At 37.3% G+C, this 144,179-nt stretch overlaps 2 protein-coding genes across 2 annotated transcripts; one reads left to right on the forward strand and one right to left on the reverse strand.

Moving 5' to 3' along the window:
• Nucleotides 1–591: 591 nt before the first annotated feature.
• LOC140226548 (actin-like protein 6B) lies at nucleotides 592–15,356 on the forward strand. Its single transcript, XM_072306999.1, has 13 exons — nucleotides 592–722; nucleotides 3,429–3,505; nucleotides 4,711–4,894; nucleotides 5,501–5,601; nucleotides 7,841–7,938; nucleotides 8,842–8,936; nucleotides 9,357–9,463; nucleotides 10,389–10,537; nucleotides 11,009–11,123; nucleotides 12,112–12,192; nucleotides 12,956–13,051; nucleotides 13,731–13,841; nucleotides 14,772–15,356. The coding sequence occupies exons 1-13, from the start codon at nucleotides 698–700 to the stop codon at nucleotides 14,850–14,852; spliced, it is 1,320 nt and encodes a 439-aa protein (XP_072163100.1). The 5' UTR covers nucleotides 592–697; the 3' UTR covers nucleotides 14,853–15,356.
• Nucleotides 15,357–25,116: 9,760 nt separating this feature from the next.
• Nucleotides 25,117–92,463, reverse strand: LOC140226549 (dihydropyrimidinase-like). The gene is made up of 16 exons (XM_072307000.1): nucleotides 91,798–92,463; nucleotides 46,142–46,236; nucleotides 44,069–44,253; nucleotides 42,443–42,607; nucleotides 41,730–41,791; nucleotides 39,794–39,874; nucleotides 38,599–38,667; nucleotides 37,281–37,401; nucleotides 36,652–36,808; nucleotides 35,449–35,590; nucleotides 34,891–34,974; nucleotides 33,946–34,032; nucleotides 33,127–33,219; nucleotides 31,432–31,518; nucleotides 30,297–30,474; nucleotides 25,117–25,571 (listed from the first exon to the last, which is right to left on the reverse strand). Exons 1-16 carry the CDS (start codon nucleotides 92,461–92,463, stop codon nucleotides 25,483–25,485), a joined length of 2,361 nt encoding a protein of 786 aa, XP_072163101.1. The 3' UTR covers nucleotides 25,117–25,482.
• Between the last annotated feature and the right edge of the window lie 51,716 nt (nucleotides 92,464–144,179).

The following is a 144,179-nucleotide window of genomic DNA, read 5'->3' on the forward strand; positions in this document are numbered from 1 at the left end:
ACTACCTCAACACATAAAAGGAAAATGAAGAAAAAATATGCTATTTCCCATTTTCCCTCTTTTTCAAATGAAGCGGCAATGAATAATGTACAAATTGCAAATCCACTTTGTTCCCGGCATAAATTTTGGAAATCAATATAATCAAATAAAGTACGACACCAATTATCCATAAGTTCTTGAACCAAATTCACGTAATACTAAGTATGCATTTGTAGAATGCATTATTCAAATATGCGTGTTTGTTTATAAGTCTCTTCTTCTTTATGACAAAAATATTCAACATACCATTATAAGCTCAAACTTGTGTAAATGATACTTTATGGAACCCGGCTGCATCTAAATGAAAATCCCTCGAGGTGGAACTCAAAGAACACATGTAGTAGTACTAGATACTTTATAGGTCTACTGAAGATAGATTTTAACAAAAGTCACGAAAACTACTACTGTATTCTGTGTAAACAAGTACTATTATTTTTTTTTATTCTTATTCATTTTTTTTTTTTTTTTTTTAATAGTAATCTGTCCGCAATCGATCAAAGGTAAGTGTCGATCGATCGACGATATGGTCGACTACATACACACTAGCGATTTTTCACGCGGAGTACACTTCTGGCTTGGAGAACGCGAAAAACGCCGGGTCGTCGAAGAGTTTGTGAACCAGCCTTCATCCCCCAAGAATATAATTCCCGAAATAAAAATGAGCGGAGGTGTTTATGGCGGTGGTGAGTATATATTACGTCATTTCAATAAAATGTTTCTATCTACAACTGGAAAATCTAAGTAAGCTTGCTGATTCGTGGATGGACAAAGGGGGACTTTGCTACATGACCTATGAACGATTTTACTGGCGGTATAAACGGTCACAAAAGCGGCTCCTCTTATCCAGCTAGCCAGCTCCACCAATGGCAACTACACGTACAGTACGATGCCGCTGACCGGCGCTGTGCTGCGACTCCGATACTGCACATGAGTTGACAACTGGCCTTCGACCTTCCATCCACTAACCAGTCAGTGTTATTGTCAATGATAGTTAGTGTTAGTGTTCTATTTTGATATTTTTCTTGTTCAGAGCTAAACATTTTGGCAAATTCGTCATTCCTGAACTGAAGTTTGTTAATTGTGGAGATGCGATGGAGTTAATCCTACCCGCTAACGTTAATCCAAAAATGAATCGAGATTCGTATTCAAATCAGAATTTCGAAAATGAAGTAAGATTCAGCTCAGTTAGCAACAAAATGGTGGTAGGCCTACCGTCATGACTGTTGGGCGGTAAGAATGATTTGCAATGTGCTTAATTTCATGCACACAACGGCATAGAACTCTGTTAATCAGCACGATCAGTAATCTAACCGGTTAGAGTAGATTCTAAATTAACGTTGGTCGTTAGATAAAAACCCCAATTTTCAGCCGGCCTCCAAAATCTGGACACTTGCGACCAGCCCCAACGCTACCTGCGCAGTGTAGGATTTTGGATCTGAAAAGGCGTAGTATTGTGGTTAAATTACGGGTTAACCCGTTGAGGACGAGTCCCGAGTATACTCGGGCAGGTGTCTATTCGTGTTGTAGCAAAATTAAATCGTCCTCAATGGGTTAAATTCAACCTTGTCTACTAAAAAATGTGTCAATTTGAATACTTACCGATGTATTCCAATTATTGACAAGAGGATACGCGGAACGTACAGTTTATAATGTAAAGTCCGTTATAATAGATCTATACTGAGTCTAGGTCTGGTCCATTTCTGTCTAACATTAAATCGATGACTTTAATGATTCGGTCAGCAGGGCCGATCTCCGAGATTGACAACTGCTCCAACAAAGACGGGATTTGAAACCTCTGCGCTTGCGCGAGTCGGTAGCACTGTAGCCTTTTTGACCAGGCACTCTTGCTGCGCGACATCATCTCTGATGTAGCGCCCAATCACTTGCTGTGCTGCTGGTGTGGGCGCGTTTCACTCGAACCCTTTCGCTCGCCTCTACACACTCAGCGCGCAGTGAAAGGGCCTGGTTCAAATCAAAGGCTAAAATCATCGCAACTCTCATGCATTATTCATATCGCCAATGCTTAAAGTGCCACGCAAAGGTTGCATCGAAAGCCAAAGAATGAACGAGAGTTACGTACGAGTGTATCTATATGGAGATGATCTTGTACCAGTAGAAAGACGTCTTTTCAAGAGTGGCCCTACATGGGATAAATGTTGAAATTAACAAGTGAACGTAACATATGAATAAAGAAATGTACGTACATTATATAAAAGTAAGCCTTTTGCTGGTAAATTCTGAAACTTTTAGTTGCGCGAAAATTTGTGTTGCTTTTCCAAACTTACACTTACAGAGATAGTGCTCTTTTAACTCACGGTAATCCCACAGTATAACTGTACAAGGCGCGCCCTGGGGTTAATCACAAGCCAGCAAATTCTGCTGTCTCGACACACGCACATCACATCGTTTCACATTTACTGGCACACTCGTTCACCACAGGAAAGTGCCTGAGTCACTTCCTAAAATCCATCTAAAATTCCAAATTTTGCCCTCAAAAATGCAGAATCACCGCAACTTTTCCAAAGTGCACGCAAATTTCAATTAGGTCCCGTGTAAAGAATCAGAGTCGCCGAAAAAGCGCTAAAAATAGAATTACGCCGTTCTGTTGCAAGATTTTTAGCTTATCCCTAGCTCAAATTGTGATGGTATCCTCAAAAACACAAAATCTTTGTACGTGCCGGTGCTGTGAATAAATGTACATGGGCTGAATGCAAGTGCAGAGTCGCCAAATTCGGGCATGAATGGGTGCCGCAATGTCCCCGATGCAACCTTACGCCAACAAGGTATGGCGCGCGCTCATTTTTCAGGGGTCTTGTATCTGTATTGACATTGCGCACGTTTCTATACTGTTGTAATTCACCCCTGATGCCAGTGTACTACAGTAAGTTGTAGGTGTTCTGTGATAAGGACTATTAGTCCACACAGACTGGTACGTTCACTGAGATTCTATCATGACTCTCATGATCAGTTAAAATTTTACTCATTTCTGATTTCTTGCTGGCTGTTTGTAAAGGGAACCGTGCCATGTCACTGTCAGACTTTTCAGACAATTTTCTTTTCTTCTTTATTAACAACACAAGGATTGCACTTTTTCCACCTCTATGCTCCAAAAAGTCTGAATGTCAAAATTTAGGTGTTACATTACGGTGTAAAGTTCAGAACTTTGTGTTTTGCCTTCTGAGCCATGTGATGTTTCTTATTGGGTGTAGATGTACTGTACATTGTAATTTACATGCGGTGTGCTCAGTCAAGTCTATACATGATGCTGGTACATTAAAGTGTAACATGCCTTATTCTTGGCATTGTTTAGGGTCAGGATTACACTACTGTGCTAAGTACTGTTAGTATCACGCACTTACAGTGTACCACTACTTTGTTTTCTATGGTAGATGAGGTGGGTGCCTTGGTGTATGACATCGGATCCTTCTCCGTCAGAGGAGGCTATGCAGGCGAAGACTCCCCAAAGGTAGGAAGACTGTATGATGCTCACATGGACTGTTCACACTTGCAAAATTGAATATGGCAGTGTTTGATATTTTAGCATTTGCTGCATGCAGTGTGACCTAAGAGAAAGTGATTGCTGAAAGAGAAGGTGTTTGGGAGTTGAAAAAACATATCTGTAAAAAAGCATTTAAGGGATGGTACAGTATTGGTGGAGATGGGAATTGGGCTTTTAAGTTTTTGCAAGATACCAAGAAAACACACTTACAGAGCATACCATTTTTAGAGGAATTCAAAGTTTATTTCATGAAAATTGGGTTTGAAATGACTGAAACATCCAAAAACAAAGTAAAAAAAAAACAATCATAATAAAATGTGTGTCCCACACTTTGTTTGAATCGCTCTGTTTTGAATATCTCAGCCATTTCAAAACCAGTTTTCATCAAATAAGCTTGAATTCCTCATGGAATTACATACTCTTACATATTTCATAAGAGGTTTCTCATTATCTATCCAAAAAATGTTAAAACCTGAAATTAGGTCTCAACCAAAACTATACGATCCCTTTAACTTTGGATTCACCAGGTTGATGCAAATAAATCCACTTCCCTTGCTACATGCATGAATGTAGAATCCAGTCTGAAGTGGTGATTATTCCTGTGGGAAATAGCCCTGACAGTGAATGCTCTGCAAAATATCATCCTACTTGGTTATGGTCTTAGAATCCAAGTTATTGTTTATAAATATGTTTCTGTTTTGTATTACAACCTGTGAATGGTTACAATGCACATTGTACGTGGTTGTCCATTTCAATAGACATCCTACATTTTAGGTGTACAGTAATGGGCTCAGTCATGAAGGTGGACTTTTGGTATCATTGAATCATAGGACACCAATAGCAGCTATTTTCTTGATGCATTTTTTTTTCACAGACATAATCAAGTTATGAATAGAATTTATACTAAAGATTTGTGACCCTTCACATTTGGAGCAAATTAAGAGAATCATGTGAGAAATATCAGTCACTTTACCTTCACTCAATATCGAGGATTCCCAGTAAATGCCTCTTTTGATGACCTGATATCCTACTGATAATAGCTATCTTCCTGTAATATCTCTTCAACTTAATCCTCTTCTATAATTCTCTTTAATTCACTGTGAATACCGGTACATCATTCCTAGGAGTGCAATGACCTCTCACAGATAAGTCCTTTATCTATTTCTTCCCAGGCTGAATTTCCAACCACAGTTGGCATGGTCGAGTGTAAGGATGAGGAGTCCATGGATGTAGACGGCCAGTCACAGCCAGTCATTCGAGACGGCACAGCAAAGAAGCGTTACGTAATCGACACACCCTACCTCACCTTTGTGAGGGAGGGAATGGAATTGGGTACTCCCCTCAAGGATGGCATGAGTAAGTCCTATCTCGGGGCAGCACACTGGTCCAACCTGTCTGTCGGACCAGTAGGTGCTCGTTTTTCCATTATCTTACTGCTCCATTCCTGAAAACGTTACTGGTCCGACAGTTATTTTTGCTGGTCCTGGACCGTCAGACCAGTGCTAGTGTGCAGCATTGCCTATCTACAGACAAGTGCCTCCCTCTATTGGGATCTGATGAAGTTTTTAAAGACTAGTACTCCCTGGAATAAAAGGAATTTTGGCAGGAATTCGCATACACAGAAAAAGTTAAAAACTAGTCCATGGATTACACACATTTTAAGAACATAGTTGCATGTTACACATTGCATACACCAAAACAAATCCAATGACAAGCACACAGTGACAGGCATGCATATTAATGGCACACCGTGTTTGAAGTTTGCGAGTTTGTCGATTTGATCATACATCCCTTGTAGGAACAAATGTTGCTCATGATTGGTGTGTACAAACTTTCATAAGTCACAAAATGTATGTCAATATGGTCTTCCAATATCAGTTCACTTTCAAACATGTCTCCTCTGCACCTGCTCTCAAGTATATTATCCATCCGATGAACTTTGTTTCCATATTTGTGTCACAGTTGAAGACTGGGACATGTTTCAGGGAATACTGGACCACGCCTACAAGAAATACATCAAGTCTGACTCCACCCTGCACCCTGTCCTCATGGCTGAACCCGCAGTAAGTTTACCCATTCTAAGCCAAGGACAATGCTCTAAAGTGCAAACGCTGTGGCATTTTTCAAGAATGGTCCCATGAAGGATGAAATATAGTGGGTCATAGTGAGCAGTGTAGTGGGAAGCTTAATTTTTGGAAATTATGAATGGCACCAAGATTTTGATGTGCTGATGAGAATAGCAAATGTGTTTTCATTGCAATTTGTAAAAGGCAGAAGCCATTCTGTGGATGTCTGTTTTGGAAATGAAAATTTACCTCAAGGCAAGGGCCATCAGAATTACAGTATTAGAGCTTGTTAAAGGGTGTGTACAGTTCTGGTTGAGGTGAGGATTTAGCTTTTAACGTTTTGCGAGATATTCAGAAACCATTCTATGAGATGTCAAAGAGCATGCGATTCTAAGGGGTGTCAAAAGTTTATTTGATGAAAATCGGTTTTAAAATGGTTGAGATATCCAAAAACAAGGTGAAACAGAGATCCTAATAAAAGGCGTGGCCTGTCGCCTTTTATTATTATCACTTTTTGGGATATCTCGGCCACTTGAAAACCAATTTTCATCAAATAAACATTGAATCCTTCTTTAAATTACATTCTTTTTCATATTTCATAAGAGGTTTCTCATTATCTCACTTAGGAATGTTTAAAACATTAATCCCCACCTCAGCCAGAACTACAGTCCCTTTAAGCAAAAGATCAGAATCCTAGATGGTATTTTGTAGTAGTCCCAGTCACCATTAGTACTGAAATTGGCAGCATACACTTGTAGGTGATAATTGTTTTTCATCCCACAAATCCCCAATTGATGACATGTACATAAATCCTCACAAGGTTTCCTAACTTGACATTGATGAAAGTAAGTTATTGGTATATCCTGTACTTTAACATCAGCTTGTTGCAGTTTTGTAATAACTGGGCAACAATGACTTTGTGTGAATAAAATTTATATCAATCAGAAAACTGGAAGGATGCTAGAAGAAGCTTATTGTTAGCAGCAGAATATGACATGATAGTTCAAATCCAGTTTTCTAAGATTAGAAAAAATTGTAGATTGTATCTATTCAGTACGATGAAACAGAGGCTTTAATTTTGTGATCATCAGGTGTGTCATAGTGTGTGTGGGGTGTATCATAGTGTGTGTGGAGTGTATCATAGTGTGTGTGGGGTGTATCATAGTGTGTGTGGGGTGTATCATAGTGTGTTTGGGGTGTATCATAGTGTGTGTGGGGTGTATCATAGTGTGTGTGGGGTGTATCATAGTGTGTGTGGGGTGTATCATAGTGTGTGTGGGGTGTATCATAGTGTGTTTGGGGTGTATCATAGTGTGTGTGGGGTGTATCATAGTGTGTGTGGGGTGTATCATAGTGTGTTTGGGGTGTATCATAGTGTGTTTGGGGTGTATCATAGTGTGTGTGGAGTGTATCATAGTGTGTGTGGGGTGTATCATAGTGTGTGTGGGGTGTATCATAGTGTGTGTGAGGTGTATCATAGTGTGTGTGGGGTGTATCATAGTGTGTGTGCATTATCTTGTCTCTGTTCCTGTAGGCAGTTCTTACATTTTCTCAGTTGCTTTTACTGCACAATTATACGTGTATTCATTAAAGGCATAATTTACCATTTGCAGGTGAAAGCATTAGTGCTTTAAAATAGTTCTAAAATGTGAGTTAGGGATAGAAACAACCACTGTCAAAATTTGAATCCGTATAACTGATGTGAAGTGTTGTTAAATACACAAAATGTGAACAATAGTTATAATAAAAATGTTTCCAGATTAAACCGTATACAGTTACGGTTTACTGAGAAAAACCCTGATATCTCCTTATATTTTAGGTTTTATTGCCAATATTTCATATGGTAGGATGTTTTATGATACAACAGACCTACACATATGCATCAAATGTGATATCTTGAACATTTTTGAAATCACTGCTCCCAAAGGTAAACTGGACCTTTAACAATAGAGCAAACGAGCCTATATCCATGCACTGTAAAAGTGGAAATTTTCGCGGTGTTGAAATTTTCGCGCATTTCGCGCAACCAGAAACTAGCGCGAAAATAAAAACACGCGAATATTTTTGCTTGCCATACGTTCCTGTGCGTGATGTCTTGATTCCGCGGAATTAAAAACACGCGAAAGTCTTCTGACCTGGCCTAGCGCGAAAAATTAGTCGCGCGAAAATATCCACTTTTACAGTATTACACAATGACATTGAGTTCGACTTTGCTCTCCTTTCCTTTTTGCTTCAGTGGAACACGAGACAGAAAAGGGAAAAACTGACAGAACTGATGTTTGAACATTACAGCATTCCAGCATTCTTTCTATGTAAAAGTGCTGTATTGTCTGCGTATCCTTTGCCAGACTTGGAGATTTTGTACATAATTATCATTATCATTATTATTGACATATTTTTTATCGTGGTAGTATTGTCATAATCGTCATCATCATCATCACCATCATTAGGATTATGATTGGTGTATTACAATTATTGTATGTTTGTTCTTACAACAGCAGCAAGACACCTAAAACTTTTACTGTATTCTTGGAACCACCACAAATTGAATTTCGCGAGTCAGGTGCTATTCGCGAAATTAAAGACAGGCAAAAATATTGACTCTGATCAAGCTATGAATGTAATGTGCGCTTATATATTTCTCCATTCGGTACAGGACAACACAATCGCGAATTTAACCACTCGCAAAATTGTCGGGAAGTTCCGATTCGCGAAAATTTAGACTCGCGAAATAAATGGCGTATACAGTAGTTAAATTTGACGTATAGTAAACCTAGAAAGTTTGTGTGTATATATTCTTTACATTTTGCAACTCAAACCAGAAAACCTGAAAAAAAAAGAGCATTGCTCTCAAACTTGAAAAATATTTCTCTGTAAATATGTATTCCTGAGCAAATTTATGCAGTTGAGTCTTGAGGTAGAACCCTTTAGCATTTGATTATTAAGTTTTTGTGCAACATTAGTGAACATGTGCTTCAAATCTCGTAAAAGAGTTACACACTTTTAAGCAGTTAGAATTGGGGTATTTATCTTCTTAAGAGTATTGCATACTTTGTGGTAAGTACTAACAATCATTGCACTCTCAGTATAAAGTTACTGAGTAGGATGCTACTTTTAGTCTAAATTCATGATTTTATGCTGTTAATGGCATGCAATTTTTTTCTGATCAGTTTTGTTTGTTTGTTTTTTTTTTTTTTAATTGGGCACTTAGACTCCTTGACTAGTCCTTTTATTAAGATTTGCAAATGGAAGAGCAACAGGTTTAGTTATAGACAGTGGAGCAACTCACACAACAGCAGTGCCTGTCTATGAAGGCTATGTAAACCAGTCTGGTAAGTGGTCAACTAATGTTTTTCAAAGTTATCACAGAATATGAACACCAAAGGCGCCTGTGGCCACTCCCCTCAAAGCACCCCCTCCCGCCACACCTTTTTAAGGTTAACAAGTATGGTAGAGGAAAAAAGTATTCAGTCTTGTTTTCAATTGCCTAAACGCTTTGTCAGTTTCCTGAAGAGTAGTACAATGAGTAACTGGATGAGTTAAAGATACTAGCGCTGGACATTGCTACATAGCAATGACTAGTCATTGAGGAAAGATTGATTTCTCAAAGAATGTAGCAATTCAATAAATTGATCATGCATCATAGATGAACAATATGATAATTTTTTTATGTTTCATTAATTTGCTTATTCTTTTGCTGTGTTTCTCTCTCTCTTTCTCTCCTGTGCTCTTTGATTTTGCCATCCTGACAGCTATCGTGAAGAGCCCCCTCGGTGGTGATTTCATTACAATGCAATGCAAGGAGTTCTTTGACGATGAAAAGATTGAAATCGTGCCATCCTACATGATTGCCTCAAAGGTAAGATATGCTGCCTGTGCCTTCCTTGCTTCTGCTTTCTTAGCTGACATTCCATCAGATGCTGTGTGTGCTGAAACCATACAGTAGGGCAACCTAAACTCCACTACACAGGCATGTAGATTAACCTGTTGAGGACGAGTCTTGCATATACTCGAGCACGTGTGTATGGGAAATGCGTATTGTAGCAAAATCAGCCCATCCTCAATGGGTTAAAAAGAAGGTCTGCACAAAATGAATGCCAGGATCATAACTGCTCTGCATTTTCTGATTTTAGCCCTAGATGTTTAGTCAACAGAATTTGCATAAATTGAATATTCATAAAGGCAAGTGTACAAAGAATGATATGAATATTTATAGCAAGATGTAAATGAGAACATGTGTGGCAGTGAAACATAGAAGGCTTACCAGTTTGAGCTAGATCAGGCAGGGCTAGGATTGTTCATAAATGAAGTGACCTATGACAGAAGGTACTTAAAGTAGTGTATTTTTCGGTGGACTGCAGTAATAAGAAGAAGTTATAATCCTGTTCAAAATATATCCCTACTATACAAGCCAGCCATTGTCGTGTTGCGTATAGATTGCTACAACACAGGCAATGTATTCCATGCACAGCTTTCTCATGATATTAGCTTGAATTTACAAAGGTAATACAAATTCTATTCTATGGATCATGCAAATCTTGACTGCATAATTGCAAAAGACATGTCACGTACGCAGAGATACAAACCTGGAAGGTATGCCTTTTTTTGTGTGTTTTTAGTCCGTGGACTAGATTTTAAAACATGGCTTTGATTTAAACTACCTTTGTAAGTTCAGGCCATTGACTTTGACTTTAACATACTAACATAGCATGTCATAGAAGAAAAAAAAAGGTGTAGGGCTGTGAATTATTTTTGTGTCATGTGGCATTTATGATATTCAACAGGAAACTGTGAAAGAGAATGCGCCACCCAACTTCAAGAAGAAAGAGCTGCCCAACGTGACGAGGTCGTGGCAGAACTACATGGCCAAACAGCTCATCCAAGATTTCCAGGCTGCCACTCTACAGGTGTCAGACACGCCCTACGAGGAAGAGTGAGTACTCATGGAGTCTCCATGAATTTGAACCTCAGTCAGATATTGACTCAATAACATAACACTCTGTGTGTGGAATCATCCCTTAAGTCACACTCAAGACATGAAGCTAGCCACCTAGGACATTTTACTTTATGGCCAGAATTGCTTCACAGCATCACAAATTGCACATGCAAATCAATGTATTAACAAAGACTTGTGATGTTTCTAACTGAACAGTTTTTCTTTGCAATTTGATTAAACAAAAATCTGAAATAATATGGTGAAGTTTGTAAAGCAACTGTACCTACTGCGATTTTATTTTTGTTTTTTTAAACAGATTTTATGTGTTGGATTGTCTGTAGAATGTGGTGGATGCAACTATGATTAATAGTGTCACAATAGCCTGGCTAGCTAGTTAACACATTTGCACATACCAGAGTGGAAGTCAAGTGTCTAATATTGTAACATTTTCTGTACAACCTTTCTCAGAGCTGCCGAACAAATGCCAACAGAGATCTACGAATTCCCCAACGGTTACCATAGAGAGTTTGGAGTGGAGAGGTACCGGATTCCAGAAACACTCTTCGATACATCATTGGTGAAGGTAGCGCTACACAATCATGTTCCGTTTTATTTCACATTAAACTTTGGAACACAATCCATGATGATAATAAGTGTGTAGTGACATCATTTTTAAACACTGTAGACTTTTGTCCTGTCTTCAGCAAGGCCCCTCTAGTACAGCCAAGATTGATGTATTTTTTATAGCAGTCTCATGTTGCAATCAGGCCAAAAGGCTGCCAATGATTGATCTGATGGTGGCATTTACTTGGTCATCCAGCAATGACAGATGTGAAGCAGTCATTGAATTTCTTCATTCTTTGAAAACAGACAAACCAGGAAAAATATACTACCTACAATACTTCTTGTGCCTGATGTACCTGTACAGTTGTGTTATGTATGTATTTTCTTTACAGCGGTGATGTTTTCTACACAGGTTTTCATTTGCATTCCTGAGAAGTCTGTTTGTTCACCTTTCCCCCTCCCCCACCTCCCCCCCCCCCCAAAAAAAAAAGAAGCTATATTGCACAGCTGAGAGACACTGATTGGGGGAATGGTAGTTGTATTACTGTAAAATAGGAAATTTTTGCGGTGTTGATATTTTCCCGCATTTCGCGCAACCAGAAACTACCTTGAAAATATACGCAAATATTTTTTTCGCAAATATTTTTGCTTGCCATATGTTCCAGTAGTTGATGTCTCGATTCCGCGAAACTAAAAACACACAAAATTCTTCTCACCCGGCTGAGCGCAAAAATTAGTCGTGCGAAAATGATTTTTTTTTTTTATCCACTTTTACAGTATTCTTTAGCAAGATTTTAAACAAGCAGTTTCCACTTTGAATCTATTTATGAAATCAAGTCAGACTTGTCTACAGAAGTCTCTATCATTTAGTAGTGAATTTTTCAATCCCTTGATCTAAGTGATGTAATGCAAAGGGCTTGGAGACATTCTAAATGAGATACTAAAAGCCAGTCAGTGCTGTCACATTCTTCTCATCATTGTGTCTTCTGTGTAATCTCTTGTGACAGGGAGCGGATGGGAACAGCATGTTGAGTATGAGCCATGTGGTGACCACCAGTGTGGGCCTGTGTGATGTGGACATCAGAGGGGTGAGTCTAGCTCTTTGGCAACGCTGAACACTGGCATTGGTCCAGCGGTCCCAGACCAGTAAAAATCACTGTTGGGCCAGTAACTTTTCAGGAATTGCTAAATTTACTGGTCAGACAGGACAGGTAAAATAACAAAAATAACATTGTCGGGGCCAATAGGGGGGAAAAAAAATACAGGACCAGTAGGAAAAATGGGTTAGTGTGCAGCCCTGTCATGGGTGTGCTTGTTAGTGCACAGAAGCTCTGTGACATTTTTACAAACTGTCCTACAGATATGTAGCTATGATTTGATGTATGAAAATAACCCATATGAAAATATGGACTTACAAAAAAAAAAAAAAAAAGGAAGAAGAGGAACTTATTGACTCATTTGTACAATGTCATTTGGAGTCACTTCATGTTGAAGGTATTCTCTGTGAACATGAGTTATACAGAAAAATCAGTGCAGCATTTTCATATGTGTTACATATCACATGTGTTTATCAGTTATTGTCAGATATCAAACCATTTATACAATGTTTGTCATGTACGTTACCACTGGAAGGGAGAGCTGCAGGTTCAGTAATTAATCATCTCATGCTATATTTGTGCAATAATTCTTGCTTTGTGTCAATGTTTCTCTGTAATATTTTGACAGGGAATAGAAAAGGAATTGGATTATTTAAAAAAAATATGAAAAAAATATACAGCAGACCCATGTCATCTGTTGACATACTATGTTAAGTCATCCTTCACATATCATGGTGTCTTCTATCTGTGGCAGGCGCTGTACAGCAATGTCATTGTAACCGGGGGCAACAGTCTACTCAGGGGCTTCACGGACAGGTTACACAAAGATCTGCAGGGCAAGATTCCACCGGTAAGTATATTACCAGTCTAGGAAGCAGTTCGATGACTGAAAGTAAAATTTATAAATAACATCAAAGAAACCTGCAGAGGGAATGAGTCTTGGTAAAGAGAGTCAAACCTGCTCAGGTTATAACCTGCGTATAATGATCACCTGCCAGTGGCGACCGCATAGAAATACCCCACAAAGAATGCTTGTAGTTTAATCACTTGTGAATATTAACCACCTGTGTAATTCGACCAGGGAACATATATTTGGTTTCTACTACCTGAAAACTATACACAATTATCACTCAGCAGCAGAGCAACCCAACTTTCTCTGGCCATTGTGCTAAACAAATTCTAGGAAATTCACCTTCAACAAAGCAAACCAGTGATTGTTTTCAAGGAGCAGGGCTACTAGTGTGTGCAAATGCATGTATACATGCATTGTGTGGTATCATGGTGTGCATGTAATCCTGTATTGGACAGCTAAAATATCTATCATAAGTGACAAACAAGATGAACTTGTTTACAATGGCAACCTGGCCATAGTAGCCACATTTTATGTTTCTCTTGTGCAGTTATAAACATGTAGATTCATTGTAGCTTCTCTACTTATCCTTGAACAGGTTATTATCAGTTTTTTCAGTAGTTTGATGTGTTTCAAAGCTACCTCACTTAAATTTTGTCCCTTGTCTTTGGTTTGCCAGAATATGAAGCTGAAACTGATCTACTCCAGCAGCAACTCATCAGAAAAGAGATTCAGCTCCACAGAGCGGCGGTTCAGTTCATGGATAGGTGGCTCAATACTGGCATCATTGGTGAGTGCCGGTGTAACAGCACAAGAATAAATGCATGGGACTACAAGTATTTGATTAGCATGTACTTAAACTGATGTAATTGTTTTGCTGTAACAGCGCAGGAATGAATATATGGGACAAAAGTATTTTGACACACATATTAATAAAGGTTACATAGGGTGAGGTTTACAAGACACCATAAGGAAATACTGAAAGAACTGCAATCATGCTATACCTCTTGCTGTGTTATAGTCAACACTATGCAAACCTTCAGAGATCATATAATTAATATATGTATAGAGATATAATTGGCAACCTTAGACTGGAGTCAACCTGGGGGTATTTTCTGTACTTTTCCCTGCACATTTGACTAGGGCAAAGAGTTAGCAATACATCACAATCAGTTTTGCTTCCAAATTCATCCGGTGATCTTTTACTCCATTTGTTTTATCTTAATGAATAGTGTGTAATAAAGGACTTAGGCACTTTATTTTTTTGTGCTGGTATTAAAAGTCAGTCACTTTGATGATGGTCATAAATTATTACAAAAAGATATCCTGCAAATATGTTCTTGACCACATCATGAAGCAAATGATAATGGTAGTAATAAAAAGGAAAATGGGATGGAACAAATCATCTCTGTGACTGATTTGCCTCACTTCCTTTTAGCCCTGTGTCTTAAGACCCAACAGTAAAGACTGCCTCAGCCATTTGAGGCTACTTCCTGATTTTTTGTCTTCATCATATATGAACTGATTAATATATAGATTATAATATATGAATATTGTAATCATATAATCAGTTCATTCATAAATTCATTAATGCATTTGTCAATCAGTCACCCATTCATTCATTCACTTTTAGTCACTTATCAATTTAGTCCCTTATTCATGATTTGCACTGCATCAAAAATCATGGTCAAAATGAAATATGCCTTATTTTCAAATACAGGGCACATTCCAGCAAATGTGGATATCCAAACAGGAGTATGAGGAACAAGGCAAGACAGTGGTGGACAAAAAATGTCCATGAAGGCACTTATCGCCTTTTTAAACCAGGATGGACCTATCTACAACCAACATGCATGAGATAGGAACAACGCAGTGTTGGATCCCAAACTCTCAATTTGTAATCAAGAAATTGCCTATATGCAAGACACGGAACTATCCGGGAGAAACCTGGGGCCTGTTTCATAAAACTTGTCATCAGTGACAAGTTGTCATAGATGTGACAAGCTACTGAAATCCTTGCATCTGATTGACTGAGAGCAAATTTGTCATAGAAATGTGGCAGTTGTCACTGATAACAAGTTTTATGAAATGCCCCCCTGGACAAGCACACACCTCACCACAAGGATTTGATAGCAGAGACTTCTCAGCTGCTGCCATTATGGTCTGTCACTACACAGCCAAATAAGGTTGCCAAAGATTAATGTTATGACATGAAATGAAAAGATACAATATTTTGATTTCCTGATTTGGGTGTTAGTTTGTTGTTGTTGTTGTTTTGTTTAGTGGTGTTTTTTTTTTTTTTTTGGGGGGGGGGATGTTTTAGACTCTCAAGTGTTGTATAATTTGCTGTACTTTATTTCCGAAAACTTTCCACGTCGGAGGAAAGAGAGCTGGCTTACCAGGTAATCAAAATATGGAGAGAATCTGCCTTGAAGTTTAGATGCAGTCATGTGTCCAGGAAATGAAGCATCAAATGTTCTGGATCCATTCAAAATACCATAGCAACATTCTTCATAAAGGTGTCAGGTTTCAAAACATTGGCAGATTTTGCCGACCAGGTACATTGTAGGTCTTTGAGATGCCAGATTTTTGAATGAAAGAAATATTTCTTATTTTCTAATCATCTCATATTATTTTGCTGTTTTCTTTCAATTCTTGCAAGTAATGTGATAAGTCACATGTGTGAGGCAACATACAGAGCACTCCCGTTATAACAAACAAGGTTATAACAAAAGTTCAGATACCACAAAGTAAAATTATGATCCCACAATCATCTGTATATTTCCATGCATGTTGTTTATTCAGCTATAACAAAATTTTGATGTAATTAAAGAAAACTCTTGGTCCTTCATGGGAGTAGCCTGTATTTTATGCCGTCATTTTCAGCCTGCCCAGAGTTGTAACGTCAGACTTGTGGCTGAAAAGAGGAAAGTAGCAAATTTTGAAAACATTATCCCATAATTTAACTGCAGAGAGGATGCAAATATTGCATTATCATTGCACTATCTTGTTCATGTTAGGTGTCTACTTCAGGTAAATGTAATGGCATCAGAAGTGACTTGCCATGGTCTTTGTGCAGAGGAAGTGCTTGTGTGTTAAAGGTCAGGTCCTCTCCTTAATCCTGAACTTCTGTCTGGTAGAACCAGACACTTTTCTCACTACCACTAGAGGGCGAACTATACAAAGGCATCTGTGATTTCATGGCAGTGTACATGTATATTTACATGTACACTGACATGTACACTTAGTAATAAACAGACTTTCCTCTCAAGTCACATTTTTAAAGTGCATATTTGAACTTTTGAAATTTTACGAGAGAATGCACTCCTTGATTTGGCTGCTCCTTAATCACTCGTATGCTAGCATGTTAGCATGAGGGGTCAGCCTACCGCCTTGCATCTCCCTGAGCAATCACAAAGCAGTTGTAGAGGGTGTATGAATAGTTCCCACTCTAGTACCTACTCATTATATAAGCTCTTTGAGTAGAACCTATCTCAAAGTAGTGTTGTGTTTGTAGCCAGCCACAGGGAAACCACCATAAAAGGGACCTGAAAGCTATCACAATTACTATGATCTTACCAGGTTTCTCACTATATAAGGGAATAAAAATGAAGAAATGTATGGAGTTGGGACCTACGTATAAAATTGCATTGTTAAATCTGGCCTCTTTATTATTATTATTATTATTATTATTTGAAAGAGAAAAGTACTCTCTCTTGTATGAAATTAAACCTGTAAATATGTACATATTTTCTGTAAATGTTACGCAGGACTGATATGGGGGACAGGAGACATACTGTTCAGAAAGGATCTTTGCTATTACACTCTTCGCCACATTACGTGGCATTTCCTTTTTCCTTATCGCTTTCAGGTATTCATATTTATGAATGACAATAAGCCAGTCCTATACTGTAATTCATGCGACTTCTAACATGATCTTCATGTCTAAATTGTGTCCTCTTCCAGCTCAAATTTTGTTTTCACTTTCCGTGAGTTTTGTCTTACATAGCAAAAACCATTCACTGTGAGCAAGACAGATTTAAAGGACAAGTTCACCTTCATAAACATAAGGATTAAGAAAATGCAGCAATATCAGTTGAACACATCAGTGAAAGTTTGAGGAAAATTGGACAATCGATGCAAAAGTTATGAATTTTTAAAATCTCTGTGTTTGAACCACTGGATGAGGAGACTACTACAGCTTGTGATGTCGTATGCGTACAACAGTATAAAGAAAATGTAAAGAAAATTCAACATATTTTCACTTTTTTCACATAATAAAAGAGCACTTGACTTGCCTCTTTCTAAAGGCAGGGGGAATGATATTACCCATAACATATGTCGGTAACGAGTCAAGGGAATGTGTACTTTTATCAAAAGATGAAATTTTGTAAAATTCTCTTTATATTTTCCTATATTGTTGTACGCATGTGACATCATACTCTGCAGTAGTCTTCTCATCCAGCAGTTACTGCACAAAAACTTCAAAAATTTATAACTTTTGAACGGATTGTCCAATTTCCCTCAAACTTTCAATGATGTGTTCTACTAATATTGCTACATTCTCTCAATCCTTATGTTTATGAAGGTGAACTTGTCCTTTAACTCATTATAGGAAGTAAGCCAGAGGAATATCAAGAAATATCCTCCCAGGCTTAGATCCCCATCTGCTAATAGATTTCATCGAGGTCTTCACTATTTTATGATTCATGATTAACCCGATGAGGACGGTTTGATTTTGCTACAACACGCATTTCCCATAGACACTTGCCCAAGTATACTCAAGGCTCGTCCTCAACGGGTTAATGTTCCTTCGTGATTACAGTCATCCTCTGCTGTTTCCTTTTGTATTGAAGTCCAATATTATTGTTTTGTATGGCTGTTCAAACTAGAACTGAGCCGTGAGGAATGTACATGTATAGATAAAATCGCAATCATGTTCTAAAAACAATCTGTTGATGTCAATGAGTTATTCTTTTCACCTGTTCCTTATAATTCTGTTTTGAAGAAGTTGAAAGAATAACATGGCATACACATGTTACCGGTGACCTCTGTAGTTAATACAGGTGTGAGTCGTATGGCTGCTGTGTGTAAACTCTAATAATGCAAAAATCAGTTTCTTATCACAGAGTTACACACACATACACACATTCTCAAAAGATGCTTCTACCGGGGATATGATAGTTTACTCAAGGTAACTGGGCATATTCCATTATTTGTTTCTGAAAAAAATTTCTTTTCTTTTCTTTTTTCATATGAATTGACAAGAAATTGAAAGTCTTAAAGGCATAATTACCATTTGCAGATGAAACAAAAAACCAGCTTTAATGCTTTAAAATGGTTTCTAAAATGTGAGTTAGGGATAAAAACAACCAATGTAAAAATTTGAATAAGTATGATTACTGTTAAATTGTTAGATATACAAAATGTGAACAACAGTTATATTAAAAATGTTTCAAGACTAAACTGTCTACAGTTGTCGTTTAGTGAGAAAAATTGTGATATCTCCATATAGTTTAGGCTTTATTGCAGAATTTTTACGTGGTAGGATGTTATGTGATACAACTGACCTACACTGTATGCATCAATTGTAATATCTCGAACATTTGTTAAATCACTGCTCCCAATGGTAAACAGTACCTTTAAGAAAAAAATAATAATACTTGAATTCAGTTTCATAAGTAAACTAGATATATCGCTACGGCTACTGATATGCCTCCGCCATAATGCATGGTTCTCCTAATAGGTCTATAGTACAATGTCTTGACAATGTGTGATGACAGTTTCACACAAGTGGCAAAATATTAAAATGACAGGTTTGACACAAATGTGCTGAATGTTCACTTTCCTAGAACTAGGTTCAATTGGATGAATGATTAAAATGTCAGAGTGCAGGTATTTGGGGAACTGATAATTTTTACTTGACTTTTGACCCTTTTATAAGTTTATGCATTGAGTAATTTTCAAGGTATTGAGAAAAAGCATAATTTCAGTATCAAATGGGAAAATAGCATTATCTAAACCTGGCCTTTGACCTTTGACCTCACAGTTCCAAAGAGAATCACTGTTAGGTTGAACATGCATAAATATGTAAGTTTCATGATGATACCTTGAGTTACTTTCGAGATATGGAGGAAAAAGTGCAATTTAGCACTTTCACTTGACCTTTGACCTTTTGACCTTTGATCTTTCAGCAAGAAACTTCCCCAAAAATATATATTTGGTAATACATGCCATACATCAAGTTTAAAAAAAAAAAAACAACCTTCAGGCATATTGCATTTTAAGGAAAGTACTGATATTTTGAGGAGTCGACCTTGACCTTTGACCCCCCTGACCTTTGAACCATGACCCCCAACTTCCCTAGATAATCATTGCCCATCGGTACAAGCATATATACTAAGTTCCATGAAGATACCTTGAACCATTTGCGAGATATGGAGAAAAACATGAAATTTCAAATTTTTTTTCACAAAATAACCTGTGACCTTTGACCTTTGACCCAGTGACCCTAAAATCCACACAAAGTATTATCCCCCAAGGATATACCCTCATACCAAGTTTGATGTAAAACCACCACACGGTTCTTGAGATATCGACAAAAACAAAACGGGACAGACGGACGACCCGAAAACATAATGCCTCCGGCCACTTCGTTGCGAAGGCATAAAAATCAAGCTTCATGTAGTGTGTACAGTTTATGTGCATGCGTAACATTGGAGGATACATGTAAAAATATTCAAAATGATCTGCAGGTGTATTTGAATAGTAAGAAAACTATTCACCTACATACAGGTCATACAAGTATGCAGAACAACCACATGCATCATATCCCCTCAGGGCCCCAAGAGGGCGCTTTTTCATTTGGTTCAAATACTCTGAACAAGCGGGCATATGCCTAGTGTGAAATGTATCCTCAGTTGCCTGGAATGAAACGTGGCCGGCGCCGCCTTTTTAAAAGTGTAGGGGCAGTTAAATTTCTGATGCCACCTGTGGATTTCATCAGCTAACAAGCAAAAAATTAAAAAAAAAGTAAATAAAAAGCCTTACCAATTCCCACTTCGAGATTTCATAGGTTTCATCGGCCCTGTGCAACACTACCAAATCCCTAATTGAAGCCATTTAATAGTGAGTGCACACACACACACACACACACACACACAATGCACGAGGAATGCAATTCCCATTGTGTTTAAGGTTTGGTCCAAGAGTGCCAAATGCAAGTTTGTGATAATTAGGACCTACACAGGCTTGCCGAAGATCACTATAATGATAACAATGAATCAACTAAAAAAAAAGTTGTAAGGAAAGATCTGCCAGTGCTGACGTGAGTGTCCACTGCGAATTCTTAATTGTCACGACATGAAGAAATGTTTAAACTTTAACCTTTTGTGTGCTGCAAATGTTGATTGGCACAGAATGCCTAACAGTGTTGTGCACAGTGCAAAGTCCCTTGCACAGAAAGTGTTAAAGCAACTATTTACCATTGGGAGCAGTGACGAAAAAAAAATGTTCGAATTATCACATTTGATGCATGAAGTTCAGTTGTATTACAACATTCTACCATATAAAAATTTGGCTAAATAGCCGCAAATATAAGGAGATATCACTAATTTTCTCAATAAACCATAACTGTTGACAGTTTATTCTCGAAACATTTTTAATAAAAGTGTTGTTCACGTTTTGTATATTCAACAGTACATTGTACTTAACATTGATTGCACTGATTAACATTTTTACGTTGGTTGTTTCTATCCTTGACTCATATTCTAGAAATATTTTGAAACGCTAAAGCTGCTTTTGTTTTGTTTGTTTTTTTGTTTGTTTTTGTTTTCTGTTTCATCTGCAAATGATACATGGTGGCTTTGACCTGTCTGGAAGCCTTTTTTAGAATCACAGAGACTTGGCAAACTATGTTTCCTCTTTTCACACCACTATAGTCCAACAATAACAACACACCAGACTCCTTTCCACACAGAGAATAATGCAACTGAATCACTAAACTCTACAATGAAGTGCTTTTTCCACATAAATGTCTTTTTTTAATTCCCTCAAAGAAAAAAAACAACAACAAAATAATGAAATAAAAAATCACTCCTGTTATATAACTTGAGAGGCGAACACACAGCCAGACACAAAAAAGAAAAGAGATTGCAGTTTCTTTTTACAGAATTAAAACGGAAAAGGCTAAGGGTGCACAAAGACAGCATCTAGTCATTTCAGTCCCACTCTATATATTTATATGTTATGTTAGACTTTGCTAGGCCCACATAACATTTTCATGATGTTTGGAAGTAAGATACAAGATGTACTTGCGATAGCAGCCTTTTAGGTTTTAGTTGAATAGAGACTTTTGTGCTACAGGGCAGAATTACACCATAGTTTATGCGGTTTGACTCTTAAATCTAAGTTACCGATTGTTACACTTATGTTCTTACTTTCGTAGAAGTCCAATCAGAGCAGAATATGTATGAGCAAAAGTGACAGGACTTTATCATATAGGAATTGATTCTCTTCAAAAAATTGATCCTGATGCACTGAATTCATAACACTAGAGCAACACTTGTCCATAGTTTACATTATAACTTTCACAGTCCACTACATTTAACAATTGTACGAAGTCATGTCTACAGATATTTAATAGTACATACATCATCCTCGATAACTGATTTTTACCACAACTGACTTGAAGGCAAATAATACCTTTTGGCATGTCAATTAAATGAGTATCAAAGTTTCATAATATTAAAAATCGGAGATTAAAATACTGCATGCAAATAACCCACAATACAGGAAATTGTTGTAATACATGTTTTTTGGTTGTTTTTTTTCAGTGGTAAACTTGATTACTGCATGATGTTATAACAACACACAGCCTATACTTCTACATGTAACTTCCCACGGCAAGGAGAAAAATTCATATACCCACTAAACATGGCACATTGTACTGCTCAAAAATACCACATTAAACCTTGTACAAGCCCAACAGAGATTGTCTGGGCATGAACATATGGGCGAGACTGGAGAAAGTAACGATGTAATTTAAGAATAAGTTATGCTCTACTGCTACCAAATTCTCTTCATATATTGGTACGAGATAGACAAAAAGGTACTTTGACTCCAGAGTAAATGCTTTAAATTCAATCCATTTTAGTTCAAAATAGACATGCCTCTCCTATACGCACAGGCACAGCATGTGTTCATTATGTTGGACTTCTGTTGGTGTACATGATGTGTCACACAAATTTATGCAGTTGAAATTTGCATAATCCATGGACTACCTTTAAACCCTCTCAGTTAATTTCGGCCGAAGAATCGGTACAGAGCAGACCTGGTGAGTCTGCTGTCCATTATTACAGAAAATCATGCATCTACCCCATGAGAAACATTGGCACTCTTTACAACAAAAATCTTTTGTGCTTTTTAAGAAGTTCAACGTCTCCACAGACCCCCAAAGTACAAAGGTGGGTCTGAGAGAAGCAATTACACATCTTTGGATGACATTTCAGTTGGTAGAAATACTGTGATTGGGGGACAATTTTCCCTATGAATCTTTTGGCGAAATCTTAGCACCTGCACCAAGACACTTACTCACCTTCATCTGTTACAGGTACGTTAATCCTACGAGTCATTACAATGTACATGTATTATACCAGATATAATGTACAATTGTCGGGTAGCAATGATTAATACTAGTCAACAGTTTCCAATCAATGTTTCCATGATTACAGAATGTAAAACATCAATATGTCGATAATTCTTCAAGTGATAAGCAAATATTCTAGAGTACATGATTTGAAGGGAGGAAGTTGATATATACCTACATTTACATGAATTTTGTATCTTTTTTCACCCAGATCTGAGGTAACATAATCATAACAGAATCACTAAACATGATGATATCATATTCTATGGCACAATGCACTTCAGTATTTTTCAGCCCTGCATATTTAGAGTAACCTGGTAACATACTGCTCAGGAATAAACTTGCACAGGTTAGCTAGGAACCTTCTACCAATGGGCCTTGAATACTGACTTTTCCACAGACAAGAACCACTGTTTGTTTTGTTTTGTTTTTGTTTTGTTTTGTTTTGTTCTTCATTTTTGTGTGTTCAGTTTGAATGTCAATCACATCATAAGGGCTCTACTAATCTACTTTTCAAACGTGAAAGAGGCCGAATCAATTTCATTTCGGCATTCAGCAATCACTACATAATACATTTGCACACGTTACAGGCAGTTGTAAGCTAGCTTGCTATCTACTACATACTCCAAGGAGCGTTATAGAACAACAGACACGCACGTCTGAAAGAGCATGTACACATTTTAATGATTTCAGTAACTATTTGTGACATAGTTACCCGACTTCATGATTGCCTTTATAAACCATACAGACCTGTAGCACCTCTCACAGTCATCACCTAAAAGTTTGTTTCCCTATCAAGAAAACCACTGAAAATCATCTATAAGTGCTTTCTTCAAAATCGTCATTAGCTCTTGCTACTAATAAAGTAAAGTGACTATAAAAGAGGAGGTGTCACCATTAAGTAGTAAAATGCCTTTAGAGGTTTTTGCTCACATTGCCAAAATACTAAAAATTGCATTGCGCTCGCTACAGATCTCGATTCTAACCACATAAAGCTCCACAAATACAGCAACATTTGACAATCAACACACATAGAGCTTATATCATATTGTACATTTCAATGTAAAAAAAAAAAAAAGAGAGAAAGAATTACCCTCCCAAAGTCACAGGAAATACACATGCTATGATGTGAGACAGTTTGTTTAACACACACACAAGCACAGACATCAAATATCTACATTTTATGTTTGTCTTACGAGAGTCCAAACAAAGGTCATGCACCCACAACATCAAATTCTGGTTTGGTCACCAAACTACCAAGTATGCAGTCTTCTGAAATTTCTTTTCACTCATTAATTCAAGCTCATTGAATGACAATCTCTCATAAATGCACATTTCGGTATATTCTGCGACATCAGGCAATCATGCTTCACTAAATGATCTATCTTGCTTTGCTCTCCATAAATTACATTAACCATCAGCCAAAAGTTCTCCACTTCTTCTCACACTTTAATCTAATAATCACAGCAGTGACCTTTTTTTCTTCAATATTACAAATCCATACGGAAGAGTACGTGACTATAAACAATAAGTTCAACTAAAACAATAACATCTTCACAACAAAAATATCTACAACCTGAAATTAATCATGCTATCTTGAATTTAATTGAAATAAACATCTGGAAAACAAGAAAAACACTCTTTAAATGTATATATCAGTGTCTTTTACAGGCAGTTAATTGTAATGAATCTAAATATATGAGAAGATTCACATTCGCCAAGTAAACAAACATGTATACTTTCATGGAAGTTATTGTAATTGTCTCTTACTCATCAAAGTATAAAACAGCCACACAACATTTTTGCCTAGATTAATCTTTCCTAACTGTTCTCTTTCTATCATTTTAGTTCTCACAGACATCCCCCACGTAGGTGAGTAATCTCTTTCATACCAACAATTACACAGCATCAGGGATGAATGTGCCCAAGACGGAGAACATTCTACAAACATTTCTGTGCTTTCTTTCTTCACAGCTGAACATACAAAACACTGGAATGAATATGAAAATCTGAAAGAAGAAAAAGGCTGGTTGACCTATGAGATTTCATGACCAGCACACATCTGCAGAGCATTTGTCAAAAGCTGTGCTACGGTGTAACATTCAATCTACTCTAATATGCATCCCAAATTTTCTTGCATTGTCTGCGTGTCTTTTTTTTTCAGCAGTCCTTTCCTTGTAAATACATGTTAAACATTTTTGCTAGCATATACTGTCAAAGCTCCTCTGTTTTCATTTTGTTTTAAATCGCGGTGTTTATCTTTAAAAGTTGATGACTTACAACCCTCCTCAGTTTATATAAAACACCATTGGTATGTCACTGTACAAGGCATTAAGGTGCAAATGGGGGCTCCATTTTTCATTTTTCTGGAAAAATTATGCCTCATTTTTTCACTACAACTCTACAGCTTGATCACAATGATGCTCCATTTTCAACACTCTGGCAGTATCTTCTTTCAATCTCAAAATCCATAGGGTCCATTTTTTTTTCACATCAAACTTGTTATTGGCATTTTGTGTTTTGTTTCTATTCAATTCCTCAATCTGTTAAAATGCAGAAAGACACCAAGCATACACTAGTACGATACACACAATGGGGAAATTTAGCCAATAACTTCAATAAAAAAAAAAAAGAAAAATATACTGAACATGCAGTACATCAAAAGCTATTCACAAATATCCAGTGGGTCTGGCTACATTAAAGATCTAGGCAAAGATTTGACTTTCCACTCTATATGATTTGTTCCCCCCTCTACAGCCGGTGGGGCTTACGTAGGACATAACACTTATGTGAAGGAGATACTAGACTGGCCTCCAGGGGGCGCTATGATTCTTTGCGTGTTGCGTGTTCCCACATGGTCATCATGTTGTCGTCCTGTGTGCAAAAATAAAAGATTCAAAGAAGGAAAAGAAGGTCAAAAACAATGTTTATTGTATACAATGTGGGGGGAGGGGGGCTTTTATTATAGCAGTCTGTTACAACAAGCACACTGAGATCCTTAAAGTCAGGGCCCTGCTTCATGAAGAAATTTTGAATAAAATAACAAATATGTGCTAAGTGCAGTAACCATGGCAACAACTCAACTTCTCACATCTAATTGGCTGTTGCCTGGCAGATGTCATGGTAATGGAGGAAATGGTATTGCAATTATTGAAGCTTGCTTTAATTTCAAGATTGTTAAGAGAAAGGTTCTGAAAGGCAAGGTTTCAGCGAGACATGCAGCACGGTAACAACATTTCTGGTATGGAAGATGTACAAATGTACCAAATGTTCCAATTATCAGAAGTATTACAACAACAAACTACACATTAAAAATCCAATCATCATTATACTTGATAGTTACTCGAAATAACACACTAAACTGCTTGTATTGAGTCCTCTATTACTGTTTCCAGTATTGCTTTTCAATAATTGAATACCTGGATATAAGAATGGCCAATGTTCAAATTTGGCAAAAATCTTAAGAAACCCCTTGCAAAGTACATGTACACTGTAGTGCTAATATAGATAATCATTCAAATGACTGTTTTACATTTCAATTTGTATACATAACATTCCCATAATTGAAAACTTCAAAATATTACAATGTTATATTCATTTTTTTTTTTCTCAAATTTTTCTCTCTGTCATGAACTTGGGTCCTTTTTGCATTCAGGTATTCAATTCTTCACAGCTGACTTTTACTGAGATCATCCTGAAATTAGCAAACAAGATTTTCTATGACGATGCCACATTGAAAGTACATGTACACATCTCAGTGAGAAATAACCCATCCAGTTGTTGATATAAAATTTCTGCAGTTTGGTTCTTGCGTCTTTCTGTTATTATGTTTACATTTGACTGTTAGTATCTCTTTTTTTTTCAATAGATAGAGTAGGAAATTTTATCTTACTTGAGCCCTGTGTTATTCAAACATAATTGTTGATTTCAGTTGTATAATTCTAAAATACCTCTCACTCTCTAAGTTTGCTTTTTTTCTAAATTAGTAATACATTTCAGAATGACTAAACTGCCCATTTCTCTCTCAATTAGCAAACCATGTAAATCTATTTCTGATCTTTCTTTTGGTGCAAGATGGCGATTTCTACAGCAAAATTTTGCCAAGACTTGATGGTTTAGTCTTGCATGTCTTATCACCAGCTCCCTCTATCACTGGCAATCCAAGAAATGTTTCTTCTAATTTTTCTCACGGTCATTGTCAAAACAGGTTAAAATATCTGGATATTTTATCTCTTGTTGTACAAGCTGTTTGAATGGTGAATGCAAATGAAAATACACTCAAATTTAAAAAAAAAATCAAATCAATATCTGCAAAGGGCAAAGGGATGTTTTCCGTAACAGCTCAAACACAGTCAGCCATTTTTTGGTCACATGATTGCTCTGAAAATTCTATGTGCAAACACCAAGGATTTGGCCATTTATGCTGCATAAAAAGGAATCATAAATATTCAAGAAAATCAACTTTGACACCAAAGCTTGCGCACTGCACTTCAAACATTGACAATTTGTACAGAAACTTTGAACAATGAAGAAAATAATGCTCTTGGCACCCTATAGGGGTCAAGGCATAAAAATGAAATGACAAAAAATGTGTACTCACATATCACAGCAAAAACAAATATGCAAAGTTGTAATTAATATCAAATAAAACTTTGAATACTTTAAAAACGACTCCTATCAATTGAATGAAAATCCTGCTATCAAATACATGCTCTTGAATTCCTTACCATTACTTGTTTTGTTTTGTTGTTTGTTTTTTGCTTTTTGCTTAGAAAAAAATATGAATGCAATCACCACATTTTCATACAGCTTGTCAGCTCCACCTCAAACATCTACCTTAGTATCTTTATCAACTTTCAATTATGAATCGTATCATATTATACTAGTAACAATCCAATAAAATGGAAGTGGGTTGGCATAAGGCCAGCAAATATTGACTTGAGGGTAAAGTGTAATGTAGAAGTGGGGGTCAAACTTTACATCATGTTTTCCAAGTGTTTCATGGTTATAGATATGAAAACACAACATTAATTAGACTGATAAGATTCACGCATTGACTGAAACCTTCAGAAGCAAAGAATGGTGCTCTGCAATTTTTCTATCCATCAATCGTGATATTTACAATATTGAGATATAAAACTTTCTTTCAACTTTTCAACTGAACTTTTGATGCTTTGTTATATCAACCCACACTTGCTTACAAAGGGATGATGCTTACATTTCATACTGACACTAGAGAAAATAATAAAGTGACCCTTGATTTCTTACTTCTAAAAACAAAGTAAGATATCTCATATCATCTAAAGGAAAAATTAGATAGACTTTCCAAAGAATGTAAGGGGGTAAATCTGCTACGAAATACAAGTAATTTCAACACAAAATGTTTTCTGAAAAGGTCAACCCCCTTCTGCTGCTCCCTTAAGAATTCAGAGATGGGGTCTAATCACAAGCAGACAAGACATTCCCTCATTGTTTGGATGTCTGGGTTGGTCAGGGGTACCTCGCACGGGGCCAACTCTAGGGGGCGACATTGAACAAACCAACAAGCATGCTTGCCACAGGTAGATACTAGTTCTATACTTACATACACAAACTGGGGGGCTAGCATTGAAAGCACAGCACTAAAAGCCTGGTGAGGAACCCAAAGTGTGGCAAGAAAGTTAGTGTGAAGGTGAGGAAGATTAGGGCAAAATGTGCCAAACATGCATGGAAGTCATATAAATATGAATGGATATGAATGTAAGTAAGATATCAAGAATGTTAAAAGGCCTAATACAGTAGAGACGGCTTATACCAATGATACGAATACCACAAATAAGAATCCTGATGGAAACGAGTTGTGCAGTCTAATTTTTCTTTCATGAATACCACACTGACCAACATTATGGCTGCTGTGATATGTGGCAGTAACATTGACCTTTGACCCCATGAGATGAATGAACATATGACCTATGCCAATTTCGTTAAAATGATTTCTGACAGGAAAGAACTACCATGTCTCTGATTCTGTCTAGCTGTTCTGGTGTTATTACAGTTGAAAAATTCAATATAGAATGGAACTGATAACGCATTCAAAAGTAAAATACACTGTAGGTGTATTTACAAATAGTCCAATTAGACATCAATGGATGGACCAAACACACAAAGTCAAAATATGAGAACAGTCACACATGTAAGAAAAATCCTAAGAATTATACCCTCTAGAGAAACATCAAAAACACTGAGAATATAGAGAGTTATATACCAATCTTAAGGCTTGATGCCATATGAAGATGATACTAAATTAACAAACACATGTTAATCCACATGCAAAATCACTGACACCAACAACACAAACATTGTAATGAACAAAAAATAAAAAATAAAATCAGACACTAAAGACATTCAAGAGATTAATCATGATACCAAAATTTTGGCAAGTTGGTGTTGGAAGCAAAGGACAGCTACAAAAATTACTCAGAGAGCGTACTAAACAAAAGCTCCGCAATACTCTGCAGTAGTTACAGTTTCTTGTAATTCACAAATAAAATTGCCTGAAAAGCAAAGTTATCCTTTTATTGAATAACTGAAGTAAGTTTCAAGGAGAAATAATTTCTTTCATTATGCATTATATACATAAATAAATACAAAATGTAAAATAATTGTTTTGTTGGTGCCATGTTTTCATATGTTTCTCAGATTAAGTTTGAGTGAGAAAATAATTTCATCTGTAGTCTACTACATATATTTCACACCTCTTGGTCAAAATAGTAAATTAAGTTTTATGTTTGCAACTGATTAACATTTTTATAAATTTGAATAAGGTTTTTTTTTTTGGTTATTTTTCAGATTTTTTGATGATTACAGTGGGTAGTGTGTACGTCATTCTCCAGCTGGAAAACCCAGCTGTGTCATGACAGTAAAGATACTTTTATCATTGTTTTTTCATACTCAATATCAATCACACAGAAGAATCTTGCAAAATAAATAACAAAGACAATAACACAAAAATAAATATCAACAAAAAGTATCTCAATCAGACAGAACTGCAAAGCAAACCACACGACACGTGTGTGACAAAGGGCACCCCTTAATGAATTATGCTTGCAGCCACATGACGTGTTGGCCCCTACAAAATAAATTCCATGAAGTTATTATTCTACAATGAAATGTCACTGCTGATGATGCAGTACACCCAAATACCAGATCAATCAACAGTGGAAAGATTCAATTATATTTTTTCAAACAAATCAATGCTTCTTTTTTAACATCATGGTCTGGAAATTATAATGCTCAGAGCAAGAACAAAAAAAAAGTAATGTATACATTTCCTAAACCAAAGTGATCAATATCCCATCACCGCCGAGTGCAAAGATGGCAATGTTTCTGATGTGAGTGTGATACTGTGAGATACAGCCAATAATTTGATGGCAATAGAGTGAAGATCTTGTGACTTCAGCCAAAGCCCTGTATGCCACACACGTTAGGAAGATTCTGCCAATGAACAACGTGACTCCACCAATCAACAAGATTATGCAAATTGACTTGTTGCATGCTTATGAATATTCCAGTGAGATGCAAATGAGATGGTAATGAGATGGCCGCTAAGCCCCAGCTTGCCTGATAGAGAGAAGCCAGACCGGTGAAGATCTCTCTGACCGTGTTTGTTGAACTGGCTGGGCAGGTCCTCGGAGGGCTGGGGGGCCACCTTGCGGTAGTTGTTCTGGACCGGCTGCCCGGTGGGCTTGTGAACCTCCCCCTGGTAGCCCTCACGGTCCACCCGACGGGGCGCTCTGATCTAGGGTTGGGGGAGAAAGAGATGCCTGTAATCATCAACTTTATTCTTGCATATGTGTGTGTGTGTGTGTGTGCGTGTGTGTGTGTGGTCTAGTGGTTGTGTGCCACATTGAAAAGGTTCAGGGTTCAACGCTCTGCCATAGTACTGTGTCCTTGAGCAAGACACTTCAAATACAGTACTCCTCATAACCAAAGGGCATAAATTGGTATGAAGTAAGAAGCTAAATGTTTTTTAGAGATTATAGTTTGTAAACATGTCCTGCAAAGTGGTAGCTTATCTGGAAAGTTCCACAAGGGGAGGAATACTTTTAGTAAATCAAGTGTGGTTGTAAATGGAGTACTAATAGTTTGTAAAATACTCTTAACGTCATGGCATGTTAGAAAGACACTATACAAAACATGTACTGTAAAAGTGGAAATTTTCGCGGTGCTGAAATTTTTGCCTATTTCGCGCAACCAGAAACTACATTGTATATAGCACGAAAATAAAAGCGCACAAATATTTTTGCTTGCCATATGTTCCTGTGCGTGATGTCTTGATTTTGTGGAATTAAAAACATGCGAATCTGTTCTTACCCCGCCGAGGGCCAAAAATTAGTCGCGCGAAAATATCCACTTTTACAGTATGTCCATACCATTTTAATTACTATCAAAACCGCAATTAATGACAATACCGGGTACACAAGTGCATTCATGCCATGCAGATGGTTGTTTTGAATTCCTGCTCCAAAATGAAAGCAGTTCTCAAAAACTGCTTCTCAAAATACTGTAGTACACTGCATCTACTCATTTACTAACTGTTGACATCATATTAAACTGTTGAAAACAGAGAAGTCTCGTCAGCATAGGCCGACAACATTTCCAAGAGCCACATGGTTTATAGCTAAATATGAGATCCCGTGCAAAAAGTGGGCGTGGTCACACACTTGGTGCTGATTGGTTGACTTTGACCTCTCACCTTGTCCCTTGTGGTGATCCTTGAGTAGGCCTCGGGGGCGTGGAGGGGGCGTGGAATGAATCGACCCGCTCCCTGGGTGACATGGAGCTGAGAAAGAATGAGAAATAGAGGTTCAGATCAGCACATCTCAGAATATGTTGGTAGAAATGAATAGAGCTACTGTATACGCCATATATTTCGCGAGTCTACATTATCGCGAATTGGGAATTCCCGACGATTTCGTGAGTAGTGAAATTCATGATCATAGAGTCCTGAATTCAACGGAGAGGTGTACACGCATACGTCACATTCACATCAGGATTGGAGTCAATATTTTCGTGTGTCTTTTATTTCGCAAATAGCACCTGACTCGCGAAAATAAAAACCTCACGAAATATTTGGGGTATAAAGTACTCAAACACACACATCTGGATATGCTTCAATTCAGGCATGCGTACGTGCTGATTGCATATGCCCACATCATTGCGGACGGAAGTGTAAGGTCAAGCTAAGCTCCACTCCTGGGCAACATCAGCAGTATCCCCATCAGGACAATCAATATAATAATAATAATAAATCATTTATTAAGCGCAGAAACTATGTCTATATATTCTACTGCGCTTCAAGAGCTCTTAAGTTCCTATGTTGCACAATGCTGCATGGGAAGTACAAAAGAAATAAGCCCATGCTAAAACAAAAAAGTTTTCACTTTTGATTTAAAACTATTTAAAGTCTGACATTTCCGAATGTCTAATGGTAATCTATTCCACAACCTAGGGGCTGCACAAGAAATATTACTACAATATCATCATCAACATCATTCCAATCAGTAACACTAACCTTAACACCAACAGCAACATCAACACCATCACCATCATCACCACCTGCAACATTAACACCATCAATGTCATCATCACCACCAACATTAACACCATCACCATCATCATGAACATCATCATCAACAACATTAACACCATCACCATCATCACCACCAGCATTGAGCAACATCAACATTATCACAAACAACACCATCACCATCATCATGAACATCATCACCAACAACATTAACACCATCACCATCATCATGAACATCATCACCAACAACATTAACACCATCACCATCATCATGAACATCATCATCAACAACATTAACACCATCACCACCAGCATTGAGCAACATCAACATTATCCCAAACAACACCATCATCATCACCACCAGCAACATCAACATCATCACCATTATCACATCCAGCAACATCAACACCATCACCAGCAGCAACATCAACATCATCACCATTATCACATCCAGCAACATCAACACCATCACCAGCAGCAACATCAACACCATATCGCCATCATCACCACCAGCAGCATCAACACCATCAAATGCCATTGTCACAACCAGCAACATCCACACCAACACCATCACAACCATCTGCAATGTCAACACCATTACCAGCAGTAACATTAACATCACCACAAACAAGCAACATCATGATCATCACCACCACAAGCAATATTAACATCCCAACATCATCAGTACCACATAATCTTACTCAACACAAGCTACCACCAGTACCAACATCATCACCATGATATCATCACTATCGCCACCAGCAACAATAACATCATCTTACCCAACACTAGCTACCACCAGCATCAACATCATCACCACGAAATTATCACCGTCACCATAGCAACACCACCAGTCCTCACCTCTCCATCTTCCAGGACCACTCGTCCCTGACTGATGACAGTCAGTGGCACACCGTGGCATTCCATCCCCTCAAAGATGTTGAAGTCCACAGCCTGTGCAGGGAGATCACATCACCATGGAGACCAAAGATTTCATTAAAGATAATCAACATATATGCTGCAAAATACTCAATCAAGATGCAGAATTTATTATACTAGTATTTGAATTTCATATAAATTTAAAAAAAAGTATTTAAATTTCATTTCATTGTTTTTTATTTCCTCCAATTTGTTCAACATATACAAAACAAAGTGCCAACATAAACTATGACTAATCTGATAAGTAAAATGATAAATAGATGTGGCATTATATACAGGACAATTACTTAACTTAGAAACATACATTACCTAAACTGCAAATTGAAGTAGCTTTTACTGAAGGGGTTTAGGTTTTCTTCAAGAAGCATGCTCATTAGCATTTTTAGTTGACACAAAAAGGCAATATGGTATGCAAAACATACTGCAATTACAGAATATGTTCGATAAGTGAATGTCTACCTTTTTTTTTCTTTTCTGCTACTGCAATTGAATGTACTATGTTTAGCGTTTTGTTCAACATGTAACTTTATTTGATATATCTCCGTACAATAAATTGCTTAGGAACATTCATCATAATATATATGCATTGCATTGCAGTGCATTGCATTGCAGTGTACTGTAAAGTGTTATGTCAAAGAACAATACCACAATATACTGTAAAAAAAAAAAAATGCCAGTATAGCAGCACAAGTTCCTGTGGTCATTAAGAGCAAGTTTTAGCTGTTTGTCTATCAAACTGACCTGGTGGTGAGTGTCCTTGGAGATGACCCTTGTTGCCATGGGATCCCAGATGACCAGGTCAGCATCTGACCCAACCTGGATCACTCCCTGTGTAGTAGAGCACAATCAACATAATGGTCAATGTAATAGAGTCTGCATTGTGCAATTCTGCAAAGCACTGGTCCCTCACTACTTTTCTTTGCTTACTTCTGGAAGGAAAAAAAAAATGCCAATGTCACTTTATCTCTGTGATATTGTGATAGGAGCAGTGGTGACTGTTTAAAATAGAGTGTTCTTGTATGTTGTGGCAAAGTTATGGAACAATCTCCCTGTTTGTAAGTCAAGCAGCTACAGTTAATGAGTTTATGAACAAGTTAAAGCATTGAGGACGGGTTGATATTGCTACAACATGCATTTCCCATAGACACCTTCCCGAGTATACTGGGGACGCGTTCTCAACAGGCTAAAAACTCATCTTTTGAATAATGATACTCATGTTTGAATTTTCTAATGCCCAGTTGAGTGTATTATCATAATAACTGTGCAATACCAATGTCCTTTATTATTATTATCATGATCTTTATTATTTATTATTGTGATCTTTAGACAGAAGTATAAAGACAAAAGAACATTTAAACAAAATTTGACATAATGACAATCATAATGCCATTATACTCTATAATGAAGTATGATTACCAGGATTCAGCAAAGCAATTTTTGCAAAAGTGCATTTCCACTTTGACAATTTCATTTTGATTTGAAAACATGAATGACTGAGAACATATGATGCAATTTATTTATCCGTCGTCTTTCAAAGTCGATTTTTTTCCCCCAATATTGGAAAGCATCACTTGGATGTAGTAACCATGGTAACCTAATCAGGCAGCAGGAGGCACTGACTGTCATCTTCCAGGTATCAGTACTTCATCGCTACGGAGATGCACTCCAAACGACCTCGTCTCTCACCTTCCTGGGGTACATGTTGAAGATCTTGGCAGCGTTGGTGCTTGTGACGGCAACAAAACGACACTCGTCCATCTTGCCAGTTTCCTAGTGATGTAGGGAGAGACGAAGTACGACAGACATTATGACTACCACCTCAAGAATGATGGCAAAGAAATAGCAATTTCACTTCTTGCACACGATATACAGTGTATTCGTCTTAGCAGTAGCAATACTCAATTATGTTTCAATTTTGCATGTATCAATCAATTAATGAAATTTACCGTGATCAACCGAAACAGCTGCAAAATATATGGCATATAATGCATACACCCTGTATTTCATAAGGTTTTTATTTTTGCGAATGTCGGGTGCCATTTGCGATTTCTGCAAAATGCAAAAGTCTGAAATCCAATACCAACATGAATGTGACGTGCATGCATACATTTCTATGTCCATTACTGTACTCCATGATCATAAATTCAACCACTATGTAAAATTGTTTAGGTGGTCCCAATTTGCAAGAAAATAGACTTGCTGAATATATGGTATATACAATAGATTATTCTCTATTTCACTTACCACACCCTTCTCCCAGATAACAGACATCCTGTCTTCTACTCCATTGACTCCGTTGGGGATCTTGGAGAAGTCATCCTTGCCCATCGCCTTCTGGTCAGACTTGAAGGTGCAGTTGTCCGTCCCAGTGAGCTGGAGGTCGTTGCTATGGTGACCAGAGATTGGAAAATGGTCAAATAAAACATACTTGGCTTAATCCATCACTTTTGTGATGAGGCTATTAATCTGCAAGTCAACCAATGTTTAATTTTCTCTAACTCTTTCTTTACCATGCTGTAAGCTCCTTGTCTGTCACACTATTCTGCGACCGCTAAACATGAGCATTTTTTGGAAAACATCCTGTTTTTAAAGTCCTTTATAAAAATAAAGTTGAACAGATTACTACAAGCTTTGCTGATATGTAAACTTTATAAAGAAGCTATGGCTAAGACTTGTTCATGGTACTGTGGCATATTGTAACCTATTGATCACTTTGTGTGCAGTTTTGCACTTGCACAAAATACAGGAAGCTGGTAAGCCATCAACCCAGTTTAGAAGTGCAAACATGGCACACAACAAGTTCAAGAATATATCTCTGCACTGCTCTGGTGTCAGATGATGATGTAACCCTTTTGATGTAACCCCTACAACCCTTTTTTGTTGTAAAGTAGTGAGATCAGGTATGTCTTAGAGGCCCCTTTTCATTTCTTGAAAATCCTTTGCACACTAGCTTACTTCCAACTCTAATAACTGGAAAGGATAATGCTACTGCTTTGAAAGTTGGCATCAATTATGGACAGAATCAATGTGTTGACAGAGCATGCTAAATTTCAGCTTAATCTGATAATCTCTTTATTGTTGTTGCTGTGGTGGTTTACATCCTGTTTTTTGTCTCATCCATCACAGAGCTAGCATGGTTTGGTAAAGAATAAGAACATGAATAGACCTGGTACTTCATAGCCTCTTTTCTCAATTCACACTTTTCCAGAGCGTGTGCTTTCTTTCCAATATTTAGATAGGTTAGGAGTGTCCATTTGAATTAAGTTTCATTTTAAAGTTTAGAGTCTGCTCTTTCAGAATCCGCCCTGAACTAAAAACCATGTCTGGCAACTTTTTGTTGGTTCTGTGATGCAGGGTCACATATGGAATGAAAAGGAATCATAGAGATGAAGGATGTAGTGTGGAGCATGTAGATAACTCCAAAGATGGAACAGTGTGTACACTCACTTGGCAAGCAAGTCCATCAGGTAACCAGGTGTGGTTGGGTCTGCTCTAAGGGGTGGACCCATGACATGGGCTGCGGCATGGAGCCAATCGTGGTGGTAGTAGGCCGAACCATCCGTTCCCAGACTGGCTGCGATGGGTTCACCGAACACCACCTTGCCTACATATAACATATAATCAAATACATGACTTGTGTATTAAAGTGTTCTACATGTTTACACTTGAATAAGGTAACACTTTAAACTGCAATTTCTAATATGTAATAGAGTTGGTGGCTGAGCACCGTTAATCCCACACACTAAATGTTCTGAAGGAAGACAATAAGAGTATATGCAATCCCAATCCTTACCCCTATATCACTGCTGACTGAAGCAAGGCTAAGGTCCACACAAAATTACAAATTAGGCCTACATTCCTTTTTTTTCCAAACATAAGATATGCCCATTTTGATAAGTCGCACATTAAGAAAGTGATGAATTCTCTCCTAAAACACATTAGAAAGCAAACCCTTATAGGAGCAATATCGGAGCCACAATTGCCAATTTGATAATTGACACACTGATCATTTTTGCAGCAAAACTACCCCGGTACTCAACAGGTTACAGCAATACACCCTCAAAAAAAAATCTTACCCTCCTTCCTGGCAGCGGCGATCTCGTCGGCTGCAGTTTTACTCATGACGTGTACCACATAGACCGGTGCGTTGACCTGGTTGGCAATGCAGATGGCACGGTTGACGGCCTCTCTCTCCACCTACCAACAGAGGCAGGGTATACAATGAGATTTAGTCTTCCCTACTAGCAAGGAGGCCTCCATACGAATCTCTGGAGTCATCACATAGAAATAGAAATCTCCATTCAAGTTGCGGATATTTTCAGATTATCAACTTTTTACACTTGGGCAGATGAGATGAACTCACTGACTGTCCACACACACCTTACCAGTCAATGTCATACATACACAGCCAAGTAGAAAATACAGCACCGTAATTACATGTATCTTTTTACTTTCCACAAATTTCCATGCAGATGAACTGTTCATGGTTTACCATACATGAATATATTTCATGTACCAAATTATTTTGGGTGGATTTGCTTAAGATTTGGCAAATTAAAAATGCACCACATTATACACATTAATAAACATTCTCATAGATGGTACAAATGGGCACAAGACATAGTCCGTTCACAAAGTTGCTTCTGTATACAAATGTCCTGGTACATGCTCTTTAATTAAAAAAAAAAAATGAATAAATAAATTATGACAACAATTCTTGTTAAAATATCAATATGTTGTTGCCACAGGCAACAAGGAAATGGGATTCTTGTCGTTACCATGACACTAGCCACTACAGCATGAGCTGCTATCATAGCAACTTAAAAAAAAAAAAATCTTTATGTGCCATGGTGAGAAACCCCCTGTGTGCCACATTATTCTGAGACACCCTGCTTTGAGAAAACATTCTGTTTTTCAAATCTAAATGACGAAATGTAGATTTCTCTTTAGTTAGAAATGAGTGAGCTAAGTTATACAGAAAATGCCAAGCTTTGCTTTGACGTAAATTGTTTGACAAATTTACACGACTTTTTCTTTTAAATGACCAGTAGCTACATTACTGTAAAGGCATGACTTTTGCACACAAAACAGTTACAGAAAATCGTAATTAATGCACAAATCGAGTAGGGAACACCGCTTGCTAGTCAATCACCGAATAAAATGCAAGGTGTATCATGAGAGGAATGGAATTGTGAGGAACAGAATCACGAGAAACGCTTTCATTATATTGTGGCATTTGGCGATTTATCAATCGTTTGTGTGGGTTTGTGCGTTTGAGCAGAATATGCGAAGTTGGCACGCCGTTGACTGAGTCAGGCGCGCAAACATGGCACATAAAGAGTTAATGAAATAACACTCTAGACTTGACCACGCTCTGGTGGTCATTATACTCACATCCTCAGGACGGCTCTGAACATGACCTTCTGGCCCAGTGATTCCCAAATCTAGAAGCTTCTTGGTGTTCTAAAAAGGATTAAAACAAAATCAACAAAATCACTCTGACATTACTGCTACATTGATCGTGTCAATGACATTAAAGGTGATACCCTTATTGCTATTGTATACCTATATATGGGTCACCATTATTCATTCTATCAATGCACAGAATAGCAATATACTGGTTCACATATATATGTGACATTCAAATTTCTCATTCTCTCTCTCTCTCCCCTATGTTTCCAGCTTTCTTTCTGTCTCTCCTCTGTCAATTTATCTATCTATCTATCTATCTATCTATATCTATCTTATCTATCTATTTGCCCATCTATCTGTCTATCTTTCTATCTATCTTTCTATCTATCTATCTATCTGTCTATCTATATCTATTTATATCTATCTATCTGCCCATCTATCTATCTGTCTATCTTTCTATCTATCTATCTATCTGTCTATCTACTTATTAATCTAGTCATGTATCTGTCTATTCATACATTTATTTATCTTCATATTCATTTATATATCTCTCTTTCTATATATGTTTTTCTTTTATCTATCTATATGTCTATCTATTCATCTATCAATTTCACCTGCCTGCCTATTTGTCTGTTAATTAGCTGTGCTTTGTTTGTATTATACTGTTATAGACACAAAGACATTCATATATACAGGGGTCAAGTATTATAAATTGACATGCCTGAATAAGTAAAAGTCACCTGCTACACTCTAAATTTTCATAAAGCCATAAATTCTTTCTTGTACATAGACACATACTTTCTCAGCTACATTCCTTATGTGGGTCTTTTCTCCTTTCTATTTTTTTTTTTTAGTGTTGCATTTATGTTTCATCTTTAGCTAACAATGTCAGAATCAGCCTTAGAATGACACACAGTCTAGGTTGATTCCCCAGCATACTAAAATAATCTGTCATGCCATATCATGCATTTTGCCAAAATGCCAAAAGTAACTATTTTTCCTGTATTGTTTCTTTGTTTTGGGTACTCTTCTTGCTTTCTTTGTATATGCTATTTACCAGATGTGGAAATAGAATGAAATAAAAACATGAAAGACATTCAAATTTTGAGGGGAGTCTCCTGCAGAGTGAGAATGACTTGGCTGCTCAGCATTACTTTGAACTAATCAGAGCTCTCACCTCGGCGATCATGTCACCATTCTCGGCATGCACCATGGGAAGGGCCCCCAGCTCCTTCAGGGCTGAGAAGGCGTGGAACAGCTGAAAGATAATCACAGAAAACATTCACGTTGAGACTCTTGAATGAAACGGCACCCTCTCCTAGAGAGGGGGCAATCTCAATCAAAAAACTATGTTAACTCGTAGAATTTCGTAGGAATTCACGACGATTTCGCAAGTGGTTAAATTCGCGATCATGGAGTCCTGTACTGAACGGAGATGAGTACACGCGTACGTCACATTCACATCGGGATCAGAGTGAATATTTTCGCCTGTCTTTAATTTTGCGAATAGCACCTGACTTGCAAAATTCGCGAAAATAAAACCTCGCGAAATTCGCAAAAATAAAAACCTTGCGATATATTCAGTGTATACAGTACAATGCAGGGTGCATCATTTATACAGACCTGAGCAGATAAACAGACACTATCACCACAAAGCAAGTGAAGCAACAGCACTACATTCTACAATCACATACTTGATATTGATAAAGCATGAATATCATAAACTAAATTTAACATTTCAGTGTAATTCATATGAGCATTCCCTCTATAATTTTATCAAACAGTATGAATGAATCACTTTGTATTTGTTGGGTTCCTTTTCCTTTCCTTATGCTCAACTGTATCCTCTTTCTGACTTCATTGTAAAAGTGAATCACATAAAATGCTGGGCAGACTGATGGCCTATACCAAGGGTGGGGGATATGAATTTTCACAGTGAGAGGAAAAAGCAATTCCAACAGTCAGCAAGCAGGTAGATCTTTTGGAGTGTCTAAACTTCCTCAACTGTGTGAGGAGAGAATAGGGAGGGAAAACAACTAGTAAGCTGTTCCCACATGGTGGAAAGAATTTTGAGATGAGCGATGCAGAACCATGACACCCAGCTGTTTGTCACCAGATGTTGCCCAGCTGTTTGAGATGATTACTCCAGCTCTTGTTATCTGTCATCTCATGATAACATGTGGGAGAGTCAGCTGCAAACTTTTTTTCATTCACACATGCCTTCACTGTGAAGTTAGGGATGCCCATATTCATACATCCAATTCACCTAGGTTACAATACAAAAGCCACGCAGACACTCACGTATCTCAATAGACAAGAACAATTCCTGAATCAGTGAAAATTTCATATTTTCTCATCAGGATATTGAGGAGATATTGAATTTTATATTTCCTCTTGCAGAGTCACCGCGACTTTACACCAGTAATGTGCCCAAAGAATTTCCAACCAGTGTCAAAATGCTAACCCTCCAGATCCAGGTTTATTTTGCAGACCTCCAATAAGCAGTGGATTACCACTTGCACCCTACAGGACTGACCAGAACATACCGGCATTCACACACATTCTAAATGAATGATTTATGAAAATTCATTTTTGAAATGCTATGTAAAAACTGTGCTCTGTGGAAGTAGAAACTAAATTGAATTGAACCGACCCGAACCGAACCGAACTGCTTTTGAACTGTAATGAATTCTTGTGCACAGACAAAAGTAATCATCAATTCTCACTCAATGTATTGCAACATCAAAATTGGTCCAACTTGATTTTTTCTTTGGAAACTCTAGCGATAATTTGCCCTGCATAGTGTGTGTGTGTGTGTGTGAACAGCACATGACTAAACCATTAATCTTTTTAATCCCATAATGCATCTCCCCACACTAGGTCTGCATACTCAGGTGCCAGAGGTCCTGCTCCATTGTTTAGATATGCCCAGTCTGGAGACTTAAAGTGCTTAATTTGAAGCTGAGTGATTTTCTTTATCTTTTTTTCTTTTCTTTTTTTGGCCACATGTGAATGGTAGCTAACAAAATCAATTTTATCATAGCAATGAAAAAAATTCACCAATAACTCCTGTGTGTATGATCGTGGCTACCATCAAAATTTCCCCAACTTACCTCATTATCCCTCAGCATGTAGACATCTCTGTAAGCCATGAACATCTTGAAAGAGTTCACACCTGAAAGTTTCAAAGCCACAAAATCTTTCATTAGTAAAGTTGGACTGACTGGCAGTAATCAAGCAAGAAATGGAAAATTTGACTGTGAAAATGATTCATCCCTGATGATTTCAAGAAGCTAGTCAAAGCTGCACAATACACTTTGAAGCCAACTCTTGATATGGCTAATATCAAAACAATACAAATATGCCAATTCTAATCTATTTGTTATCATAATGCACCTTTCGCTTTATCGTAAAGGCCCAAAAATAAACATTTACTGCAATACCAACATCATTTAAAATTACTTTTATCATTACGATTATATGACAATAAAAAGGAGGGCAAGAAGAAGGAGACAAAGAAGACGCAGAAGAAAAAAGAAGAAGAAGAAGAAGGACAAGAAGAAAAGAAGAAGAATTAGATGATATTCAAAACGCTCATCCATTTTTCTTCTTGGAACACTGTAGTTCCTGAACAAAATCTATTAAAAATTTTAGAATTTCATAGGGGACCAGTCAATGTATTGTCAGAGCTACTCTAGATCAGGGCAAACTGGCAGCTGGAACTGTGTAATTCTGTGATCTTTTCCCAAGCCCCAACCACGACCCCTGACCCTTGATCCCTGACCCTTAACCCCTGACCCTTAATCCCTGACCCTTAACCCCTTACCTTTATCCTTGGTGATGACCTCCAGCTCCTTCTTCACACTCTCATCCCACCAAGTAATGCCCACGTGGAGGGTGTAGTCGCAGCAGACCTTGGGGTCCGCCCAGGACCGCCACTGTTCATAGGCGTCTACTAGAGACTGACCTTTGTTGGGCAGGCAGTGGTCAACTGGAGGTCAAGTGGAAGAGAAACAGATGATATGATGTCCAGTAATGTGTGTCGCAGAGGATCTCAAGTTTTTGCCTTTTTCTTCCTTTTATGCTTCTGTGATATGATATGATGTGCTTCATTGATAAGGTCTGCATGTCTAGTAATTATTGAAAGCACCTTGAGTAAACTTCAAGGAGTTTAGAAGCACAATTTTCACCTATTTCCCAGATTCTTCACAAGACAGACCACTTCATTTGGGTGATTTCCACAGGTTCTTTCTAGTTAGAAGTAGAGTGAATGTGTACGAGTTGTGGTTCTCTTTTAGTTCCATTACTGCTTATCATGCAAGTCTGACTTTATGCTTCCAAGGCCCTGTTTTGTGAAGAGTTGAAATTGATTATAAAGTTGATTTCTACCAAAAGTCTATGGCAGCCTGTGTGTTAAGGAAATTTAAAACCGATTATATCTTTTGATAAAACAGGGCCCAGAAGTGACCCAGATGACGAACATAGAAAACTAGCCATTAGAAATCTGTGACTGCATTGCACAGTGTTGATGTTTCATTTCTGCAAATGGAATATCCAGTACAGTTGAACCTCTCGTATCCGGACAAGTCGGGACCGGGGCTCATCCGGATAAGGGATTTGGCCGGATACGGGAGACTCAATGCTTTATACATGTACATACCGTATAATAGAGCTCTATGGTACATACACATACACATGTACTGATGTAGCCCATTGTAGTACCACATGTAGTAATGTGTATACTGCGACCTTTTCATTGTTACACTCAGTAACAGACCCCAAAATAGAGGTTCATGTTTGCAAGCGGAAATCATTTTCTTTTATAAATTCTTGGGATGATTTACCTAAATAATTATTAAGGGAAATGTATCAAGTATATGTAATTCATGTGTGTTTCCTCCCGTAATTATTAAAAAAAGATAAAAAAATCACGGCGAGATTGCGTCCGGATAATAGAGAGATCCGGATAAAGGGAGGCCGGATAATACGAGGTTCAACTGTATATAAAATATAGTAAATTTTGAGGCAGCTAACAAGGCTCACAAATGCCTACACTTCAATTACATTGTTACATCATTGCATTTTTAATGTTGCACTGCACTTCTAGCCAACATCATGCCACAATGTATTGCACTCCACTTTATATTCAACTACACTGTGTCAACTTTTGACACTGTACACTGCTACACCAGCAGTCCAGCTATAATGTATTGCATTACACTATATATATATTTCAACTACACTGTGCCAAATTATGACACTGAGCACTTCTACACCAGCAGTCCAGCAGCATGTAGGGTAGTATACTCACTGATCATAGTGGTGCCACCAACAAGGGCAGCCATAATGAATTGCACTACACTATAAATATTTTCAACTACACTGTGTCAACTTTTGACACTGAACACTTCTACACCAGCAGTCCAGAAGTATATAAGGTAATTTTACTCACTGATCATAGTGGTGCCGCCAGCGAGGGCAGCCTTCGTGCCCTGATAGAAGTCGTCACAAGCCTGGGTACCCATGAACGGGAGCTGCATGTGAGTATGGGTGTCGATCCCACCGGGGATGACCAGTTTGCCCTTGGCATCGATGGTCTTGGACCCCCCAGGGATGATGAGGTCCTTCCCAACTTGTCTACAGAATGTAATAGGTCAGAGTTCAAAGTTCATACACTAAATTCTTGAAGTTGAGCAAAGTTCAGAGAGGTTCAGTGGTGGATCCCGGTGAGGGCGCACAAGGCGTCCCCCCTCCCCCTTTAATTTTTGTTTTAAAAAAATGGGGGAGGCAAGTGCACCCCCCCTTATGGAATTCCTGGATCCGCCCTTTAAGTCGTAATTCATTCATTTGCCAAAGAAAATCAGGTATTAGATCTGTATAATCTTGTAAAATCAATGGGCATATCAGGATCTAAAGTCAAAGGAATTAACTCTCCTGGTCACACAGACAACTTTACTGCATATTGGGTATGATTTGTATTGGATGAAATTGGTTTTAAGACGTTAATACCACTGGAATTCCCAAAGTCTACCAATCCTGTTCCAATGCTCTCCAAGAAGTTCAATCACAATCTTATGTAACCTGTTACCATAGAAACCTTGCGAAGTAACCATCCAGTATCAAATGTCCTTTTTTGGTGGAAAAAACATTTCAAAGAATCTTGAAGCTTTCCCACGATACATACACGTCCCATTTTATTTTCCAAAATTTCATCCCAGAAAGCATTAAAAAGGTCAAGTGGTTTACATATAGATAAGTTTTGAGAAAATGTTGGCCAGTATTTTCAGATGTAGGCAGATATGTGACCCGCTACAACAAAAGGATCCTAAAGTCGCTGACGGGTGAGCCGAGAACATCGAGTTTGAAGTCAGATCACCAAAATCAGTCAAAACGTTCGGATTTCTGTTTTTAACATAATTTTGTAGTCTAATGTATCTTCTATCATCTGCCGAAATTTCGAAGCTAAATGATCAAAGGAAAGGCCTGAAAATAGCATTTTTTCTGGGCCATGCTTGGCTCACCCGTCAGCGACTTTAGGATCCTTTTGTTGTAGCGGGTCACATATGCATTAGGCTTATTAACACAGCAGGTCAACTCAAAGCTCTACAATAACATGCTTCATAAAAACAGAAAAGCCTCTATAGTCAAACAGTCTAAGACTTTGAAAGAAATTCAATCAGGAGGTTGTTAGGATATCAAACTTTTGTAGCTTTGTTTTTTCAACAACTATGACATTTCTAATTTCTCAGGATTTTTTTTCACCTTACATTGCAGTTTTCTTGGGTTCAATGTCTTTAGTGATGGGCCACAGGATGTAAAAGTAGACTGGTGAAAAGAATTGGTTTGTTTTTGACATTCAGGAAGGGAGTTTAAAAAAAAAGTATTGGGAAAAGGGCCAAAGCTAACTTCCTCTCCCCACTGTATGTTTTATCATAGTCCCATCCAATCAGATCTGTGAATTGAAACAACATCTGGTGGGCAGGATACAAATATCACTAGAATAAAGTGAGGTCAGAACACTATCTCAAAATACTGGGTTAAAACACACTATTCACTTGAAGTACTTGCCGAAGCAAACCAATGACTCTCAAAGGACCCATTACTTGCTCATCAAAAACCAATAATTACATGACTTAATAGAGATTCTTCTTGAATTTCATACTCGCAAGATTATTGATATGTGCTTTTTATCTGCTCCATCCTTGGAAATCATTGTCTTGATTTTGTTCAATTGCATGTTCATTCATTTCACATATATTTCTAATGTTGACTTTTTACAAATGACAGGAGACCCCATAGTGCATGTGATATAGTTAGGGCCTACAGTGTAACATACAACTATGAATGATTAAATGAATGACCAATTAGCTAAATGAGTGATTTAATGAATGCATGAGTGAAATAAGCATGCCATTACTTACCCCCCTTTTCTACAAATGAAAACAATCATTACCCTCCCCCATTCTGTCTTTCCCACAATCCTTCCTTCCCATACTCCTCCCTTCCATCCTTCACTCAATCTCACCTGATGACTCCATCCTCAATGTAGACGTCAGCGTAGAAGGCCTGGTCACTGTTGACCACTTTGCCTCCCTTGATCAGCAGACGATTCTGGGCAGTCTGGACGTGAGAGAAGAAAGAAAAAAAGAGAACAAAATACATTAAAATATCATCTCTCTTTTCCCCATGGATTGGTTTCATTATAATATGAAGGACATTGTAGATGCCGATGAGTCATAAGCATCTAGGCATAAATGGCCTACTGTCCATTGGTCTGCTCACAGTGAGCGGGGAGAGAGAATAGGGTAAAATGGTCAGCCAGAAGCATACACTGGACAATGCTGACCAGCAAGTGATTCACACTTGGCCAACTCTAACGGTCAGTGAACTAGACAATGAAGACAAAATGTGCTACATACGAAATGGCTGAGGAACAGGCAGCATGAACAAAAGTTGCACATATGAATATATACATATATTTGTATATCACAGATAGAGTAGACAGATAAATATATTCATATAGATAGATCTAATAGAGAGAATAAGGAGACATAGAGAAACAGATGGAAACATAGAGGTGGAAACATATATATTATGAGGAGTTTGAGCAAAGATTATATGAGCATACAGAAAAGGCATACAGTATATATGAAGATCAGGTTGTGATGTATAGACTATCTTTTCTGACAAATGGTGAAATATGAAATGGAAATTAGGACAAGGACTGGGCTGATTACTCAGCCCAGTTACGACAAGGACTGGGCTGAGTCTGCACTCAGAGAATTTAAACGATGTTGAGCTCCATAAATATCATATGGCAAATTCATAAAAATACTGGAAAAGTAGTTATCACATGATTATAAGGATGCTGCAGTCATCCAAATGATGGACAGTAACTTCAGTTCTGTGTCACATGCACTTCAACCCTGCTGGTAAAAAGTGCAGAGACCTGTGACATAATCATTTATTTATTCATTTATTTCTTTTAAGAGTATTCTTCACCCAGGGTAGCCCCATCAGTGGTTGATACACATAAGACAGATTCCAAGAATGAGTGACCGAGGAAGTAACTAAATCTATATTGTACAATTAATTGAATGTAATTACATACCTGCATCTCTGTATATCTGCACTTATCTCAACCCCTTCTGTGAATTAAAATACTATATGCTAATTCATCTACCAAGAATTTATCCATCCCAAGTCCCCATCTTTCTCATACAAATGACTCCACCAATACTTTTCTCCTTTTCTCTGCCTGAAAAAGCTTTGACTATACTTGAAAAGTGATAACAACCTTGAAAAAAGCTTTATTACCTACACACTAGCCAACTTCTCTGGTATCCAGTAAAAAAAAAATGCCAATTCGACTAATCATTGAAATTGCATGCTACTTGTTCAACAGATTTTAATATCACACACATTAAACACACATAATCACTGCACTATTCCATCCACTCCATCAACAGTAGGATGACGTTGCTGAAATAGCTGAGATGTCTGACGGTCAGACATCTCGACACACTAGAAGACGGGGAAAACAAACACGACAGGACCGGTGATGGATATGCTTCCACGGGCGCGCATCCAGATCAAACACAAATGTCAACATCGGCGAGCGTAACGAGCACGATTCACAGCCAGTTAGGCCCAATTAAACCTCAAAGAATTGGCTTAGGGTCAACACAAGATGTAAGATTCATCCTGTCTGCAAAGCATGATAGACCAGGAAATATTCTCAAAATCACTTCATGGAGCACACTCTCAGGATTTCGAGCCAGATTCCATTTAAGAGCAAGAATTTCTTACTCAGTTCTACAGTAATCAAACCCTTACAGCAATATTGTTCTACACTGGCAGATGAGGAAATTTGTATTTATATGAGGATTCATCAAACATTAAGTTTGATCTGGTTTGCTTTGATTTAATGAATTCTACTAAAAACACAGGAATGTTGCTACATTTTGAAAATGCACTATAATACATACTTGGGCATTGTGCTACATCATTATTATTCAGTAATGTAAAGTGCAGTTATGAATGACATTGTCACATAAACACGACCAATATGGCCTACCACTAGAAAAAAAAAATAGTTTCTCTATAAATCACTGCCCTCTGCATCCAGTTTTAGTCAAATTGCTATGTACCCAGTGTCATATAACTTGTTTACCAGCCATATGAACTTGTATACTGTATAATATGCATTTTATTAATAATATCCTAAATATTGTATGGATTACAAAAACATAGGCCTATATCCTAAACAATTCCATAACACCCATATAAGTTTATTTTTGTAACCCTGAATAGGGCCTATGATAGAAGGAATTGAACATAAAAACTTTATTCTTTTGAAGCTAAAAAAAAGATGACACTATTTTAAACTTGTAGAAAGGTATGAAGCCTATAAATACACTGTAGGTTACTGTGAAGTAATAAAAGTCAGCATACCGACATTTATTCAGGAATCGCCCTCCCTATTCAGCATTGTGGGGAGGTAGAACTTTACGAGAAGATCAATCGCGCCCTTGTAATCGTAATCTGCATGAGATGCACTCTACTGCGGAAGATCAATGGATATTGCTGTGGTCCAACTTGTCCATTTCTTATAATCGATTATGAAAAATTACAAAGCAACCTAGATTGGGTAAGCTCCGAGATTGCAGACTTCCGGCGAACCTTTTTGCCAAATATTTCACATTTTTGTCGTTACACAACTGAAATCATTTTATTACAGCTTTATTTTACTCATTTCTTATGCACACATGAAAATTTTTGGAGCAATAATCAACACTTCTGCAGGGCATACGTGAACTTTGTTTTGGCTTTAACGTCAATGAGCAATGCATTATCTGCACAAGTATTCCTCATCAATGCCAGGATTTTCACAGTCTGCCAGAGCCCAACTCCCTGTGATTAGCATCGGAAATTGCCGAGATTCCTGGTCTAGGATCCCCTTACACCTGTCACAGTGAGGATAGCTCTATCGACTAGAGGACTAACACTTCCCTCATCACCCACAGACAGATGGGAGGAAGCTTCTCAGAGACAGAAAATTAAACATCACACCTTTCGCTATATCTACAAGAATGAACTTTGACATTTCAAACGTCCCACTGCATGATGTATGACTTCATGGCCGCATTGCACCAACATATCTATTAAACTCGAAAGAAAATAATGTTGCTCTCACTTCTATCAAATAATCATCACAAGAAAACATACTGATGCGAACTTTGCTCTTCTAAAATACCATAGGCAAGAAACCTTTCTTGTTCTTAACCATGTGTCATTTCAAACATAATAAACACAACCCTAGTCTTTGAATATTTGTTTGTAAATTCAAATAAATGTAGCGAGTTGGAATGTCAGCAAACATCTAACACATTAATCACTGTTCTGTCTACCCTATGATTCCTTAGCTATACCCAGCACAATTGTTTGCTGTGATACACAATGCACGTGCAATCAATCATTTATAATATATGCCTCCATATGCACACAATACAATATCATATTCAGACAAAGGGAAATGACTCTCAAAATGAAGTAGAACAGAAATAAAGTTAAATAATTGGAAGGAGCTGTTGTTCTTCATCTTTTTTTTCTTTTAGGTTTGCTATAGAAATCATTCTGTGTCCAAGCAAAGGAATTTGATGTCTGACACTTAATAGATTTTCCATCTTGGGGTTTGTGAAAACTAAAAAGAATTTTCTGTGAATGCTGATTCATTTTTTAACAATTCATGGTGAGCATTTCAACTTTAATTTTGCCTGAAAGTACCATTATTGTTGTCAGTGTCATGACTTTTAGGAATTATGTCATAATTTATGTTGATTAATCCTATAATAACATATAATATTTCCTAGCTACCATTCCTGCATTTCAAAAGCTTCCACAGTCATTCTAATGTCACTGTCAAACTAACATACCATTACAGCACCAAATCATACAATTCTTAAACAGATGGTGCAAAAAAATCCCCAAAGGAAAATCTTTTCAACAATCTGACAACCCCCCATAGCTGAACTTTGGTATTTAGTGACAGATGGATGACTGCAACACAGCCATATGCCCCAACGCATCACAATGCAGCACCAGACTTTCTTTACATGCCCCAATCCAGGGTATGAAAACAAATCCCTTCACCCACATCCGATGTTGGCAAATGTAGCCTCGAAGCTGACAAGAGGAAGACAAAAATAATTCTGTATGCTCAGGTGGGCCAAAGCAAACACGACATTGCCTTATTGGTCCCACAAAATTCCCACAACATCCAATACTACGCATGGACTGTGAACTCCAGAGTAATCCCCGGGAAAGGGGTTAAGGGGCTGCATCCCCTCCCCCATGAATCTTCCTTGACCTATCCAACCACAAGAAAACCCTCCCCCCCCCCCCCACATCAAAAATATGTTCCACTGCCCCTGTACAGTACGGCAAATCATATGCACATCTACATTATGAAAACATGTCCAACCTATCCATCCATTGCTGTGAGCTTGGCGACTGGCAAGCTATATCATTTGGCTACCTCAAAAACAGAGAGCCCCTGAACCTGCACATATATTCATGTATTTAGCTTCACTTCTCATCACAAGATTCTAGATCTTCTGAAACATTCTGAGTCATTTTCAACCATGAGTAATCCCTTTGTACTACCGCACTATTTACCCAGAAGTCTCGGCAAACATAAAGCCATTGCCCTTCAGTCATTTATAAAGGATGGGATTCAATGAACGTGGGATTCTCAGGGTGCGTCAAATCAATCTGCCTCATTGCCACAGGCAACTAAATTTCACTGCAGGGCAAGTCCTATGCATGCCACTCGGTTTTTACATAGTGCATTTCCGTAACATCACAGAGGTTGAGGAGCTTGAAAACGTTAATACCCCACAGTCATCAGAATCAAACCAACATCTACCCTCCAATCCTTTTGAAGCATAAAGAAAATTTAAAAGACTTACAAAAATGTAGGACGAAAGCCAGAACACAATGACCACAAGAAAATTAACAATAATAATGAAGACATGGCAGTGCTCCAAGACTATACTGACACAACACTGAGTGAGCGAATATGTCACAACACGTTTTTAGCTCAGGCTCAAGTGACTTTTCAATTTGAGCAACCAGTTTTGAGTATATACTTGTCCAAAGAATGTGAAGATCTACATTTGTAGCACTCTTACACTGAGCAGGAGACCGAGGTCCTGACTATTCACAATGTCCTGCCACTGATCTTTATGCTGGATTCAGGGCAACAAAAAAGGAAATTAAAAGCTACGTTCATAGCACCTTGGTTAACTTTTCTCATCTCCTCAGCATAAATCTTTTGTTTTCCTGATTCTGTGTGTTATTATACCTCCATTTTCTCATGCAGAAACTACATGCAAAATACTTCATTTAGATCAGAACTCACAGAAAGAAACAACATAAAAAAAAATATTAATACATACATTTTGCTTTATCAGTCCACGCATCTAATCAAATGAACCAGTTTTTTTAATTAACATTCATGTATTTACAACAGAATACAAGGCATAATATGAAACCAGTTCAATGTAACATATTTCAAGGTACTGCTTTTAAGGCAATACATTCTCAACAGATTTAAATGTCTGACATTTGCGTGCTGCATCACAATGTCTGCCCGTTTTTATTTTGTTTGTGGCTGTTTCCTAATCAAGCAGAAGGTACTCTCCGATAAGACGTGCAGAAACGCATACCACTATTCAAGGGGCTACCGGTACAGCATGGTGGGTATGGTAGCATGATTAGGAGTCATGAGTCACAAAATTGCCAAATTGGGCATACACGTGGTGTCAGGGCGGCTGTAACGAAGGGCGATTCCCCGATGTGAGCATGTTATTGTCTCAGCCAACTGTCCAAGGGTTTTCACACTCGCTGAGAACACACGTTTGTAATCATGTTCCTACAAGCGCATTTCTGATTGTGAGTTTCAAGGGTAATCAAATGCTAAGGCACAGTAGCATGTTTTCTTGCAAGCTGCTAATCACAAATAACACTCTTCTCTACAGCAATGTCATTAACCCGCACCATGGCCAAAATAAAGGCAAGGTCTAGCATCAAAACCATTCAGATTAAAAGTGTGCCACCGGAATTGAGCAACTCTTGATTGGAAAATACATTAAAGGGATGGTACAGTATTGGTGGAGATGAGAATTAGGCTTTTAACTTTTTGCGAGATACCAAAAAAAAAACACTAATGATATAGTACAAAGCATACCATTTCAAGAGGAATTCAAAGTTTATTTGATGAAAATCAGGTTTGGAATGACTGAAACATCCAAAAACAAAGTAAAACAAAGTGATTGTGATTAAGTGTGGTTCCCACACTTTATTAGAATTGTTCTTTTTTGGATATCTCAGCCATTTCAAAACCAATTTTCATCAAATAAACGTTGAATGCCTCATAGAATTACATGCTCTTTTATATTTCATAAGAGGTTTCTCATTATCTCACCAAAAAATGTTAGAAACATGAAATTAGGTCTCAACCAAAACCATACGATCCCTTGAAGGTCACAACCGGCCAAACATAAATTGAGAAACATCAATGGAACAAATATGCAAGTGTGTTCACACTTACAATAAATTACTCGCCTAGCCTGAAACATCATGAGAAACACACTTAGCCAACAAGATTATTTGTAATTGTGAATGTCCTCTTAGTCATGAAACTGGATATCATCTTTTTTCAGTGCATCATCCCTATGTATATCATCTTCTTCCATTAATCATGACTTCTGTCACTACCATACACGTTAAATAGGTCATGCTAACACCGGGGTATCTTTCTCAACCTCTTCTTTTCTTTATCTATCCATCATGTATTTATCTATCTGTCCATCTATCTATCTATCATCTTATTATCTATCTGTCTTTAACATAAAGGAATATAATATTCCATTGATTAGGGTATAGCCCAGTCTGAAACACCTTTTGCATAATTGCAATGTGCAAAATCAGGCCTGCAGCACCATTAAAGTGTGTTGTCTATTACTGACTATGTCCACAACATAAAACCTCATCAAATGATGGGAACTGTTATAGGGTGAAAAATGGGTGTACATTTTAAACCATAAGTTAGTTAAAGACCCTAGGTACAGTTCCATTCTGAAGGAATATCACACATTGACATGAACACATATATAGCCACTAATATACTTTTAGTACATGTTGGCCTATAATTCAAGCATAAAAGACCAAACAAAAAGTAATAATCTGTCTGGGAAATAATAGTTATTATAATAATCATGGAGATGATATCAGGTCTCTGTCAGTATCTTCTCTATTCTGCAATTTGCTCCTAACAGTATACAGTAGCTCAATCCACCATTATATGTGTAGTGTAAATACGCCCTTTGCTCTGTAAACCAACCACACATGTGGAAGACACTGCGAATGGCATGCTATATGTATTCACCCACATAAATACCTCAGCAGCATAAAACTCTGCATCATAACACAGAAATGTTACGACCCTCCCCACTATTACCTCTCTTGCTCCTCTGACCTACCCACTCACACACAAATTATAATATATTATACGGAAAATAAAATACACATGCCCACATATACACTAGCTCATACAAACACTAACACCCCCACACACATTTACAAATCATACACAAAATCAATATCATTCTTTCACCTCTTGTACATCAGCATCAATTCTACACCAGTCTATGTCTAAGGCAGTCCGTCTGTGCTCATACCAAACAGACGGACAGAACCTAGACTGATCAATGAAATTAATTAATACTCACTGACGGGTGGGGGGGGGGGGCACTTATCTAATTAACAAGAGTCTCTTGCCAAGCCTATAGGAACATACACAAGGGAACTCCATGCCAGAATGGGTGTTATCTCAGCAATCAGCCATTCACGGCAATAAGGGCACGAGGAACTTTCTCACTAAACAGCACCAGACCATAGCAATATTAGAACCTTAGAATTGTGATATTTCAGTGAAAAGTGTTCTGCAAATCTAGCAAGAATATCACAGCAAAAATCACACTTCAGAGCAAAGTTATTTTATATCTGGTTGGTGTTTACTTCAATAATAGCCACAGACAAATGACAAATTTTGCTGTACTGACTTTCACTCCTACATACACACCCCAAGGCTGTGACCACTCGTAGAACGTGCAGTATAAGCGTAACACGCTGCTACCTACTGAAGAGTCAACGGTATAAGCCACAACAAGCACAAGACAGTTATGGGTATTCATACCCATCATACAGGAAAACACTAGCTTGATTTCTCAAATGCTACATCATCCAAATTTTTTTCATAGCAGTGTGAACATACGAGTCAAACATAGTGATATTTCCTCTTTAAAATAGGTCTACAGCTTACCACTATATTTTGGGAAACAAAACACAACTTTAGGATGACTAGGCTTGCCATTGCCTTCATCATTATGTTGTCCTTAAAGGGATTGTATAATTTTGGTTGAGACCAAATTTCAGGTTTCTAACATTTTTTGGTGAGATAATGAGAAACCTCTTCTGAAATATGTAAAAGCATGTAATTCTACAAGGAATTCAACATTTATTTGATGAAAATTGGATTTGAAATAGCTGAGATATCCAAAAAAAGAGCGATTCTAATAAAGTGTGGGATCCACACTTTATTACGATCGCTTTGTTTTACTTTGTTTTTGGATGTTTCAGTCATTCTAAACCAGATTTTCATCAAATAAACTTTGAATTCCTCTTAAAATGGTATGCTCTGTACCATATCATAAGTGTTTTCTTGGTATCTTGCAAAAAGTTAAAAGCCCAATTCTCATCTCCACCAATACTGTACCATACCTTTAAATATAAGAATGCACAACCTATGTAATCTAGTCCAGCCGAGACAATACCCCTAGAAAGGCTTATATACTTTTTTTGAAAAAAAAATCTAATTGAGATGATTATGCATTCATGACACAGAATTGAATGCTTTGCAATATAAAGTATTAGATAAATCATACAGTCATGACCATGGCGATGGCTGCTGTATCTCCATGAATGGGTGATTACTAATGCACAATTTACTAATAAAAAACATGTTTATTTGAACACAAATTTTCGAAGTCAATATTGAGAGGTGATAGGCCTATGCATCAAATTAAAGCAGAAAAACCATGATCGTTCTCTTTGGGGTACAAAGATCACACAAAAGAGAATCAATGTACCTTTGTTATAACTCTGCAGGACTCACTGCAATATTAACCCGTTGAGGACGGTTTGCTTTTGCTACAACACACATTTCCCATAGATGCTTGCCCGAGTATACTCGGGACTCGTCCTCGATGGGTTAAATGCCATTGCACAACTATTATAATACTTCTGTTAAAGAAACGTGACTAAACAGGCGAGAAGGAGATTTAAAGTCTGTAAACGCTTCCCAAGGTAATTCCACAAGACAGATCATAATGTAGATCTATTAGACACCACTCTCGTTTCTCTTTTCATCTCCTGATCCTCAGCGGGACGCCGTGTCGACGTGTCCAAATGTATCGGACCGCTCGGCTAATGGACTGAGAGCCACACAAGTCATGGTGGTTTGCTGTATGCTTCACTGACCCCTGGGGGGAGTGCCAAATTGCTTTGCCGAGCTCAACGTCTCACACGCAGTCGCTCCCTACTGCTAGATGGCACGCTCTATTCAGGATTTATTACCTGGCGATATGAGGACATCCACCCATTTGGCTTAAGCAGACAGTTTACTTGCTTCATGACACACAGTTCTCTTTCATTTTTTGTCATACACTGCGAGATAAGAAGTAAACTACCAGTCCTTTTGACCACATACAAAAACACACTCACACCTACACTCATTTTTTATCTGTAATCACTGAGATTTCACACAAATTATCATACCATGAAGAGTCAGAACTGAGACAATCCAATGTTCATGCAGCAATATTCTTATCAGTTTGGCCAATGCAAGCCTCATGCAGCCATGGGAAATTGAGGCAGAAATTCAATTATTCAAACTTACTTGGACATGGACATGCAAAGCAGTGTAAACGTCAAGTACTTTGATGAAGTAGATGAAAATCTTACCTTATTTTGGATGTAGTGTGAATGCATCAATTTGCCTCTTCCTGGCAAAACAGCCCCTCTCCCTAACTGACATTTAAAGACCCCTGTTTACCACTGAGAGCAGTGATTTTAAAAATGTTTCGAGTTACATCACATTTCATGATTTGATGCATATATGTGTAGGTCAGTTGTATAACAAAACATCCTACCATATTAACATTTTGCAATAAAACGTAAAATATAAGGAGATATCTCTATTTTTCTATAAAAAAAAACATAACTGTAGACGGTTTAGTCTTGGAACAATTTTATTATAGCTACTGTTCACATTTTGTATATCTAACAATACTTTGATTATAGAGCCTGTTCACATTTTGTATATCTAACAACAATACTTTGATTATAAGCCTACTGATTAACATTTTTATGTTGGTTGTTTCTATCCATAACTCACATTTTTAGAACTATTTTGTAGCACTATAGCTGGGTTTTTGTTTCATCTGCAAATGGTAAATGCCTTTAAGCTTGTGTCCATTCAATGAACACCTGTGCTGCACTCACATTTTGTCAAACAGGTTACTGAGGCATTTGACTGAAAAATATTGACTGAATCCAGCAGGAAACAGAGAGCAAATCTACACTAGGCAACACTTTCTAGCAAATCAAGAGCCAGATTGTTATTCAAGCAAAATACATCTGTGTGCTTAGAGTACAAACTAGAACAGGAAACCCCTATAGCACTGTATACCTACAATGTATAAAGTCCCTGGCAAAGAAAGGGTTAAAATGCAGTACCTCGAAGGAGATGCTAATTCTACTATCAATCCAAGGCTTGACTCTAACTTTTTGTTTCTGTGGCCCGGTAATGAAATTTGGTGGCCCAATCGGACTGTTACCAAAACATATCTTTTCTTCAAGAGTGGAGGCCCGATATCTATCTCTGGCGGGTCGGGGCCACCAGGCCACTGCTTGTCAAGCCTTGTTATCTAACCATACAAACCTAAGAGTGCATAAATGGCCACAAGTCCAAGGCAAGTGAATCTCATTGTAGGGCAAGAAAAATGACTGGGCACCTGCTTGCTAATGCGGATTTCTTGGCTTCATCAAGCCCATTCAGGCAGGTGGGGGTGGCATTTGAAGTGATTCCTTATCAACCCATTAAAGACAACTCTATGCTTGATTCATGGTCATATACATGTAGCCAGCCGCTTTACTGAAAAGTGAGAACATAGTCCACTACAGCTAACAATCCACAAACCGTAGACAAAGATTCAACTGATTGAGTGGCCGGGGGAGAGCTATTGTCTGTGTGACCTGAAATGACCTCTGGGCACCCAGCACACCACTAGATTGTGGAGGTAAGAGAAACACACTGGCCAGCACACACTATGGCTTCATACACAGCTAAGCTGGGTAGCTGTAAAAAAAAAAAAAAAAATCTACACATGGGTGCCATGGAATATTATGCTCCCAAGATGAAATTCAAATAAATCAAATGGATGCAATTTAGTAAAGGCAAGATACAGAAACTGAATAAAATTTGACAATACTACAGAGTAAATTACAAGCACCTTTTAACATTAGAAAGTCACAAAATATTATCATATGACAAATGTCCTTACATCAGTAAGATAAAGATGGGAGAATAAAGTTCATCATCATGCATGTATCATCAAACATGAGGAAACTCAAATAAGATATAAATATATAACAAATATATATAGAATAAAAGATATGAATAAATTTAAAAAAATATATACTGATGATAATGGATATATGACTGGTACATTACCTGAACAAACATCACTCTGACCAAACACATCTAACTCAATTCCACACACAATAAACAACTCCTACATACAATATGTGAAAAGACAACAAAATATAGACAACCTGTGGCCTTCGTAATACTGTTTATCTGGATATCAGTAGCATAAGACATGCAACAATTCCCTTCAGCAGGTTGCACAAAATTTCAAGCACGATCACATCACCCTGGCAACACAGCCCCCTGGCACATGCATGCTCTATAGGAGAAACTCGTCCATGCAAACTTTGTACTCTTCAAAGAGCCACACTACTACCTTCATGACAAGGGATGCTCCAGGCAGCAAAACCTCGCCAAATTCCACTTCCACGTAATCTTCGTCAACAAGACCCTCCGTTTGAAGCACAAGCGGAAATAATTCTCAAAACCTTCCACGGCAATGTGCGAGATCAAACATATCCAACATGTACACACACTGGCTTGAGTACTTTCATCCCTCGACTCAATTACATGCTCAATGTGTTCAGTGTATACAGTGCTATTCCCATGCCTACAGTGTATGTCCACTGCACCAACTCTGTGCATAGCCGTTCCTCATTATTCATGAGGATAATTATGAAGAGAAGGAGCTCATTTTCAAAGTAAGGCCATCTTTGTTATCACGGGAAATCATAAAGCATGGGTGATCGAAAGACACACGGATATTCATAAGGCTACAAGCCAAGGGATTCTCTCATACTGTTTGTGTTTCACGCTAGAATATGAATTTCATTAAAAAGCAGCCTGACTGCAGGCTAGAGATACTATCACAACACGCAGCAGCCAAAGGAGATCAGCATCGAAACATGGTAGATTCCGCACCATTCCAAAGTATTGCACATTCTCGCCTGGAGGGGGTAAATTTGCATGAATTCTAAATTACCTGAAAATGAGACTGGCCTGGGCTAGTCTTTTTCATGGAGACACCATCTGCCCTCATGCGACAACACAACACAATTCAGCACATATCCAGGGCTTACAATACACATGGATTCTCTCTCATAGCAACAGATCGAATGAAATTGGTGCTTAATGACGGAGACTAGCCCAAGATAATGTTATTGCTGCTAGGAGTGGCTCAACTTCCTCAGTCATGTGACCAGGAGATGAGGCCATTAGGGGGTAGGGGGAAAAATATTCCGCACTTGAGATGATGTACATCCTCATCTCATTCCTGAGCCTCTGTGATCTACCGACGAACGATGAACTTTATTAATATGTTATATGCAACAGTTCCCATGTAACACCATCACGACTTGTATGTAAGCTGGCATTCCAATCTATCCTTTTGACCAGGCAATGGTTATTTTTTGTGGACTCTCTTAAACAAAGTTTACTCCTGTTTGTTTGTTTGTTTGTTTGTTTGTTTGTTTGTTTATTTGTTTGTTTGTTTGTTTGTTTGTTTGTTTGTTTACTAACTGGAGAGCACAAAAAAAATGGGATCAAAATAGCATGTTTCCTGTCATGATTCAAGTCAGTTCCCTGAATCAACAATGAGAAGAAATAGTTTCCGTGAATTTCTAATTCTATCCAAATTCCTTTCCATAGCCCTCACAGTGGTTATAATCTTCTTGTTGCATATAAGTCCATAGGTAGCACTGTGATAGATTTATTCAAAAATCTTTGAATAGTACTAGAGTGTAAACCTCACAATGCTTCACACAGATTGGCTGAAGTGGTCATAAATTGGAATGAGATACATCACATGTCAAAACAAACGGACAGACAAATATGAAAGGACATTGAAGTTATCTTTGTGGTCCTGTCAGACTCAAACAAAACATTTTGCATGGTTTTAAAACATGTTTTGAAATTCATTCTCTGATAGCAACTGCTTGATATCAGAATCAACTTCAACCAGTTTTTAATCTTTTATACATCAACACTATCAAAGATCTTTCTGGCCAGCCTGACAGAGCAAAAAGAATTATACATCTTTCATTTCTATGTGAACGAAAAAAAAAAAAAAAAAACGCTGTGGATTACAAAATTGTAAGGAGAAACCTTTAGAGTTAATTTGTCAATTTTATGAACTATCTAAGGCGTGGCAAGCATTAAAAATATCTGGTTTTCATTCCAAAGATGTGATAACTGGCACATAAAAAATTTTCTTATCGATACTAAACTCAGCCCCCATGTGATATTTCGGCAAAGTTATAGGTATGTGCCATTTGAGCTACTAGTATGAGATAACACGTGGTGACCTAACTTTTGTTTACAAGCTTGGTAGCGTTGTTTTCTCACACATTTCTCCTCACTTTCTGAAAAGTCCTGCCTGTTTATAATAATGCCACATGATACTCCCAGCACAAAACCTGTTGCGGCAGCGGCGAATAGAAACCCAGACTAGATACCTGCGGAGCCGCCGCTGTGAAGCCTGACCGCGACCGACATGACAGACGACGGAAGATAGTGTTACCTTCCAATTATTTCACGGGTGGCTGGACGAACCTTCAAACGAGGCCAGTGGTAGAGCACTTCAACTTAAACCCTTTCTATGCCAGGGACTTTGGACAGTATGTACAACAACTGTGAGGTTTTCTGTGCTTTGAACGTTGAACTTGAATTTGAATCGGTACTAATTTAAAAGCACACAAAGGCCCGAATTCACGAAGGTGGTACAAATGAAACCATGGCTTAAACCATGGACAAAAACCATGGAGCGCCAAGTGTCGCACGGAATATTTCGTTACAAAATTGGTCATTTTGTCAATGAAATTATTATTCTGTAATGAATTGACAACATTTTGTAACTCAATGAACATTTCATCCACAAAATGATAATTCGTTAACAAAACGGTCATATTGTCAATGAAATGACCAATTTCGTAACGAAATATTCTGTGCGACACTTGGTGCTCCATGGTTTAAACCATGGTTTCATTTGTACCACCTTCGTGAATTCGGGCGAAAGGGTGTAAGGTAGAGAATATGACATTCACAGCTTCACATGCAGCATCAGGAAGTGACATTTTAAAGGGATAGTACAGTATTGGTGGAGATGAGAAATTGGGCTTTTAACTTTTTGCAAGATACCAAGAAAACACTTATGATATAGTACAGAGCATACCATTTTAAGAGGAATTCAAAGTTTATTTGATGAAAATAGCAATCGTAATAAAGTGGGTCCCACACTTTATTAGAATCGCTCTGTTTTTGATATCTCAGCGAATTCAAAACCAATTTTCATCAAATAAATGTTGAATTCCTCATAGAATTACTTGCTCTTTCATATTTCATAAGAGGTTTTTCATTATCTCACAAAAAAATGTTAGAAACCTGAAATTAGGTCTCAACCAAAACTATACAATCCCTTTAAGTATTTTTCTCAGTCTATTGTGATGTAATATTCAACTAACAATCATACAAAAAATAACATTCTAAGCTTCTATAATTCTCTCAGGAAGTCTCTTATTGATAAATTATATTAAATGTATTCCACAAAGTTAGTTGTTATGTTCTGGGGTACACAGTAGAGTATTCCCAAGTATTTAGCCATGGATATAAAAAACATGAGTATTGTTAAAATTAACAGTATTGTAGTAGTGTAGGACCTAGCATTTACTGTACCTATAATTGCAACACAAGTTCTTTACACAGCTGTACTTTGAGTCGCTGATCTTTTGAATACTGACAATACAAGCTGCCTACATGTGATGCACTATCATGATTACCATAGATATACAGCTTCTGATAGAAAGGTGAAACAGTGCAATGGCTGCCATGACAGGCCACTGCCTTTCAAAACCACTAAAGTCATTTGCATGACACATCCATTCACACTTTGCCACCTCCATCATACATGATTCTATGACTCATCAGTCATCATACATTGTAATATTTCACCAGCAGAAAAGCAAAAAGTGTTGAAGCACAATTCCATGCCATAAATGGGCATGTTTCATTCGACTATTCAATCCAACACATGCAAACAGAATAGTAGAAACATTCAAAATCCATCAAAACTAGACCAAAATAAGCATGCTAAATATTTTCAAAAATGAATTTCATTTTCCTCATTGCTAGAGTGTTACAAGACTACAACAATCTGATGCAAAGAATAGAATTATTCCTTTTAATTTCATGTATAAAAATTGGGTCACAGCTCAGGGAAAAAATAGGGAAGATTTACAGACATGTCAAAGGTCATCTTGTGCAACCATAGCATCATCATTTCCAAAAATTTGCATAATACTGTAAAAGTGGAAATTTTCGCGGTGTTCAAATTTTCGCGCATTTCGCGCAACCAGAAACTAGCGCGAAAATAAAAGCACGCGAATATTTTTGCTTGCCATATGTGCCTGTGCGTGATGTCTTGATTCCGCGGAATTAAAAACACGCGAAACTCTTCCGACCCGGCCAAGCGCGAAAAATTAGTCACGCGAAAATATCCACTTTTACAGCATGTGGTTGCTTCTAAAATAACTCTTTTCTGTAAAACATGTGAACTTTAACCCAATGAAGACTAGTTCAAAGTACACTTGGGCAGGTGTCTATGGGGAAACTTGTGTTGTAGTAAAATCAGCTTGTCTTTAACAGGCTAACATCATATTATTTTTTTTTTTTTTTTAACTTTAGACCCAGTCCTTACGGAACCTACAGTTGAACCTCTCGTATCCGGACAAGTCGGGACCGGGGCTCATCTGGATAAGGGATTTGGCCGGATACGGGAGACTCAATGCTTTAAACATGTACATATACATACACATGTACTGATGTAGCCCATTGTAGTACCACATGTAGTAATGTGTATACTGCAACCTTTTCATTGTTACACTCAGTAACAGACCCCAAAATAGAGGTTCGTGTTTGCAAGAATGAAATCATTTTCTTTTATAAATTCTTGGAATGGTTTACCTAAATAATTATTAAGAAATGTATCAAGTAGATCTTGAAAATAAACCGTACTCGGCAAAGTCGGCTGTAGGTTGCCATTGTTAGATTGAGTTGGGAATCCCCCTTTCCTCCCGTAATTATTAAAAAAAATCACGGCGAGATTGCGTCCGTATAATAGAGAGATCCGGATAAAGGGAGGCCGGATAAGAGAGGTTCAACTGTAAATGATTCTGCAGGTCTGATTTTACTCCACTTATTACAGCCATCTTCTCTGAATACAGTGTGGAAATTACTCATTGATTCTATGAATTTTGACACCTATTTAGAATCCGCAGCAACTGATGTCTACACCACAACAATGGGGACTAACAATAGGAACAACAGGTGAGAGATATCTTTGGGTTGACTGGATTAGTACACTGACTCACAATATTCTCACAGTTTGATGTGAGACTGACCTGGAATGAATACATGCTAAAAATATTCCCTACAGGCCTTACAGCTCCCCTTTTTAAGTCCACAAATCAGAAAGAAATCAATTTGTGACGCCATCAGATGGCAATTCTTGTTGCAAAGATTTGGAATCTTATGTCTGCATTCCTATTCTTCTCACTTGTCATGATGTCATTAACTGACATTCAACATTTCAATTAGAGTGCCAGGTTAAAAAGTATTCTAGTTTTGAAACTGTTTTTGCCTGTACAAACTATTTTAGAGAAGATGAAAATGTAAGGGCGCTAAAAGAATTTTGAAGAACAAAGAATACTTCCTGACTCTCTTCAAGTAATAGCAGTGGATTTGCCCCATTATTTCTCTTTGAATCACTAATACTCACATAATTATCATCTCTGGTACAGAGAAAATGCCAATCAAGAGGTCTGACAAAAGGAGACTAAGTGAATCTACCCAGGCACCTGGGAATGACCCAATAACAGCGGTCCCATGCTGACCACCTGTGACCTCATTTTAAGGTCAGTGGGAATTTCCTTTATTTTTCTCTTCTTTGCAGGTTTGACCTTGGTTCAGGGCCTATGCAAGTAGAACTATCTTTTCCTGTCTTTTTTGTTTCTTTTTAATGAAGATTGCACAAATTTCTGAGTCTGTTCTGCCAGTCTGTTCTGCAAACTACCCATGCACTCAAATTTGCTGGTCAAGCTTTCTGTTTGTGGGAAAACAGGGAAGTAGCAGCTACAGTAGTCTCAATCACAGACCTTGAGTTAAACTGTGCAGTACGTGTGGTCAGATCTATAGCCATAATATCTTACTGAGCTAGGAATATCTTTCAAGAGTCCAAAGAAACATGATTATGTCTACAGGATTATGTCTGTGAACCCCATATGCAACACTTTCTACAGTAACAGCACAGCTCCACCTCAACATCAAGAACCAGTAGGCCTATATCATTTGCCCTCCACACAATATACAAAAGATAACAACACAAGGTACTTTTTTCATTAGCATGCTAGGCATTTTCCTAGAATATGATAACCAACTCCATATACAGTGTACATCCACCAAATACACGTTTTATGAAGAAATTTTGACATGTAAAGGAGTTATTAACTTTCAGTGGCACATCTCAGCCCTGAATATAGGAGAATATCTGTGGTATAATGTCATTACTTTCATTATTATTTCTAACAGCTCAATGTAAAATCACCTGTCATAATGCATATTGATTTTGGCTGGCAATATGCTACCAACTTCCAAGTTCACACCAGAAACATATATTTTACATTTCAAGAGCAATCACTTTGAAATGTCCTATTATACACATAGGCCATTAAAAAAAAAAACCCTGGAAATATATAAATATTATATAATAGCAGTAAGACTATTATTGTCCGAGGGCCTATTAAATGTAGCTTGTTTTAGCTGGGATAAATAATTCGGTTACAAGAATAAAAAGTGAATACGTTTGACACTATTATGCCACTCAAATCACAGTTCATTTAGGCCTGGTGTTTAAGTACTAAATTTCAAGAGGTTTTCACATAAGTACCAGCATTTCTTCAGGGTCTCGCTGGGTAATATAAATGTCAGACTGAAGAGGAAGAACTGTCAGATATGGTACATTTTGATTTTATCATTGCCTTTGCCAACTGTGGGGGGTTTCACACTTTGAAAAGAACTTGTTGCGATCAACATTTCTTGAACAGGTTAAAATGCATTTAGTGCTATGCATTCCAAAACTGAACTGAGCCTCCTCACTAAATGCTCCCAGTAATTGAGCATTTTATGCAACATAAGCACCCAAAACATGTACCCCACCATCTATCAACTATAGACCTGAGAGCTGTTATGTTTGCAAATACCACTCTTTTAAGGTCACACACAACATTCCATGAATAAACCTGCTTCAATTTTGTTATCATACACAAAACAATGCACATGTTCCCACGAGAGGTTTGTGTTATATCAGGGAGGTCCCTGGTTATATGTGAAAGATTTGTGAAATAGCTTGAAATTGAATTTAATTTAATTGAACAAAAAAAAAGATCCTCAATCAGACTGAAATATATTCTCAAACACACTTAAAGGGGAAGGCTAGTAACTGATCAGTGGGAATCAGTGGAAATACTGGGAGATGATTGTTCCAATCCTTATGGGATTCATTGAAGAGTTCATTGTATATCTATTGCTGTGTGAAAATGATTTGCTTCAGAACGGTGTAATATTCAAGTAATGTGCAGATTAATGCTCCGTCACTGACCAGGGACGCTAACCTGGAAGCATTAAACTGCACATTACTTGAATATGAGACCATTCTGAAGCAAATCATTTTCACACAACAATAGATATACAATGAACTCTTCAATGAATCCCATAAGGATTGGAACAATCATCTCCCAGCATTTCCACTGATTCCCACTGATCAGTTACTAGCCTTCCCCTTTAAGTTCTTTGCCAATTCAAAAGAGCTCTCCACTTCATCTCAGATAATAGTGGTATCAACAGCAGTAGCGCTGAATTGGGCACGGGGTATCAACTCAAAGTCAATAAACACTACTTGATTTTCATTTTCATCATGACATACAGTATACACATTATGTGAAGAAAAACACGGCCTGGCTGTTCCTCTATACAAGGTGGCCATCGAAGAAACTCTGCTCGCTGAATTGAATGCATTTATGAAAAGTCTGTAGTTTATCTGTACTAGTGGCTTACAGTTGAAGTTTTTTGGGTTTTTTGTTTTGTTTTGATAAAAACCAAAGCCAAATGTCATTTCAGAGCATCTGCTATCAAAGTCCATACAATAAGTACAGCATGAAATTATTATAGTACACTGTATTACATGTAGTCGTACGATCATACTCAAATTGAGAGCAGCAGAGAATAAACGAGAAGCCTAAATCAAAGTGAATTGAACTAAATCAGACAGAATTGAGGGAATGCATGTCATATCCTTCTAACCTTAAGCCTCTGCCTCTCGCTGGATCAGAGCTCTATTTCCCCACAGATGTTAATGTACGGCACATCAGGCAGCAGTGTGTTAAGGGTTAAAGGTCTATTCTTATTTTGCCAAGATGTGACTATGATGCTAATCCTGCCACACCTTATAATTCTCACTGTCTTCGACCATTCCTGGAGTCTCTCTCATCTGCAGCTCTCTTTGGGTAGACTCATTTCCCAGGATATTCTCTCTTTCTTTTTTCCCCCACTTGCCTTAGTCATCCAGATTTATGACACACTCCAACAAAAAGAAGAAAAAAATAGACAATAAATAAATTATCCACAGGGCATATTGGGGATTTAATGGACCACAATGCCACCACACTGCACAGTGGCAGCATAAACATATGCGGGGGACAGACCCAAGGAGACACGCTACGCAGAGCACACCGGTAGCATAATTCATATCACTTTCGCAACGTTCCCGGGGATAATGTGTTAGCAGTGCGTGCACCAGACATCAGTGCACCATTTTCATCTGCTCATATTGCACGCTCTAAATTTAGTATCAAATGTCAGTATGAAATAGTAATTGGCAGCTGGTTGATACATATACTGTGACCAACTTTCCTTTGACCCTTTCCATGTTCAAAATATATTTACTCCGTGCCATCGTTCTTGGAAAATATTTATCACTGTTGAAACTGTTATTGTCCAAGGAAGTATGGAATAACTACAAAATTGTTTATCTTTCATCATGAAAACAGGACATTTGCATAGTAAAGAAGGAGAAAGAAAGAAATAAAAAGTAAAGTGCATCCAAAATTAGATATCAGCCCAATATCAATAGCCTATAATGATTAAAACTACTTCATTCATATTATGGTCATGAAATCTTTGTTTATGTGTGTCATTGGGTTAAATTTAAGGCTTATGATTTAAGCAACAATGATGCCAAAACTATAACCACTGTATTCACTTTGAATATGAAAACAGTCTAATCCATACAACTCATACGCACTGAAATCATATTTTTATACACTTTTCATGACAAATACCGCTCACATTGTCTCCTTTGTGGAGACAATATGAGCTCCCTCGTGGAGATGATATGAGCTCCCTCGAGGAGACTTGGTATGCATTTAATATTCTTGTTTATATCTCTTTAAGATCTATAATATTTGTTTTATGTTATAAGTGCTGTCTGGGGCAAATTATTTGTATAGGGCCCCATTTCTCTCTCTCTCTCTTCTTTCGATCTTTAAAATAACAACAACAACAAATACCGCTCACTACAAAATCCTGGCCCTGCATTTCATTCATTCTACAGTTGAATACAGACATATAGAAACATAATATTCAAACTGTTATATTTGTATATCCCGTGTGATAGATGTAGAGATGCAGATTTCTGTAGGGCCTACTTGTATACACTCTAGTTTGGGCCTGGCTTTCAAACATTCTACACAAAACTACTATTACCTCTCCCTGAATAAAAAGGAGAAATACACTGTACAATTAGAGATCATGATATTCTCATAAATGAAAGGTATCAATGGAGCAATATATACTACCATGTATCACAGACATAGACCTGACTTCACATTATTGGAAACTGTGTTAGACTCACTCCTGGGTGTTTAGAGGTAACCAATGACTCATGCAATATTACAGACATTAGATTAGTCTCCTGCACCAGACCAGACTGAAGAAACTGCTGCAGTCTGCAGAATCTAATATGCAGACGCTTGTATAATATATGCCATGTAAGTCAGATTCTGCTGAGATTATTATCACTATTTCTTTAAAGGCTAAATGGATAACCACAATGGTGCAATAGCATGCCTTTTTAGCTGGAAATCAAGTGACTTCCTGCCTTCGAGGTGATATACGGCCAACTGATAATAAAATGAGTACAGTATTTTGTAAAGGCTGTTGATTTTTTGAATATCCGCCAACTCACAAAATATACCAAAATAAAAACACCAAAAAATAAATGGTAGGGTCTACTAGTACTAAGTATACAATAGACGGGAATATACATACATAATCTCCAGTCCTTACTACACAGACTTCATATCAGGAGGCACCACTGTTGCTGAAATGTAACATGTTCTCATTGGACACATAATCTCAGTCTACAGATGCCATCTTTAATAGTTTGCACTTTAGAAAATGACACATTTTGAAACATACCACAATGTCTCACTGTTTCATCATGCTTTTTGTTTGTTTGTTTGTTTTTCTCACCATGAGGACATCCACATACTGTAGATTGACTTTGTGAAACAGTTGAGTTCTCTGTAACACAGAGAACATTGAACCTACAATAAGGAATTTATGCAACAGTTTACATGTTTTCAGCCAACAGTAGTTACATTCACACGTAATTGCCAAACTTGAAGTTGAGGTCAAAAACTTAACTGTTGATGATTAGCTGCACTCATGAATTCATGGTGCTGGTTCACACGCGCACCTAAAACTTAAGATACAACTTGCGAGCAAATCCCACTCAATGATTATCCCGGAAGTGTGGAGTCTTTGCTATGACCTTATGCCCACACAAAATAGCACAGCTGGAGGTTGACCCGGATGAGAAGCAAGTTCACACTAACTCACAAGCTCATCGATTATTGTGTCCACACAGAGCGACACTACGAGTGGGGACCCCCCGTGGCTCGTGGATAGAGAGTAAACTCTAAGATGTCTTGTGGTACTAATCATCAACTAAACTTTAAGATTGCTAACTTTCAAGTGCATCCACATGGTGCTAAACTACAAGCTAATCATCAAGAGTTAAGTTTTTGACCTAAACTTAAAGTTTAGGAACAGCGTGTGAATGTAACTTATGATATTAAGCGTGAAAACGTCACCTTACCAGTCTCCTATTGACCTCTCATTGACCTTATCAAATCTTTATCAAATTTCCTGTGTTGACATAAAATCAATAGGAATAGAGCACCAAAAAGGTGATGTCACAGTCTTTTGTTATAACTTAGGTTGGAACCACATGCCTCATAAACACTGAGGCCAGGCAAGGTTGTTTAGAACCAGTTTCCATGGTGACGAATGGCTATGATATCACACTTTGGTACTCTGTCATGTCTGTATGTTGTTATACTTAGAATCGCATGATTATATTTCAATAATATTACCCATCTACAACAATGACTTTTATGAGGCAGGGATTGAAGCTAATAAAGAAAACTGACGGAAAACATGATTTGTTTGTTTGATGTTTTTGTGAACAAAACAAACCATAGAATTCTGTTATGATTTGATGACATCATCCAATTCAGGTGTGTGGTTGCAAACAATATCAGTAAACATGTTGTGTTGTTATGTGTTTGTGGTTTACATGTTTGTTTTCTGTGTGTGTCACTTTGCCCATGACACAGATTTTGCTCGGATCAACAGCGCAGGCTCCCTTTGAGTCACATTCACATTGCACAACTCTTTAGTTCATAATATGCATGTCCAAACTTGGATGAAACTTTTATCATGCTGTTATAGAATTGCACTTTAAGCTGATGAGGACAAGTTGATTTTGCTTTAGCAAACATTCCAGATAGACCCCTGCCCGAGTATACTTGGGACTAGTCTTCAGTGGGTCAAAATGAATAATATTCTTCCCCTTTCCAAAAGGCATTTTCAAGACCTTTAACACTGCCTTCAGCAACAGCATTAAACTACTACATCAAAAAAAAAAAAAAATATATATATATATATACATATACATGTATATATATATATATATATATATAGAGAGAGAGAGAGAGAGAGAGATAGATAGATAGATAGATAGATAGATAGATAGATAGATAGATAGATAGATAGATGGATAGATAATATAGATAAATAGATAGATATATCTACAGTGGCTCAGATATGAAGTGCTTGGTATATACATTGCTCACTGGTGCAGAATAATGTACACCCTAAAAGCACACCATTCTGAGCACATCTGAAAACCTTTCATGCGCTCCTGAACAGATAATACACGCATGAAAACACCAAGGTCATTTTCACAAGTCCCTATTAACACAGATATGGGATATATTGCGAATATTTCACATTTATGCGCACTGACCACACAGCTTCACTGCAATTGCTCTATTTGTGCTACCGGGCGGTGATAATGGGAAACTAAACCAACAGCTGGTATTTGCAAACATGGCCCCATTATTTTTTTCCACTGTTAAAGAGGTGGTACAGTTTTGGTTTAGGTAAGGCTTCAGGTTTCTGACTTTTTGTTTGTGTGTATTGTGAGACAATGAGAAACCTCTTATCAAAAAGAAAAGAAATATGAAAGAACATGTAATTCTTACAGGAATTTAAAGTTTATTTGATGAAAATTGATCTTGAAATGACTGAGATATCCGAAAACGAAGCAGTCCTCATAAAATGTGACAGGCCACAACTTTTATTAGGATCAGGTCGATGTTCTACCTTGATTTTGGATGTCTCAGTCATTTCAACATTGATTTCCATCAAATACACTTTCAATTCCTCTTACAAATGCTCTTAAATATTTCATAGAGTGGTTTCTAAATGTCTCCAAGATGCAAAACGCTGAATCGTCACCTAAACTACTGTATATACGTCAAATATTTCGCGAGGTTTTTATTTTCGAGAATTTCGTGAGTCGGGTGCTATTCGCGAAATTAAAGACACGCGATCGCTTGTACATTTCTCCGTTTAGAACAGGACGCCACAATCGCGAATTTAACCACTCGTGAAACTGTCAGGAATTCCCGATTCGCAAAAATTTCGACTCGCGAAATATATGCCATAGACAGTAATACTATACCATCCCTTCCTTTATATGCCATATTAGTGCTTTAGAAGATCTAAATGGTAGAGACCACTACTTTGAAAGTGGAAATTTCAGTAAGCTAATGAACAGGGAAAATGAAAATGCTGAAAGACATTATGAATCTGAATGAAACTGAAAAGAAAATATGATTCTTGTTACAAATGCTGTACAACTGACTACATGAATTTTCAATTTTATCTGTCAGAAGATTATGATGGCATCGCCATACAACCTACACCAAACTTATGTAAATGAACAGCCATTTGCTTTGTGATTTCTCTAATGACTGGAATGACGGGGCATACAAACTTTGTGAAAGTAAATAGCAGTTTAATCTTTTTTTTTTAAGTTTCTTTTACATTCAAAAACATTTCTGATTTAACCTGGAAATTGGGGGTGGATTTTGCCCAATAGTATCTTCAGATCTACTTAGAGGATTCTCAGAAAACAAAAAAGGAGGGCTGTTACTTACAGATTATCGATCGCTTCTTTTTTTCTTTTTTTTTTTTTCTTGTTTACATGAATACCTGTACCTTCTGAAGCATTCTACTCTGGCATCAAACCGAGACATGTTTCGTTATAAGAAGAAAAGGCAGCAAATCCTGTCTTTTGGCTCAGGATGACTTTACCCTGGGGTAATCCCTTTAGAACATCACAATATCCATGTAATCAGGGACACAACAATATAACATCACTCTAATCCCTCTCCTATGAACAGCGCATAATGAGTGTGCATGATAGTGTTTCTCCCATCCCAGAGACAGACTAGCCTTGCTCCCAGGCTGTGAGCTGCTTTTCCCTTCCAAAGTGATGCTTTATCAGAACTATCCATATCATTAGCGAAAAGACTATCATAACTCTCAAGTACAGAAACTGTGATATGAACATCATTGTGGCAAAACCAATCATAATGACATGAGATGCAGATTAGGTATTAGTTAGAGTCAATGTTATGGCCCTGGATAGTACATTCAATTCTCACAGACCTTCTTTCAGAATAAGACTGAGATTAATGTCAGATATTAGTCTCATTCACAGACTGTCAACTGTCCAATCTCCTTGTATATACTGTCTGCTATGTTTGGCCATTTGTGTTTGCTGTTGCCATTGTTGTTTGTGTTTAAGGTAGGCCCTGTCATTAGTCATATTCTTGACAACTTTGTTGGATCTATTGAACAATTTACAAACCCTAAATTCCATAAACAGAAACACACACCAAGACAACACAGAGCAGATATGAGATATTTATCCCATCCCTGAACAATGGACTGTAGATACAGCTTTTGAAATTATGACAGCCTGTGAGTGAGACTAAAATCATAATCATAAAGTCATACTTTAAAGGTGGATATTTTTCATGCAACTAATTTTTCGTGGAATCAAGACTTCAACTAGTGGAACACATGGCAAGCAAAAATATTTGCGTGCTTTTACTTTCAAGCTAGTTTCTGGTCATGCAAAATGTGCGTAAATTTCCAATTTTACAGTATTCTTCAGCCTACAAAAAGTACATCTGTAAGAACAACTAAAATCTGTATCCGTGGCAAGAACAACTCACTCAAGACATAACATGATCAGCACCTTATCTGCTTCAAACAGAGGATTGATTTAGCTCTTATGATTTTTGGTATAGGCCTACTGTGTGTAATTCAAAACTTTGCCATCAACATCACTACCAGTTTTAAGGCAAGCCTAAATACTATAGGCCTACACACAACCAATAAATAATGTGTAAACAATACGCTTATACATCATCAACCTATTAGATCCTTTGCTAAATGGACCAGTAGAGCATGTCTTAGAACTCTCACAACAAACTCACAACTTGAGTTTGTATTTAGTTTTCTGCACTCTGAATGAAAACACACTTTGTAACAAAAAATGCCAATGAATAATGTATCTGCAATTTCTAAGAAAAAATCTCTCTGAAGTCTGAAAATGCATGATACAGCTCTAGAGAAAACACTATGATGATGCCTCAGAATAAACCTGGTAGAGAAATCAGGTTCCAAATTAATAAGCACCGGCAGCATCTGTTTTTGCCATGACCCACACATGGGCGGCATATAAACTGGGGAAACGTACAGCATAGAGCTACATGGTAGCAGTGACTAATGCAACCAGAGATAGCACAGCCTTGTCTCAATGACATTAAACTGATGAAGCACTAACCAAGCTTCAGTGCATATGGTGTGTAGCTAGTCCATATCATCACTTGCACTTCTTGAATGGTTAACTCAATCCCTCCAATTCCAAACAAATCATGAACCTGGAATATGATGAAATGCAGCACGAGCTCTCAAATAACAGCAATTTTAAGCAATAACAAATTATTTGATGTGGTGTAGCACTCCAAGCAACACAAAATGGCTGTGAGGCTCTTCATTCAGAAAATCATTCATAATTTCATTATCACTGTATCTTTGCAATTATCTTTATATTTTCATTATTATCAATATTATGATCACTGTTCTTTGCAATTACTGATATTGCCACAAATATTAGAAATCATAGTAATATTCTCACCTATATCGAGATCACTATACTCGCTTAATATCTGGTACCGGTAATATTTTTGACATTACCTCCATTATCACTGTGGCCTAATAATAACTGCTGCAATGTTTTCTCAATTTCTTCCAACAATTTCATGTTGTAAACCCCAAGAGCATCAACAGCATGAGACGTCACAAGCTTCCAAAGTGCAACAACCTTCACTTCACACATACACACAGGAATGCGCCTTCCCATCATTCAGTGGGTGGGGAAGCTGTCATGTTCCACACTTGATTTCAATCCATCTTTGCCGGATGGACATGACAGGGGTTCGTAGATGTCATCTACAATCCGAGATGATCTATTGCACACATGTGCAGTTCCAGACTGCACCATGGTTAGGACACGTCTTTTTCTGTTTTAAAGTCCTATCCAAGTTTAAGCTGACTTTATCAATGATTCTTTTTCCTAAAGCAGTGCAAAAATTAAGATTTAATGAATTTCAATGAATGGTAGATGTTTTTATCTTTACAAACCAGTCATGAATAAGGAAAGTTCTGGGAATCTACACCCTGAGATGTTTTCACTAAACACAGAAAAACTACAAGTGTCTCTATAGTTACGTTTATCTCCTTTCCCATGTTTGAAACACATTTCGATACACACTGTCAAAATGCATTCCCAAATGCCTATCAAATCGCATTTCTGAGTTGTTACGTTTATCATCTCTCTTGTGAAAATTGGGAGGCCTTGTCACTGCACAGCTCCATTGCGCAGTTTCACACAATGAGCAGAGATGTGCAGTCGGCAGTGGTTTGTGTGGACAGGTCCGAGCTATAAACACGTTTCAAAATGACTTTGCATTCATTAACTCTGCAGAAATGCATTTCGATCACACTTTTTTCTTTGGCGTTTCAGAAACACGTGTCTGACCCCATAATCAAAACAGCTTTGCATTTTATTATCAACTGACCAAAACTCCCTGAAAGTTGCTTGGAAACCTTCATTCTGCATGAGAAGTGAGTTGATAAATGCACCCTAAGATGACCCTACACCTTGACTCCTCTCTTTCTCCCATGCCCTATCACGCATGACCCCACATCTCCAGGACCCCAAAATGATCCTACCCTAATATCCTTAAAACCTACTTCCAATTGAAAGGCAGAATATTGACTGCAGAGACATATCACATAAGATTGCAAATTATAGTTTCAGTCAGGTGAAAGTGCTGCATATTTTTTTATAACCACAGAATCAGCAGAGGTTGCATTGTTATTGCTAAAAAAAAATGCCTAAATGAGATTGAACTCCAAGTCTGACTCCTATTTTCATGACCCAGTTGCTTTGGCAAGAGGCAGGCTGGATGTCTTCGTACTGCATGCTGAATTAAAGCTGGCTTTCATGAATAGAGTGCAATGAAACAATTTAACCACAAAATCTCGATTGTTATAAAGTTTCACAGATTCTATGGCAAACTTGGAAATGGAAGGACATTCTACTTGAAAGTCCTTGGTCTGGATTAAACAAAAAAGAAAAAAAAGAAACAAATATGAAGACAAGGCCTACATGAAAACTACAAAGCCTATATGAGAAGCCACAAGCAAAATGCCATGTGGTAGCCTTGTTTCCAGATGTTTTCCTGTTATTTTTCCTATCATTCAAAAAAAATTTGACAATGGAGCTCTGGATGAAAGCCCAGCGAGTTAACTTCCCTTTTGAAAGTGAAAACATATCAAAGTCGCCAGCGACAAAAGGGGCGGAGCCATCAGTTCTATTTCAACAGGTCATGTATCCAACCTACATTTTGTTATTCAAGAGCTGCCAGGGAATGAGAGTAAAAGTGAAACATCAGGCCAACTTTCACTAAGAAAAGACCACAACAAAAATGTTTTGGCCTTTTCTACTAACGTGATGTGTTGAAGACTCCAGATGTTAACTGGCGTCAAGGAAATTTAAGATTTACGGCCACTTAAACATACATAAACACACTTGGTCTGACTGTCATGGTATAATTATGTCCAGGCTTGGCATTAGCAGTGGCCCAGAGGTCCGAAGACACTAAACATTGATTTTGGGCCACCAGATTTTCTAAAAGGTTATTTTTTGGTGACCCAATTGGGTACTTTGATTCTAAATGGATTGTTACGTTCCTTTAATTTTGGGGCATTTCATTTTCTTTTCCCCGGCCACCCAAATTTGAATTGCATGGATTTAAGTGGCCCAACGGGCCACCAGAGAAAAAAAAAAAATTAATGTTGGGCCCTGTGTGTGTGAAAACTGAAGGATTACGATAGCCACCTGTTTGCAATTCATGCTTCATTTTGGTTTTGTATTTGTTTTGTGGATGTGTGTGTGTGTGGCTACTGGCAGGACAGTTACGTAAGCAGGTTTTTGTTTGTGTTATTTATATTTTTGTGGGGGGAGGGGATGTGGTGTTCTTCTGAATAAAAGATTTCATTAGCATTCATTTATCATGTACTCCTTGACTGGAGATATGTTCTGTTTATTAATTCTGTATATTTGAATATTTCTACATTTTTTCATCTGAACATTGAAGTGGAATGTAAAGCAATGAATAAAAGCAAAGCAACATAAAAAGATTTGGAAAAATATAAGTATTGAAAGTGCTGCAAAATTCTTTCAAAAAAAAAAAAAATTTAATTGCACTGATGGATCTCAACAGGAATCATTACAGCAAACCACAAGCCAAGTTAGAGAAATCACTCTCCAGCAAATAGTAATGAAGGCAATGATTTGGATTGTATTTGACAGGTTGCCGAGCAACTTTTACTATGAATGTCCTGAGTTTTTTAAAATCATAGAACTTTACTATCAATGCAAATTTAGAAAGTTCGAAAAATTACAGTAAACCAATGCCATGTAACAGCTAACTTGTACACTTGATCAATAACTTACCATCTTGTAAGACTTATTGTTGTGTGATGATACCACAAAAATTATTCCTTAGGCTGAGGTATATCAAAGTTTATGATATGATTGAATTATCTTTATTACACAGTCTACTAGTTTTTATCAGAGCTGACTTAAAATGATAAATGTGCTGTTCCTACGCACAACCCTTTAAAAGTAAAGACTTTTGTTTTGTTTTGTTTTGTTATGTTTTTGATATTTTTCAAGTTTCTTTCTGTTGGGAAGGGGTAGAGACAAAGGTGTGGGGGAGGGGGGGGGGTGCAGTCATCTCCAAAATCTATGCAAAAATGTTGGCACCTATGGTATTTTCAGCTTGTATATCATTCATTGCTGTTGTCTTTCGTTTCGTTTTCTCCTTTCTCTAAAAGCTAGGCAGCCACAAATATGTTGATCTACGCCAATTTTAGGGTTTTCAGCCTATTCAAAAATGCATGCTACAAATTTGCTATCATACAATTAAAGTTAAGAAAATTAATCTTCATCACCCAAACCATTGCTAAAAATCAAGATTGTCTACAGAATTTTCCCTGCAAAAGAACTCTCTACGTGGCAACATTTCTGACCTACAAACTTCAAACAACTCATGTACATTACAGTCTCTGGATGCAAGACTAAAGGAGACTGTACATGAAAATGACTCCCCAATACAGGAAATATTCAATGACACTCAGGCCTGGAAAGATCGCAGGAAACCAATCAAATCCAGTGGTAAACCAGGTCAATGGACGGAAACTCTCTGTTTTGAGAGTAATCAAGACCAAGCTTTTATGGATGAGAAGCTCTCATTATTTCAAACAACTACTGAAGAACATCATAAATATACAGGATAAAATTACATTCTAGTTCTATACTGACTGAATTAAAAAATTTCCTTCATGCTCACATCAGACCTTGATTAATTGTGCATACATGTGTATCTCTCTGTGAGACCTCTTCTTTTTTTTTTCTTTTTTTCAGTGTTCATGAGAAATTCCTGACCAGTTTAGTGAGTTTGCAAAGAAATAGTACAATTTTACTTTGCACAAAGGTGAAAATTTGATTAAAATCGTTGGGAAATTATGAAATTGGAAAATTTCACTGATTTTCACAGAACAGTTCTTGCACCTGGTCAATAAGAATATGTGAAAATGGGGGGGGGGGGCTGAATCTTAAAGATTTCATAACTTTATTTCTTTTGTCTGACTTTGATTTAATTTCTACTATTGTGCTTGTAAAATTTTACTCTTATTTGTTTTTACATAAACTGTTAGCTGGTGCGGAATTCCCCGTAAACGTTTCATAAATGAGATGTCACTACTGCACCAAAATGTGACCTGCTCATCCGGAATGCCATTCAGAGGAAATGACAATACCAGTGTAGTGTTTTCAGTCTCAGGCTGAAAAACAATTTGTGTTGCAATTGATGGGGCCACATTGATCTGGTTTTGCTGACTAATAACATGGAAGTTAGCTTACACTTCAATGATAGTAGAGCCCCAAGCAGTTTATACTTACTGTGTGAATGTTACCTTTTAAAAAGTTGACATTAACACAAAATACTCACTGTGAAGTATATGGTTACACCACTTTTGATGGTTTTGAGACATTCTGACAGTGTCTGCATTGCTCTAGGAATAACAAGGAGGCTAATATTTCAAGACTACTGACATCCACAGTAGAAGCCTACATCTTCCTTCCTACTGTTGCTTACCTGGGATCAAAGATCACAGTTTAACAACTGCTTCTTAGCCCTGTAATCCTTAATCCTCGCAAACAATACATGCAGGGTCACAGTTGTACGAACATTACCATCCAAGTATACAATTATACCCCTTCAAAATGAGAATCATCTAACCGTCCACTGCTCAAACACTGTAAACAGTGGCCAAGCATGAGATTCCCTATAAAGAAATGGGATCATAGTCCCACCATATCCTTTTGGTGTTACACCAGGGTTTCCCAGTGCCATTGATTGGGACTATTCAAAATTGACAAAAGGTATACGGCTCCATTCAGTGGCTGCACGCACTGGAGCACCAAAAATTATCAATGCAGACTACTTTCCTGATCACTGAGTGCTCATTTAACACCATTAAAGTGACACTGCATTTACCCCTCAGCTTTGAACTTCATGATTAAAGTAGGTCTATACTGTGAACCTTTCTTTGTTTTGTGAGTTTTTTCTTTCTTTCAGCCATAGAGACTGGCATACATGGTTGCAAAGTGGTGAAACCACTCAAATCATTGCTAAACACCTTACATTTGACACCATGTAATATTCAAATTGCTTCTTTTGACAGACATATACATCTGTAGTCTGAAAATTCCTTAATTCTCATCAAACAAGAAATTTTGATTAATCAGACCAATGGGAAATACGTAAGCTCTATGCCCAGCACCATGGATAATGGAAAATTGTGGTGGAGCAGAAACAAGTTTTCCTCTTTCCCCTGGTTTCCATTTCATAAGGACCAGTGAGCAGTACAACTCCTCACAACATACACATTGGCTAGATAGGGAAGATATAATTGAAGAGTTCAGTGATTAACTCCTTGATATAGATAAGTAGGCATGTCATAAACACATGATAAAGGAAGCATGTAGAAGCCCTTTACTGCTACTATCTTAAAAACATATGTTATGCAGGCATAACACACATTTCTCATACCGGCCCCCTCCCCTTTTAAAAAAAGATTCACCTGAAACGTGATGTTTGTCAATCCTGAGTCTAGATAACTAACGGCCACATCGATTGCATTTTGCAATAGATTTAGACAGGGTTTTCTTCAGACAGCAGGTACACATTGCTGCATTTAATCTGCATTTCATGTAATAATATGTTCCAAACAGCTATGACAATAAGTGTTAAAAGCTATAGAAACCAAAACTGTAACCATTTGTAAGTCTTACTCATCACTTCATATCTGACAGCGTGCGGTTAATATCACATTTCTCACTGACAATGAAACAGACAATGAGACATGCTTGAAGTGAAAACAATGGCTGCCATCATGTGACAATTAAGAAGCTAACATTACTAACATACTGTGATACTGACAACCACTACGAATTTAGGATATGTAGGACCTATACTTAACTAAACCTTGAGAAGAAATTTATACCAGTGAGACGAATCACGAGGGGGGTAAATATATCCCATCGGTATAGAAAAGCAACAAATTTCTTGCATTATAGCTGATTCGTACAGCAAGCAGAGATTTTTAAAGCATTCAACAGGGTTATCCCTGCCCATATTATACTCTGTAAACCAGTCTGTAACCTTGAGTAACATCATTTACCTTTGGGACATTTCGGAATTTTGATGGTGTTGTCATCTTGCAGTTCAGTCTGAGCTTTCCCTTTAAAAATCCACCTGTGTTACTCCAGAAAGGTGTGAAATTCCAAAGTAAGGATACAAAATTTCTTCTTCTTCTCCTTGTGACCTTGGGTCTCTTCCTCAGCACAGGAAAATTTCAAAAGAAAGGCTGGGGAGAAAATGTCTTGCTCACTCAAAATTTGGAATAAAAGATGAGCGACAGACTTGACTGAAGAATGCAAACCAGATGATATTAGAGGTGATCAAAAGTGAAGGAAGCAGCGAGAGTTGTAAAAGAGTTACTCCATGGGAGTCAGCGAATTACTATAGTGTGTGTGGCACAGTCATCTCAGGAATGATCAGTATGATGTATTTGACACTTGGCTATGTTTATTGCACCCAGGTGATGGTTGGAAGTTCGAATTGACGCAAGAACAATTGTCAGTCTGCCAATTGACGAGGTTACATCCCAAGACAAGGACTACTTGCATGCATTCAATCATCAGAAACCAACCACAAACTATCTGGTCTCTATGCCCAGGGTAAGGTTGTAGCACAGAAGATAATGAGGTAATTGCACTCAATTTGTAAAGGGAGGAAGTTTTGTTTTGGGTTGATGAAGAGAACTGATCTCGACAGCTTGCATGGAATCCAACAACGGGGCAGCTTCTCTCTCAAAGTATCGAGTAGGTGATGGTTGACACCTCAGCTTGGCAGGGGAGAGACACGTTGTAAAGGTTGCCACGGCTGTTGCAGAAACGTCCATCGACAGGTGTATCTCTTTCCTCAACAACCACTTGTTTCTCCCATGCACTCGCGAGATATGCCTGACGAGTTCACACTCTTTTTTACTGCCACAACACACACATGTGCTAGACCCTGTCCGCGAGAGGATGATGGGGGGGAAAAAAAGCCAAGAGCTAGCTGCAGCACCTTTCGACACACAGGAAGACTTCAGTTTCAGACAGTTGTCTTTTTGGCGTTGTGCTGTGAGCAATCTGCAAGGCCAAAACCTCCTCTCAGGCATCCAACTCTGGCCCAGACCATGCAATCCTAATCCAGAGACTGGGACATATAAACATATACAATACCAAATGCAATGGGTATATATGTTTATGTATCTCCCAAACAGAGGTGGTATATACGCCTACACTGGAGATACAAGCTTCTCCGATGAGTACACTTGCGATCTACCTACATGCAAGAGTCCTGTGCGGGCGCCCATGTGGAGAAACATATTGGCGGTAATATGAATAGATCAATGTACAAGTGTATAGGATTCTGTGTGTGTGTGTGTGAGTGTGTGTGTATGTGTGTGTGTGTGTGCTCCAAGTCAGGGACGCTGCAGCAAATGTATGCATTCCCTAGCTGCTGTGTGCATACATATATTTGCATGGAAGGCTTCTGTGTGTAGGTCATCAGCATAGGGCCAAGCTTCTCACCATTCTTCACACACCCATCTTTTTTCCCCTCCCTCTCTCTCTCCTACTCTCCCTCTTATCTCCCTTCTCCCCCTGTTTGTCTCCCTCTCTCTCTTTCTTTCTTTCTTTCTCCTTCTCCATCTTTCTCTCTATCTTATCTTGCTGTAGTTTAATAAAGCACCAACCCTGGCCAACATGTCCATACAGATGGCAATGCCTTCTAGTCCTCATACATGTAAATGACATGCAAAACATATTTCACTGTAAAGCATTCCCTTTGATCATGAATATTCATGATCGTGAATATTCATGAAGGTCATAAAGGTCTGTCATTCTCAATGTAAAGGTTCTATAGCTTGGACTAGACTGGAAGAAAATGTGATATATATCTCATAGAATAAATGACTATTTGTAGTATTTTTTACTTGTAAACTTGCTTTTTGTCCATGACAATTCTCAATCCTCATTTTTATACTTGGGAGTCCATTAATTATGTTAACGTGCTGTATTGATCATTACATTTGCTTGCGATCAATAAATGAACATCATTATTATCACCATCACCGTTTTCTTCTTTTGTTTCAGGTCATTTCGGAACTGGCAAATATTTTCATGTATGCACCCTTCCTTTTTTTTTTTCTTGGGATTTCTTTCCATCCAAGTTTTTCCCCTCCATTTCTGTATATTCATCTGTCCCTCTTCAGAATGGTGCCCTCTTGTTCATGAATATCAATTTATGTTTAATAAGGCACGACACATTCCAGTGTTGTTCAATACAGGGATGCCGAGTGACCATGTTTATAATCATGACTGCCTCATTGGTTACAATTTCTGATGTAAACAACTAGATATGACTGTGTTGAGGGTGTTACAAGATAAGAATCCAGAAACACAGACCGTTAAGAATAATTTCAGTTACTCAATCTTCCTGATTTTACTTGTTCAATGGCTATAGCTATTAGCCATCAATGACAGCATGGGGTAGATATAAACTATGATAGCACATGGTATACACAAGTGCAAAAGATGCACATTTTAGCTCAAAACCACTGAAATTATTACTTTGAAGAGGCACTGCTCTTGTTCGCATCTTCTATATGTGTGGATAAGTTATCTGCTATTGAATCCAGGCAAAAGGCATTAGCTCTTTCGAGTATAGACAACACAAAATAGTCCAAGGTATCATATATGCATTTTTGCCCATTCCATGCTTTGTTATAACAACATGAAGATAAAACTATGCAAAGCATTTTTCAACTTTGTTTTATTCTGGGATGATTAATATTATAATTTGTAAAATGTTGGCAGTCAGCCAAATTGAAAACTCAAAAAGTCATCTTACCAGACTGAGTGAAAAAAATGAAAAATAGTGTGAAAATTTAATCTCTGACAGCAAACATTGCAGAATAGCTATAAATGGCAAAATCATATTCATTTCCTACATCTCTTGCATAAAATTCTTTTCAATCTATGTTGATCCTTTTAGAATTTGAAACCCCAATGATGATCTATTTCAATGATCTGACACAATTTGTGAAATGGATTTCAAAACCATTCATTTTTTCTCTTCTTCTTCTTCCTTTTCCTTTCCCTCTCCTCTGCTCCTTCTCTTTTCCTTTCTTCATCTTTCCATTCTTCTCCTTCAGATCTTTCTAAATCTTTTTTTTTATCCTTTCTATTACATTCCACAATTTTTCCCCTTGAATGTACATGTCCTCTCTCCTACCAGCAGAATAATTCAAGTATAAAAGATTTACCTTCTCTTCTAATAATATCATAAAAAGAACTGATGGTAACTAAGCGTACAGCCTGAGACCATATTGATACCACTTTGATTTATTCTATTTTATAATTGCCATCACATCAAGATTAAACTACATGGAATAATCAAGCCCAGTCCATTAGCCAGCTATTAACTTATTAGCAGCCCCAAGGTCTGTGGAATTAACATTTTTTTTTCTAAAATTATACCATAAACACAGGTTTCATAATACAAAGATTCTTTCACCAAACATATTTTTTTTTTGGTCACTAAACACATGATGTAGAAATCTTTCAAACCATGTTGCATTTGAGATAATTGGTTCTGTTTTTTGTATTGTTTCTGGGGGTTGGGGGGAGGGGTGGTAGATACCTAAAATATCATATCAAGCCACTAGTATCCATTCAGCCCACTAACCACTAAATTTGCCCTACAATTCAACATCTATTTTCACCCACTGAGTTTGATGTGACATATACTCCAACTGAACAGACACATTATTAAAGCAAGAGATATTGAGATATAATTAGGCTGTGTAATGAGGCATATAGCTGTATGATCAGGACAGCACACTACATGCTGGCATCTGTGTGTGTGTACATTATTACCACCTCCCTGTAATTACCTTGTGTGTGCATTTTCTCATGGAGTGCATGTATTATTGTATTATATTCTATGTTATTGTCTTTGACTACATTATGTTTCTCTATTTCAAATGGTAAATCATAGATATCAAATCTAATTGGCAGAAATTCACTCTCTTTCAGTAGATACTTGCATCTTTAAGCTGAAGACAGGCAATGTAATTTGGCATCCTTTTTCTTCCTTGGACTTTTTTTTCTATTGTTTTCTGCTTTTATGATTCATTCGTCTAAAAGAAAAAAAACAGTCAATTGTGCATGAATTACAGAATTATACACTTCAAGTACATCTATGATTTTCTCTATATGTAATGAATACCAAACTATATGCCCCACTTTGGATGACACTATTCTGATGGACTTGAAAAATTAATCATGAATAACCATTAAGTGAATAACCATATAATGTAGCAGTAACTTGAGAAAAAGCCTTTTCTTAAAAAGCCCACATATTACTTGAATTGTAAGCAATAAATAGTCACATACAACTTCTAAATACAACTGCAACAATATGCGTCACTCCTCAAGTTGAACAAAGCCTTTCTGACTGCAATATGAAGCTCGCAGTGAATTATGCTTAGCAAGGGCAAGTCCCATTTGGAGTGCGCCGGGAGTTTAATTTATGCGGATGCTAAATGAGGAGCCCTGGCCCCGGAACCTGCATAGCAGTCTCTGAGTCAACACAATCCATACTCACACCCTGCATGGCACACATCATTTCTGCATAAGCTTGCATTAAACTCATCAGAATATTCCTTCTGCTGCTTTAATCTGTCCTTGGACACAAAAATACTTCCATTTTGACATTCTTTCTCTATTCTCTCTATTTATCTTCCTCTCTATCTCTCTACTCGTATCTATCTATCTATCTATCTTTCTATCTACCTATCTCTCTCTCTCTCTCTCTCTCTTTCCACAGTCCATGACAACTTTTTTTTTTCCAGCTGCTTCATTTCAAAAACAAAATTTCAAGAATGTAGGAAATTTTCCATCTTATCGTAACTATATATGTATTGACCACATTAAAAAAAAAGAAAAAAAAAAGATGTTTCTGTGAAAGACCAGAAATAAAGAATAAGAGAATAAACTGATTTGAACCCGTTAAGCTCTTAAAATAGACAAAACGACTTCATCCCAAATTACTTTACTCTCCACCGATGAATGCACTATCAACCCTTGGGCTCTTTATACCTCACCATTGTATTCCATAGAAAAGTAACATTTTATCAACCTCTCACCTTTAATGGATACATCATCTTACAAAATGAGGTCCCTGTGCACCCCCAGACTTTTTTTCTTCTGTCCTTATCTCCCCACCCCAACTCCCTCCCCTCCCTTTTGCCCCCCTCCCCCCCCCCCCCCCCCCATGTTACTGGAAAGAATTGTAGATAAAATATAAATTGGGGACAAAGGATTTCTGCATTAAATGGAGGCAGAGTATCCTCTTACATATGAGTCTGCTTCTGAATGAACCGCTGGGCTCAGCTTCAGAAGAAACCCCTGAACCAAGAAATGAAAATTAGACCCAGCTTTCAGCCCGCGACTCCACAATCAAGTGCGAAATGAGTACTATCTGGCCAAATTAACTGCATATTTCAACAGAAGCGCTAGAATGGTTTCACAAAGAAAGCCACACTCAGCTCATTTCAGCATGAGGAGCCAACATGTTTCATCCACCAGATTAAAGATATCAAACAATACCATCTGCCTGGCGTAGATTGGAGAATCTTAAAATCTTCATTTATTAACACGGCCTTCATTCTGGTCTTCAATGTTATAAAAGATATATTCAATTTAGTCATGATCTCTTGCTGTGTTTCTGGCTTAGTTTGGTTGAATTTGCTCAGTTAGAGACCTCCCAACCTTTCTCACTGAAAAATAGGGATGCTTTGGCTCAAAAGTAAGCAAGAAAGAGCAGTCCCTATAGGAGTGTGTCATAAAATCAATCAGTTTACCCTGCTCATCAGACCATAGCAACATCCCTTTTTATATTTAGGAGAAAAAAATTCCTTCACAGTACAGCAAATTCTAATTAATTTTTGGCAGACTAATCAACATCATCCAGATTAATAGGTGTAAAGTATCTGAGTCACATAAAAAAAGGTACATCTCTCTTTCTCTCTCTCTCCATCTCTCTCTACTTATTTCAGTTTCTCATTTTCTCTCATGAAGAAAGCACAAACTGATTTCCTTGAAATAACTGCAGCCTGGGTGCTAATAATTAGTATGCTAATATCAAGCAACTGACAGTCATCAGCATTTTATTACAGGTTTTATGCATGCATTAGAAATCACCTTGCACACACAGCTACGAGTACACAGAATCATATGCTAATTCTATCAGTACATATTTCTTAAGATGCACAACCTACAAGATGATACAAGACAATTCAGTCACTTGACCTCTAAACTGCACTGGAGTATTTCCATTCATCTATTCCACTCTTTAAACAGCATATCGTTACTTTCTGATGATTCTATTTGACCTTTAATGATACTCTCTCTATCCATGATGTACAGGTCTACGCAGAACATCCTATCCACAAGTATACGCTTCCACAAATTCCTTTTTATTTTCTAGTTCAACTATGACACCATGGGATGACTTCTATTTGATGTTCAAGCTATATGCCTCTCACAAATTTGAAATTTGGGAAAAAAAATGACAGCCTCAGACAGAAAAGTTACTCTCCCAATAGGAATCATATGAAGTCTCCAGACAGTGGTAGATTGGATGATCACGATGATGAGTCTGCCACTGAAGACAGAATGGGCTAATGTTTATTCACTGTTTCATTGTGTTACCGTTTACTCATATGTACTGTCTCAAGCCCAAGCATCATCTTTTCTTCCAACCCCACCCCTTCCACCTCCATCCCCCCCCCCCCTTCACATTCACAAGAAATGTTAACAGTCAATACAGCACCATACATAAAATACATAAAGACAGTCTAACCACAGAATGCAAGGAGAAATTCCAGTGACAGACATTATCATAAATTGTCAGGCCTCAATGCACGGATGATACAACTGTGCAAACACAACAATCGGCGGCCAAGCAATTACCGTTCCACCGCGACAAAGGGATCAGCACCGGTCTCCGCCAGCGCAGGACCACTTTTCATTGTTACGACCAGCACGTGTGCGATATTAATCATTAATGATAAGTCGGCTCTCCCTCCTCCCCACAAAGGAAGAGGGAAAGAGCACAAAGGAAACGTGATGCGTGCCTCTCAGCAGTCTGCTCACTTCCTACTACGACTGTTGAGATAGCTTTAATTCCATTAGACAAGATCCAGCATAATTAGATGATCTTGGAGTTGCAGAGTAGATCAAGGGGGTAATAATTCCCTTTAATTGAATTCTTGCCGGTTGTTACTTTTTTTTTTTTTGAAAGTTCCTGCTTCTTCATTACGATTTTAAGCAGCACTGACTTCTTGCAGCCAAGGCTGTGAATTTCAATTAAACATCTTGCACGGTTACACAAATGACATTACGGTAGAGGTATTCAATACATGGCCTCATGTTAGTTTCTCCCACACTTAAGTCAGTATATGGGTCTACATCTAAGGTCTTTCAATGACATTGCAACATTCCAGCTTTGTCATCATATATGGGTATGGACACAGTAATGAATACAAAACTGCGTTGTCACACATTAAACTTTTGCACTTTCATATTTAACCTTTGTACTGTAAAATCTATAACAGAAATGCATGAATTCATTAATGGGAATTAAAGTTTATCAGAAAAAAAGTCAGCTTTTACCTCTACAAACTGTCTTCTGTGAACTTTGTGTGTGTGTGTGTGTGTGTGTACTGTATGTGTATGTGTATGTTTCTGTCTTATCTGACATGTGATAGGCAAGCATTGTGTCATATTAAATAGCTGCTGGATGACATTTAGTACAAGAAACAAGCTCATCCCATCTCATAAATATTCAATATTTTTCATCATCAACATCACTCCAGGTTATCACCATGACAACAAACTTCTGCTACTGCATCTACTGTAAAAGTGGATATTTTCACACCTGGCCGGATGTAATAAATTTCATGTTTTTACTTCCATGGACAGTGTTACATATCACAAGCAAAAACATTTTCATGCTTTTATTTTCACGCTGGTTTCTGGTCATGCAAAATGCACGAAAATTTTCACACTACGAAAATGTCCACTTTTATAGTACTCTTGTTAGAGAAAGTTAGTGATAGTGTTTGACATCTACGCGTAAAAACACTGCACTGGCTACAGCTAAGTATACATACATACACATCAATTTCTACAACTCTATTCTATTTTCTCGAAGCCAACTAATCAATAAATACACTTCATTCTCATGCACAGATACATTTAAGTCATACCATACTCAATTCATTGTTTTCACAACTATGATCAAGTTTCTTTCAGTATTGCACAAGCACAAATTTTACGTCAACTTAGATTTCATTCCTCCAGTGATTACAGATCAAACTAGAAATATTTCTCTATTGCAATAAAATCTCTGTGGCAGTCTGAAGAAAGGCTAAACTGACAGTCAATCTTGGCACAGCTGGCTTCTCTGAATTTTCCTCTAACACAAATGACATCTTGCTGCTTAGACTACACCAACAATATTTTCAATTTTCAGGACTGTATCCATTTGTCATGCACCTCTGATTCATTGAACTTTAGAATATTGTACAACAAATTGGGTAAAATCTAAAGAATACTGATTGATGCCTAGTTGTCGTTGGGTATTTTACTATATAGGGAATAGCCCATCACAACATTCCAACTAGTGATAAGTCGCTCTAAGTTGAAGCAGAATCTAATATAGTCATAAACATTGAGATTTTATTAAGACATCGTCACTGGGGTGACAAGACCTTGTATCTGCAATTTTGGTGAGAATTACTTTTCTGGATCAATAGTCAAATGATGGCTTACAGTAAGTGATGTCCTGTCCAAATCCCAACTGTCTTACTCTAAAAATGAAGCCACCACGGCATGTCAAATGAAAGGCTATCCCATTTGCTACAATTCTTTGGCCACCATGTTTTTTGGCTCTCCTGAACATTTGACATTTTGTAGATACGAGGTCTTGTCGCCCCAGCAACGAAATTTTTTTAATAAAATCTGAAGAAAATTTAATTGTATTCTTGGTATTTCAATGTTTTTTTTTTTTCAATTCTTTAATAGCCTAATTTATCTATCTACATAGAATTCCTCTATAGACATGATATTAAAATGAAATTCCACAGCAGCCTACAGACTAAACTGATTACATTCTGCAATTCAGAGTGGCAGGTACAAATCCTACAGAAAATTGCACTGTCAGGGATAGGGCCTACAGCAGATTAATGGAATTTTTATGGAATACACCTGACTCACTCGGCACAGTCCCTTTCACAGGAATGACAAAAAGATGAAATAACAAAGCATAGTTATACACTCAACATTATCATAGATATACACAAACACGCAAACACAAATACACATACACATTTTCATGCTGATAGGCACAATAACAGAACAATGTCAAGCACAAAGAAAAATATCCATGCACACACTACATATAAACTATGGAATACACCATCATACTTTCATGAGATAGGGAGGGATTTTCAGAAATAGGATACTTTAGAACCAGCCACATGTGTACATTTGATTATCAACAACAGTGACAGAAGATACACATAAATGTTGATAGGTTCACCTGAAGTGAAATATCAGAAAAGTAAATATTGATTCACATATATATAGACTTTGCAGGTGGCATAAATACCAGAAAATGCTAGCCTGCCCTCTATGGTTGAAGGGAGTGCAAGGGAGTTGAACCTGAAAGATTTGCCAGTCAGCCAACTTTCACTACACCCATGTATCACAACATTTGTTAGTGCAGCTTCACCGCTTTGCTTTTTTTTTCTTCTCATTTTTGACCAGACAGCAATAGACAAAATGAGATTGTTCAACCCCTTACGTACCACTCCTTACCCAAGCGCAACATTTGTTTGCACAGCTTTACTCTTAGCTCACCTTTTTTTTTTTCTGTGACAAGATATCATAAGATAAAACATGAGATTCATTAATAAACAGTTTCTCTATATATACCACTGCATATTTTTGTAGACCCACAAGATTTTATTTAAAGGGAAATTCTCAACCAGTCATGCTTTAGTCTGAAATGAACGAGTACAATTTTACAAGCACAACAGTGAAAATTTGATCAAACTTGGATCAAAATTAGGGAATTCATAAACTTGTGAAGCTTAGCTAATATTTACAAAACAGTTCTTGAACAGTCAATATGAAATATGGAAATGAGTGGGCTGATGATGTCATCGCCTTATAATTTCCCTTTGATCCTTTGATTATGTACAAAACCTTAACAAAAATTCACCTGTTCTGCTATAAAGTACAAACTGTCAAACATCTTTGTAATGATATTCCCAGCTGAATAACTTCAAAATAATGATTAGTGAGGTATGTTAGGAGACTGGAGCATAATTGTGTTTGAACAACAAACTAAAAACGTCAAAATTTCTTAAAAAGTTATATGGTACGGGTGGAGATAACATCAGCAACTCACTCATTTCCATATTCATATTGACTGTTCAAAAACTATTTTATGAAAATTAGCAAAACTTCACAATTGTATAACTTCAGTTTCATAACTTCCCTAAATTTCATCTGATTTTAATCATATTTTCACTGTTGTGTTTGTAAAATTCTACTCTTTATTTTCATACAAACTTTTCAATGGTTCAGAATTCCCTTTTAAGGAAGACCATCCCCACTTTGCACGGGATCTGAGCATCCCACATACTAAAACTTACAGGGATACATAATGTCTCAAAGATAATCATTTCTACTGATTAAAGCAAAGTTGAGTTAAAAAACATATTGTTCAGCTAATGGTGACTTTGAGTTGATGCATTTTGAAATGCAATGACACAATCAAAGAGGCTTGCTACACTACATACAAAATATCTTTCACTATACTTATATTTTTTGCGAATTTTGTTAGTCAACTGATATTTAAGGAATCACTAATATGTTGCCTCCCATATCAAATGCAATTTTATACATTCATTATTGTCTGTAAAGTGGAAAATCAGTAACTTTTTTACTCTTGCAGAGGAATATACAATGTAACTTCTCTCTTAATCTGTTAGCCTGACAGAAAAAAAGACATAATATGTACCTAATAGTTGGCTAGCTAGCTGGTAATCTTCATAATCCAAACCCAAATACATCCTGAAACCCTTTCTCTCTAAAAGAAATAAACAATCCCTGATGGAAAATATTACTTTAAGCATGTGTGCAAGATAACCAGAGATAAACGTAATGCACCAGCTTGTGGTTGATCATTGGGCAACTTAAGCAAGGCCTAAAATAGCCACAAAAATGCTGGCTAAAGAAATTTTTAGAAGACTATTACTGCTAAGACAAAGTTACTAAAATAGCCAGTATTCCAATCTTCTTCATCCACCTGTCCACAAACACACAAAAAAGACACACAAGGACTACAATATTCAACACTACAGTCTTCACTGATTTAAAAAACAAAAAACAAAAAACAAATACAGTAGGAAATATAGCCTTGCAAACATTGATTACAGCAACAACAACAAAAAATAGCATCTTGAGAACATCTAGGATGGTGTCAGAAGACAAGAAAACTTTATAGCAAGAGCTTCTAGACATCTATCACAGAAAACAGCACAATATAGAATAGAAACATACAAGGAAAGCTGTCAAAGGAGACCGCTGCACATGAGACACATAATCATTCACCAAAAAATTTGGAAGCAGATAAAGAGTTATAAGAATGCTTGGAAATATCCGAAGTTTGAGACAAACAATCACTAGGATAATGACTTACAAGCAGAAACGAAGGGAAGGCAGTAAAAGGACTTGAATACAAAGTGCAGAAATCATAAAGTTTGTCACCATAGACTACACATGGAAGGCTACCACAGGGCATGGAAATGAAAGACTATATAGCAGCGTTTAAGAGTCAAGGTGTACGACAATACCAATCACAAGTTTGGAGGGTTGCATACAGATGTGGACTGCATTGCAGAGTCACTACGGAGGATGGTTCTTGTGCCGAGAGGGTTTTGATAGTTGGGTGCAGTGTCAAGGCAACAACAACTGTAACACACACGGACAGTATAGAAACAGACATGGACCACTTGCACCGCAGCAAAGGTCTTTTCAAAACTCAAATTACCGCAGCATCGGCTTCTGTTTCATTGTAGTCACCCTTGACGATGGGACCTCCGGTCCAGGAGACGGGACCGCCACCACAGGCACCACCTCTTCCGGAGCGAGAGGGCGATTTCTCAAAGATGGGCGACGGGTCCCCTGGTTTGGCATCTGCGCTTTCATCTGGGTTCTCTACAACGTTGAAGACAGACTCGCCGGGCATTCGACGAGGTGAGGACGAGACTGAGTCAACGCTGGTTCCTCGGCGGACACCCCTCTCGGAGTCAAACTGGAGGGAGTTGCCTCCACCATCCACGCTGCTGAACACAGAGGCTTGAGGCCGCTTGAGTGCAGAGTGGCGCGGGGATTCAACTTCCTTGGAGCCTTCTTTCTGCCACGGGATCCCCTCGCCACGCTCTGAGGGGAACATCATGGTGTCGTGCGTTCCCTCGTAAGAGTCCAGTTTCTGCGCCCCTAGCCGGCCCTTAGGGACGCGGCGGGGTGAGTTTGCTGCCTCCGCCATCTCTTCCTGCAACTTGCGCTGACGCTCCCTCGCCTCAGGTGTGTCCTCCGTGAAGCGCAGGGAGTTCCCACCCCCACACACCGTCTCAAACATGGATGTCTTGGGACGCTGGGTGCGTGGCGAATTGTCTATCTTCATGAACACTGAATCAGTGTGTCTGTTCTCCATCCTCCTGCTGTGTGTGGTTGGTTACTTTTTTTGCAAAATCAAGGCAGAAATATTTTACTGCGAGCAGTTACTAAGTAAACAAGACGGCTCTGGGTATTCTGATATTTAGCATGCAAGCAGAAGACCGAACATTCATACAAACGTGCCTAGGACTTTAGGTCCAGCAAAGTCAAGTTTGGACTTCTCTGGCCAAAAATACAGGCTAGTTACCACTCTAGATTTCTGTGTCCACGTGCTGAGGGTGCATGAAATGCAATGAGGAGAGAAGATGAAAAATATGGAAGAAAAAAAGAGAGAGATGAAGGTCGTTAGTCATGTTAACCCTTTCTGTGACAGGAACTTTGGACATTGTGTATAATGCTGTGGGCTTTTCTGTGCCAATTGGCACTCATTGCACACAAAGGGTTAAGTTATACTGTATGATGAGGGGCATTTCAAAATCTCATCTGGGGGGAGAGATGGCAGCTGATTGGGGCCAAATTGGATTACGCAAAATACTTAGGATTCTTTGGTGTAGACACATGGACATGGGAATGGGTGCATTAATGAGGATGCCTCTACACTTTGTGCATTCTCTGACTTTCATGCAGCCAAATCTTTCCATCTTGCTTTTTTTTATTGGTATCCGATTGTAAACTACCGAAAGATACAATCAAGGCACACACTTGCACAAGCTCTATCTCTTTCCCTCTATCAACCTACCTAGCTCTTTCCCTCTCTACCTCTGTGGGGGCCATTTTCACACCAGTGGAGAAATGTAATTGCAACGCTGGATTGCAATTAGGATTACAAATACAATTAGAATTATTGTCCGTAAACAAATGAACAAGGAAGACTTCACAAATTCTGCAATTTTGAATTCCAGAGCAAGGAGAGGTGTGGCTTCTTTCAAAGTTCCCATCAATCACTCTCAAGCTGTAAGAAGCTTGTGCTTTGATCTAGTGCAAGTATGTTAGGAGCACTGTTGCTGGTGGAATTGGTTGAAAGGTTACTATTTGAGGCTCCACCTCCACAACATGATTTGGACGTCAATCCGTACACGAAACTGTTTTGTTCCAAAATTCTGGAAAATTGTCGAAGCAAACCTCAGGATTTCAATCATGCTTTGAATTACAATTCAACTCACCCTTCATGATTAAAGTTTGCAAACACATGGCCAAATGTGTCATTTGAATCATAATTCTAGTGATGTGTCATCAGAATCGTGATTAGAATTACAGACTCTCAGTACATGTGAAAACAGCCTTAATTTCTATTTTTCTATATTCCACTTTCTATTCGAAACACACAGTCACCTTCCCTTCTCTCTCTCTCTCTCCCCATCAGTGGAACAGATGCATAATTTATCTGTCTCTATATTCACGTTTAAACTTTGGCAATAAAGTTACATCATTGGCTCTATGGCCACAGCAAGTATACAGTCCAACCCTTCTCTCTGCTAATCCAAATCTTGGTTTAACTTCACAAAAGTAAATTGAGCAAACACCTTTGATCTAGCCCTCAAATGACAACTTTTACAACAACAAAAAATATCAAAATGAGGATTGTTGATATGAACGAAGTGACCAAAATGAAAATGGCAATTACACTGTGTACTGTAAAACCAGTAAGCATTCACTGCATAAAATTTTCATAAAGTAGAGCCGATAGCCTTTTTCGTGGCATGAAATTTTCGTGAATGGCCGACCATGATATTGTATAGCACTGTATTGGCATTCAACGCATTGCGTAGACCAAAACTTTTGCATGTAAATTGCAAATCTTGGTTCCTCGCAAAATTCAAGAAAGTTTCAAGAATGCACATGAAAATTTCTGGATATGTAGACAGTAAACAAGGCAACTTCTCAGTAATCCTAAAGGAGAATATATTTGTGGTATAAATCCATTTTGAGGTTTAATAGTTTTTTTATAATATTCAAAAATCAGAACATACATTTGGTGCAACCAGAAAAGAAATAATGTTTTCACAAACAATTGTTGTAAAGCACAAGTCTGAAATTTAGTGGTACAAAAACATATGTCAACAAAGCATTTTACTTGTTTCTACATATTTGATAGATATAAAAACAAAGTACAGATACTCATACAGACTGATGTGATGAATAATCTTCCGCTTACGTACTACAGAGCAATCTGCATAGCAAACTATCAGTCAAGAGGTACGTGAGACCATATGGCATCCACATTTCAACAAATATCACTAAATGACTCATGGCGCAGTCACAATAATTATGTCCGCCTCTGAATCAAGATCATGCTTCGAAGAGAGAGAGATGAGCACGGGACAGTCCCACCCTCCTCCTCCTCCTCCTCTTCTTCCTCCCCTCACCAGTACAGCACCTAGATGAGGGGTTGCTACGGGAACCATTCACATGAATAGATGTACTCTCATAATGTCAATTAATATGCATTTGAAGGTGACATAGCAGGTTGCTGAGCCATATTCTGTGTGTGCTGGCTGCAGCATATTAAGGACACATATTTTGTACAAGGTTTATGGGTCACTAACAGCAGATTAAGGACACAATTTAGTTAAAGGTTTATGGGTCAGTAACAGCACACTAAGGACACATTTTTCTTACACGGTTTTATAGGTCACTGAGGGAAGGTGACCTCTCTAGAATTTTCTCCAAAGAACCAATTCTAATGAACACGCTTGTAGCAGCTGGTAACACAACACGATGCTTAATCAGGAGCAATACCTCTTGGTATTTCATGTCAATGTAAGATATCATTCTGTTCTAATCTTATTGTCAATACTCTCGAGTTCTTGTTGCTTTATAACTCATTTCTTTTATGTGACATAAAAATATAATTTCAGATGGCATTTTGCCTAGATTCGTTTTGAATATTTACCACTTCTCTAGTTTATATTTCTTTCATACTCTAGCTCACTTCCATTGTATTTCATGATTACTATTCTTATTACAATCAGTATCAAAACCATTATTTTTATAATCAAAAGTATTAAAAGCAATAGCAGCAGCAGTAGTAGTTGTAGTAGTAGTAGTAGCAGCACTAGTGATGTCAGAATTACTCTTAAATTATCATCATCATAACTTGCAGACGTAGTGGAAACAGGAGTAGCATGGTAAGTATTGGCACAACACATTTACTATTTTTACTGCTGATAAATTATCAGTACGGATGTCTCAGTAACCCTCAATAACCCAACTGCTGGCAGGAGTGAACTGGATTCTGAGCAACACATATGGGCATTCCAGACACTCACAGGGAAATGGATAAACACTAAAATGATCATGATGATCATTACAATAATGCACTTGTCAATGTAATGACGCACCCCACTACCCCCGGACATGGGTGCGTCATGGTCATTTTTTGACTGACCACACGGGGTTTTTGACGGACACCACAGTCACTTTTTTGACGGACAAAACGCTGTAAGTGACGAACACCACAGTCACTTTTTTGACGGACAACACGTTGAAAGTGACGCACACCTCAGTCACTTTTTTGACTGACATCCTCGGTCATTTGACGCACCCCCGAAAATACTGAAACGATTTTTGCATACGTTTTATTCAAGCAATTTCGTTTTCTTTTGGTTCGTAAACATAATTTGTAAAAGTTTCGGCAAGTTTCCCTTGCCCTGGCCCTGTAAGCACCGTACCGTCATTCACCGTACATCACGCTGCTGCATGCTACGATATTCCATACAGTAGTATGTATTCTGTGCATGCAATCCATACATGACAATCACATGTGTGCAGATGCGCTGTGTGTGCGCGGCCATTGCTAGTCCAGTGGATGCATACTGCAAAGCAGGTACACACCACGCCACGGCATTCCCGCGAGTATACACAGCCCAGTCGCTGTACGGAGAGATTCGCACAGCGTACTAACAGCGTTGCGCGTCTGGTCGGGCTAATCCCGCGAGCAGAAAATGGCATGCAGCAGGCAGTTTCTCCTGCTGCCACTTCTTTTACTGTCAAAAATTCGCCTTTGTCACCACAGAACATTATTTAGACACACATTGTATTGGAATATAAACGAACTTTCTTCGATAGCAATGTGCGTTGGTGTTGCATCACAATATGCAATAGGCACTATAGTGACTAAGTGTTCGACAGTAAGGTTGAAATTGTTACATCACTGAACCAGTCCCTGGTTTGAGATTGAGCATGCATGATTTCATGGGTTTGTTGGAGGGAAAATGTGAGGAGAAAGGGTGGCTTTTAAATCATTTGCTTGCCAGATTCTGGCAAGTATTTTTCCCTCTTATTCCAAAACGCTTCCCGACTTTGATTTTCACTTGCCGCGGGAAAGCGCTCACTGTAATTTCACCCGCGGTACGTGTATCCGGTACTGGTAGCGTGCAAAAATGCGTGCAATTTTCCATAGCCAAGTGACGTACCATGACGCACCCCTCGGTTCAGAATAATGCGTGTTATTTTCCATAGCCAAGTGACGTACCATGACCCACCCCTCAGTCAAAAATTTGACCGACAATGATGGGATTTTGACGCAACCCTCGGTCAAAAAATTGACGGACAAAGCTGGTAAAATGACGAACACCTGGGTCACAAATTTGACGGACCAAACGAGGAAATGACGCACCCATGTCCGGGGGTAGTGGGGTGAGTCATTACATTGACAAGTGCATAAGGCAGGAAGTCATTCTTTCTCATACACTGCCCCAAAACTCTGCATTTCATCAACCCTCCTCATTAGCAAATAAGTCATCTTATAAAAATGTTCAAGCAATGCCGCATACTGGCACTGGTCCATCGGTCCAGGTCCAGTAAAAATCACCGTCGGATCAATAACTTTTCCAGGAATGGACCAGCAAAAAATTTTAAAATCTGGGTACCTACTGGTCTGATCTAGACAAGTTGGACCAGTAGAAAAAAAAAAAAAAAAATGGGTTTATAGCATGCAGCCCTCGTTCAAGAAGTGTTTTCGGTCCCATTTATTTGATTAATACTAAAATTGTTCACTCTGTTGTTTTTGTTTATTTGTAAAGCAATGTAAGTTTGTCATGTCCGTTATATTGTTACTTTTAATATTTGTATGGTTATAAAGCGTTTTGTACCCTGTGGAAAAAGTGTTATACAAATGGTATAATGTACACATATACATGTAGGGATTATAACCTGAAATCATCCGATTCTTCATCCGGAGGAAAAATTGATATACCTGACTATTTGTGATGACTCTCAACCTATCAAGCTCCATAGAAATTTACCTTGAGCAGAAATTATAATCTTCTCATTATATTGGCAATTCACACTTTGCAAATGTTGTACAGGAGAAAAATTAAAAGTGATCATATATATTATATGGTCATCTTACAGAGAACTACATCCCCAGGAGAAAATGACTTTTATCACACTTAAGTGGCAAATAGTTTATATGTAGGGTGTGACTCTATGTCCATTATGGACGAACTGTGAAAACACAGGCTGCAAAATATCATGATTTATCCCAGAGACGGCAGTGGGATGGGTTGCCATGGTAACTGTCTCGCATCCTGCATTGCAGTGCTGAGGAGGCACGGGGGCCCAGCGAGGTGGTGTCATACTTTCCTCCATAAAGACTGTCTAATTTGCTTGCGCGGTTGACAGCACCTGCTACAAACCCACAGACATGAATACACAACAAGTAGGCTGCCAGAAATGGAATGGAGTGAGAGAAAAAAATCCCTCATAACGCATAGAACATCTTAAAGATGGGCCATCCCTTTTGCATTCCTTCCCAAATAGCACAGAACATGATATATTCCACCAGAATGACAAGACTATTGTAAAGCTATAACATTTCTGTGATATTTGAAGGTTGTTAGCTGTTAAAATTCAAATAATGCACCAAACGCCACCGTAACATATTCTGTGTACTAGGCACAGCTGCATACATCCTCCTGTGGTTGTAATATGATACTTATACTTCGAACAAAAGATATGCATGTTAAAGCTGTCAGAAAAGAAGAATTCACTAGCTTCTTTTACTTTGTTATCGATAGCAAATAACAACACACCACTTACATGAACTACATAAGTGCATCACACACGTCTGTAAAACTAGACTAGTAGTTTAGATTTGTTATTCAAATCTTAACGGTCAATTTAACTAAACAAATAAAGACCCCCTTGAGTTCAAAAATTACAGAAGGTTTCCAAATAGTGTTTTCTTCAATACCTAAGTGTTCTCACCAATTTTTCACAAATTTGCATGCAAAAGGGATGATATGTCTTTAAACCCCCTTACTAACATTTGCAGATTGGAAAGAAATAATAGCTTTAGTGCTTAAAAATAGTTCTAAAATTTGTGTTTGGGATAAAAATAACCAACATGAAAATGTTAATCAGTATTTGAATATCAATGTTAGGTATTGTTTAAATATGCATTATGTTAACAACAGTTTCATAAAAAAAAAAAAATAAAAAAAAAGTTTCTAGAATAATCTGTCACCATAACGGTTTATTGAGAAAAATAGTGATATCTCCATATATTTGTGGCTTTATTGCAAAATTTTTGTATGGTAAGTTTTTTTTTTTTTTTTTATACAACTGAACTACATCAAATGTGATAATTTGAACATTTTTTAATCACTGCAGCTCCCAATGTTAAATAGTGGCTTTAAGTTTATGAGAGAGCATGGAAATATTGTGGAATGATATACAGTCTTAAGATTTTGACATAATAAGAATGCACAAATGATCTGGATGGTATGTTGTTCAGGCAGAAAAGACTTTTGTCACAGTATAGCAACTACATAGTTCTACACATTATTTGTACATCAACACATCTGGAAAATGACCTAACAGTAGAAATAATGGTCCCAGCACCTTTGCACACCTAAGAAGTTTGGATTAACGTCAAAAGCTTGCTCTTATTGTGGATGACATTCATGAATACTTTTGCACAAAGATATAAAAAAAGTATCTGTCATTTGACAAAGACTACAATCGAAATTTCAACCCTGAAAAGGAGCAGGTCACAGCACACTGGCATTCAAACTGGCAAAATGTTCTCATTACTTGAGACTTCACACAATCCTATGGATCTGTGGTTTTGGATTTAGCACTTGGCTTTGGCCAGCCCCATTGGTTCCTACATGAAACATATTCATGAAATAATATTAGGAAAAAAAATCACATTTCTGTCGATGATTCAGCATCTACAAAACCCTGTAACTTCGAAGAGTCAAAGCAAGTTGACGCCAAGAAAATATATTCTTCCTCTTAATGTCATATCAAAGACAGAAAAATCCTTGTGTAGATTTGTGTGTACACTAAAGAGGGACATGTGCAACCATAGCTACCAGTACATCACCTCATAATTCTGAATTGCATGTGATGTGACTATAATGTCTCTGTGTCATGCACAAATATGGAAAGAAATTTCCAAAATTTCAGCCTAATTTTGAGCTGTCAGTAACTGTTAAGCAGGGCTGCACACTAACCCATTTCTTCTGCCGGTCCAACCTGTCTCTGTCGGACCGGTAAATGCCCCGTTTTACCATTTTTTACCGGTCCGAACAGAAAATTTACCGGTCAACAACGACAACATGAAAAAGCATTAAATGACTTGCAAACTCATTTTTTTTTTTTTATGGACGTCCCCCCCCCCCCCCCCCCACCCATGTACACTCTACAGATTAATTTTTTGGAAAACTTGCATTATATATTGCACAAGAAATAAAAAAAAAATAGGAAAAAATAGAATGTTTGTTTGTGAATTACAGTGTAAAATGATAATGAACAAATTCAGATTGTGTCAAATGCGTTTGTGACTTTTTCTAAACATCGGCGCACAAACTTGCTGCGTAACCTGCTCTTGGTGGTCAGTTGGATTGCGACGATTTAATGAATTACTTTTAGCTGTGATATTTTCTGATGCACGCGCTACAAGGGGTTCTTTATTTTTCTCCCGATAATCTATTCACATTTGTGCATGCGTTCTTGAAAGGTACACAACATGCAGGGCCGAATTCGCAATCCTTTTTTGCGCCCATTTCCACCTCAAATATTAGCGGGTTTGTGACAATTTCATAAATCACTTCGGCGGTAATATTTTCTGATGCACGCGCCAAAAGGGGTTGAAAATGCATCCTTTATTTTTTCCCGATAAACTCTTCGAATTTCGTAAGTGCGTTCTTAAAAGATGCACCACATGGCCGAATTCATGATACGTTTTGCGCCTATTTCTACCCCAAATATCAGCGGGATTGTGACGATTTCATAAATTACTTCAGCTGTAATCTTTTATGATGCACGCGCCAAAAGGGGTTGAAAATGTGTCCTTTATTTTTTCCCGATAAACTCTTCGAATTTCATAAGTGCGTTCTTAAAAGATGTTTCACACGGCCGAATTCATGATACTTTTTGCGCCTATTTCTACCTCAAATATCAGCGGCATTGTGGCGATTTCATGAATTACTTCGGATGTAACTTTTTGTGATGCTCGCACCGGCTAGAATGGTTGATAATGCGTCCTTTATTTTTCTCCCCATAATCTCTTCGCATTCCGTACATGCGTTCTTTAAAGGTATACGACACGGCCAAACTCACGATCCTTTTTGCGCCTATTTCTACCTCAAATATCAGCGGGATTGCGATGATTTTATGAATTACTTCGGCTGTAATCTTTTATGATACACGCGCCAAAAGGGGTTGAAAATGTGTCCTTTATTTTTCCCCGATAAACTATTCGCATTTCGTAAATATGTTCTTAAAAGATATACGACACGGCCAAAAATCATGATTCTTTTTGCGCCTATTGTTTCCTCAAACTTCAACGGGATTGCGATGATTTCATGAATTATCATTCGGCTGTAATCTTTATGATGCACGGGCCAAAAGGGGTTGAAAATGTGTTCTGTATTTTTCTCCCAATAATCTCTTCGCATTTGGTACATACGAATACGACACGGCCGAATTCACGATCCTTTTAGCGCCTATTTCTACATCAAAATAATATCAGCCGAATTGTGGCGATTTCATGAATTACTTCGGATGTAATCTTTTGTGATGCACGCACCAGCTATACTGGTTGAAAATGCGTTCTGTATTTTTCTCCCAATAATCTCTTCGCATTTGGTACATGCGTTCTTTAAAGGGTACATGCGTTCTTTAAAGGTATACGACACGGCCGAATTCACGATCCTTTTGGCGCCTATTTCTACCTCAAATATCAGCGGGATTGCGATGATTTCACGTATGACTTCAGATGTAATCTTTTATGATACACGCGCCAAAAGGGGTTGAAAATGTGTCCTTTATTTTTCCCCGATAAACTCTTCGCATTTCGTAAATGCGTTCTTAAAAGATACACGACACGGCCAAAAATCATGATTCTTATGCGCCTATCGTTTCCTCAAACTTCAACGGGATTGCGATGATTTTATGAATTATTATTCGGCTGTAATCTTTATGATGCACGGGCCAAACGGGGTTGAAAATGTGCCCTGTATTTTTCACCCAATAATCAATTCGCATTGCGTACATGCCTATCTACGTCACGGCCGAATTCACGATCCTTTTATCGCCTATTTCTACATCAAATATCAGCGGGATTGCGATATGTCATTAATTATTTCGTCTGTAATCTTTAGTGATACATGCACCAGATGGGTTGAAAATGCGTTCTTTATTTTTCTCCCGATAATTTCTTCGCATCTGTGCATGCGTTTTCAAAATTATACACTGCATGCAGAGCCGAATTTGAGATTCTTTTTGCGCTTATTATTGTTATCTCAAATTCCAAGGGGATTGCGAATTTTCATGAATTACTATTCGGCTGTAATCTATATGATGCAAACGCCAAAAGGGGTGAAAATGTGTCCTTTATTTTTCTCCCGCTAATCTTTTCCCATTTCGTACGTGCGTTCTTAAAAGGTATACGTCACGGCCGAATTCACGATCCTTTTGGCGCCTATTTCTACCTCAAATATCAGCGGGATTGTGGCGATTTCATGAATTATTTCAGATGTAATCTTTTGTAATGCACGCACCAGAAGGGTAAAAATGTGTTTTTTTATTTTTCTCCCGATAATCTTGTCCCATTTGTGCATGCGTGTTTGATAACCAACACGGCATGCAGGACTGACTTCAAGATCCTTTTTGCGCCCCCGTTATTTCCTCAAATTTCAACGGGATTGCGTTGATTTCATGAATTGTTATTCTGCTGTAATCTTTTATGATGTACTCACCAAATGTGTCCTTTATTATTTTTTTTCTCTCCTCTATCATCTCTTCGCATTTCGTACATAATAAGCTTTTGAAAGATACGACGCGGCCGGTCGAATTCATGATCCTTTTGGGGACGATTTCTACCTCAAATATGTAAGCTGGACTGCGATGATTTTATGATTTTTTTCTCCCTAGTACTAGTATTATCTCTTCACATTTTGTGCATGCGTTCTTAAAAAGTACACGGAAGGGCCAATTTCGTGATCCTTTTTGCGCCTATCTTCATTATGAGACCATTCTGAACGAATGAAAATATTCATCTGTGAAATGACTGTGTAAAATGAAAATAAACGCAATCAGATCCATTTACTGTATCGTTGAATATCGAATGTCTTTTTACTTTTTCTAAAAATCAACACAAGTAAATTAGTTCTAACATAACTGCCACGCTGCTGCGAAGCCGGGATCGGATTGATCTTGCATTAAAAAATCATGAGCAAAATGACTCAGAAATGCGTGCGCTTCTATCAATGCTTCTTGCCTGGCATGACCGCCGATCGCAAGCAAACGAAAAGCAGTTACACTGTTCTATACATGCTTTGCATGTATTGCATTGCATGGCAGTGCGTGAACAGCGCCAAATGCGCAAGCGAGCGCGAATAACTGGTCGACTGCTAGTGATCAAAACTAATATGTTTACTGTACAAATTGCACCGGTAGACATAAACGAAAACTTGCGTAAAACTTGTTGAACAGTGCGATATCTTGCCTTCTGTTTCTTCCTGATCGGGGCTGCTCTTTTTCTTTCTACTGACCCCACCAATGCTTTTTTCTTACTGGTCATGTCGGACCGGTAACTTGTGGATTTCCTGAAAAGTTACCGGTCCGACAGTGACTTTTACCGGTCTTTGACCGTCGGACCGGCGCCAGTGTGCAGCCCTGTGTTAAGTCAGTCTGATTTTCACTGATTTGATTCATTTGATTAGACAACTTGTACCTTGAAATTTTGGTCTTCCCTTTAAAATGTCCACACCCTGTTAAGGCAGCTTAAGACAGTCCCATCTATATAATTTCATCACTAGCTGTATGGACTTTCATCACTAGGTGTGTAATACAGCACCCTTAGACATATAAACATTATCTACAAACGACCTCCATGGTAGATACTTCTTCCAGTCAGCCCAGAGTCATCCTAATGTGCAACGATGCGGGTGGGAAATGAAGGACGGAGATGTTACCGTGGTAACCAAGTCATCGCTGTCACTGTACAGCCTGATATAATGTGCTGCTTGATTGATATTGTATACATAGAGCGTGAGTCATTTGATACACATATGGTCTCCCCTATTGAATTTGTTATGTTTTTGTTTTTTCATAATTAACATTCAAAGATTCTTTTCTCCAAGATGGCCATGATGCAATTGATATACATTATATCACAGAAGGCTAAAGATAAGTGTGGTCAATAGCACAATCAGGGTATGCAATTGTGTAACAGAGCAAAAATGAAAAAACTTGGTGAAAATGCTTTTTTTGTTGTTTAATGTAGCTGAGTGTTCAAATTTTCATTTCATATAAAGAAAGAGTCAAAATTTTGCATTAAACTGCGCATAAATTAGCATTTAAATTAGGGGTGTCGAATTACATTGAAATGACTTATATATTGGAAAAATTCATTAAAAAAAAGGAGAATGTTTTTTTTCATATGATATTGCTGTTAGATATTCCTGATAAATATCCCTTTCATTCACCACCAGTAAATAGCCATGACATATCACAAAATATGAATGAATTTCATATTTTCACTTCTCGAAATGGATGATCAATTTTGTAGGCATTATTTTGAATTCAAATAAAACCACTTTTACATATTTTATCATATTTCACTTTTGCCAAAGAGTGAAGAGGCGAAACTTTCAGGAATAGGTAACAGACATATAGTGGCCATTATTACAAATTTTTATGAAATTAGGGCTGGTACTTTGGAAGATATTATATTTTTCATAAAAAAAATTATCTGTACAGTTTGACCTTGAATGTGCGCACAGTGTTTGAATCAATTCTCATATTTGTAAACACAGATAGAAGAATGAATGTGAGATTTATGATGACTTGAGTTGATATCCAAGCTGTGACACTCAAACAATGACATATTAAGCCAAAATACTATGTTTTTGCTTATGATATCTTTAGAAATTGAACAAGCATTGAAATATGAACACTGAACACTTATCATATGACCTTCATGCAGTATAACATGGGCGTGTATCGCACTTTTTTATGCTCAGCAATTTGTAAAAATATAAAAAAATAAGTTCCTATTGCTCAAATTTGCTAAAATTTTCACACAATAGATTTCTACATATGTACAATTCATGGTTAAAAAAACAAGGATATTCAGTAAGGGGAAAAGATTCTTTAAAGTAGTCAAATTAGGATATACCTCACTGAAAATACTGAAAAACGGCGGCACTTATTTTACTCAGCATTTGAAAATGGCTCAAAACTCAAAACTGGCTGAACATTTATTGGCAAACAGCGCACCATATTGTAGTGTGTTTTCAGTACTCTCAGGAAAAGCAGAAAAATAAGCTGTTTCTCCATGTATAGCTGTACAGCATGGGTTAAAAGGTCACAATGTCACAAAAATAAGCCAGCATTACACTCCTACCAGGATGGGACTTCAGACCTTATAACTTTCTGCAGCTGAAAGAACCACTGTTTTTTATTGCATGCAGGCAATGCCAGGAAAAAATCCATTAATTTGATACCAAACACATAGGGGTAGACTTAAAATATGGACCTCAAATCTTGATTTTACGTAAGTTGTAGAACGCTTTTTTTGATGCATTACGTGGGTTTTGGGGGACTTTTTGGTAATTAATCTTTAATAATTAGCAGTAAATGAGAAGAAATTAGCTATTGTCTTACCACATGTGATTACTGATGTCTTAGCATGCTGCATGTGAATTTTTAAGTCAGTTGGTGCATTCTTTTAGAAGTTACAATTTTTTAAAGTGAGAAAGTCATGATTGCATACCCTGATTGTGCTTATCACCGTGTGAAATGAATATACAATGTAAAAAAAATAATAATAAACAGAAAAGTGGCTGCACTTGATCATTTGAAATCGTGGCATACTTAACATCATGAGAGTGAAGCAGGATGTCCCTTGCATTGAGGTTGCAACCAGGGTCTACGGAAGCTCTAGGATTACACAGGCACTCTGGTGCTATATCTCAGTCTTATCTTTCAACAGATGACAATTTATAACTCAAGTTGAGCATGCAGGAGAAAGCTATATTTTGAGCTGGAGAAAATACTTATTAGGCGGCAGACACAGCTAGATCAGGAGAAATTCAAACTCAAGAGGGAGAGAGGGATACCAGATATTGTTGCAAAAATGGCCTCAAAATGGGAGAATTAGAGTTTCCGTATTTGTCTTATGAGCTACTTCTCATACATAACTAATGAAAATCTCAATTCTATCAGTTATAATTCCAAGGGGGAAAAAAATCTAGCCTACACAAACAAGCTGTGAGAAGATTCAGTACATGACATTATACTCACAGTGGAAAAGTGACTGCCAAATGAATATGTTCATGTCAGAGACTTCAATACGTATAACAGGGGAGAAACGCTTTTGCACTATAGACTGTACTTTGACTCCATACTTTGAAATGCCCTTACCACACTGACTATAAAAAGGCACTGGGATGACAGAATAATAGCCACTTTGCCCTTTAGGGTTCAAAGGTCACTTAAGCAATACAATGCCACACTGCATGATGTACAACATGCTACGCTGACTCCCCACCCTTAACCCCTCAAAGACAGGCAGATTATGCTAAACACATATTCCGTATAGAACTTGCCAAAGTATACTCGGGTCTCAACCTCAATGGGTTAAGATGAAGGGTTGTTATTGGACAAGTCAGGCATACACTGATTATGTCAACCCCCCTGAGGTCCATCCCATGATTAAGGCAGTACTCCAAGAAGGAAGACTGGTGTACATGCATGACTACACATTTCTTTCTACCTGCAGTAATTCGCAGCAATGCATTTCTGGGACACCGGTCTCAATTTGTTACGCATCGGCAAATATGTGACAGACGTTTGTGAGTCTACCTGAGGGGTAGATTACAGCAACTCTGCATTCACGGTCCTTCTCAATTTTAATCATTGAAGTTAAAATGATATCCTCAAGAAATTAAAGTCAGGAAAAATAAGAAAATTATGATATGCATGTGATCATCAAACACAATGCTAATCAAGGTACTTATATAAGACATCTTTGGGCCTTTCAGTGGTAAAAATTAATCTAAAACATTACTCACATTCCAGTGCATAATAATTAGGCCCCTACTAGCATAAAATCAAATTGTCCAAACTATAAAAGTGTCATGAAAAAAATCTAGAAGAAATCTAAACGAAATTTAAATAATTTGACATACACTTGTCACAAATAGTTTAATATTAGGGTGAGGTAAATCTGTAATCACCTAACAAGTCTTCAGTGTTCTTTACAACTTCATCCCTTTGATAAACCCTATCATTACTATTGACAACCTGTTTGTATACATATCTCTATAGTTCTTCATTGGCTCCAATTTGTGAAAATTTTATGCCACAAACATTTCTTCCTTTACGGTAGGCCTACATTGTATATCTTTACCCACTAAAGACTGGCACCAAGTACTGTAAAAGTGGAAATTTTCGCCCATTTCATGTGACCAGGAACCAGCGTGAAAATAAAAACATGAATATTTTTGCAGATCACCGTCCATTAATAAATGTCTTGATTACACAGAATTAAAAACACACGAAATCCATCTTGACCAACTGAGCGCGAAAAATTACTCGGGCAAAAAAAAACCACTTTTACAGTATACTCTATCGCTGGTGTCTATGGGAAATGTGTGTTGTAAGTAAAATCAGCTCATCTTCAATGGTTTAATGCTCCTTGAACTTGAGCTGGTATGCTGGCATTATGCATGCCATCAAAACCTTTAACATGTCCTAAGCATGGCTGCCAACATGAAGAAAATCAGGTTGTTTAGAGCAAGCAAGGAGATACTTATGTGTTACACCTCTTAAAGGTCCAGTTTACCTTTGGGAGCAGTGATTTCAAAAATTTTCAAGATATCATATTTGATGCATATGTGTAGGTCTGTTGTATCATAAAACATCCTACCATATGAAATATTTGCTATAAAACCTAAAATATAAGGAGATATCAGGGTTTTTCTCAATAAACCGTAACTGTATACGGTTTAGTCTGGAAACATTTTTATTATAACTATTGTTCACATTTTGTGTATTTAACAACACTTAACATCGATTATACGGATTCAAATTTTGACAGTGGTTGTTTCTATCCCTAACTCACATTTTAGAACTATTTTATAGCACTAATGCTTTCATCTGCAAATGGTAAATTATGCCTTTAAGACGCATATTAGAAAAAAGAAAAAAAACAATCCCCAAATTATAGATGCTGCTGTATTCTAGTGCAAGGACGTGAGGAGATGTTTGATTTTCAGGGAGCTTCCTAAGCTGCTTTCACACGTGCCGAGACAGCATAATCTGAATCAGGATTGCATATAACACATCACTAGAAACATGATTCAAACTAGAAAAGCACTCCAAGAGCGCAGACCTCCGCCAAGCAGTTACTTTCCATTGATGATCTTGCTCTTCCATAGAGATTAGTGATTTTCACCCACTGAAAAATTGCCCTATTTCCCAATATAGAAGCCTTTGTTACGTCATAAACCCTCAGATGCCTGGCGCACCTCTCCCCAGCAGAAACTAGAGCACGCACTTTAGTGCGCGCATGCAAACCTCAAATACGCGCAGCCTGAACTCCCAAGTTCATTGACCCTACCTGCCAAAATATCAAAAATCCTTCATAAATTCCCCAAAATTCTCGGATCACTCAAAAAAGTTAATTGTTTGTTACTTGTGTCATTCTCAACCTTTCCTGCAAGTTTCATCCCAATCCGTTGACTACTTTTTGAGTTATTTTGCACACGGACAAACTAACTAACTAACGAACAAACTAACCAACGGTAACGAAAACATAACCTCCTCCATTGGCGGAGGTAATGATGCATTTTGGTCATGTGTATGCAAACTGGAATTGCAAAGGTAGATTTGAATCATAATTCCAATCGTGATTCAAATGATAGTCCGGAGGTTCTTTCAAATCACGATTCTCCAGAAATACAGAATGAATCAGTCATGTGTACAGATTTATCTCAAAATTATGTTTTGGGGCGGAACTTATAGTGAAATTTCTACCACTTCCGCAGAGACGGGCGGAGAGTTGGCTCAGTCGGTAGCAAGTCTGCCTCACGATCACGTGGCCCGGGTTCAAACCCGAGTCTGGACTGAGCAATGTTGTGTGTAAGCATACCGTCCCCTCTAGCAAGAGGCAAAACACACTGTCCCTCGGATAGAACATAAAATCGAGGTCCCATGTATGAGAGAGTAACAACTTATGCACGTTAAAGATCCTGCTTCATTCATTCATCGCAAAGAGCAGGGTGTTTAACCCGGTGAAGTGGTCCCACCCCATATCCAACCGGACCCCATGGAAGACCAGCTTAACGTAGCTGAATATGGGCTATCCAGCCATCTTCTCAGATGAAAAATGAACAAACAAACAAAACAAAAAGAGAAACCATGTTCCTCAAATTCTCGCACTGCAGTCAAAGCATGCACTACTTTCTGCTCAAGAGTGGTTGATGGAAACTCAGAAAGAAGTCACACCTTCTCTTCTCACTCTGAAATTCGAAACCGCAGGATCCATGAAGCCTTCCTAAGTCATGTGTACCGTCCATAATTCTAATCGTAATTGTAATTCAGCATTGAAATTATGTTTCTCAACAAGTGTGAAATGGCCCTAGAGATCAGGGAGGAGCCTTGGCAGTATTGGCATTTTGATGACATGTAAATAATCACACAAAAAAAATAGAATCTATGAATCATGAAGAAAACTGCTGTAGGCAACAAATGCTACAGAAACTCAAAAAAAAGATTTTGGCCCTTGGAATGGGACTTAGACTACAAAAATGCCATTTGCAAGGTTACCAGCGATATAATTATGTACTGTCTGGGCACACCTATTTTCTGCCTCAAAGGGTTAGTATGGCAAACAGAGAAAAAAGCGGAGAGTCAGAAGTTACAGGTAAAGTACTGAAGTCTGATCGTTCTCCAGCATAAAACAGTAAAAACATGGGATAGATATCTATAACTATGTTAGATTTATTATATCTTGTCATTTCATGACATTTCGATAGATATGAAGCCAGGTATGAAGCAAGGGAGCATATATTCAAAATTTCAAAATTCAGCAGATCATGGGACAATTTTTTAAAATAGCAGCTAGAAAACATTTTCCCTGTTATTTCATATTCATGATTCTAGACTCTCTAGTATATATCTGATAATTCCAGGAACTATCTGCATTTGTATAATTCCAACACAGATGATGATGAATGCTTGGATGATTGCAATGAATCTAATTTTTTTTTTTAATGCAAATAAGCATGGATTTTAATTTCCCAGAACACTTTTATTACATTGTAGTAATAGAGGAAAGATATGTCACCACATTCTCAACTAGACTGCATCTAAGCATATCACTTAAAAGTCAAGAACCCTTACCTGGTATTATAGCTGACTGATTTCATACAACCACACTTATTCTACTAGGGGTTTAATTTTTTATAAATCATATCAATGATAGACATGACTTTAAGTCATTTTATACAATCTATGGTTTGAGACAGGCTCCCTATGAATAACTCACAACACACAACTGTAACTAAAGACTAGCTACTGCTTTTTCACTGCCATCATTGTATTACCATACTGGCTTTACTCTTCTTTTGCTAACAAATTACTCTTTGCTTTTTTTTTTCTTTTTTTTTCTTTTTTGGAGTGAAAAGACTAACACAAAACATCTGCGGCTCAAAGCTAGCTACTGCTCATTACTACCAACACTTTGTTACCATATTGGCTTTACGCTCACTTCTGCTAATGACTCTTTCTGAGTGAAAAAAAAAAATCCACCAAAACAACTGTTACTTACATCTAGCTACTGCTGATACAGGCTCTCCTCTAATAAATATCAGCAGGAGATAGAGCCCGTCATAAAAATTCTGCATTCCACCTTAAACCCCCTCACAGTTGTCCGCCATGCATCACTGGTGGTAAGTGCATCCTCACCCCTGTACTATCAAATCACATGACGGATGATTATCAACCTACAGATACTGTGGGTGTGTGTCCTCTTACTGGTGGTACATTTATAAGGTTTGTGACATCAAGGAACAAAATGGAGTCCATTACATCAGAAATTGTCTTTAACCTTTTGTGTGCTTTGAGTGTTGATTAACACAGAAAAACCCCATAGAATTGTACACACTGTACCTAAACCCCTTGGCATAGAAAGGTTTAAAGAAATCACATGGGTGTGCAAACTTTTAACTTACTCATTATATCTCGCATACATTATACATGATTCCAGCATGGGGATTCAATTTGTTTCTTTATTTTCGGGGGGGGGGGGGAGAATGAGGTCACTAAAAGTGACTGTGCACCTTGAACTACATCAAGCTCTTTCTTTCGGTCATAATGTGTACAGACAACTTAATCATCATCCTAACAGGTCTCCAACACACAGGGTTGGTTTTGAAATGATCTTGAATGAAAATGGAACTTCAATGAAAGTGAATCTGAAGGTGAGATATCTATACCACACTAAATAAACATGTACATACCATGCATCTGAACACACAGAACAATATTCATTGCTATTCTTCAAAAAGTTCTGTATAAAATATTAGTATCATGATTGGGACTTGTAAGACAAGTTTGTGAGTGACTGAGTTAGCAATTTAGAACTACATTGACATACTAAGACAAAAGTATCACTTTTAACATTTTTAATATCACAAATATTGATCCAACCACAAAATTCAAATACTAAATACACCCAAATGTGCTGTATACCACATCATGAATTAGCGTGACTGAGAACTGTCTGTCACTATCTACACTAGATGTGAAATGTGTGTGTTCTGTCCCTTCTCTGGCTTATCACAACACCCATCCTCATCACCCCTCCCCTAATCTCTGCCCCCATCCCCATCCTCATCCCCACCCTTATCTCAATGTATCCCCGCTATATCCCCACCCTCATCTCAACCCATCCCCACCCTAATCCCAACCCATTTCTACCCCCTTCCCCACCCTATTCCCACCCTAATTCCCATTCCCGTCCCCACCCCAATCTCCACTTCCACTACCAACATCTAAGTCCATCCTGCAGACACTCATTAATTCTTCACGAGACTCAAGATTGCTTCTGAGGCGCCTCTGTCCCGCCATAACTCATGACCATTGACGTCACCTGCCTCAATGAAACAGGGATCATTAAAGGAAACCGTCAGTGACCCTTCACAACTAAGATATGGACAACCCATCTAAGGCACCTTGTTCTGGACATGACTGTGTGTGAAGGGGAGAACTTGCATAAACTCCCGAGGGTACCAGGACACATTCTTTTAAAAAACAAGGCACATACATATGTAGGATAGTTGTGAATAGTCACATTGCTAGTTTCCATCCTGTACAAGGTACCTTGGTGAATTTCAGCAAGTCACACGTTCAAGATTGCATAAATTTCCTCCAGGAGTGTAGTACCCAAACAAAACATATTCCATATGCTGGATGGCTGTGCATCAGCAAAGTGTAAAAAGGGCAGTGACCAACATGACCTGTCAGCTAAAAGTGATAAAAAGTAAACTGCCCACTCAGAAGAGATTCAGGAGATACCACAAGTAATATGCTTTATGCTAACAAGGATGGGGTAATGAGATGGGAGATGGGTACCTAACTTTAACAATCAACATCTCCCCCTTAAGGTGGACCAGGGATGGAATAATGCACGATATCCCCTGGTGGAATTGTGATCTCTCCAAAGTCTGTCTGACGGGACGGGGATGATGAATGGAGTGTTTTAGGCCCGACAGACATGTCAGGTGTGTTTACTTCGTCAGTTTCACTGGCTGGGCACAGACAGACAGACAGACAGACAGACAAGAGGACTGGTAGACTCCTAGTGGTAGACTCATCATCACTAGACTCCTCAGGGAAGGACATGGCTCCATTTCCACAGCTCATACCCATTTCATACTGATTCTGTGCCCCCTTTCATACTGATTACATGCACTGGTTACCCACTGAAAACCAAGTAGGTCATGAGAAGGGGGAAGGGGGTCAGATAATAATCATAACCAGCAATTAATTTTGGATGAATTACCGGTACTGTAAAAGTGGACATTTTCGGAGTGTGGAAATTTTTGCACATTTCGTGCAACAAAAAACTAGTGTGAAAATAAAAGTACGCAAATATCTTTGCCCGGTATATGTACGACTATGTAATGTCTTGCTTCAGCGGAATTAGAAACACACAAAATTATCTTACTGGGTAAAGTGGGGAAAATTACTTTCTTGAAAATATCCACATTTACAGTGATCTCTATTCATTGGCAATTAAATTCAGACATTTGTGTCAAATGATGACAAAAGCAATCCAGTGAGAGCGCTGTTGGCAAACAAGGCTCAGAGACATATTCTAGATGGAAAATACAAATGTATTCTCTTTGGTGTTGTTTGGTGTAACCCATGAAACTGGCCAGTGTGAAATGAGACTAAGATTAAAGACTTGAAGAAGAAAATTGTCCATCAACATAGCAACGCATCTTGAAACATCATCAAGCATCGCTCAGCTCAGCGCAGACATTCCCCAAAGTGTGTAAAAGTTTCAAGCAAGCCTTCGTTCATCCTATTTATAAAGTCAGACAGTGTGTCTTTGCCAGTTTCTCTTTTGATTGAAATTCCACAGCACATCATGGGAAGCCTTGTGATTAAATGTAAAACTCACAACACCCACAGATAATACAGCAACAAATAAATGAAACAACCAAATCAATCAAATTTTAAGGCTTTACTAATTGAACACATATATGTTCAATGAAAAAATATGACCATGATTTTTTATATTACTTGATTCACATTCCTTTTACAAAGTCTTTCATTTTTATTCATATAAATCATGAAATTTACCTGGTGATGTTTGTGTTTAGTTTTACCAACCATGAACTGCTGTTTGAAAAGTGAATTCTGACCAAAACATGACAATATCGAAGGAACACGACATGGCTGTTCCTTAATCCCATCATCACCAACTGCAAACTAGTTGTAGACAAAGTTAAAGGACAAGTTCACCTTCATATACATGTGGATTGAGATAATTCAGCAATATAAGTGGAACACATCAGTGAAAGTTTGAGGAAAATTGGACAATCCGTTCAAAAGTTATGAATTTTTAAAGTTTCTGTGCAGTCACTGCTGGATGAGAAGACTACTGCAGACTTTGATGATGTCACATGCGTACAACTATATAAGGAAAATATAAAGAGAATTCCACAAAATTTCATTTTTTGAAAAAAGTACACATTCCCTCAACTTGTAACTGATATGTTAAGGGTAATATTACTCCCCCTGCCTTCTGAAAGAGACAAGTCATGTGCTCTTCTATTGTACGAGAAAAGTGAAAATATGTTGAATTTTCTTTATAGTTTCTTTATATGGTTGTACTCATACAATGTATGACATCACAAGCTGTAGTAGTCTTCACATCCAGCGATCGCGGAACTGAAACTTCCAAAATGCATAACTTTTGAAAGGATTGTCCAATTTTCCTCAAACTTTCACCTATGTGTTCTACTAATATTGCTGCATTCTGTCAATTGTCACGTTTATGAAGGTGGACTTGTCCTTTAACAGCATTTTGAGGTGTCAGTCCTGGGGTCCATTTCATGAAGTCATCACATAAATGTCTGGCTGCATAAATATGAGAAAGGTCAAAGTTGCTTGTATGTAACTATGTGAGACTTTCGAAGAGAAGTATTTAAATCCATTTCATGAAGTCTCTCACAAGTGTGTCTTATGAGCAAAAAGTCTCTCATAAGACTTTCATGAGAAAGGGTTTATGGGTTTGTTATGACACAAACATTATATGTGATTTAGAATACATAAAATTGGCCTTAAACGGATCTTGAATATAATGCTATCTTGAGACATAACATAATACATTATACTTCTTACAATTCCATTAGCCACAATTTCTGGCCTTATTTTGTACATCACATTTCAAGCTATATTCACAGAAAAGTACATAATGATCACACATTTACTGCCTAAACAAAGTGCTCCTTCACTTTGACTGTCAAACATCTGGATACCCCAACAGATCAGAGTTCTTGTGAATTCATAAAATGACATATATACTACCAAGCACATGGTAGTATATCCCTTGCTGGTCTGTCACTACACAGTATATCTATATCCTTGAAGTAAACTTCTCTCATCATTTTTTTTTTCCATTTTTTTGAACACAAGTAACCTAAAAAGAAAATACATTATAAATGTTAGGAAGAATATCTGTAGAAGAAGATTATGTGGCAAAAATCTTGTTTATTTATCTAGAATGTACCTCTTTTTTTGTGTAAAGTTCTTTCTGGTTTTGAGCAGATTTAATAAATTCAACCAGTCCATACTCTACATGTATCTCTGATATAAGATTTAAATGCACAAAGTTCAGAGGTACCAATTTAATGATGAAAAGATAATCACTTTTTCTGCAAAATTCCTCATCAGGATTTGAAATATGAAGTAAGAACACTTTTCCCTGTTGCCAGTTTAGTAAAAAAAAACAATGAATGACCTATTATCTTATAATGTATTACAGTTCGACCTCGATTATCCGGCCTCCTTTTATCCGGAAATCTCTATTATCCAGACGCGTTCACACAGTGAAGGACTTTTTTTTTTCCATCCAAAAATTGAGAAAAAACAGTGACTTTAACATCTTTTCATGGATCTATTTCACTAATTTCATTAGATGTGCATGATAGGTTTCTCAATATCTAATGAGGTAAAACATGTATGATTTTCACATAAAGATATACTTTATATTTGTGAAGAAGGGACTACAATTTTGCGCAGGCTAGCATAGATTACACCATCGTTGCGGGGTACGCTACCTGCCTAGCTGCCAGTGCACTGGGACGGCAGCTTGGACGGCAGCTATATACATTAACATTGTGTCTCCCATATCCGACCAATTCACTTTAAAATCCGGATGAGCGCCGGTCCCGACATGGCCGGATAATCGAGGTCGAACTGTACTCAAATTGGCAGCAAGTGCTACTTGTTCAATAATGTATTTTATGTGGTGGAGTTGCATCATACTGTTAAACATACAATGTTCAAAGATATGAATCGTATGTGTGTGAGTTCAACTGCCCACTGTCGGAAATCATGATGTGTTACATTGACGAGGCACCATGTCATACGAGCAGGGCCCCCAAATAGGAAGCCGTAAGTGGCCAAGTTCCTAGGGGCCTGATCAAACTCTGAATTCTCTACCTGTAGATAAAGTCATGTGATCATACCCCTCCACTCCACTCTATTCTATAGGACTGGTGCATTTAGCTCTGCATCATGCATGTCTCTATGTGGGCAACAGGAGTTGACGAGGAGGCCCAGGTTAGGGCACAATAATGAAATATCATCAGCTGCTACTAACATGAATGTTTCTCCCCTCATCTCTCCTCCCCCTCATCTCTCCTTCCCCCCCCCCCATCTCTCCTCCCCCTCATCTCTCCTCCCCCCCCCCCCCATCTCTTCTTCTCTCTCTTTCTCTCTCTTTCTATATTTCTAAATGTTTCTTGTAATATATCTATCTGATGCTATCCTTCTTTCTTTTTATTTCCTCTGATCTGACTTTTATTACTTGTGCAGCTGACGCTAGCAATATCAAATATATATTTCATCTCCATGTGCACGAAATTCACTCAAAACATTCTTCCTAATTACCATACCAGTATACACACATCTGCCAGTGGTGCATATATTTTTTCCTCTTTCTCTTTCTTTCTTTTTTTTCTCTCTCTCTCTCATTCTGCTTGTCTTTCCTCTTCCTCAAAGAGAGATCTTACCAAACTTATCACCAGATGCATGAAACCATGTTCAGTAAGTACAAAAATATCATAATCATTTACTTTGTTGGTATATCATAATGATCAAAACAATCACATCTTAGAGTTTCTTTTGGCCTTTGCATCAGACCTAAAGGTCCTATTTTCAATCACAACTTTGCATGAATACAATCATACTAGCAAATTCTTCACACACTGTGTATCAGACCACATGATCAACTGGTTGTTAAAAATTAGGTAATTAAACTGCAACTGAACAAGGTCACGTCTAAAACCCTCAGTACTTCCACATCTATATAAGATGACCATTCTCACTGCTACATGCCTGTGTCTCTTCTGGGCATGACTGGACCTAACAATCCATTGAAGGATGTCACCAAACAGCTGCATTTTATGCAGATTGCACACTAGTAACTAATAATGAAGGACATTCAAAGAGTAGATCCATATCACGTTCATATCAACTTTAGGCTCATTTCAAAAGCAAAGAGGACAGAGAATTGTTGCGACTCAGTTACCAATGTCACCGACTTTCAACCACAAGGTCCCTGGTTCACGTCCCTTGACTGCAGTGGTTGTGCCCCTTGGCAAGGCACTTTATCCTCACTGTATAGTCGATCAGAGGGGACTTGTAGCAGCCACGTAAAACAAATCATAGCTCAAATGAATTTGGATCAACAGAATGGTTGATTTTGTTATAATGGAATTGACTGAATGAAAGATACTATTTAGAGGGGTGATTTAATTTGTAGAGGGAGACAAATTGAAGAAACTCACACCTGAAAAAATTGACTTTATCTGAACAAACAAGTTAAGGAATTTTGAAGTTTTACATGTTTCTGCTAAATAGAGATATTGGTTACATCTACAACCACACATTAGAAGAGACTGACACATCTTTACCACTTATCTAGCTGCATTTGGTCTGTACCCAAAATATGAAAATCATGTTTTTGTCCAAAGTTTGAGGTTAATGAGGGGCTTGTGAAACAATGATAGCACCTTCTCCCATGTATCAACTGCTGCTATACTGACAACACTGAGTGTTTTTTACAACAACTTTGATATTACATACTTCATAACTTGCTTATTATAGATTTGATCCCTTTGAAATCTCTCCCCATCCCCCTTTTTTTTTTTTTTTTTTTTTTTTTTTGGATTTTATCTCTATTCTCACGGTTGGGTATATGTTCACTTTCGGTGCAGCTGGAGTAAAAACAAACACCTCTCCTCTTTTTGAACTGTGTGGAGCTGGAGTGTGAATCAGAGTAATGCTGTGCATGCACAGGCATTCAACTTGCAAATTCAGTGCAAGCGTATGAATTTATGTGGTGACACAGATGACATGGTATCACGTGGACATTCAGAATCCTCCATCTTGTGCTATTTTTAACGCAATTTATAAATAATGTTAAGATGGGCCACGTCTGCCAGTTTTACGCCAATCATGGAAGAAAAATAGATAATTTAGTCTCAAAAATATGCCAATCATAGGTTTGTTTTTACTCTAGCTGCCGCTGAATACCCAGATGTCCGACCATGAGAATGAATGTCAAATTGAACATGGTGTGGAATTGTACTTGCTGGTGGAAACTGAATAAAGATCCTTTTCGTTGCTGACAAGTAGCTCAGAGACAAATTCAGGCCGATTCACATTCTTTATCACTCCATGTCTGTCTCATCGTTGGATGGTTTCTAGATCAGCTGACCTAGTTTTATCACACTTCATTAGTCTCCTTTCCAGCAGTTATCCCATCGATACTATATCATCCCTTCCCATAATGCATTTTGTTTTCTGTATTAAAAATTTAATGTAGGAGAATTCAATATCATCATTTACTAACACACTGCATTATCAATACTTATCATTTATTATGTTGTGTCAATGAATGGACTGATTAACTAACTTCCTATCAAATACAATTTTCTGAGTTTCTGTAGCAGCAAAACATTCATTTGGCAACTTGTTTAAATCTCAATGACTTATCAATTCAATTTAAGATAATTTGTTAAATACACAGTCTGCATAATGTACTGTGTTTACACCAAAATTGAAGTTACAAGGATTCACTTTTATACACAAAGAACTCCTAGCAAACTTCATTTCACAGCAGGCAAGCCATGGATACAAAGTATGTGATGAACTACAAGTTTCGAGTTGTTTTGTCACAGTCTGTCGGACTTGAACCAAACAATGCTTCATATCTTTGTTAAAAATGATTATTTCAATATTATAAAATATCAAGAAAAAGCACTTATGACCTCACTTTTTAACTTCCTAAAGATGCATGTTAAATTTTTAGAACAAACAGGAAAGTGTAATCAATAGTAATAGAGTATAATTGCATCATGTGTTTTGTAATTGCACTGTTGTCTATTATGTTATTGTATGTCACGGGTCTAGGTAGGGAGAGGTGTTAATTTTCTTCATTATGCTGACAGTTTCTCATGCACACTAAGAAATGCATTGGATCAGGTCTTGAAAATAATGCAGGAAATTAATGCCAACACAGGGTATTTTTAAGCCCCTGTTTATTCAAAGGTGGTGGGTGTCATGCCTCTATGACCCATACCCTCCTAGAGCCTAGAATTCCTATTGATATTGCACAGGTTCAAATTGATTCCCATAGCCAAAGGGTTAAAAATAGAATCCAATGGCAAGTGGATAGCTTAGGTTAATGCTGTTGTTAGTATGCATGGCTTTTCTCAATCTCATCACTGCATCGCAGCACTCTAAGCCTTTGTTTTCTCCCAGTCCTTCAATTAAGCAGCTAATTGGAGCCTTAATTGAGACTAACTAACCCTCAGAAATGACACTAGAACAGCTGACACCCCAAGGAAAATGAGCTTTGAGAGCAAAACACAGCACACTATAATGACCAGCCTCCCATTATCATAGCACACAGTTAGAAATGTTCTTGGTTCGCACAGCTGCAGTATTTTGCATGGAACATTGTAGTGATAATTCTAAATCGATAAACCTCAATGAGCAATGGCTATAAGGTTCATTATTTCAGAGAGATCTGAAGGGGTGAAAAGGCTTGAAGAGACCAACTTTTTGGGGTCAAAACATTTAAATTTTCATAATTAACATCTTTCATTGCATATTTGGTTACTCCAATATCATGGTCATACAGCAATTCAAGCAGAAACATCTGATATGCAAATTTTACATATGTCTTGTACCATGTGGCAGTATCTACAGGCCAACTTTGCAACTGTTCCATCACTTCTTTTTCTTTTCTTTTTTGATTGCTTCTTCTTTTGTGTTTGTTGATGAGCATGGCATTATTTTCCTATACAGTATCAGAACTTAAACTTTATCAAACAATGAAAAAATATGTCTATATCTGCCCTTGCCTCCCAATAGGCTGATTTACTGTACTTTATACACCATGACATATACCAATTCTACAGCTCCCAATTTGTGTGAATTTTCTGAGTCGGGTGCTATTAACGAATTTCAAAACACGCAAAAATATTAATCATGATCCCGACATGAATGCAACATGCATGTATACAATTCTCTGTCAATTACTATACTCTATGTATATTGCTCTACTCTATGCACAGAGTACATTCAAACTCTGTATGCGAATGTAACTAACTGCAGACCTCCCAACCTTCTGACTAAAAAATAGGGATGATCTGGCTCAAAAGTATGAAAGAAAGAACAGTTCCCATAAGAGTGTGCAGTAAAATTATCCCAAAAAATAGAAAATTACTGTGGAAACAAGAGCTGGGAATGGTCAAATTTCAGATTCCGTCCTCCAAATTCAGTATGGTTGGGAGGTCTGCAATTGTGAAAATGTTAAGAAGTCCAGATTCATGAAAATTTAGACTTATTGAATATATGGCATATTGGATATACAATAGTCATTTTTTTTAATGTTTCTTTCCCGCATTCTAGCAACAAGCTTTTTTCCATCAAACTGTTCCTGATGAATAAACTTCAGTACTTGGAATCCCCTTGCATACATTACAAGTTATTGCTATGTCAGGCAAGCCTTGGGCAAGCTTTGGGAATCTTGGCAAGAACATCAATTGTGTAAAAAAAAAAAAAAAAGTAAATAAAATCTGAATATATTCGTAAATTGGTCCATTCCAAATTTTACAAATTCAGGCCCATGACCAATTCTGATGGACATGGCAAAGCATCAACCAAATGTACAGACACTCCTGCACTCTTCAAATGTTGGCACAAGCTCCTATCCAGTGTCCCGATAAAGGAATACAAAGCATTTGAATACTCTGGGGTCGACAATGTCCAAATTGGATTGAATTGAGAGCGCGCCGATCCATACCCTAACAATATTAAGTATGATCATTGGGAATATAGCCCCAACGTCGGTATTCAAGACAGATAGGTTCATATCACATGTACACATGACACCGATAAACACAGGATCTTATGCACTACACTAGAACCTGCCTCTTCCGCTGAGTGAGTTTCACATAACCAGACTTACTGTCAATTCATGGATAGAATTTTAAATTCATTTTCCTCAAACACAGCTGCAGCAGAATGCTTTCACTGTTTTTTGTGGGGGGTTTTTCTTTCTTTCTTTCTTTTTGGCAAAGTCCTTTTTTGTCATTGTTGTTGTTGCTCAGCTGCTGTTTTTTTTTCTATTTGCCCAAAACTTCCCCTTGCCACAGTAAGTTTCATTATGTTAACATGAAATCACAAACTACCAGGTTGCTATCTTTTTCTGCACCAAACTGAAAATGTCCACCATTAAAACATTGCTTTATATAATATACATAGCTTTTCATTCATCAATATTTCATAGTGTAGACTGAGCCCTAAAAGCAGGGTTTGGTAGAAGAAAAAATGTCCAATACATACAGTACATTCTACAGGCAAATGTTCTTTCATATTTCATCAGCCCTACACAGAACTCTGGTTGCCCAGGACAAGTCAGTAGGTTGAATGTGGCATTGTACTATAGGTATAAGACTGATGTATGTATGATGACAGCTCATTTCATCACTTTGGAATAAACTTTTTCTGAGAGAATGATGATCAACTTACATTTTCACATGATTTGAAGCTGTAAAATTTTATCATTCTCAGTACATGTAGGGTTTGTCACCATTAAGACATGTTTTTTTAAACAGTCATGTTTTAACAATTCCAATGTCATATGATTACAACAACAACAACAAATCCTTTGACATATACAGAAGTATATTTCATTGGGCTAAGCGCATCACAAGTGTCTGGAGAAATGAGTAAATTGCATGCAAGAAGCACACCAAATACATCTGCATGAGTTCAACTTCAATTGAGCCAGGTTTTGACTTTTTTACTTTCATTTTTTGCTTATTGCCCTACATGACCTCTAGGAAAGCATTGAGAACTTATACACAAGCAACCAACAGGCCAACAGCTTGAAATCCTCTCTGAAGAACTGGGCAATGACGATAGCATACCTTGCCCTGGGAAAATGGCTGCAGCCAGGGGACTTGAACCAGGGACCTCATGACTGACAGTCTGCTGTCTTGTTCACTGAGCTACAACAGCTCCTCAAATTATAATGGGTTTTAAGGTATTATTTACGATTTGCAGATGAAACAAAAACCCAGCGTTACTGCTTTAAAATAGTTCTAAAATGTGAGTTAGGGATGGAAACAACCAATGTAAAAATGTTAATCAATATAATCAATGTTACATATTGTTAAATATACAAAATGTGAACAATAATTATAAATAATTTGTTTCTAGAATAATTGTCAACAGTTATGGTTTATTGAGAAAAATAGAGATATTTCCCTATATTTTAGACTTTACTGCAAAATTTTCATATGGTAGAATGTCTTGTGATACAACTGGTCAACACATATATCAAATGTGTTAACTGGAACATCTTTTTAAATCACTGCTCCCAATTGTAAACAATACCTTTATAAACCCTTTCTGTACCAGGGACTTTGGACAATGTGTAAGATAATATGGAGTTATCTATCCAAATCAGTAAATATATATATATATATATATATATATATCTACAAGAACACAAAGGGTTAATGATATTCATCTCTCCAATATTTCTCCAAATGTCACTTTTGTTATGCCTAACCCTATATAAATCACTCTCAGCCAACAATTCCTACCACTTAATTAACTCCAGCCCTAACCTTACTCCAGCTTTGAGAGCAAATGCTATTACCTTGACCTTTTTTGTTTCCTAGAAATGAAAAACAGTTTAAAATATACAGTTTAAAACATCTTCTTTCTTTCTATAAAACAACAACAACATAAAACATACCACATGATAATGTTAATTATCTATGTTGCTTTGAGCCAAGCTTTCCTTTCATCAATAAAGTCTAGCTACTAATCCTTGCAACAATCAATTAAAAAATGACTATTAATGAACTGGTTCTAATTCACAACCATGGTCGTTATTAGTGGTTCTTCCAGCTATGCAGTTGGAGTAAACAAAGGAAAAAATCCTCCATTCATCACACCTGTTTGCCAAAACCTTTCATATAATCTTCCTCTCTGAAAAACTGGCTGACTCCTTGACAATAAAGTTTTATATGTCACTAAATCATGCATTTTATGCACAATACTGAATACCCAAAAGGCTGAAAAACAACTGCTTTACATAGTACTATACATTAAAAGACTGTTTATTTTTGTTTTCTTTCATTTTGCTTTATTTCAAATCTAAATGCTGGGACCCATTGGCATTCTTTATATGTCTGGAGCATTCTCCCTATGATCAACACTATTATCATTAAGTTATCACTGCAACTTTTACACTAAAGCCAATTGAAATTATCATCAAATTGGCAATGCACTACACAGTTCTAAAGCTGTCAAGAATGGTCCATGATTGCAATTTTTTTCTCTCCATTTTTCTGACAGATCCCATACATAGATTTCCATGAAATAACTTAGTCACCTGTGGCACTTCATACAGAACGAGTACAAGGTCACTGTACCAGTAAGCCTACCATAGCGCTTACTCACAGTGAGTAAGGAAGGAGAATTATTCAGCCTTCGTGGTACAGCTACATGTACACTCTGAATAAATATAACATTTATGCAGTAATTCAACTTACTCTAGAAACCACTTACTCCATTATGACTAACACAACTTGTGGGGGGGGGGGGGTAGAGCAGGATTTTTTTTTTACAGTTTCACCTGAATTAACAGCTTCATCATATTCTTCTATTCTTTATTATCATTATCATCATTATGTTCAGTGTCATACTAGTATCATTAGTATTATAATAATTTACATCATTTTTTGTCATTACAGCACACAAGTTTTACTAAACCTTTACCATTATGAAGGAATATGGATCCCCCTATTCTTACACAGATAACGAGCACTAGAAACTGCATTATAAATATAGGTCACTGCTTCCAATCTAGGAGGATGTGAATTGAACAATTTCTGGTAGATGGAGTAGAATTGTTTACATCTTAAAGGCAAAACATAGTTCTCATATGCCTGCAGAACTGTGGATTATTGCTCAAAAATGTACACCTATGCAAACAAAATGAGTGAAATAATGCTGTGATAACAAAATTTCAGTTGTGTAATGACAAAAATGTGACATTAATAGACAAAAAGGTTTATCCCAAAGTCCACAACCTTGGAGCCTACCCAATCACAGAACTTTGCTACAATTTGTCATAGTCGATTATAAATAATCAACGAATCAAACCACACCAATATCCATTGATCTTCCATGCCATAGAGTGAATCACATGCAGATTACAATTACAAGGGCACGACATTCTACCTCCCTACAGTGCTAAACAGGGAAGATGACATTTGTTACATCACACTTTCAACTCAAAATACTACCAAAAAAAAATAATAACTCGTTACTGCAGCAAATCACGTCAGCCAAACAAGTTTCTTGGTAGATCTTTCTGATATATTGCAAGCAAATTCGAATCTGTAAAAGATGAATTTTGAGCCCCTATGAGTAATGTTTTAGCTTTAACGGATGTACTCCAGATAAGTGGGGGAGCACGTAAAATCATGTACAGTTGTACAATGGGCATAATAAATGGGCAGTTGTGTGATATGTACATTGTTTGACAACTAACAAGCATATGAAATTTCTTTCTGAAAGCACAATTTGTCTGATAGTCACTTATGACAAGGAATGTGGTGGGTCATGTAAACTTTGTATCAGGTTTGAAAATCAGATGAAAGCAGTATCATCACTGAAATTCTTTACAAAGACCTTTCAATTTAGTGTAGGGGACACCTTTGTGACTCATGAACAAATTCAAACTTCCAAACGTGTAAAAAATGTACAGAGCTAGAGCTACAATAATACAATAATCAAAGTTTTACAAAGATATATCCCTTTAAAGGTATCTATCCAAGGTACTAAACGGAATGTGATGGAGAAGAGGAACTTTACTTGGTCCTGGGAAGTACAGTGTCACAGCTGGAAAGGCGTCAAAGACTTTAAGACCATAGGTTCTACGCTGGCCATTTGCAAAGTAATACTAATGATAATTTGTGAGGTGCTTTGTCCACCTTCACTAGGTGCTCAAAGAGCAGGGCAATGTATACTGCAAAGTCTTAACAAGTGACCACACAAAGAAGTAGATAACATAGTATAAAATCAAACTTTAAAACAAAGCAGAACATAAATTATGTCTAATCTAAAAACATGAACATTGAGATTTAAGATCTAGTTTTTAAGTTTTCAGAGAAGAATGACTATATGTACATATATGTATAGGAATTAACGTCCTTTTCAGTATTGATCCAGTATGAGCAAAACATCATCCCCCCCCCCCCATCCCAAAGCAATGATGCGATCTATGTGAAAAATGTTAATATCAGTACAAAGTTTATAAGCTCTGAATGAAATATATCATCTTTGTGTGACTGCATGCATTTGCAAACATGGAGTGGAAGAAATTATGATGAACAAATATGATAAATCATTGTAGTAACATTGCAAGTTTCTCAACCAAACAAGGGTTTTTCATTAAAAAAAAAAGAATAATACAGGCATTGAATAATATCATATGTAACTGTGATACGATAATGTGGGATATTTAAATCATAAAACCCAATACCATGAAAATGTCCCTTTTACAAACATGCAGCTACAAACACTACCTTCATAATCTTTCTTGCCTCCTAAAAATGCATCACAAGAGAGCTTAAGTAAAAGAGCAAACATTTACCTGTATCAGAGGCACCAAAATTTGCTGCCTGGTGAGTGAAAGAGGGATGTTGTCATGGCAACTGTTCTGGGTACCTGATTTGCTGCTGCAGTGCTAACACTATCACTCAAGGATCTGAGTTTGTACAAGGTAGTGCTCTTAAAAGTATCATTATTTCACATCGCTCCGGAGGGCATCATCTCACTACAGTCCTACATGAAAATGCCATCTAGGAAAGCTATGACTGTCTTTTGCTGGCCCTTCCATTTTCTGGCAAACTTTGCAAAAATATGATATCCATTCATTGTCAGCACAATATTTGTCAAACCTGTATGAATTCACCACTAAGCTATGAACTTCTCATAGACTTGTGTGGGGTTATGGCTAGTGGGTTAGCTCTTGAAAGTTCTCTTAAACTCAATCAAAATAGTTTGTCCCTAGACCATACAAATACAGGATTGACTTATAGTATACCCCTCCACTCCTAACTCCTTTCTTCCATTCTGTTCTTCTCTGATATGTTCATCTACCACATGCTATGAGAGAGAAAATTCAATCTCATATGTTAACTACTTGTACCTACCAAGCTGTTTATTGGCCCTCAGGCTGGCTATATGTATGTCTCCTTCAATTTATCCATCCATCTTTTTCTATCTTTCTATCTCTATCTCTCTCTATCTTTCTCTCACTCTATATATTCACTTATCTATCTCTCTTTATCAGTCTTTCTATATCTTTTTCATTCTATTTTTCTCTCATTCTGGCTATCCATCTATCCATCTCCCTATAAGTCTCTCAATTTATCTATTCATGAATCCATCTATCCATCTATCTCTCCACCTGCATGTATCATCATCTCTTTTGTATTCCTTCATCTATCTATTTTTCTGGTTCTCATCTTCCATATACCACAGATGCATCCCTTTTTGATACAAACTCTTACTACCAGGTACACCCATCCATGACATGATAATCTGTATTCCCATCTCTCTGAGAAAGGTCACTGCACTTTCCATGTTATCGATGTTTGATTCTTGCTCATGTATCCATCATCATATCAATATTGACTTTCCTCAATATCAATATGACAATAAAGATACAAACTATTTCAAATGCACAAATGCACAATTCATAAATCATGTCCTTAAAATCAGTGTAACATACATTGTCAATCACACATTACTTACAAGTACTACTGTACTGCTGAGGTATGGATGTATTATACACTCCTCTATATAAAGCTCATCTATTGCATCAACATCTCTGCACAAAAGTTTGTGATATCAAAGTTTCACAAGCCTATAGTTTATAAATACAACCCACTGATGACATTAGTAGGGAAAGGAATTGTAACACGTATGCACATAGTGTCTACACAAACCATACAAAGATTATTTGGCCCCAAACACTCTGCTTATCATGACAGCCTATTCCATATGTCTCAGTGGTTTTATTTTCCCTTGGGAATTGACCGACATTTCCATATTCAATATCACATATAGATATTGTTTACTATATGCAATGAACATTCTCTCCAAGATGAGAAATGATAAGCTTTGCTCCTTTGCAACAGATAATACTTTCTTCATACACCACAGCTAGGTTTTGATTGTGAATCTAATGCTTAATTCACAAAATATATAGTATGCAGTAGGTATACAGAACGTAGAAAGAATTCTTTCTTCGCATCCCCTTTCGTTAAATTTTTGTAATTGTTAGTTAGGAGTTACATTATAGTTACATTCCATGAGCATATAGTGTACATGGACATATGCCTCGGGTGACAAGCTCATTCATACAGTGTGCAATGACAGGAGTGCATGGCATATCATTTACCAATATGATATATAATACATAATATATGTACTGCAATACATTGAAACCACATGATATAGACTCAAATGGAGGTATAAGCAATTCGACTCTCACTCACACCAGAATACTGAGAACAAATTCCAGGAAGTCCTGACAGAAATATAAATCAAAATTGAATTATGGGCAAGTCCAAGATATCGCGCACCTTACGTATGGGACATTCAGAGATTTCAAACCTCTGAAAAGTAATGAAGGAGCACTTGGATTTTATTGTTTATCATCAGGAGGACTGGTACTCTTGAGAAGAATATTGTGTTTAAGTTTGGTGTCATTTGACCTTGGGTTGATTATTTTATTAAGAAAAATATGCCAACTTACGTATGGGACCAGAGAAAAACTGGATTTTTCAAAATAAAGTTTGAACTGAAAATTCTCTGAAAGTACCTTACTGATCAAGTTCTGTTTGGAAGTGAAGAAAGGTACAATACTGAAGTATCTTTCAGCAAAGTTTCACTGCAAAAGAATAAAGCATATTTTCATGAAGTTGGTTTAATTAACGAAAGTACACCTTACGTATGGGACATGGCTCAACTTACGTATGGGACATTTGTCTTTAGTGCACAAATGCATTCATGGGAATGACTTTAAATTTCCCCATAGTGTCATATTCAGTTCCACAAATCATGCTACAACATGTAACAAATGAAATAGACTTCTAAGTGGGTACTTTCCCGGTTCAGGTACCCAGCAAAAGCTAAAATAAAACAAATAAAAGTAATTACCAATTTACAATTAAATGTCTTAGTTTGGATTCCGTCATGCATTAACACTGTCCTCATGATGTCTACACATGCAGATAATAGTATACTGACACTCTATTTCTAGCCCATTTGTAATTACTCTAGTCAATATTTTTTCATCAAATGAAAAAAAAAATGAGCAAATTCTAGCTTGTGACCTTGATATAGCATACATGTACATGTACAATAACTAATTTGTAGTCTTGATAATTTCAACTTTAGAATCAAATGTCATGTACAATGTATTTGCAGATACAGTTTGAAGTGGGTACTTTCAGTAGCTCTAGGCTTACCTTGCAAGTTGTCTAAGTTTTTATAAAGCTTTATAATTGTTTGAAATGCAGCACAAAACACAACAACAAGAGTACTTCATTTTGCTCTGTAATCATCATGTTTTGCCATGTGAATTTTAGCTGAACTGCAAAATCAATCAAATTTTAATGAAAGTTTTAGATTTTAAGGAGATAGAAGAATGTATGTACCAATGCTGTTTCTGTTTTTTTTTTTTTTTTCAAATTGCTTGGCTTCGTGTCTATGAAACCAAAGACGACAAAATTTGTGCTACTTTGTACATACATACATGCTTGTGTAGTGATACAGGAAAGATTATCATTTGCACATTCAAATCTAGATTTGAAACACTTAAGTAACTCACTGATCTGCAAATTACAATTTTGAATAAATTCTAATAACCTCATTTGATCATACACTACCAGATTGCAGTGTATGTTGATAATTGTGTAGATGTGGGGTACAAAGTAAGTATGAGTTGATGAAGGTGTCTCAGAGCACATCTGTCTCTTCAAACACAAAATAGAAAAGAAAATTGAATTTCCTATTTGTTTGTGTAATTTGTGTTTTTAGCACTCCATGCAACCACAGAACCAGTATTGATATTGTGGTTTATAGCAAATGTAAACTATAGTCTTCATTTTACAGGATTTTCAGAAATCATGTTCATGACCTTGATAAGTCATGACATATTCTGAGGGTGAACAGTTGAAATATTAACAATCATATCAAAATAAAAAGTACAAGTGTACTCTCATAGGGTTTTTCCTTTGCTATCAACTCAAGTAATGACAAAGTTACCTGCTCACACCTTAAGTGATTTTTCTTTTCAGTAAGACCTATAATGTTGTCATTGATGCGCGCCATAAGCACAATTGTTTTGATTTCGCTTTTGAGGCTGTACAACCTGTGGTACATGCTGAACAGTGTACTGCACCTAAAATGACACTCAGAGAATCCCATTCTTGGACAAAGTCATTTTGTAGAGAGGTAAAGTTGAAAATGATAACTGAATTAAGAAAATGTCCAATATCAAAATGTTAACGGGGAATGTTAATTCAAGACCAGCTGCACAGCCTGTAATGAAAATAAGAAATTACAAGTATAAATGAATATTCTTTATTTTCCTTTCTTAATCATAGAATGACTCAATAATGCTGTCCTTACACTCTCCCTGAGGTCATCTGAGTAGGAGAGGCAGATATATAGACATATTCTTCAGAGTAGGTGCAAAGATAACCATTAACCAAACAAATGTAAGGACATATAGCATCCATGTCAAAAGGCGGTTTTCCCATTCACTTTGCATGTAATGTCCCATACGTAAGGCATTTGTCCCATACGTAAGCAAACTTTAATTAGTTATAAGATGAAGGACTAATTAAATTTCCTCATTTAGTTTTGCTAATCTGGAGTTGAAATGAATAAATTAGAACTTCCTAAAGTATGATTGGTCAATGTTACAAATCTTCAGAAAAAACTTAAAAAAACATACTCAAATCCTTACGTATGGGACACTATGTTCTGGGAAAGTGCATAATTTGCATAATTAATGTGCTGACCTTGTCTTACCAATTGCAGATTATACTAACTCATACAGGGGTCATGTCCATAAAGGAACTAGGTCAAGGACAAATTCAACTGATTTTAGATGAATATTTATAATTTGTCCCATACGTAAGGTTTGTTTTTGATTTATGCAAATCAAGGCCATATTTCTTGCATAAATTTGCATAATTCAATATTTTCTTTGCTGGAAACATATGATTTAACTCTTTGGCTACAAGATGATATCAATAACTTTTTGATAAAATCAAGATGAATTTTGAGCATCTGAGGGGACATTATCTTGGACTTGCCCTTATACATGAGAGAAACAGACATACTACGTAAGGTTCACAGAATTTCACAGAGCATATCAAGTATATTATGTAAGATAATTAATATGATTACGTATAACATCAAGATGTCATTGAGAGTCTTTCACTCAAAAAATATAATTCAGATATGATATACTAAAATAGGCACATATATTCATATATCTCACAGTATACCACACTCTTTGTGGCTGCATGTGGTATGCTTTGCATTCAATAATATTTGGCTGGGTATTTCCTTGTGCATTAGTTCTTCCAGTTATATCACTATGCTTCATTGAGATATTCAAAGGAAAGTATGGCTAATAAATCATAGCATCAAATGAGCCCTATTCCATCTAGCTGTCAAGACACAGACCATAGCCTCTGTACACACCTCTCCCACTACCGATCACCATGTGTTAATGTACACCTGAGGTAACCAATGGGGAGGAAAAAAATCACATGCAGAGAGACACGGCCCTTCTGACGATATAAAGTGCATACTCACCGAGAGAACTAGGGCTGCTGGTCTAGCTCTTCCACAGCATCAAAAGAATATTCTCCTCACGAGAGAGAAATATCCCAGCAGAGATCACGCTGTGTTCCCACAAATTCGGCACAATTGCCCTTTTTGCTTGAAATCTGAATGTTTACAATAGGCCTCCCATAGCCCTACTATCCGCCCAGATCCAACGCATGCTAGCTCTGTACATCATGCTTCGTCTAGATGAAGTCTGTGGATTTTCTGTTTCTCTCTCCCTCTCTCTCCCTCTCTCTTTCTCATGCCCGTGATCACTTTATCCTCCAGTACACACATGGGCGCAAGGTCATGAATTATGCATGAGGTCATGGACCAGCGGGTCACAGCTCATGCATATGCATATAGCACAGCTGCTGCGGTGTGTTCTGTCAATGGCCAAGATGTAAGCTTGGATGCACCTAAAGAATTACTGATGGGGATTCCATTTCATTTAATTAGAGAGATGTCCAATCTCTATGATGGTTGATGGTTGATTAAGTGACGCAGCACTAAACAAAGCTGCATGAACACTTGTGACTTCCTTTGTTTTCACAATTATCCATGTACAACTACAAGCAGAATACGCAAGCAAAATGTTCCTAGCACTATTTATGATGTGTTTGCAGACCACCCGTGATATCTACATAAAATATTCACTCTAGAGATGGACTGGAAAAAAGTGGAGGTGATCCAGTTTTCTAGGCATAAATGCTTATCAACTTCATTCAAATCACAATCAATCACAGTGCATCATTGGAGCAATGGTGTTTATGTAATGGTAGTCATGCACCACCCACCCTCTCAGCTGTAGATGTCTTGTATACATGACCTGTCTAACTTTGCTCAAATATAGGATGATTAGAGAGCTGTATCTAGAGTGGATCTTGTTTACAAGAACTCCAAGGATCCATGACGTCCAATCCAATAAGGGATTTCAACAAGCAGACATGTTCACCAATCAAATTTCTTCATATTTACCCATGGGTAGACACTTACAAATTCTTATTTTGATCACTTATTCGATGCTTACACTGCTTGACAATGCGGCGGCTCAGTTTTATAAATTGATAGATTTTACTCACCGAACTCTTTCATAATTAATAATGTTCCGTTGCATGAAAAATACCCCAGCAGGAAAAAAGCCTGGAGAATCATGTGGTCACTATTAAGAGATCCACAAATAGATATCACCATGGTACTAACCCATTTTTCTACTGAATACTTTTTTCTAACTTCCTGGGTATGGAAAATATTAAGCATGGTAAATTCAATCACTTATTCATTTGAACTGTTTTTGAAGTATTTGCAGCTGTACCATAAATTTATTTTCAATCCTAATTCTTCATAGCCTCATATGCAAACAGTATCAAGATCATTCCTAAAGAACATTCCTAAATTTCTGTAATTCCACATAAAATTGTGCTATTTCTTATATGAAGTGGACTCTTTCTCATAGAGAACTTTTTTTATCTTTTCCTTAAAGTTTAAAGTTTTTTGTAATTCTTTTTTTTTCAAAACCTTATATAATACATATTATGATATAACAAAAGGATTTTACTAATATCAACAAGTTTGTTGTGGTGAAACTACTGTAGATGGTACCTCCTGTACACTTCCTTCACTACAAGACTCATTTGCTGTTGAAGTCATAGAAATATTTATCACCATGGAGATAAGAAAACAGAAAATAGAGAGAGACAGAGAGAGACCAAATAATTCTGACAATATGAGAGCAACAATGTTTTGGCAAATTTTCTCTAATGATACCAGATGAACCTAGAGTAAAATTGAGATCTTAGACAAGAAAATAGTCACATGGTAGTCAAAAGCGCAAATATATATATGCCCTACTGATCTACCTCGGTGAGGGACGTAGAAGATCTCACATTAGTAAATTGAGATGGCTGGTTTGGATCCCCACACTGTATAAGCAGAGGTGCTGCGATGACTCATGAATTATTCATGAGCCGATGACTGGCTGGGCCGTCATCACACTGATCTTTCCAGAAGCCATTTTCCACTCTTTCTTCTCTTCTCTCTCCTTTTCTACTCCTGACTCTCTTCCTCCCTCTCCCACTCACCTTTATCTCTTCTCTCTTCTCTCTCTCTCTCTCTCTCTCTTTCTTTCCTTCTCTTTCTGAGACACACACTGTATTCTTACATTTTGTAAAATCACACTCTTTCTCATAATTATGTCCTCATTCTGTCTGTAAGAATTACAGCAAGAAAAGTCGATACAAAAACCTGTTGCTTTCTGCAGATTGAAGTTTATCTGTTGCATAGTACAGATATACACTACAGACCATACAGGCAATGAAAATGATGAAGATTAGGTTTTGGTTAATATATACATTGCTATAAACAACACTTTCCCCCAAAGAGCACTGTTCCTAGGTTACTACAAGACAACAATTAACAAAAGATACAACTTATACTAATCAATTTCACATCACCAACAAAAAATATATATATAATTCACAGATTTATACAGGTCAATGGGAGGCATGTGAGGTAATGACACCATTACCGTTCACACATACCTAAGTAATGCTATCAAAGAATTGATATTATTTTGTTTAACTTCAGACTTCCAGAATTTTTTCAATGTAAGTCAGATTTTGATGACACTTCTGTCATTCCATTTGGCTGATTTACTCTAATTTCAGTATTTAGTAATTTTAACATATTTATAGTGAACTTGTATTTCAAACACCTGTAAAACACTCGGGTAAGTTGGCAGCCTCATTACAATTGATACTCCTCCGATCACTCATCACAATACATGTCATTGCCTTTCAACATCCTCATACTAGTATCCAGAGCAGACGACGACTCCAACTCACATCTCTGCCTAGCAACCAACCGCTCGTGCACATGCCCACCTCTCTCGCACCCACCTTTCTCGCACCCGACACATGCGTAGACATAATTACTAATGTGCCGGCCGTGCATTAATGCAAGTCAAATCCCGACAGGTTGAAGTCCGCGGTGAGTCATTCACCGAACAAGATTCATGTCCAACATCCCGGCTATAATACATGGACTGATCGTGTCAGCCCTTCCCCGTTCTTGCCTTCTCCAGGGCCCCATTCCTAACTTCATTCTGACCACCTAACCTGCTGCATTGAAAGAAAAGGATAGGAAAAGTGTCCACTGGCTATCAAAATTATGAAAAAAAAAAATATTGAAAATGGTTGTGAAGCAGCTGACTCCCGGGAAAGACAGTTTTCAGTCAGGAAGCCCCTGGCTTGGATCAATACAAAAACTAATATAAAAGAATTAAAACATAAAATTTTACAAGGCATCATCTCATAACATCAATTTTAATTTCTAAGTTTTCCTGAATTTGTCATTTTGTTTTATAAAGAGGTTATTCATTTTCTCTAGACTACACGTTCTCATCACTGAGTAAGTCTACACTAAAATCTAAAGGGAAGCAATGGTCTCGGATCTATTTTACCAATGGTTAGTCACAAATAGGACAATGAATTACTTTTTTGACTACACATCATCAGGGACATTCAATCAATGTAACCACAGAAAACTAAAAGATAATGTGTATCATATTTTGATAGTTAATATACAATTTGAATAAGATACATAATATAAAATTCTACACTTGTACAAAAGAGTTCAATGTATAATACACATGTATGCTGATCTCTTCCTGTCATTTTAACTCTAACCAGCAAATGAACTAATTTACAAGAATCAAAGTGTACTACACACAGTAGTAGCATCACCTTTCAACAACAAAAAAAAAAAATGAGAGAACGGCACAAGCTGTGAATACTTAATCATATTGGTCTGTGACCTCTATTTGACCTCTTATCAAATGTACGGGGGAAAAGATAGAAATTCAATATCACAATCATCACAGGGGCATTACATCCTTTAATCTCCTCCCTTCTACTGCAGAAATCAGCTCCGTCTGACAAAGACAATTAGCATTACGAGAAGCAGAAATGGGCAGGTCTGAATGAACCGAGGCCTTCGTAAAATTTATTAAATGTTCTGGTTACACACTGCCTCAATGTAATTAGATCTTTATCAGGCAGACAAGGGTTTTCATAAACATCATTTTACTAAATGTCCCAATGGTAACATAATACATGCTTGGCATATTGCCATCTAGAGTGCAATGCACAGAATGTACAATGTAGTTCTAATTTTACATGCAAGCTACTTAGCTACTGTCAAAAATAAATGCTTGAAAGACCTCAATGAAGCAACATAGAGTATGTCAATGAACTGATTTCCATTTTTACACAATACAGTTAGCAACAATCAGAAATTGTTTACTGAAAATGCAAATTAGGAAAAGACAAAATGACGCTTGTTTAGTATACAACAAATTTCCAAACATTTGGACAAAAACCTGCACTGTATTCTCACATGTGAAACCTGACAACATTCACTCACACATTTCTATCATGACTGTTCATCTGGAAACATCATCACAAATGAGAGGAAGTCTTTTCAGATTGCCAAAAAAACTCGCTTGTAAACTTGACTTGAAAAATGCTTCATGCTATTGGATAATTAGCTTTTGAAGTCAGCATACTTGGATATTTTGTCCAGATAAAATTCTCATATTACCTTTGGTCCAGAGGTGGTTTACAAATGGTAAAGCTCCTGGTGTTTTCTTATCATATTTTGCTTGATTCAGTATGCATACATTTGAGCACTAAACAGTTTAACCTCTGAAACACAACTGAGAGGGTGGAGTTCAACTGGACCCCTTATTCACTTTTGCTGTCAGTGCATGCATATATATATATATATATATATATATATATATATATATATATATATATAATTATTAGAAGAAAGAGTCTCAAGTACGCCATGGATCCAACGATTACACAAAAATTTTATTACAAAATTTTCGGTCTGCCTCAGACCTTCGTCAGTGCAAAGACAATGATGGACAATGATAAACATGAATCATAACAACAATGCTATGCGCGTCATGCGCGTAGTGCGTTGCCCTGGAGCTGCGTTGTCAAGGAGAGCGCTGATACGTATAGGGGTATGGTAGAAAGTGAAATCTCAATGAATTCTGTATCATCGGCACTAATTTCAAAGACAGAGAAGCCAGAAAATTAGCTGAAATGAAATTCATCATCCAAACCAGGTCTTTTGAAACAGGACTCAACAAGGACCTTGGATGGTTAAGCAGTTTCTCTTTCTACAAGAAGTGAAGAAATGAATCTCTAAGAATCTGAGACTAGACCTATATTATATGCATATTTTTCATTATTTACAAAAGGTAATGTTAAGATTTTATTACTTTCGCATTGACCACTTACCTTTTATGTTAAATATGATGTCTTGATTATCCGCAAATTTATTCTCACCATTGCAGTAAACAGATGCTTCGATATTTGGTTATGATTATTATGAGCTTATTTTTTCATGTTTTTCTCCATTTGTAATTGATGCTTGATTGATGCTTGATAGGCGTCTTTACATGCTTTTTTGGAGTCACAAAAGTCAAATATTACATGGATGTATACATAAAGTAATGTATTTATATATAGTATATATAGCATACATTGGCATGCATATAATATACACATACGCTCGGAACTGTTGAGTTTGAGTTTAGTCTTCATTGAGATTTTAATTGAGTTAATGTTGAGATTTCATTATATTTGTACTGAACACTATTTTTTTTGATATGATGTCTTGATTATCCGTATAATATATATATACAATTTTTATTTTTACAGTAAACAGATGCTCTAATAACTAGTTGTATTATTAGCTCATTCCTTTTAATTTCTTCTCCATTTGTAATCAATGCTTTATATGCGTCTTTTCTTCGAAGTTTATCTACGAAAAAAATAGAATCGCTAAAGTCTATTATTACAAGGACGTATATAAAGCTATGTATTTTTATAAAGAGTATATATAGCATAGTATGATTCAAACAAGCACTTGAAACTTTTGTTGAGTCTGAGTTCAGTATTCATTGAGATTTCACTTTCTACCATACCCCTATACGTATCAGCGCTCTCCTTGACAACGCAGCTCCAGGGCAACGCACTACGCGCATGACGCGCATAGCATTGTTGTTATGATTCATGTTTATCATTGTCCATCATTGTCTTTGCACTGACGAAGGTCTGAGGCAGACCGAAAATTTTGTAATAAAATTTTTGTGTAATCGTTGGATCCATGGCGTACTTGAGACTCTTTCTTCTAATAATTACAACATTCGAAGTCCAACACGTGGAAAATTCCAAGATGAACATATATATATATATATATATATATATATATATATATATATATATATATATATAAATTTTGTGGTTGCCAAATTCTTGTGTGCGGGCACAAACACACACATACACACACACACACTCACACACACAAATATCAACTATCACAATCTATACACTGCAATGCAAATATTGCTCTAGCTTGATTTTGGGGAAAACTCTTGCTACACTTTGCTCTATGAGGCATCCATGAATGGCACACATTATTTGAAGAAACCCTTGATTTTTCTTATCCTATAATGCAACACTCAAATCTAGGTTTGCACATTCCGCTTTTTTGTACACTCAGTCTAGCGATTCAAAGTACTTCATCTGTAGTCAAGTGATTTGTTTAGGCTGTGCATGAAAAGTGACAAATAAAATCAATTTTTCAAATCATGATGCAAAAACCAATAATTCCAATGTGTGAATGCAGCTATAGTCAGACCATGGAGTTTCTGATGCAGCTGCTGTAACTTAATGCCATTTGCAGTTGGCAGTCAGCAATGTGAACACTCATTCCAAAGTGTGAACACACTGTAACTCTAACCATTACAAACCATGTTTCCAAAATGTCAAATATCTTCCAAACGAGTTCTTTGGTAAGTGTGAAAACCCTCAGTGAGGAGACCAAAGAAGCACGCAGATGGCAGGAGTTGGAATGGAAACTACAGGCTCACAAGTTAATTGGGCCTGAGAATCCCGCTGCATCTGATTACAAGGCTGCATTTATTATTATCTTAAAGACACCATCCTGTTCCGCCTCATAGCAAGTCACGTATCAGCCAGTACATGGAATGTCAGCTGCATCTCAAGGTTAATTAAAGTCTCAATATGGATTTTAAATATTCTTTCAAATGTAGAGCTCAATATTGTTACTTTCACTTCTTTTTGTTCCATCTTTTCATTGAGGAAAAATAAACATCCATAACCTGTTCAACCATTAGAAATTTGGATAGCCATTTGACACAAACTACACCTGCTTGCTAATTTGAAACAGAAAAGACCTACTATAAATCAAAAAAAAAATAGAACATCAAATGAAAAAAAAAAATGAATTTATTCTTCCACAGTATTTGACAACAAGGTCTGTGGATTCTGCTCTGATGCCACACTTTTATATTACAACTTTATTATATAAATAAATAAATAAATAAATATGTGATTTATATACAAACAACACTTAGAGAGCCCTTTCATATATTAATTCGACCAACACTGAGCTGCAGTTGCCCTGGACCAGCAGACAATTGGGTTCATAAATGCATGAATGAACGTCTCCACAATACAAAATCCCGGCTGTACTTCTCTGACAAAGGAGTGTCATAGACACACGTTGGCCCTTGTCTCAGATGTTGCCCTCCAAGACCACCATGCCAAGACAAAGGGGTTTTCATTTCCCTACTGTCTAGTCCACCATACTCACTACCCCCATCCCACCCCACCCATCCTTACCTCTCCCCCCTCCCCGCACCCCAACATCACTACCATTACCTCCATTCCGCATCCCTGTCATATTTGTCTCCCCTCTCTAGCTTGGTGAGATGACACAGCCTCAGCTTTGACAGTTGACGCTGCATCACTGTATGACTCACCCATGAATAATTCATGAAGTTATTTGCATATGAACAGAGCAGGTGGGGGGAATATATGCACACACAACTGAATGACAAAGGGACTAGTTGACAAAAACTGAGATTTATATTGTCTGGTGATAATTAAGGTTTTGCTTGCTAAATACACTGCATTCTGTACCTTAAAAGACAGAAAACCTCTGATTAAGTCATTTGCTTCTCAGCAGGCAATGAAAAATAGGCAATGTGATAAAATATCATTCCACTTTCTCATACTCCAATATTCTCTCTCTCCTTCTATCTATCTACATATATATATTTATCTATTCATCTATTTATCTATTGATCTATGGATCTATCTATCTGTTTATCTATTTGTCTATTTATCTATTTATCTATTCATCTATCTATCTGTTTATCTATTTGTCTATTTATCTATTCATCTATTCATCTATTCATCTATTTATATATTTCTCTATTTATCTCTATCTCTCCCACTCATGACCTCCGACCCCAGTTTAAGCTCCAGGCAAATAAAGCATTGTCTTAGAAAGTGAATGTATCTCATTTCTCATATACACACCTTTTACACTGGTCACTTTCATGCCCTACATTTAGAAAGATGTAAATACCAATGTTATGAAAGGGGGCCTATCGTAAACTGACATGAATGATGTACCATTATGAGTATCTGTGCATTATTTTGTGTGTGAGGGGGTGGTTTTTTTTATTGTTGTTGTTGGGGGTTTTTTAATCGCCAACAAGACTTGATGAATGATGAAGGACTTCCCATTTATAAAACACTTCTCACACATGTGTTTTAGCTAACACTGTGGTACAACTGAATAACAGATGAATTGGTTTTGTTGAATTCCTGTGAAACAGTGCCTACATATACAAGCAAGGTTTTTTCTGTACTAAACAAAGCATTAAAAAAAAAAACAGCAACATAATTTCAGATTAATTTCCTGTTTAAATCAAAACAGACAATATCACGAAACAACGATTTTCATTAAAATTTTTACTATATTATGTATGAGCCACAAACTAGTGTAAGCACAAAAATGAATGCAGTCCAGTCATTGACCTCATGAATATTTATAAAGACAAGGGCCCCTAACTCTGTATAACAAGACACACCACAAACACATCCGCACTGCTCAATCTACAAAGATATGAGCAGTAGCTGGCACGTGCTGGCAATAGGCACACACAATGCTGCTCATCATGCATGCATTATGCCTAAATCACTGTGCCAACATGCATTACACAGGGCCCACAGTCTGGACAGCAGACATCCAAGTGTCAAATAATCCATATAAATAGTCTTGCTCTAACTAACCTTCAGAGTTCTTCTATGTCTACTGATGGTAACACTTCCAATCCAAAATAAAACAGGGTTGTACTTGACACCTACAGGGTACTATGTAAAGTTTTATGAAAATCAGATACTTTTCTTAGGGGGGTACTTTAGCAAGCAAACAAGAAGTAGAAATAATCAAGGTTGAAATGGGATTCTGAATCCCATCAGAACAGGGTCTGGTTGCAGAAACTAACCTTTCATCACACAATGAGAATTGATTTCAAATTAGAGTGATTTGCAATCTGTGTTCACTCAAGTACAATAAGTGTATTAGAATATTCTTTGTTTGGCTAGGTCACATTATTGATCCAGGGCACAATTGTAGGATTCACCTGCCCAGAACCAGAACACATTACTTGAAATCTTATTTCCGTACCACCCCCTTATGCCTTAACAAATATATTTTATCTATCTCTGTTTCTTTCCCCATTTCTTGTTTCTGTTTATCATAACCTATACAGTGCAACTCCAAGTGTGTTTAATTTGACCTTGATAGGGTAAAATTGTGAAAATATATGAAAAAGAAGAGTAAGTAATAAAATGTCAAGAATTTCCATTTCAACAAAACCAAATCAGTCACTTGGCCTACTTTAACAAATAATACGAATCTGATGTGGTTGTTAAGCTATTTCTCAAAATTATCCCATGAACTTGCAAATTGATTAATATAATTCTAATGATATTAACTTTAGACAAAATCAGAAAGAGAAAATGAAATGTATCTCTCTCGCTGAAATACTATAAATTCATAATGAGTCTAACAGAAATTACGACTTTCATTTTAAAGGTCCAGTTTACCTTTGGGAGCAGTAATTTAAAAAATGTTGAAGATATCACATTTGATGCATATGTGTAGGTCTGATGTACATCATAAAACATCCTAACATATGAAATATTTGCAATAAAACCGAAAATATAAGGAGATATCAGGGTTTTTCTCAATAAACCGTAACTGTATACGGTTTAGTCTGGAAACATTTTTATTATAACTATTGTTCACATTTTGTGTATTTAACAACACTTAACATCGATTATACGGATTCAAATTTTGACAGTGGTTGTTTCTATCCCTAACTCACATTTTAGAACTATTTTAAAGCACTAATGCTTTCATCTGCAAATGGTAAATTATGCCTTTAAGGGGTTGTGGTTATTGAATTATCAAACAAACAAAAAAAGATATTATTTGTAAAAAGAGATAACAATGTTGTAGAACAAGAATATCATAGCATACTCACTTATGTAAAACTGAATGCAAACAAAATCATTATTTAACAAAATCATTATTTAACAAAACATGTGAAATTTTGAAATTCCATAACTCTCTTATGTCTAATTCCAGTAAATTTCTCGCATTCAGTTAAAGGGAAGATAAACCCCAAGAGCAATGTGGATTGAGTGAAAGCAGCAACATTAGTAGAACATATCAGTGAAAGTTTGAAGAAAATCGGACAATCGATGCAAAAGTTATGAATTTTTAAAGTTTTGGTGTTGGAACCGCTGGACGAGGAGACTACTAGAGGTTATGATGTATGAGTGGACAACAATACCAAGAAAATATAAAGGAAATTCTACAAAAATCCATTTTTCATGAAAATTACAAATTTCATCAACTTGATATTGACATATGTTAGGGGTAGCAAATATTCCCCCTGCTTTCTGAAAGAGGTTGGTCCATTGCTCTTTCATAATTCTAGAAAAGTGAATTTTTGTTGAATTTCCTTCATTATTCTTTGTATTGTTGTCCACTCATACGTCATATCCTCTAGTAGTCTCCTCATCCACCAAAACTTTAAAAATTCATAACTTTTGCATCGATTGTCCGATTTTCCTCAAACTTTCACTGATGTGTTCTACTAATGTTGCTGCTTTCACTCAATCCACATTGCTTTTTGGGTTTACCTTCCCTTTAAATAATATTCAGGTTACCATTTAATTTTGTCATCTTTTGACAAATATATGGTTCTGAATTATTCATTATTATCTTACAGAAAGTATTCATGAATAAATTCATTGAGCCAACATTATTACCAAGGAAGGAGCTTGCTTCACTATTTTGTCTATCTCTCTCTCTCCTCTATTCAGTTGTAATTATCAAAGAACGTACACATTAACAGAAATCCATTATACATTAAGAGTCAAATACTTAGAGACATACGCTGTATAACAATCATGTCACTAAACCTTTCATGACTCTAGAGGGAAAATTCCATCTTTTAAAGAAAGAAATCTAGAATGATTAATCACTTGCAAATAAAATCATGGTAGGAGATTGTGCCTAACCCAGGAGGTAGAATTTGTGCTGCTTACTTGCGGTCAAATGTCCAAATATCAAAATAGTCAAACTATTTTGAAGTGTTTGGAGCTAGAAAGATGAATTCATCATTCTAGCTCAAAGCACTTCAAAACAGTCAAGTGGATGGTATGGGCTAACAAAATCAGCAAGGAATATTGCTCAAACTTTGCTGAAAATTATAAGTACAAACACAGGAATGTATAAAGCTTACAGTACATGAGTATTACCTAAAAAGCATACACTTATAAATTGTATTTAAATATGAAATAATGTCATTCCAAGTTTTTCCATTAACTTTTGGTCTAAAGCAATAAAACAAAATGATTCTTCGCATACGATGTATATATTTGTAATCTTTACTTCACATAATTATACATACACACACATAATATGCATATGTATTTGTATACATTGTGATTATACATAAAATACTTAAACAGAGAGAGGGGGCACAAGAACAAAAAACACCTCAAAAAATAAAAATAAAAATCTTCTTGATATATTGACTGCCTAAATAGACAGTTCGGTTTCCTGTTATGCCAGTTTCTAATTGTCACTTGATTTTGTTGTTGTTATCTGAAGTCATTCATTAGCTAACTTCCCCTGTTTCCAATAGACCATCAGTACATAAAATAAATTTAAATAAGGAATTGAGTACAGCAACAATAGTGGCTCAGTGATGTTCAGCACCAGCTACCAGCAAACAGAATAGTAGGGGCTGACTCAATCAATCTCCCCCCATTGTTAATCTGCACCTCTTCCTACTGTTAATCCTACCTCCTCCTAATCTCATCCAGACACCAAGGAGACACCAGTCCCTCTCTATCAGACAAAAGAGATCTTAAACATTCATCTACTCAACAAACTAAAAATCAATCACATCCTTTTGTGACTGATATTTTGTCAGCTTCAAGTTGCATACACAGCAAACACTTGTACAGCTTTGTAAGAGAAGTCAAGAAGGAAAATTGGTTTTGCGTATTTACATTACAACTACTTCTGTGCTTTGGTTCTTTTCAAAATTCAACCAAGAAAGATTGCATATGGTCTTCACAAGGACTCTTCCACTCACAGGGTGGACCTCAATGCAACTATACAGTTTCCCCTTAACCTTTTGAAGTCTGGTTCCAAGTATACACCAGCAGATGTCTACGGAAATGTATGTTATATGAGAACCAGCTCACCTTCAATGGGTTAAGTACAGAAGTATGTCTTGTACAGCTTTTCCCTTTTCATGTTGATATAGACTCAGCAATCAAAATCACAATTCATAGCAGAAAAGAATTCGGTGTATATCAAAACATCAACATGATTTAACATTCAATGAGCATCTACAGAGGCTGTGTTAATACAACTAGGGGTGGTTGTGAGATTGAGCAATACAAGAAAAAAAAGTCAAGTTGTATGAAAACAGAGCATCAGTATCTTGTAGCTCTTTGATAGATGATACTTTGTTCTAATTCAACTGAAAAAATGGCAACAATTTTAGACATCACACATGTTTCACATTCAGTGATGAAATTCTTCCCCTCTCGG

This window comes from Diadema setosum, chromosome 3 (genome assembly GCF_964275005.1).
Source record: "Diadema setosum chromosome 3, eeDiaSeto1, whole genome shotgun sequence".
In the NCBI taxonomy this organism is placed as follows: domain Eukaryota; kingdom Metazoa; phylum Echinodermata; class Echinoidea; order Diadematoida; family Diadematidae; genus Diadema; species Diadema setosum.

Excerpts from the sequence above, each read along its gene's own strand:
- LOC140226549 (XM_072307000.1), bottom strand. The coding sequence starts at position 92,463 with ATGGAGAACAGACACACTGATTCAGTGTTCATGAAGATAGACAATTCG. Across the intron at positions 44,254-46,141 it reads ATTGAGGATGGAGTCATCAG|ACAAGTTGGGAAGGACCTCA; the intron begins GTGAGATTGAGT and ends TACATTCTGTAG. Across the intron at positions 34,975-35,448 it reads TTATCTGGGAGAAGGGTGTG|GAAACTGGCAAGATGGACGA; the intron begins GTAAGTGAAATA and ends CTACATCACTAG.
- LOC140226548 (XM_072306999.1), top strand. The coding sequence starts at position 698 with ATGAGCGGAGGTGTTTATGGCGGTG. Across the intron at positions 5,602-7,840 it reads TCCTCATGGCTGAACCCGCA|TGGAACACGAGACAGAAAAG; the intron begins GTAAGTTTACCC and ends TTTTTGCTTCAG. Across the intron at positions 9,464-10,388 it reads CCTACATGATTGCCTCAAAG|GAAACTGTGAAAGAGAATGC; the intron begins GTAAGATATGCT and ends GATATTCAACAG.